Source organism: Rattus norvegicus, chromosome 18 (assembly GCF_021556685.1).
Source record: "Rattus norvegicus strain SHRSP/BbbUtx chromosome 18, alternate assembly SHRSP_T2T, whole genome shotgun sequence".
NCBI classification, from domain to species: Eukaryota; Metazoa; Chordata; class Mammalia; order Rodentia; family Muridae; genus Rattus; species Rattus norvegicus.
In genome coordinates this window covers 2,507,737-2,649,583 of record NC_141551.1, presented here as the reverse complement: position 1 = coordinate 2,649,583, position 141,847 = coordinate 2,507,737, and the positions used below count along the sequence as shown (strand labels likewise).

Below are 141,847 nucleotides of genomic sequence, written 5' to 3'. Positions count from 1 at the left end.
TTTCCATCTTCTGAGATCTTCTTCATATTATTTTTTTCACAGACTTGTATTCTGCTTGGTTAAAGTCACACCAAGCTATTTTTAATATTTATGACTATTGTGAAGGGTGTCGTTTCCCTCATTTCTTTCTCAACCTGTTTATCCTTTGAGTAGAGGGAGGCTACTGATTGTTTGAGTTAATTTTATACCCAGCCACTTTGCTGAAGTTGTTTATCAGCTGTAGGAGTTCTCTGCTGAAATTTTTGGGGTCACTTAATTATACTATATATCATCTGCAAATAGTAATATTTTGACTTCTTCCTTTCCAATTTGTATCCCTTTGCCCTCCTTTTGTTGTCTAATTGCTCTGGCAAGGACTTCCAATTGTAGTGTATAAGTAAGGAGTGAGTGGACAGTCTTGTCTAGTCCCTGATTTCAGTGGGATTGCTTCAAGTTTCTCTCCATTTAGTTTGATGTTGGCTACTGGTTTGCTCTGTATTGCTTTTACTATGTTTATGTATGGGTCTTGAATTCCTGATCTTTCCAAGATTTTTATCTTGAATTTTATCAAATGCTTCCTCAGCATCTAATGAGGGGATCATGTGGTTTTTTTTCTTTATGTTTGTTTATATAGTGGATTACATTGATGAATTTCCATATATTGCACCATCCCCACATCCCTGGATTGAAGCCTACTTTATCATGACGGATGATCCTTTTGATGCATTCTTGGATTTGATTTGCAAGAATTTTATTGAGTATTTTGGCATCAATATTCCTAAGGCAAATTGGTCTGAAGTTCTCTTTCTTTGTTGGGTCTTTGTGTGTTTAGGTATAAGTGTAATTGTGGCTTCTTAGAAGGAATTGGGTAGTGTTCCTTCTGTTTCTATTTTGTGGAATAGTTTGGACAGTATTGGTGTTAGGCCTCCTATGAAGGTCTGATACTAAATCCATCTGGTCCTGGGTTTTTGTTTTTTTTTTTTTTTTTTTTTTTTTGGTTGGGAAACATTTTAATGATTTCTCCTATTTCCTTAGGGTTTATGGACTATTTAGATGGTTTATCTGATCCTGATTTAACTTTGGTACGTGGTTTATCTGATCCTGATTTAACTTTGGTACCTGGTATCTATAAAATTGTGCATTTCATCCAAATTTTCCAGTTTTGTTGAGTATAGGTTTTTGTAGTAGAATTTGATGTTTTTCTTAAATTTCCTAAGTTTCTGTTGTTATGCCTCCCTTTTCATCTTTGATTTTGTTAATTTGGATACTGTCTCTGTGCCCTCTAATTAGTCTGACTAAAGGTTTATCTATCTTGTTGATTTTCTCAAAGAACAAGCTCCTGGTTTTGTTGATTCTTCTTATAGTCCCTTTTGTTTCTACTTGGTTGATTTCAGTCCTAAAACTGATTACTTCCTGACATCTACTCCTCTTGGGTGTACTTGCTTCTTACTTCATTCTAGAGCTTTCGGGTGTGCCATCAAACTGCTAATGTATGCTTGCTCCAGTTTTTTTTGTTGTTGTTGTTTTGTTTTTGTTTGTTTTTTTGTTTTGTTTTTTGTTTTTGTTTTTGTTTTTGGCACTCAGAGGTATGAGTTTTCCTCTTAGCACTGCTTTCATTGCATCCCATAAGTTTGGGAATGCTGTACCTTCATTTTCATTAAATTCTAAAAAATCTTTAATTGCTTTCTTTATTTGTTCCTTGACCAAATTGTCATTGAGTAGAGCATTGTTCAACTTTCATGTATATGTGGGCTTTTTGTTGTTTTCATTGTTATTGAAGACGAGACTTAATCTGTGATGATCTGATAGGATGCATGGGATTATTTCTATCTTCTTGTATTTGTTGAGGCCTGTTTTGTGACCAATTATATGGTCAATTTTGGAGAAGGTACCATGAGGTGCAGAGAAGAAGGTATATTCTTTTGTTTTAGGATGAAATGTTCAATAGATATGTGTTGAATCCTTTTGATTCATAACTTCTGTTAGTTTCTCTATGTCTCTGTTTAGGTTCTGTTTCCATGATCTGTCCAATGATGAGGGTGGGGTGTTGAAGTCTCCCACTATTATTGTTTGAGGTACAATGTAATAAATGTGAGTGCCCTTGCATTTGGAGCATAGATATTCAGAAGCCAGAGTTCATTTTGATGGATTTTTTTCTTTGACAAGTATAAAGTATCCTTCCTTATCTTTTTTGATAACTTTTGGTTGAAAGTTGATTTTTGTTTGCTATTGGAATGGCTACTCCAGCTTCTTTCTTGGGATCATTTGCTTGGGAAATTTTTTCCCAGTCTTTACTGTGAGGAAGTGTCTGTCTTTGTTACTGTGGTGTGTTTCCTGTATGCAGCAAAATGCTAGGTCCTGTTTACTTATACAGTCTGTTAGTCTGTGTTGTTTTATTGGGGAATTGGGCTCATTAGTGTTGAGAGATATTAGGGACCAATGACTGTTGTTTCCTGTAATTTTTGTTGTTAGAGGTCGAATTATGTTTGTGTGGCTATCTTCTTTTGGGTTAGTTGAAAGAAGACTACTTTCTTGTTTTTTCTAGGGTGTAGTTTCCCTCCTTGTGTTGAAGTTTTTCATCTATTATGCTTTGTAGTGCTGGGTTTGTGGAAATAAGTTGTGTAAATGTGGTTTTGTCATCTTGGTTTCCCTATCTATGGTAATTGAGAGTTTTTCTGGATATAGTACCCTGGGGTGGCATTTGTGTTCTCTTAAGGTCTGTATGACATCTGCCCAGGATCTTCTGGATTTCAGAGTCTCTGCTGAGAAATCTGGTGTAATTCTGATAGGTCTGCCTTTATATGTTACTTGACCTTTTCCCCTTACCACTTTTAATATTCTTTCTTTGTTTTGTGTGTTTAGAGTTTTGACTCTTATGTGATAGTAGGAATTACTTTTCTGGTGCAATCTATTTGGAGTTCTGTAGGTTTCTTGTATGTTTATGGGCATATCTTTCTTTAAGTTAGGGAAGTTTTCTTCTATAATTTTGTTTTAAGATATTTTCTAGCCCTTTAATTTGGTAATCTTTGCTCTCTTCTATACCTGTTATTTTTAGGTTTAATCTTCTCATTGTGTCCTGGATTTCCTGGATGTTTTGAGTTAGGAGCTTCTTTGTTTTGCATTCTCTTTGACTGTTGTGTTGATGTTTTCTATGATATCTTCTGCACCTGAGATTCTCTCTTGTATCTTTTGTATTCTGTTGCTGGTGCTTGTGTCTATGACTCTTGATCTCTTTCCTAGGGTTTTTATCTTCAGGATTGTCTCCCATTGTGATTTCTTTATTGTTTCTATTTCCACTTTTAGATCCTGGATGGTTTTGTTCAATTCCTTCACCTGTGTGGTTGTGTTTTCCTGTAATTCTTTAAGGTATTTTTGTGTTTCTTCCTTAAGGGATTCTACCTGTTTACTTGTGTTGTCTTGCATTTCTTAAAGGGAGTAATTTATGTCCTTCTTAAAGTCCTCAATCATTGTCATGAGATGTGATTTTTAAATCAGAATCTTGCTTTTCTGGTGTCTTGGGGTATCAGGACTTCCCATGGTAAGAGAACTAAATTCTTATGATTCCAAGTGGCCTTGGTTTCTGTTGCTTAGGTTCTTGCACTTGCCTCTTGCCATCTGGTTATCTCCAGTGTTAGCTGGTCTTGCTGTCTCTAGCAGTGACTTGACCCTCCAGTAAGCCTGTGTGTCAGTACTCCTGGGAGACCATCTCTCACCAGGCATAAATTTGCTCTCTAGAGCTACAGCACAATGTCACTCTGGGTGCAGAGGGAGACTGGAAGGATTCTGTCCCATACTGCTCCTTGGTTCTTGTGTCCTGAGGGCTCCAGGTAGGACCCTCTGAGCAGAAGTAGTGGTCTCACCCATGCTCTCATATATGTCAGCACTCCTGCAAGACCAGCTCTCTCCCAGAAGGATCTGGGTACAGAGATCTGTGGCATAGGGTCAGCTCCAGGTGCAGACAAAAACCAGGCAAAAGAATAATTCTTTAAGGTTGGTATTTGAGAAGTCTGAGGTGTGAGTTTTCATAGCTGAAGGCCCAGAGATGGGGAAGAGGAAAACTGGGACTCATGCATTTGCCTAACATGTGAATAGCTCTATGTTACAACCTTGAGCACTGAACTGGAGGAGGGAGAGAACGTGAGACAGAACATTCCTGATATTCCAACGGCATTAGGACAATCCAGGGTAAGCACTCAGTTGAGTAAAGCAATTAGGACAATAAAGGGAGCCAAGAACAAAAACTTGGACAGTGCTGAGGAAGGAAATATAGGCAGAGAAATCATAAACAGGGATCTGAGAGACCAGAGAAAATGTGACAAGGGTAATACCACAGAAGCCAAGGTAGGAAAGACTCTTGACATGGTGCATGGTGCTTCAGGGAGGTGGAGAATGGAAATCAAGAGGCCCCGAATTCCCAAGTCTCTGGTTAATGGGTCCTTGATTGTAATTCTGTAACAAAATTACATCCCTGCTTAGAGACCAGAATCTCTTATGGAGATGTACTTTTAATGCTAATGTTCTCAAGGGCTTTAGGAATTCAGGCCATGAGTGATGGCCTCATAGCTCTCAAGAGGGAGTAAATATGTGAGTGTCCAAAGAGCTGGTTATTTACTGAAAGCCCTGGGACTTGGAAGCAAGCATAGGAAAGATCTCTCATTTCAATCCTTTGAGTGTAAACATGGAGAATGTGTAAAACTCATCACAAGGATTAGTCAACCCCCCATATTGTAAGTTCTACAAGAAAGTTCTACACAAGGATTAGTCACACACACACACACACACACACACACACACACACACACACCCATATGATAAGTTCTACAAGAAAGTTCTACTTTGTTGAGTAGAAAAATATTTGCTTAAGCCAAATCATCAGCCTTGTCTTGATAAAGGTTTCTGACTGGTTTTACATACACCACAAGGAATTATAAAGGGTGTGGTCTAACTTCCTCCGGTTTGGAGTTAGAAAAAGGGGCACGTATCCCTTGAGGCCTCCAAACCACAACCAAGAGGGAATTGCTCTCTAGAGGACATCAGCTCACACAGGCCTCTAGGGAAAGTGAGAGAACTGGGTAGTGGTGCTAGAAACAAAGATGAAAGACTGCAGAGGTTCTCTCCTTAACAAGAGTCCTGCACACAGAAAAAGAAGAAATTGGGGTGCCTATGGGCAGATAATTCACCTCTGACTGAAATAGGGCTGGATGGAGCTGGAATTTAGTAGAGTATTTGCTAACATGGGACACAACTGTTTCCACTCTGTTCTCAAGGTAAACAGCAGATAGGCGAATCAGCCCTCAAGTGCACAGTGAAGCTACCTGTTTGGAGACAAGATGGATCACATGAAACCGGGATGAACTGGATGAGGAACAAAGGAAGTAGTCTCTGGGGACTCAGGTAGGCTCACCCTTGCAAATTCTTTTGTAACATAAAGAAAAACTCACTGGAGAAAAGTGAGGAGTTTTGAAAAGTAAAAGAATGGAGAGATAAACAAGTGGCCACAGCTGTGTGTGCAAAACAAAAGATGAGGTCCAGCAAAATAAGGGAAAGGTAGAAGGCTGTAAGTGCTGTTGAGAAAATGGCAGGGAGCTGCTACAAACCTCAGGTTGCTGTTTACAGGTTCATATCAACCATCACCAAGTGACAGCTGACAGAAAGGCTATCAGGCCTTTAGGGAAGATGCTGGTGTCCTGTGGCCTGCCTATTAGCTGAGCTAGCTCAAACTCATGAGAAGCAAGTTCTGTCAAGTGGGTGACCTCAGAAACTGAGGGTTAGAGACAAGAGAGAATGCATTTCCAAACTAAGTACAGCATAAGCAAAATGTACTGGGCTTCGTCATGTGCAGGGCGCTGCCTGAACTTCTTCCCAGAAAAATGATGATAAGTAGATAAATACATGGATGGACGATGGATGGATGATGGATGGATGATAGGTGGATGGATGGATGGATGGATGAATGGATGAATGGATGCATACATACATAGATCATGAATGGTAGATAGATGATGAATGGATGACTGATTGGTGGATGGGTGGATAGATAGACAGACAGACAGATAGATAATAGATGATAGATGGATGTGAATGATGGATGGGTAGATGGATTGATGGATAGATAAACAGACAGACAGATGCTTGCTCCTATATATGAACTTTACAGACTGTCTCATCAAATGGAATTCACAGAGTAGCAACCTCTGCGCTGCATTCAAAGTGCCAAATTCCAGGCCTCCATCTCAGATCTCAGTCAGAAACTTCATTTTAACAAAATCCCAGCTGATTCCTGTGGCATTCAGAATTTAACATCCTGTATATCACTGGTTACAAACAAAACTTACAGGACTGGAGTGCTTGCCTAGCATGTACAACATGGGTTTGGTCTTCAATACCATGCTGGGAGAGGAGGTCCTGGTAGGAAAGGAAAGAAAACTTAATGAAGTTGATTGCTTATTGTGAAGTAGGTAGTCTGACATTTTAAAATCCATTTTTTAAGAATCTCAGTCTTTATACCTTGAATTTATTTTGTGTTAATAAAGATCATAAGCTTAATTTTGAAAGCACAACATTAGTTTAATTGCCTTAACTAAACGTCCTTGAACCTTCAAATTACCCGAAGGGGTACAAGAGAGTGCCTCTAAATGCCTTACATAGAAGAGAGTGTACTGCCAGTTGGAGAGTGTGTTGCACTCGGTACTAAGTTGGTATCTTTATCAGATCCTCCCCACAGGTATGAGACACAGAGAAAGAGGAGAAAGAAAAAGTGGTAACCAGAGGGAATGTTGACTCCAGGGAAACAATGTCTCCTAAACACAGCAGGACTGTCACACATGTGAACTCACAGAGACTATGGCAGTACCCACAGGGCTTGCATGGATTTAAGTCCGAGTGCTAAGAGGGGAAAGTGGACACATGCTCCCTGTGCCAATAAGCTATCTGCAACTGACACTTGCAAAGGAAAAATTAACTTTCCCTAGCAGTGTCTCGTGAATATATGAACCATAGTCACCACACTTAAAAGAAAGTCTCATGTCCAGGAGTAGTTGGCCAACGCAAAACAAACTCATTTTTTTTAATGGAATGGTTTCTGAATTTTGTGGTTTCTATGGGTTTTGTGTGTGTGATTCTTCCTTGTGTTAGCTGGTTTTCAAAAGAGAGAGAAAAAATATGTAGAGTTGTGGAGTAGAAAGGTGGGTGGGATCTAAGAGGACTTGGGGAAAAGGAAGCATGATCAGAATATAGTGTATGAAAAATAAACTTCAATAAGTTTTCTTTCCTTTCCTACCAAGACCTCCTCTCCTAGCATGGTATTGGAGACCAAACACGGTGTTGTACGTGCTAGGCAAGCACTCTGTCATTGGCTTATATTTTCAGTCCTGTAAGTTTTGTTTGTAACCAGTGATATACAGGATGTTAAATTCTGAATGCCACAGGAATCATCTGGGATCATGTTAAAATGAAGTTTCTGACTGAGGTCTGAGATGGAGGCCTGGCATTTGGCACTTTCAGGACAAATTCAGTGAAAAAGAAAAGAAATGATTTGCAAATGTGTTTGGTTTTGAAGTTTTATGCAAATTAAGCAGATAGATTGATATAGAAGCTGCTTATTCTGGTTTTAAAAACGTGGTTTTTATTATTCAATATAGTCCTCGAAGTCCTAGCCAGAGCAATCAGACAACAAAAGGAGATCAAAGGGTTACAGATTGGAAAGGAAGAAGTCAAAATGTAACTATTTGCAGACGATATGATTGTATACTTAAGTGATCCCAAAAGTTCCACCAGAGAACTACTAAACCTGGTAAACACCTTCAGCAAAGTGGCTGGGTATAAAATTAACTCAAATAAATCAGTAACCTTCCTCTATACAAAAGAGAAACAAGTCGAGAAAGAAATTAGGGAAATGACACCCGTCAAAATAGTCCCAAATAGCCCCAAAATAGTCGGTGTCACTTTAACCAAGCAAGTGAAAGATCTATATGATAAGAACTTCAAGCCTCTGAAGAAAGAAAATGAAGAACATCTCAGAAGATGGAAAGATCTCCCATGCTCATGGATTGGCAGGATTAATATAGTAAAAATGGCCATTTTACCAAAAGCGATCTACAGATTCAATGCAATCCCCATCAAAATTCCAACCCAATTCTTCATAGAGTTAGACAGAACAATTTGCAAATTCATCTGAAATAACAAAAAACTCAGGATAGCTAAAACTATCCTCAACAATAAAAAGACTTCTGGGGTAATCACTATCCCTGTACTCAAGCACTATTACAGAGCAATAGTGATAAAAACTGCATGGTATTGGTACAGAGACAGATAGACCAGTGGAATAGAATTGAAGACCCAGGAATGAACCCACACACCTATGGTCACTTGGTTTTTGACAAAGGAGCCAAAACCGTCCAATGGGAAAAAGATAGCATTTTCAACAAATGGTGCTGGTTCAACTGGAGGTCAGCATGTAGAAGAATGCAGATCGATTCATTCTTGGCACCCTGTACAAAGCTTAAGTCCAAGTGGATCAAGGACCTCCACATCAAACCAGATACACTCAAACTAATAGAAGGAAAAGTGGGGAAGCATCTTGAACATATGGGCACTGGAGAAAATTTCCTGAAAAAAACACCAATGGCTTATGCTCTAAGATCAAGAATTGACAAATGGGATCTCATAAAACTGCAAAGCTTCTGTAAGGCAAAGGACACTGTTGTTAGGACAAAACAGCAACCAACAGATTGGGAAAAGATCTTTACCAATCCTACAACTGATAGAGGGCTTATATCCAAAATATACGAAGAACTCACGAAGTTAGACTGCAGGGAGACAAATAACTATTAAAAATGGAGTTCAGAGCTAAAGAAAGAATTCACAGCTGAGGAATGCCAAATGGCTGAGAAACACCTAAAGAAATGTTCAACATCTTTAGTCATAAAGGAAATGCAAATCAAAACAACACTGAAATTCCACCTCACACCATTCAGAATGGCTAAGATCAAAAACTCAGGTGACAGCAGATGCTGGCGAGGATGTGGAGAAAGAGGAACACTCCTCCATTGTTGGTGGGATTGCAGACTGGTACAACCATTCTGGAAATCAGTCTGGAGGTTCCTTAGAAAATTGGACATTGAACTACCTGAGGACCCAGCTATACCTCTCTTGGGCATATACCCAAAAGATGCCCCAACATATAAAAAAGACACGTGCTCCACTATGTTCATAGCAGCCTTATTTACAATAGCAGAAGCTGGAAAGAACCCAGATGCCCTTCAACAGGGGAATGGATACAGAAAATGTGGTACATCTACACAATGGAATATTACTCAGCTATCAAAAACAGTGACTTCATGAAATTCATAGGCCAATGGATGTAATTGAAAAATATCATCCTGAGTGAGGTAACTCAGTCACAGAAAAACACACATGGTATGCACTCATTGATAAGTAGATATTAGCCCAAATGCTCAAATTACCCTAAATGCACAGAACACATGAAACTCAAGAAGGATGACCAAAATGTGAATGCTTCACACCTCCTTTAAAAGGGGAACAAGAATACCCTTGGGAGGGAATAGGGAGGCAAAGATTAAAACAGAGGCAGAAGGAACACCAATTCAGAGCCTGCCCCACATGTGGCCCATACATATACAGCCACCCAATTAGACAAGATGGATGAAGCAAAGAAGTGCAGACTGACAGGAGCCGGATGTAGATCTCTCCTGAGAGACAGAGCCAGAATACGGCAAATACATAAGCGAATCCCAGCAGCAAACCACTGAACTGAGGAATCTTAGAAAGGACTGAAAGAGCTTGAAGGGGCTTGAGACCCCATATGCACAACAATGCCAACCAACCAGAGCTTCCAGGGACTAAGCCACTACCCAAAGACTATACATGGACTGACCCTGGGCTCCAACCTCATAGGTAGCAATGAATAGCCTAGTAAGAGCACCAGTGGAAGGGGAAGCCCTTGGTCCTGCCAAGACTGAACCCCCTGTGAACATGATTGTTGGGGGGAGGGCAGTAATGGGGGGAGGATGGGGAGGGGAAGCCCATATAGAAGAGGAGGGGGAGAGGTTGGGGGATGTTGGCCTGGAAACCGGGAAAGGGAATAAAAATTGAAATGTAAATAAGAAATACCCAAGTTAATAAAGATGGAGGGAAAAAGAATGTGGTTTTTAATGTGGAAAACTTCAAACACACAAATAGGATGGTATGGATTCTTTTTACTAATCACACATTTTAGAAAATTATTAAAATTCTTTTTTCTTTTACCTTTCTGCCCATATAATGTAGAAAGCCACTAAGACACACTGCATATGCAGTCTATTTCTGCGGTCTTTTAAAAGTCATTCCAAGACAATGTGCCACCCAAACAATTATTGATAGTTAAGAATCCTATTTTTTAAGTACCCATTGATATCACACCAAATCAAATAGAACTTTGGGAACTTCTTAACAGCATTTTATTCCCAGTCGGGAGCTGCATTGTTTGAGGTGGGGGCCCTCAAACATGTGCATATTGCAAATGGCTCATATGTGTTTTAGAACATCTCTTGTTTTGTTTTTTTAAATGCCACTTATGTGAGGGAAGAAATTAAGGTTTCATTGCTGGAGAATGTCTTTTATCACGATGTATGTGGGTTACTGAAGCCTCATGGTGTCACAAGGACATCCATGCCCCCTGTCCTCCATATTCCCCTGACCTGAGAGGTTGAGGCTTGATTAAAATCAGGCAAGCCATATACTGAACGAGAGTACTTTCCCTGTGCATCTGTATAGTGTGTGCACGTGCACATACCTTCATGCGTGTGAATGCAGAAGGTTGCCTAGCCTTTCGCCTTTAAGGCAGGGTCTTTCCTTTATTGTTTGGCATCACTCAACACCCAGCTCACTGGCCTGCAAGCCTCCAGGGATGCTCACATCTCTGCCTCCCACTGTAAATAGATACATACCACCATCCTTGCCTTGATGTGGGTCCTGGAGATCTGAACTCAGGTCCTCACACTTGCATGGCAAGTTCTTTCCCCAACCCCAGCACTCAGAGATGCATGCTGGTCTCTCAGAGGTGCATGCTGGTCACTCAGAGATGCATGCTGGTCTCTCAGAGGTGCATGCTGGTCACTCAGAGGTGCATGCTGGTCACTCAGAGGTGCATGCTGGTCACTCAGAGGTGCATGCTGGTCACTCAGAGGTGCATGCTGGTCACTCAGAGGTGCATGCTGGTCACTCAGAGGTGCATGCTGGTCACTCAGAGAGCATGCTGGTCACTCAGAGGTGCATGCTGGTCATTCAGAGGTCATGCTGGTCATTCAGAGGTCATGCTGGTCATTCAGAGGGCATGCTGGTCATTCAGAGGGCATGCTGGTCACTCAGAGGTGCATGCTGGTCACTCAGAGGTGCATGCTGGTCACTCAGAGGTGCATGCTGGTCACTCAGAGGGCATGCTGGTCACTCAGAGAGCATGCTGGTCACTCAGAGGTGCATGCTGGTCCCTCAGAGGTGCATGCTGGTCACTCAGAGGTGCATGCTGGTCACTCAGAGGGCATGCTGGTCACTCAGAGGGCATGCTGGTCACTCAGAGGTGCATGCTGGTCTCTCAGAGGTGCATGCTGGTCATTCAGAGGGAATGCTGGTCACTCAGAGGTCATGCTGGTCTCTCAGAGGTGCATGCTGGTCTCTCAGAGGTGCATGCTGGTCACTCAGAGGTGCATGCTGGTCACTCAGAGGGCATGCTGGTCACTCAGAGGGAATGCTGGTCACTCAGAGGTGCATGCTGGTCACTCAGAGGTGCATGCTGGTCACTCAGAGGGCATGCTGGTCACTCAGAGGTGCATGCTGGTCACTCAGAGAGCATGCTGGTCACTCAGAGGGCATGCTGGTCACTCAGAGGTGCATGCTGGTCTCTCAGAGGTGCATGCTGGTCACTCAGAGGTGCATGCTGGTCACTCAGAGGTGCATGCTGGTCATTCAGAGGGAATGCTGGTCACTCAGAGATGCATGCTGGTCACTCAGAGGGAATGCTGGTCACTCAGAGGTGCATGCTGGTCACTCAGAGGGCATGCTGGTCACTCAGAGGTGCATGCTGGTCACTCAGAGGTGCATGCTGGTCTCTCAGAGAGCATGCTGGTCACTCAGAGGTGCATGCTGGTCACTCAGAGCTCATGCTGGTCATTCAGATGTCATGCTGGTCATTCAGAGGTGCATGCTGGTCTCTCAGAGGTGCATGCTGGTCACTCAGAGGTGCATGCTGGTCATTCAGAGGTGCATGCTGGTCTCTCAGAGGTGCATGCTGGTCTCTCAGAGGTGCATGCTGGTCATTCAGAGGTCATGCTGGTCATTCAGAGGTGCATGCTGGTCTCTCAGAGGTGCATGCTGGTCACTCAGAGGTGCATGCTGGTCACTCAGAGAGCATGCTGGTCACTCAGAGGTGCATGCTGGTCACTCAGAGGTGCATGCTGGTCACTCAGAGGGCATGCTGGTCACTCAGAGGGAATGCTGGTCACTCAGAGGTGCATGCTGGTCACTCAGAGGGCATGCTGGTCACTCAGAGGTGCATGCTGGTCACTCAGAGGTGCATGCTGGTCACTCAGAGGGCATGCTGGTCACTCAGAGAGCATGCTGGTCACTCAGAGGTGCATGCTGGTCACTCAGAGGTGCATGCTGGTCACTCAGAGGTGCATGCTGGTCACTCAGAGGGCATGCTGGTCACTCAGAGGTGCATGCTGGTCACTCAGAGGTGCATGCTGGTCACTCAGAGGTGCATGCTGGTCTCTCAGAGGTGCATGCTGGTCATTCAGAGGGAATGCTGGTCACTCAGAGGTCATGCTGGTCTCTCAGAGGTGCATGCTGGTCTCTCAGAGGTGCATGCTGGTCACTCAGAGGTGCATGCTGGTCACTCAGAGGGCATGCTGGTCACTCAGAGGGAATGCTGGTCACTCAGAGGTGCATGCTGGTCACTCAGAGGTGCATGCTGGTCACTCAGAGGGCATGCTGGTCACTCAGAGGTGCATGCTGGTCACTCAGAGAGCATGCTGGTCACTCAGAGGGCATGCTGGTCACTCAGAGGTGCATGCTGGTCTCTCAGAGGTGCATGCTGGTCACTCAGAGGTGCATGCTGGTCACTCAGAGGTGCATGCTGGTCATTCAGAGGGAATGCTGGTCACTCAGAGATGCATGCTGGTCACTCAGAGGGAATGCTGGTCACTCAGAGGTGCATGCTGGTCACTCAGAGGGCATGCTGGTCACTCAGAGGTGCATGCTGGTCACTCAGAGGTGCATGCTGGTCTCTCAGAGAGCATGCTGGTCACTCAGAGGTGCATGCTGGTCACTCAGAGCTCATGCTGGTCACTCAGAGGTGCATGCTGGTCTCTCAGAGGTGCATGCTGGTCTCTCAGAGGTGCATGCTGGTGCCTCCCTTATTATGAGGAATTTTTTTGGATATTTTTTAATTTACATTTCAAATGTTAGCCCCTTTCCTGGTTTCCCATCCATAAACCCCCTATAACATCTCCCCTCCCCCTTCTCGTATGAGGGTGTTCCCCCACCCAACCACCCACTCTTCCTGCCTTCCCACCCTGACATTCCCGTACACTGGGGGAGTCCAGCCTTGGCTTCTCCTCCCATTCGTGCCCAACAAAGCCATCCTCTGCTACATATGCAACTGGAGCCATGGATCTGTCCATGTGGACTCTTTGGATGGTGGTTTAGTCCCTGGGAGCTCTGGTTGGTTGATATTGTTGTTCTTATGGGGTTGCAAACCCCTTCAGCTCCTTCAATCCTTTCTCTAACTCCTCCAATGAGGACCCCATTCTCAGTTCAATGGTTGGCTGCGAGCATTCACCTCTGTATTTGTCAGGCTCTGGCAGAGCCTCTCAGGAAACAGCTATATCAGACTCCTGTCAGCACGCACTTCTTGGTATCAGCAATATTGTCTGGGTTTGGTGACTGTATTTATATGGGCTGGATCTCCAGATGAATAAAGAAAATGAAGTATACACAGTAGAATATGATTTGACCTTTAAAAAAGGAACTATACATGTGGTAACATGGATGACTCATGAGGTCCTTATGTCAAATGAAGTAAGTCACAGAAAGACAAAGCTGCAATGGTTCTCTTACACAGAATATCTAAAACAGTCACACCCATAGGTCTGTGGGGTATGGAAATTAGAAGGTGCTGTCAGTGGGTATGAACTTTCAGTTGTGTAAGACAAGTAAGTTCTAGAGACTACTGCACAACAATTCAGCTGCACTTAAAAACTAAGAGAGGGAATCTTATATACCGTCTTTCCACAATGCAGGTTTAGAGGAGGGGAGGGGTGGAAGAAAAGAAAAGCCTGCAGCCGTGTGAATGGAAACCCAGTGGAAGTGTGAGCATAAAGAACTGTTTTCTTTCCCATAAGCTTTGGGAAAGTACCCAACAGGTTTTCTCTGGTGTTAGCAAAATGCCCATACCAAAGAATCTCTAGAAATTACTTCTGTTGTCATGACAAGCACACATTTTGGTTTTGATTTTTGTTTTTGTTTTTGTTTTGTTTCGTTTTGTTTTGGAGATAATGCCTGGCTAGTTGCTATTACTTTAAAACTCCTTACTACAAAGAATTGTCTAGTGGAGTTTCTGACTAGAGTAGACATGAGGGTTATCATGGACTCTTGTGGATAAGCATAAGTTATAAAGTGGTGCGCCATCCTCGTCCATATACCTTCAAACTCCTGACCATAGTAGATCCCCCTGAAGTATTGAGCAAAAACGATAGAGGGACTGGTGAAGAGGGTTCATGTCAAAGAAGTATCAGTGGTCGTCAGCAGCCATTTTGTAATCCCTATGAGTTGTCCTGGGACACCATGGATGCTTATGTTGAATAACTGTAATAAGGACAATGTGGTAGAGCTAGAGGGACTCTAAAGGTCAACATAGGCCTCAAAGGCCAGCAACGACACTAAGAATCCTTTAGTGACTTGAGAATCACAAAAGGGTGAAGCCAATGAGGTGGTGGTGTGGGTGATGAGGTACAGGTGACTGACTGTCAGAAACCATAGATTGGAGAGGTTTGTATAACTTAAAAACAAAAGTACTTGCTGCATGTAGACAAGGGTAGGTCTGCAATAAAGTACCATCTGCCTTTCTGGATGTTTTCCTGAAAAAGCTCTTTAACTTGGGGAAAGCCTGTTTTCACAGGGAAAGCACCAACGTTGTGCTTGAGGGCTTGGTTCACTTTAGTAGCTCCAATGGGGAGATCAGTGCTGCATACTTAGTAGGATGATGGTGTGTTTGTGTGTGTGTGTGTGTGTGTGTGTGTGTGTGTGTGTGTGTGTGTGTGTGATACAGACAGAGAGAGAGAGAGAGAGAGAGAGAGAGAGGCACATGCACACATATGCACACCAGGCACATGTGCACACATCCATACCACATTAAGATTTATTTATATTTTTAGTTACACATACGTCTGTCGCTGTATTTACATGAGGGCATGTGCCCATGGTAGTCAGAAGAGGGCATTTGATCCTCTGGAGCTGCAATTGCAGGCAGTTATGAGCCACCCCATGTATTTCTTGCATTAATTTTATTCATGGTAAAATCACTTAAAATGTGTGCTCTGGGCAGGCCCCAGGCCTACTAAGTCAAAGCCTCTAGAATTGTTTCCAATGATGAACACATTGTGCCATTCCCATGTGGCTCGGTGCATAGGGAAGCTTGAAGAGCTGCAAAGTGGGAATAATTTCAGCCATCTCCTGTTTGTACTCCAAGTTCTCCACAGGCAACCACTATGCTAAGTGGTGGCCCAACAGTGATGCAGCCAACAGCCTACCAGGTTGTGAAATGCAGCCACCTTCACATAGGAAACAATAGAGGCCATTACAGTGACCTCAGTTTCTCAATAGAAAAACAACATCAACTTAAAGTCAAACAAAGTTCTCATGAAAAATGCTCATGTCAGTTGGTGACTTTAGTATAAATCTTGTCATTGTAGGCATTCATTCACAAAGAAATGTAGGCATAAGTCCTTTTGAAAGAGTTTATTTGTCTTTATATGTATGAATTCTTATGCACGTATATGTACATCCTGTGCAGGTGCCTTCTGGGACCTGAGAAGGGCATCAGATCTTCTGTGTGACTGAAATTACAAGAGGAACATGAATACTGGGAGCCAAAGAGCAGCAAATATTCACACCCTTCCCGACATCTCTCCAGCTCTCCATGTATACATCTTGATGAAGATTTCAAAGTGAACATGACTATGCAGCCAGTAGGCAGCCGAGAAACAGAACACAGTGCACCTCTTCCTGCTCTTCCTGCCCTGATGGAGAGCTGTCAGGTTGACCCCTAACACCACAAAGGTGTTGTACTTCCTGCTGCTCAGGTTGATTCTTGCCTCCCTGTCCGGCTGTCTTCTTGTCTATTCATCTTTATGGGTTTCCATTGCTGTGTGCTGTCTAATCACTTGACTCCATCAGTCTGTCTTCATCATTATAGGTGGAGATACTCAGCCTGATGACAAGTGCTGCTGTATTTTTATCCATGTCTCTTAGTAGGCACATGTACACTTTTCTGTTGGGTATTTAGTGGAATTGCTAGGTTCTAAGATATGCACATGTCTACCTGATTGAAATAAATCCTTGCCCAATTTTTCCTGTTTCTCTGTATGCATACCACTGCCATGCATCCCACCCTGAGGCTGAGCTCTGGCATGGAACTTTCTCAGGCCAGTGGGGAGTAGAAAAGCAGATATAAATAGTTGCAAACATTTGCCGGGCTTTTACTCTTTTTTGCTTCTCTCTGAGAACACATCTAGGCACCCTGCTCAAAGATATGAACTACAAGAGAAAAGCAAAGTCATCTTGGATGATGTTATCCTACCAAGCAACCAAGCAACTGCCCACAGGTATGAGTAAACTCTGCTGAGATTATCTAAGTCTAAACAAATGAGCAATGCTGTCTGCTTGACCCGTAGATTGTATAAAATCAGAAATGGCAGGTTTTTGAAGATACTAAACTTTAGTGTCATCTGTTAGACATCATTGCCAGTGTCTGAGGTTCTGAGGTTGGGTGCCTCTGGCAATAGATGGTGATAAAACTATTTGGAAAATATGATATATGATCTTGTTTTTCACTTTAAGCATCTCCAAGAGCATGTAACTGTATCATGTAATAGATTCAATTTACATTTTACTAATAATTAATAGTATTGAGCACCCTTTCATATGTCTATGAGTTTGTAGAATGTTCTCTGAAGTACCTTGGTTTTGTTTATTTTTCTATTAGATTAATTGCTTTCTAGCTGCTGAGTTTTATGGATGAACACATATATCTACATACACACTAGACAAGAATGCTTTGATTACATTTATGTATTTAGTGTGGGAGTGTGAAGGTCAGAAGCCAACTGGTGGGAGTTGTCTCTCTCCTTCCAGAGCAGAGGTTGTTAGGCTTGGCAGCAAGCACCTTTATCTGTTGAGCCATCTCAGTGGCCCCAGACAGGAGCCCTTGACAGGGCATCTCGATGCAGATATCTCCTTCTATGTGTCCCGTTTCACTGCAGCCAAGCCATTTCCTCATGGGTGAGCATTTTTAATTCCTTTTATAACCTGTAGGCATTTTTGAGGTTATTAAGCTTTTTGTTGTTGTTTTCTCCTAAAAGCTCTGTTGATTGTCTTTTATAATTAGGTCCTGAATTGATTTTCTACTTATGGTATGACATGGGGATCAAAATATGGTCTGGCTCCTGAAGGATATTCAGTTGATCCACAATTTGTTTGCCCAGCTCTCACTGGGAAGCATCATGGAATTACCAACTGTGGTACCGCTGCACAGACTCTGTCCTTAGACAGGTCACTAGAACTCTGTCTATTTGCCCATTCATAAAAAGAGGAGGTAAGCTGAGACTGTCTACAGTGTTGCATCAGAAGTGATGTCAGATTTCAACAATGTCCTTGTTGAATTATTCAGCATACTGGAGAGCAAATTTCTGTCACCTGTTAAGATGGAAAAATCATACCCATATGTCAAGCTATCAGAAGAATTATAGAAATGTACATGAAGCATTATGCATGGCACAGTAGTCTGTTTGGCAGGAGCTATCAGTATCTGCTGTTTGTATGGTTATAGAGTGAACGGGAAGCAGCCTTCATTTAATTAAAAACAACAACAACAACAACAACAAAAACAAACAGAAAACCCACAACTGGTGGTTTTAACTTAAAATGTATCACAGACTTGCTTGGAAATAAAGCTACCTTGTCCTCTCCATTCCTAAGAGACATATTTCTGTCAAGATAAAAAATCCGACTTCTAGAAATCATTCTCCATTACCCCTGTTTTCAAAAGTTTACCCTAAACCCGTGTAGAATCCTGGAAAGGACAGAATGTCATAGTGACACCTGCCAAGAGGAACTGGGAGGCCTGAAGTCCTTAGGTTTCCACAATGAGATCACTGTGGAATTCCTTGAGGTGGTACTGTCTGTTCTCTGGATCTCAGTCTGCTTTCTGATAGCAGTTACAGCTACCACATATATTCCTGCCCTGTGTTAATCATCTGTCTCCTTCAACCAGAATATAATCTCCAAAGGGACAAAGCTGCTCGGTACTGAGAAGGACTAGCTCACAGAAGGTGCTCAGGAAAGATTACCAAATAAAGTGAATGGCTGCAAAATAAGAGCCACCCAAACTGCATAAGGAGACTTGCCCTATCCTTTTCCTAGTGTGACACAGAAACCAATAATGGATTTTGACTCTCACACAGTTGACTCCACAGTCCAACTACTGCAGGTGTTCAGAGCCAACGTTAGAATAAAATAAATATTAGCCCTCCTAATAAACACATATTTCTGAAGTGTGCCTTTGGGAATGAAAAGAAGGAAATTGATATTTCCCACATACGTGTGCCGTAATGGTTTTTATAGAGAGGAACTGTTTCATAACTAAGTTGCTGAAGGCACAAATTATCCTGAGAGCTATTCTTCTTCCCTTTAAATGAAAGCAGACACCAGAACCATGTTTTCACAATAAACAAATCCCAAGTCTTGGGTGTTGATTACTAGAAAGTTTCCAGTTTTGTCCTTTACCCAAATAAGTTGTTAATTAAGATAGACAAAAACCAGGAAGTATGGCCATTTACACACTTAATTTCCTCACTCTGAGCTGCCTGAGTCATTTCCTGCAGGAATCCTGCAGCTGGTAACAAAATCACCAGCTCGGGTCGCTGGTGATGCTCCAAGCTCTGCTTACAACTCAGGTGGTTTTTTTCCGACTTGGAAGGAGCCAGATCAACCTCAGAAATAAATCTAAACATGGCCAAGAATGCTGCCTCCATTGCTCTGACAGGCAGGTCTGTCCAGTGGGAGGAACTGTGGACAAAGAAACCCAACTTCCAGGTTTGGCTCAGCTGGTTGTGTGACCTTACATTTCACCTCCTGTGCCCTGATCTCTTTATGTACATGACAGCAAGAGCACTCTAATTCTACCCCCAAGTTTATTTGTTTGAAGAGGGAACAAATTCAAAACGTAGCTATTTTTGTACAAATTCCTGATTCCAACAAGCCATAAGTATGGGTGGAGCCTTTGACATCCCAAGGACAGAGAGCTTCACTGAATTCCATGTCGCCAAACCAGTGTGCTGCACATGAAAGGGCTAAGTGATACATCAACGAAACTGATATTGTTTGCAATGTTACACTGGTTTGAGTAATTGTTTCTTACGAGTGATGTGTGTATAAGCTTTCTCCCCATTGCTACATTGCCTGTTCCCTTGGAAAATAGAAACTAATAAGTTAATCATAGTTTTTACAAAAGCAAAAGAGTCAAAGGTGTACAGTCCATCTGAATTTGGCATGGGTGGGTGGAGAATGAAGCTAGAATATCATCCCCCAATTCACATGTTGAAATCACCAGTGGGAGGGTCCTGGGAGGTGGGGCATTTGGGAGGTGCCTGGGTCATGAGAGAGAGACCTTAAGGCACACCCTTTTGTCTCTCGCCCACATATGGCACTATAATCTCTCATTGGTCTGCAATATCACCCAGATCTAGAACCTTTTTTCTTGCTCAAATAAAATGTCATATTTAACTTACCTCATCTTTTCTTTTAATGTAAATCCTATTTAAGAGTTTAATTTGTCTAGTTTGGCAATCAGAAGGGATAAAGCAGATGCCATGTTTCTTGGATTAGTGTTGGACATCCTGAGTTTGGGATTAGTCAGTAAACTCGAATCACTAAGTTTAAAGAAAAATCAAAACATTTATTAAAGTGGGAACCCATTAATGTGCTCCATGCTGTCCCCGACAACTTTCTCTTTAGATAATCACCAAGTTGGTGAGCTTCTGAGTAGAAAATGTAAATATTGCAAATATTGTATTTAGACCCATAATTAACTCAGATATTTTTAACATTTCATGAATCACACAGGTATGTGCAGTTTTGTGTGACCCATCATAAGATTCAAGTGTTTCTCCAAAAGTCTAGTAGGACAGAATTCAACTGTTTTTTGTTTTATTTTGTTTTCTGTTTTGTTTTTGTTTTTGTTTATGGCACAGTAGCTAGGACAGAGGGTTTCCGTGTTTGGAAACCTCCAAGTAGCCCAGAATCATGGAATTGTCTTTATTTTGGTTAGTGAACATTGTCCTACATTGCTACTACAATGATACAATTCAACCCTTCAAAGGATTTTCAAATGGCATTGGGTTTATAGTGTACCTTGCAATTAGAGGTGTTTTTCTACTGAAAGGGAATTAGGAATTAGGGATTCTCTTTTTCAGATTGAAGTAAATAGAATAAATGTTTGTGTGTTTAATGTTCTTTCCATATATTATTCTTATACTTGTGCCTCCTGTCTTGGGTCTGCTAACAAATTCCAATAGAAAATAATTGATATTATAAACTAATAAATATATTGTACATATAATATAAATTCATACAGCATTAATTATGCTTAATTTGTATGTGTGTGCATGCTGATACTAATTTTATAATGTGGCTGAAGTCCTTGTAAACACTTTTCTGCTAGATTTAGAATTAATGCCAGAATTCTGTAGTGCTCTACAGTAAGTGTGGTGGGGACTTTTCTGTAAGGAGTACCATTATTTCCAGAAACTTCTTTACTTAAATATTGAGATCCAGATAACCTTCCTCAACTTTAAATGGAATGATAAATAGATGATTTTGAATGCAGCATCAGAAATGTGTTTTCCAAGCCAAAATATTTTGGCATATTGATAATGCCTTTCTGTCGGTTACTGGAGAAGGGGCAAACAGAGCAGAATATAGTGGAAGAGCAGCTCCAGTCCCCGCTCCCAAGAGCATCAGCTTGGAGACAGTTTCTTAGGACAAACAAAAAATGCTTTCTAAACCAAAAGGTGACAACTGGAGAGTGTGCTGGCTGGAATGTCTATGAATTAACACAAAAGTACTGCAGCTTCCATGTTCCTTGAAGTGTTTGTTCTGTATCCTCAGAAGGTCCCGGGCTTCTGGGTCCTGCTTATTTGTCCAGAACACATTGATGTTCCAGTCTTCCTGGCTCACTTCATCATAGCGTTTCCTGCCACCAGTTTCCAAGCAGGCACTGCACTCAAATGATTGTCCCGACTGACTCTGCATTTGAGAAATTGAAAACAAGATATTAGAGTTCCTGGCACATACATCATCGATGCCTGGAGTGGTCCAAGGAATAATAATGGTGAGGATACGCTTATTGAAAAATGATAAGCATCTTCGCTAGGTGCTTACTATAGGCATAGTACTGAAAACTGTTCACACATCGTGTAATCTCCAAATAATCATACGAATTAGGTAATATTATTCCCATTTCACAGATAATAAAACCAAAATACGGGAGGTTACATTACCTACTCAAGGAGACCAGTTAATGACAGGCCTGGAATTCAGACCTCAAGCCTTTGTGCTTTTTGTTTATTGTAAGCTCTTGCAAGAGTGCCTGTTGTTGATATAATCATGCCTGCAATTCAATTATGATAAGAGATGAATTAACACCAATTATCAGCCCACAGAAACAGGATGAGTAGATGTATTAAGGGAAATAAAGAATCCTGTGTGACTACTTCCACCTCCCAGAGAAACTGTTCTCAGTTGTGTTTCCAGTTTCAGAGGATTTTTTCCTAAGAAATATTAAATCAAGAAGTTGGTAATAAAAAATTGACTTGGACTAATTTCATTCTCATCCCAGGCATCTCACATCTTTGAATCCTCTTTGATTTATTATTTAATACCTATTTTTTATTTTCATTTGACACAATGCTTTCACACATACTTATGCCAAATTATGTGACAATTTTTGCATATGAAGAATAATCAATCAGACCAAGGTGACTGGCTTCTCCATCACCTCATCATCCCTCAGAATCTTCTAGACTATTATATGAAATATACAATTAATTGTCAAGTCTCAACTCCAAGTCTAGAATCTAAAACACTTCTGTGTCAATTCAGCCCCTGGGTCCTCTGATAGCCCTGCCAACTGGTCACCCCAGCACTCATGCCCTGTGTGTCCAAGAGTCACTTTGAAAGAATCTAGAGAAGCACACAGGATTCAGCCATTCAGCAGATTGAGAAACTTTCCCAGCACCAGCCCCCCACTCTCACCTTACTTCCTCCCTCTGGAGGATGGACTCTTCGAGGTCTGATCTACAGCTTTATCCCCCCTTCTTACTGCACTAGCAGAGTAAGAACATATTGCTGATTGAATAATACACAACTACGAAGGATAGGTTGAACCCCCTGGGCCGTCTGTTGCAACACTAGTTTTGTTTTACAGGGAAGCTTGGGCTGTCATAGTTTGATGTGTCTCATTCCACTCCTTTCCTGATGTAAGAAGCCTTAGCGTCTTGGTAGCTTGATACGGCAGAGTTTCCAGGACTGACCAGGTTCCAGAGTGTGTACACATCGTCTCCTACATGCTTCGGGGAAATGGAGTCTGGCACAGAAGAGAAAGTGAGTTACTAATTGGATTTACGGCCGTTACTCCCAGAGCAGCCCTCTGCCCTCAGTAATCTTGATAGCAGCTCAGATAGAATCTCACTCTGCAAAAGATGCAGAAAAAGCTGGCACATCTCCTACTCACCCAATAAAAAGTCAGATTGTTATTAAAGTGTCCTTGAAGCTACTGTGATTTACATTCATGTTAATGGCTCTCTTTGTAGCCCTGTCCCTTTCATGGGGGCTGCCCTCCTTTTACTATTGGTCACATTTAAAGTAAATACTCCACCATCTCCAGCTGTCTAGCTCTCCTTTCCTGCTCTGACCTGCCACTCAGATACTTCGCGCTGAGACGCTCACAGACCCGAGGATGCCCAGCACATTATCTGTGTAACAAAGAGATGAAGTAGCTCAGGTTTCACCAGTAGAAGAATGTTGATATGTATGTGGAGTAAGATGTAATATACAGAAACCATGAACTAGACAGACATAAAGTAATATGTGGAGAAGTTCACATGTGTAACAAATGCTGCATGTGTATAGTTAGCTAAATGACTAATGTTCTCCAGCATGATACCTGTGTAAACCAATGCTTTATATATTTACGAAGATAAATACATGCCCCGGGCCATACACTCAACACTTACCTCTGGGTATGAAAAAAAAAAACATAAAGGTAGAAGATGAGAGAGAAAAGTTATAAGCAAAACAAGAGGTAGCCTTGCAAGGAGCAATAAACTCAGGTTGAAGCTACAATGTGTGCCTTGCTTTTGAGAGGGAGCAATCAAATGACAATGTGAATTAAGGCAGAGTCAAAGGTGCTCTCCTTTCTATGTGGTATGAACACAACTCTGCTCTGGGACCTTGGACAAGTTATTTCACATCTCTGAACTTCAACTTCCTTACTGGTTAAAAATAAATATCAGGGAATGACACGGGAAATAAGAGATAGAATGACCTACCCCCACAGTGTTAGAAAGTGTCTACAGTTTGTAAGATTCAAGCGCAGTCAAGTCTGAGGCCTGGACATCAACCGGCACAGAATCAGAAAGCTATTTTAGCCATCCGAGGAAAATGGAATCAGTATTCAGCCCAAGCAAAGAACACAAATTTCTAAATTAATTACCACCAAGATGATCAAAAACAAACACTTATGTCTGTTTCATGATGCTTGCCTGTTACCTGTTCATGTGTGTGACAGATATATTTGCCCAAAGTGCCCACCACTGGTCAGTTACTAGCACCAACCTAACTAAACAGCTGCTGCCTCCCACCTGAGGAAGGGTGTTTCGAATATTAAGCCAATCAGTGCTCCTAAGATTCGAGGTCTGAAGTCTAAGACATAATAGAAGTCATCATCATCACTTCTCAGTTGTTGACCCCCAGATACCTGAATTCTTGCACTTGTCCCAAGCCTTTTTAAAACAGTCTGTAGTGGGCTGGAGGGGAGAGCAGTGTGTGTCCATCAGTGTTCTCCAGGGGAAGTAACAAGCTGTGAGAACCTGAGAGGAAATTATTTCCCACATAGTGAACAATCTTGGGCTTTCACTGTAAACACAAAGCACCCAGAAAACAAGCAAAGAAACCACTGACCTCGGGGACAGAAGCAGCCACTGTCCTTGTTCTCTTGGACAGATGAGATTCAGTTGGTTATGGGTGCAGCATGCATGGAGGTGTCAGGTACCCTTCCAGGAAGGAGTGGAATAATCAGGAATCTCCCATAGGGCTCGGGACTCTTTCCTGACCAAAGTGTCATTTGTTTAAAGTAGTTCAAAGAATTGTCCCTAGCCTTATGGACAAGTATAATCTGGTGGGTATAGGGAATTCTCTTAGGTTCAGGTTGAGCTTTCAGTCAAATAAATAGCTTTGTGAAAACTAAGATCATGGAGAAAGGACTCAAACACAGTTATATTGTCTTCCCCTTTCTTTACCAGGGTGACAAAGTCCCAAAACTCCAATAAAGCACACAGGAGTAGTCCACAGCCATGTTGTATTTTCTACACTCTTAATGCCCCAGTAGGAGACTTTCCATGACTGGCTTGGCCAGTTTATCCTGTGATTTAGGAGAAAACCTTTGGTTCTTCATCTTGCATGGGTAAGGTCCCCAGGAACTCTGAGGCATGCCACCAACTTATTCCACCTCCTCCCCCCAAAGCATTGACTTCCCCATGTCCGGCAGAGAATTCAGACTCCAAAGTCTTTTTGCAACTGCAAAGAAAATTTGCAGTTCTCTAGCTTTTAATAAAAATGAGGTCAAGTACACTGTCCTGATAATGTCACTCCAGCCAGCCAGTCCTCTCCAGGTGGAAAGAAAAAGCAATCTGGAAACGTTTCTTCTTTCAGTTCAAGTCCTCCTGTCAGAGACCCCAGTGTTCCTTTGCAAACGTTAGCGGACTATAGGATCTGTTTCTTTCAGAGTCTGTCACTGAGACCGGGACAGGATAGTGTGGAAGTGAACGAAGCCAGCATTTGTTGTGTGCCTGTGAACCAAGTAGGAAAGAGAAGATATTTGGTTGAAAGAGAGGGAAGGAAGCTGGACCGTAAGCAGCCCAAGATAAAACTAAATGAGATCAGTTTTATCTGCTAACTTCCTTCCAAACCACCAGGTGTTCAATGAATTCAGAACCTGGGGAAGGGGAGAGATGAGGTCATGTAACAGTCACTCTTGGTCAAGAGATATAATATTATAGAGATAGTAGATAATTTCAACATGCTGAAATGAACAGATATAGCCCCTAAAGAATCCACAACCAAAATTTGTGAAACCTCTATAGTATGGGTTTACGGACCTCACTGGCGAGAGGGAGGAGCAATCAGAGATACTGCTCACTTAGGTTGTCAGGTATTTTATACGCCAGGAAACTCATGAGATAGACACAACATGGGATTCCACAATGGAAGGGCTTTGAAGACCACTAAGTAATTTTTGAGCACTTACTGTATCCTAGTCACAGTGGAAGGCTTCAGAGACATCTAAGATTCAGTGCCTGGTCTAAAATGAGCTCATATTCTGGTGGGAAATGAATTTAAAAATAAAATGCCAAGTATTTACGGTTATCGGTGTCTATGTAGAGGCAGAGAGATAGGGCCCTCCTTGGCTGGAGTCCATAGGAGGTCTACTAAATCCAACTTTAACTTTTAGAATGAAGAGTTCTTACTTTCTAAATCAAGCACTCTACTACCTGTCACCATGAGCTATAATTAATACCATTGAGAGCTTAGAGATGTTTGTGGATCTTTATGAGTACATGGAACATGTGAAGAAGATTGCAGAGAACTTGGGAATCGATAGCAAATTTGTGTTTGAAAGGAGTGGCTAAGAGTCAGCATTCTTGCATAAGGTGAGCCAGTCTCAGGAGCCTTTACCAGATATGAAGAGCTACTGAGAACTTTGGCCTGGAATCACAGGCAACTTTTGTCCCCAGCTCACTGACTAAAACTGAGCACATAGTCCCACACATCACAAGGATGCCAGGAAGTACAGTCCCCTACAAACCGGAAATGGAGAAAATATTATAGTAGCAAACAGTATCATACAAGGGAAACAACAGGAGAATATGCATACAATCTGTTATGGTTACTCTTGATTGTTAATTTTATTGGCTTGAGAGTTGCCAGATTAGTAAAGCACACCTCTCCCCCACTGCCACCTCTGTGGGGGATTTTCCATAGAGGACTCAGTAGCCCTGAATGTGGGAAGCACCATTTCATTAGTGCCCGGATGACAGCAAAGCTGGGAGGGGAACCAGCAATGGTTTTAGTTGGTACAGTGACTGATGCACAAGCTTGAGAACCAGAGTTCAGATCCCATGCACTCAAGTAAAAGCCAAGTAAGCAGGCACACATCTATAAACCCTATCTATAGTGGAGGGTATAGAATCAGGTAGATCCTTGGAATGGATTGGCAAGCAAGCCTACCCCACCAGTAAGCTGCAGATTCAGAGACACTGCCGAGAAAGATAAGAGGGTGAGATGGTTCTGTGGGTAAGCACCCGCTGCATAAGCATAAAATCTGCACAAATTCCCAGCACACCATGGCCACACAGGCCTACAACCAACATTATCAAGGAGAGAAACAGGAGAATCATTAGGGCCTAGCTCCACATTGGTCAAGAAACCTTATCTCAAAGCAATGTGGTAGAGAAGGGTGGACCAAGACACAGGGCATCCTCCTCTAACCTCCACATGCACAGGCATATACATTTGTGCATAGACCACACACTCATTACACATACATAAGCACACAGGCACATACATGTGCAAGTGTGCCTGAATACACAAGTGTACTCATGCCATACACACAAAGGGAAGAAGGAAAGAAGACAGTGCAGTGCCAACAGTGCAGACTATCCATCTACCCTACTGTCTCTCTGTCTCCTTCCTGACAACATGATGTCATTGTGTGAGTTGTTTCTCTTTGCCATACTCTCCCTCAACCTCCCAGATATTGCAAACAAGGTAAGCCCTTTCTCACTGGAACGTTCTGTTGGGGATTCTGCCAGTGTGGTGACTAAGACAAAATTCACTGGGTGCAGAAAGCATATGACAGAAGACTGCATTATCCCAAGTAGAATGTGGTGGGTGTGGTTATGTCATAAGTTGAAATAATTACCAAAGTTAACTGATTTTCTTTTTCAAGCATCTGATGACAGTGATATTAAACTGTCTGAAGGTCTCCTCCTGAACAGGATTCACTAAGGTTAATAGCTTCATTCTCTTTGTCTAAAGAAAGTTTCTAATCTGAAAGTGAAATAAGTTTTAAAAAGAGACTGAGTCAAAATGTCAAGCTGCGTATATATGAAAGTATGTATCCCTTTTACAAAATCATGTGTTGAATTATTAGTCTCAGGATAATCTTCCTAAAACTGTTTGAATTGGGTTTTGTGAGTTGCATAAGCAATTGTCACTAGGTTAGTAGTTTAAAAGAACAGGGAGCTGGAGAGATGGCTCAGTGGTTAACAGCACCGACTGCTCTTTCAGAGGTCCTGAGTTCAAATCCCAGCAACCACATGGTGGCTCACAACCATCTGTAATGGGATCTGATGCCCTCTTCTGGTGTGTCTGAAGACAGCTACAGTGTACTCACATACAAAATAAATAAATAAATCTTTAAAAAAAAAGAAAGAAAGAAAGAACAGGTCTTGAAGATGTTCTGGAGTTCAAAAGTCTGAAATCAAGGTGTCAATGGTGGTTTGAATGAAGTATCCCCCATAAGTCTTGAGCATTTGAATATTTGGTTAGTGGAACTGTTTGGGAAGAATTAGGAGGTTTGGTCTCACTGGAGGAAGTAGACTACTGTAGGAGAGCTTTGCAGTTTCAGAAAACTCACCCTACCCAGTGTGCTCTCTGCCTCCTACTGGAGCTGTATGTTCTCAGCTGTTCGTGCACTGTGCCTTCAAAAATCACGACTCTAATCCCCTAGGCCACAAGCCCAGTTAAATGCTTTCTTTTATAATTTGCCGTGGTCATGGTGCTTTACTGTAGCAATATAAAATAACATTCATGCCTGAGATGGTTCTAGTTTAAGTTATCGTTCAGCTGTATGCATAGTCTATACTCCATAATACTCCTCATCTTCAAATTAAATTGATTTTTCCTCTGCCTAGCCCTCTTTTATGCTAGGGATCAAACCTAGGGCTTTATGCAAGCAAGGCAAGTGACTTATCAATGAGCTACAACCCCCACTAATTACATTAAATTAATTACATTAAACTGAATAATTGGTTTTTAAATGTGTTTATTATGAGAATGCTTTTCAGGGCTATAGAACTATGATTAGAATGCTCAATTTAACATAGTAATAATTCTGAAAATGATAAGAAATAATTCTGCTCTTTCCTCAATATTCCAAGATGCACCATAATAATATTATCCTTGCAGGGATAATGAATATAATCCTGGGTCATAAAGCTTACTGTATGAGAGCTCAGAACAGTTAATTTCTTATGGCTTTTGGTAGTATTTGATACCACTGTTCTAGCTGCTTGATTCTGTGCCATAGATCACAAATTTGAATCATTTGAGAGAAACAAAACAAATTTTAGATTTTGGTATATATTTAAAATGTATAGGGAATGTAAAATGTGTATTTCTTTTGTTAAACAGTCTGGTTATATTAAGGGAAAATTGTTGCTTATTGCAATCTATATGTCACAAATATGGCTCCGTTTTTATTCCTTACTAGATTTTGCTTGAATACAAATTAGGTACTCGTTTTTTCCTGAAGAGTTGGTAATACAACTGACACATATATTGATTTACCTTCAAAGTCCTAGAGTGACAACCCTCCCCAAACTGATAAAGATGAACACCAACTTTAAAGTCAATAGTTGTGTTAAACAGTGTAGTGAGTTGAATGGTGGTATTTTGAAAATGTCTATGTGAGCCTGTTAGCTTATCCTTGTGAATGTAATTGAGAATCGTGAGATGAGATCATTCTGAAAGATCCAGGTGAGTCCCAGGAGACATGGTGGCAGAAACGACTAAGAGCTCCTATCCTGAGCAGGAAGCAGAGAACGCGCTGGGAATGAAGGTCATTTTGTACCTAGAACCCTTCTCATACAATTTTTTTCTGTCTTTGTAGCTTACCCTTTTTCCAAAATATCATAACAATTGGGGTCTTCCAAAAGACAATCTTTCAGTCTAGCTTCTTCCACTTGGAAGAATGCGTCTGGGGACCTGCCACTGTTCTGTGAGCCACAATTCCTTGTTTTCATTGTGGAGTATTTCAGTTATATAAGAATGGACCACCATTTGCTTCATCCACTGAAAGGCTTTTGTTTTGTTTTCAATCTTTGGGGTTTACAAATATTTCAGGTATAACTATTCTTGCACAGGGCAGTCTTATGTGTCTGAAAACGTTTTCATTTCTTGAATTGAACGATCTAAATGTGTCTTTTAGTGAATTGTTTCACTTTGTTAAAATTATTTAAAGTAGTTCATGATATTTTCTTATACACATTTTAGTTTCTGTTGGGACAGTAGTGATGTCTCTTTTTCATTTATTTTAGAAATGCCTGTCTTCTCTCACTTTCATTTTTATTTTGGTCAGTTTAGCTGAAGGTTTTCATTTTTCCCTTAAATGAGGAAGAAAAGGGAGGGAGAAGGGAAAGGAAAGAGAAGAGAGAGGTGAGAAGAGGAGGAAAGAAGAGAGGAAGAGAAAAGGGGTAGAGAAAATGGGATAAGAGAGGAAGGGAAGGCAAGGGAGGGGAGAAGAGGGAGGCGGGAGAGGGAGAGGAGAAGGAAAGAGACAATGTTCTGTCAGTTTCTCCTCTAGTCTCCTTATACATATTTTGGGTTTGATTTGTTTTTCCTTTTGTAGAAGTTTATTAAAGTGAAAATTCTTATATTTTCCCATAATGTATGCCTTCCTGTCCTATTTTCAACCTGTTTATGTCTTTGAGCCTAAGATGAGTCTCCTATAGTTACCATAGTGTCAAATATTGCTTTACATCTATTTTTTTTCAACCACTGACTCACCTTTTTTTCTGCCGTTCTAATCCCACTATTGAACTATTCTTGATTTCTGTTGTTTACCTTCTGAATTACTACTTGGTGCATTTTTATAACTTCTATTTCACTGTAGATATCTATCCAATACTCTAGTTATACTTTAATTTTCTAGTTCTTTGAGCATAGACATAGCACTTCCTTTAAAGGCTCTGCTTTTTTAAATCCAATGTTTGACACTAAAGGATAGTCTCTAATCACTGTCCCTCTTAAGAAGGTCCATTCTTCCATTTCTCTGAAGACATCAGACTATTATGGTGGTGGTGGTGGTTGATGATGATGATGATGATGTCCGAACTGGCAAGAACTAGAAACTTTAGATTACATAATAACTCCAGAGTCTGGTTGTTTTACCCTGAAGTAAGGTACTATTATTGTTACAGTTGCTGTTGTTCGTTCATTATTTTTGCAATTTACCTTGATTAACCTGTGAATATAGTTTCTCTGGAGTTTTTAACTACTAGTGTCTCTATATTCTTGGTGGTGGTGATTTTAAGTCTGGCTCCCCAGTCACCCCTGTGTCTGTGTCATGGAGCTGGTAATGGGAGAGAGAGAGTTTGCTCAACCATCATGAGTCAGTCACGAAATCTTCCATCCTGCCACTGGATCTGCACATAGAAAAAAGAAAACTGAAAATCAGGGCTGTTTTCAGATGTGGCTAGCCATTACTCATCATAGATCCATTGTGTATCTTCTAAGTAGATGCATGGGCTTGAGGTCCGTCAGCATTCTGTCTAATTTGGACATCTCTTGTCTTGTTTTGAATTTGTGTAGACAGCCAAGACTATATTTGTCTTTACCACCATTACACCCTTCAGCTGGAACCAAGGACAGATTCCTTGCCTGCCTTCAAAATAGTCTCTTCCCTCACTGCTAGATACACAGATCAGAACTCTAGGGTCCCCTGTTCTTTCCTTTGTTTTTTGACCAATGTTAGTAGTTTTTCAAATATAAAGTATCTCCCATGCTCATATGCCTTTAGTCAATTTCTAATGTGTGGAATGGCTTTTGGGTTTGTTTTCCTTTTTCCATGCCTTTTAAGGAGGGAACTTGTCATGGGCCCACTTATCCACAGTCAGAAATGTGCCACTAGCTTACTTTTGAGAGACATAGAAAGGACCCAAAGCCCTAAGTTCTTAATGTCATCATTGTAAGTTTTTCTATTTTCAGTATTATACATCAACTGTATATAATGGAAAACATCATGGACAGCATTATTTTAAGCCCTGCTTTTCTTTAAAAAGTTATTTTATGTATCCATTTTGACACCTTGGCATAACTCACGGAATGCCATCATGCTCACATTCCATGGATGGCAGCGAGCTTTAAAAGTCCACAAACACATGATCCTTCCAGGTCTGTGTGTCAGTTTGGAAACCAACTTCATTCTTTTCAGGGTGCATGTGGTGCTCCTCCCAAACTTTATGAAATAAATATTTCTGACACCATTTTGTGGCTTCTTACAGATTCAGCAGAAATAATGTCTTGCAGATTGTGAATAAATTCTAATATTCAGAACATATTCTTGACAGGCCTTAAAACCCTTCTGCTTACTGAGCTACTGAGTGGTCACAATCATTACAAAGCCACTTTACAGTATGTAACTGTGATTCATGTTGCTCTGGGTCTAGACTTCTATTCTGCATATGGACTTGTATATTATATTCCACCTTTCCCATACATTCTGTCATCTACTTATCTAGATCTTTCTAAATCTATTTCTGTATATGCAAAGCAAATTGAAATCATTTACAGTGGTAATCGGTACTTTATGATAACCTTAGAGATAACTAGATATGGACTAGATTATTCCAAATCTGTTACGATCATCGGAGTACAACCATTAACACTTCAGCTTTTTAAGACATACTAAGCTTGTCACGTTCAAAAACAAATGCTTTAGACCAAAAAGTACCATAGTACCAGAATTCCATATTTCCTAAAAATTCAGGAAAAGGTGTATTTCCATTCACGTTTATTATTGAACATACTAAGGTCATTGTGCCTTGCTTTCTCCTTTCAACCCTGTTACGATATAAATCAAGTTGATTTGGTGTGACCTAATGGTAGCACACAATAAGGCACCAGGAAAAAAGTGTTTTAGGAAAACCAAAAAGAAACATAAAGAGGTAACAGTTTTTCTCTAAATCCACATGTGGTGATAAATGTATCAATACTACCTGTGGGTTTTACAGAAAATGTTTAAAAGTTCTTTATAAAAGCCATGGTTTAGTCTCTAACATATTTCATTAGGAACAGCTGTTTAATATTAACCAGAATAAATCCTCACTGTATTTTAAAGCATTGGTTTCCCCAAATCAGCACATTGTAGGCTTCACTGAGGGTTTTAAAAAATCAATTACACAGACAAATGGATAGAAGGTATGACTTGTGGGCAGCTCCCTATGCAACTGAAGTATTGACCATGTATCTGAGAGTCTGTCCATGACACAATTGCCACAGGAGCCAAGAGCATGGATGGAAAATGAGGGTGTAGTCATAAGGGAACAGTCTCGGTGACCTACATCCCAGCACCAGGCTCATTGGAAGACAGGGCTAGGTGCCAGGCGCACATCACGGCCAAACACAGGAGCCCAACATGGCAGACGGAAAACTGAGTAAAGAAACTGGGTGTACTTCAACATTGAAGAGGAAAAATTACAAGGGGAGTTGAAATCAGTACTAGGTGTTGGCCATTCAGGTTATGACCCCAAGTCTTGCCTCTGTTCAGGCTTTCCACCCACAGAGACCCTTTGACTTCAGGAAGGTCCCATCCAAGTTCCAGGCAGAGAATCTCAGGAGATTTAATATTGTTCCATAAGATGAGTGCTAGCTCTGGAGAAGCAACAGTGATTAGAACTTCAGGAAATATTGGTCCCTTACAAGAAGGGAAGCATCTATGGGTGCGTTCTTCAATTCCTGGTTGTTTCTCCTTTTTGTTTCCTGAGCACACAGCAGTCAACCCATGTCAAAGGGGTGACAATCATTGGGGACAGTGAAATGTCAATGCAGTAAGATAGAAGACACTGGCATGTGTAAGATCAGTGTCTTCCTGAGAGCCATTTTGCTTTGTTAAAAAAAAAAAAAAAAGCAAGCTCTCATCTACAATATGGGGTCTCCTGCTCAATGCAGCAAACACATTCCTATCACACATAGTCATTATGGAGAAGACAGCACATCTGTGGTTTTCAAATAATCTAGAAGGTGAAAGTAAAAGTTGAGAGTAGAGTTAGAGTTGGAGATTTAAAGTCAGCATCAGAAATCATGTCTAAGAAGTGTAACTGCTGGAAAGGCAAGTTAGCTCAGGAATTAAAAACACCCTCACTCTAAGCACATTCAAGTCTGGCCAATGGCCTGTGAAGGGTGTTGAAGAAAGATTCTGTGCACCAATCAAGAAATTCCAAAGACTTCTTTCAACTTTAATTACATTTTTAAGCTTTTATACCTGGGAAAGGCACTACTGATGTCTATTAGTCATTTGATCCAAAAATGAGGCAGATACCCAAAGATTTGTCTGGACTTCAAGAGCAAAACCTATGGAATATTGGTTGATGGTGTAGTTCAAGGTAAAATGATCGAATAGCATGTCTGATGTCCTGGCTTTGATTTATAGCATTTTATTTATTTATAGATAGATAGATAGATAGATAGATAGATAGATAGATAGATAGATAGATAGATATAGGTAGGTAAGTAGGTAGATAAGAGATAATATTTGGAAGAAAACAGATTTTGTTCTGAGTTTTTTCACTTTGTGCTGATTTGTTGCCAAAGGTTGTATCTGCAGTGAGGTGAGGCTGGATCAAGACAGTGCTTTGCTCTGAATGACTCAACTTGTTTCTCATTGTGGACTTCCCATGTGGTGTCTCTTCTGCAGCCCCAGAATTGCTGTGCTCTGCCCTGAAGAGCCTGCCAGCCTTGCTTGAGGATGCTCTATGAGCAAGTGTTCCACACATTGTGGCCCAGGCGCCACACATGACAATATGTCAGCAGCAACATTTTCCTGGCCATGTTCTGTCTTCCTTCTGGAATTCCACTGTAGATGAGTTAGCATTCACTTTGACTTCTGAGGTGTGACCCAGAAAACTGGTCATGAATTCATCTTGTTGACTGACTACACATACTCACAGCTCACGTCATTTATTAAGAACAGCAATGGGAAGGGAGATCCTTATAGAAACTCTCACACAACTGAAAACACACTGGGATACGTAAGACAAGCCACTGCTATGGTGACGTTTGTTTCTAACACTTTTTAGCTCCTGTGTCAGGACAGACAAGATTGTCCCTATTTCAGAGAAAAAGAGCTACAGCAGCTCAGCTGGGGTACACATGGTTCTTACTGGCACAATGATAGTGTAGCTCTACTGAGCTAAAATGCTTCCACTCTCCCTCAGCAGAAGCCCCTGGAAGCTTGTTTAGCTCCATATGGTGATGGACATACCAGTAATAATCACAGTGGTATCAGCAACACATGAATATCTTCCTGTAGCACAAATGTGTGACATAAATTAGAAGTTAAAGGGAGCCTGGGGAGGGGATGGGGAAATGTCTGAGTAGGTAAAGTACTTGCTATGCAGACTTCAAGACCCAAGTTTCAAGACCCAGACACTATGTAAAAATCCAGGTTTGTTACCGAGGGTCCAGCGCTAGAGGATCACTGGGACTTGCTGGCCAGCTGGTCTAGCCTAATTGGTGAGTCCCAGGTTCTTTGAGAAACCCTGTGCCCCAACCACCACCACCACCACCCACACACACATATGCTCACATGCACAAATGCACACTCAAAGCAGGGAGGAGACTAGGGATATGCCTCAGTAATAGAGTGATGAGCTGAATACTTGTCTAGCATGGCCAAGGTCCAAAGTTCAATCTCCATAGGAAAGAAGGGAAGTGGGGGATGAGAGGAGGTGGGAAGGGGAAAAGAAAAAGAGGGGGAGAATGAAAGATAGAGAATATAGGGCTTTACTATCTGAAAGGTCAGGTTTGACAGCCAAATAAATGGCATGTGCTCTTTCCAACTTCCAGAGCCCTTGGGATTTGGAAAGAACCACACCTAGCCACCAAGAACCTATCTGCTGCACTGGAGGATGCAGTCTAGGAAGATCTCATGGAAATGACATCTTAGCCAGACTTTGAAACTCTAGTTAAGGTTAGTACACCACAGAAATACGATTTCCATGGGTGAAGGAAATATGAGAGGAAGAGACATGGCATAGTGGCTGCATTTCAGTTTAGCACCCTGCTCCATGTGGTGTGAATGAAGAGCCCAATGAGGACTGCATGCTTAAGTCCCATGTCCCAGGAAGCTCTCCAGTCCCAGGTAAACCGGGACAGTTGGTCACCTGGGGACTCCTGATCCACTTCCTTTGTTTGTGGGGAAATCTCTGCTAGCAGAACTAGGAGCTGTGGTCTAGGTTTGTGTTGCCCAGTATTTATCAAGTATCTTAGCTGTACCAAGCTGAGGGCTGGAGTGTGCATCTTTGTAGAGGGGTTAACAGCCTAGGTGCAGCACCCATATTGATTATGTATCTCTGGAGTTAGACTCAGAGCCAAGAGATGAGCACCACAAAGAATTCAAAGATAGAATGCAGAAGGAAATCAGTTTGTCTCTTTTTCTCTATAAACAGTTTACTCAAAATTAAATAAAAAAATAAAAACTAGGAAGACTTTTGCTTGAATGGCACCTGTATGGATCAATTGAGGGGTTGTTTTAATAATGACTGTTATTTGAGTAATAATGGGTCTAGGAGATCAGCAACCCCACATCCACAAACACTGCTCTGAGTCAGAGCCGTACGCTTGTGAACACACGGAGATGTGGTGTCCTGCAGACTTGGCCTTGATGTTGTGATCATTTGGAATTAGACTCACAGTATGAGGCAATGTGCTCAGAGCATGTCACACACAAAAATGTAAAGCTGGATTTAATATAGAAAATGATAAAAAGCCAAATCCAGATAACGTTTCCTCCAGAAGAAGCAAGCGGGCCCGGACAACTTGGCTGACACCTCTTCTTAGCCATAAGGATTAGATTAATTGCCACCAAGTGGTCTTGTCCTCTGCTAATAGGACATTGCATGATGTGTTTCCTGTCTTTGGTTTCCCAGAAGACAGAATAAGAACTGTCCCTACACTCTGTCCAAGCCACTGAAAATCCAGGCACACAGGCTCGGGCCAACTCAAGTATGGACGTGACAGAGCCTAGCCAAACACCTCCCTAATCCTGATGGCATCAGGGATGTGTTGATAGGAGCTGTTTTAATTCCAATGGTTACCAAGCCATACATACTCTTTACGTGACACAACCCAGAACTGACAAATGTGGGTGTGTCGGCCTTGAAAGATTTTCGTAGCTTTCAGAAATAATTATAACCACAACCTCTGGTAACGTAAGTAAGAAGTGGAAGGCAACACAAGATACAGCAACAGTACGGCCTGCACAAGATCTCTCCACACACCAGCCTCGCTACAAGCTGCTGACGGCTAACCACCATACCCACTGCTTTGCTGTGGCCAGGAAGAAACTTCCAAAAGCATCTTTTTGTTTTATGTATTTTTGCTTGAGTTTTAGGAAGCGATTGCTATTTTTATGTATTCTCGTTTGCTTTCTGTTGCTGTGATGAAACACACTGACTTTGGCCGGGAATGGGTTAATTCAGCTTACAGGTTACAGTCCATCACTGGGGAAGTCAGGGCAGGAACTCAAGCAGGACCTTGAAGGCAAGCCAGCCTGCTATTCTCTGCAGCATTACCTCTGATCAGGAATGTACCACTGAGGAAGGATGCCTGTGGCAAGCTTGTAGGTTCATGCTTTCCTATATGGGCCAGGACCACCTGCTCGGAATATGGTACTCTTCACAGTGGGCTGCGCCCTGCTGTACCTATTAATGACCAAGACAGTCCCTCACAGACATGGCCACAGAACAACCTGACAAAGACAGTTACTCGAGGCAGACTCCTTTTCTTGCCTTATTTTTTTAATATAATGTATGAGCACTCTGCTTCATGTATATCCACGTGCTGGAAGAGGGCATCAGATCCTATTACCCATGGTTGTGAGCCATGATGTGATTGCTGGGAGTTGAACTCAGGGCCTCTGGAAGGGCAACTAGTGTTCTGAGCCATCTCACCAGCTCCAAAGACTCCTCTTTTAATGTAATGAAGAAAACAATAGTCTTCCCCCACTTGAAGTCATGGAAAGTAACAGGCTTGGATGTTTGCATTTAGAACGTCTGATGGGGGAAGACATTCTCCAAGCAGGCAATAATATGTACGTCTGTTCAGCAGCTCTTGGTAGTCATTTACACCGTCTTTACTCTGGTTTGACTCCTGACTCATATACTGGGCTCTCATCCTAAACTGGCTATTTTTATTGTTGTTATTTCCCATAGTTTGGGGATATTCCACTACCTTGCGGTGTTCTTTTTGAGAACTCTGTTTTTATCTAATTCCCAAACTCATCTGCAGGTAATCTGTCTCTGTCCTCTGAATGCCTTTACGATTCTTTTTCCTTTAAGACATTTACTGACCTCTCTCTCTCTCTCTCTGTGTGTGTGCAGCTCTGTCTGGTCTTGAACTCATGCTAGTCCTTCTGCCCCAACTTCTGAAATGCCAGGATTGAGGCATGGATTACCATACTCAGAAGAAAGTCCTTTTGGATAAGGTGACTTTAGGACAGATACCTAAAGAAAATGAGGACAGCTGTCCTATAAACACCTGATAGAAAAGCGTTAAGGTGACATAGATCGGAAGCAGGGGCCCTGAGGGCAGCGCATGCCTGGTTAAGTCACACCAGGATGTTAGCCAGTGTGGCTGCAGGGGCAGGAAGGTAGTAGGACAGGATGGTCTATTGGACAGTCAGGAGGCCACAGTGGGGCAGCCACAGGAGGGTCTAATGACTATCTCTGCTTCTCTGCAAACTGCTTGCTGTGAGTAAACAGGCATGGAAGCAATCAGACCAATCACAAGCTCCTGAGGTGAGAAGGAGGGGGCTTTGAAGTCCTAGGGATGGGATCACTGCACAGCTTTGGTTATGAGTCACATTTAAATGTCACAGTCATGACTTCTGACTACTAAAAATGTTTGTTATCATAATCTGTGGGAAAGGAATATTTTTCCCACTAAGAATACTATCATTTAGATCCCCAATTTTTCTTTTCTTTTCTTTATTGAAAAATAATTTTTCATACAGCATATTCTGATCACGGTTCCCTCCCTCATTGCTTCCCAGATCCTCCCCACCTCTCCACCCATCCAACTCTTTGTTGTTTAGAAAACAAACAGACCAGTTAAACAAACCAGAACGCCCAGTTTCTTAACATGCACACGTCCTGAGTAGGGATAAGTTCACAAGTCCTTCCATTTGGGCTGCTGTGTTTTCAGTTTGGATTTTGTTTCTGTTTCATTTTGTCTTGTCTGTTTTCCAGAAAAGGAATGTTATCATACGTTACACACAATTGCTTGCAGATTGTCTCTGTTAACAACCATATGCAAGCCCCTTCTACTCACCTGGCAGAAAGAACTCCACTGCATTCTCATTGGTGGCAAATCAGGCTGTGTCATGGGACAAGTACCTCTCACCAAGCTTTGGTTGTTGAACTTTGTGGTTTGTTTTATGTTGGTGCTGCTACTGTAGAATATAATTCTTTAATATGTTTCTAGCTCCCATTCCTAGAAATCTGTCTAATGAAGAAGAGGAGAAGAGGAAGAGGAGGAGGAAGAAAAGAGAGGAAAATGAAAAAAGAACTGGTGAAAAAAAAAAGAAACCAGCAACAACAATGGAAACTTTAAATGTTAATATATCTACTAGCAAAGGTCTAAAATGACTCATATTTCTGTCTGAAGAAAATCTGAAAAGGATTTGAACAGAGTTGGCAGATCAGCAACCTTGCCCACTGTAAGCTCATGCCTGTGGTTGGGATTATAAAATCTAAGAGAAAGAGGATAAGCATGCCTGTTATGGGTATTCAATTCAACAAAACATACATGTTACTAAATATTTAAAAGATAAATGAAGCCTACACAAGTACCTGGAGAAAAGGAGACTTAGAAAATTATGAAAATGACTGTGGATCTACCTGCTGTATTTATAATGCACTGCACTACTGGAAAATACTATTCAGAATTTTAAATGGTAGATCAAAGGGTATAGCTTAACCTGTTCGTGGTCCTGAATTTAAACCCCTGCACTGCTAAATAAACAAATAAGTGCTAAAATTTATACAGTCGCATGACTACAAGTACACAAAGCCTTTGCTTCAATACAAACAAGCACAAAAAGTATTTTCTTGGGGGACGAATTGTGATGGGGTTGTGGGGATTGGTTGGTTGGATTTTTTGTTTTATTTTTGGTTTTTGGTTTTTTAGTTTGTTTGGTTTTGGTTTTGGTTGTTTTTGAGATAGGATCTCTCTACAAATTGTTGACTGTCCTGTAACTCACTCTGTAGACCAGGCTGGCCTCCTACCCACTGACAGTGCCACCATGCCTGTCAGGGGTTATATATATATATATATATATATATATATATATATATATATATATATATATATATATATATATTTAGCTAAATACAACTTCTTTTTTTTAATTTAGAGAATACTTTATTAGTTTTTGTAATCAAACCCACGTATATAAGACCTTACATATTTAATACAGTGTGTTACCCCTGTACAAATGGAAAAAACTTAAGTTCAACATTTCTAGACCAATATGGCTGTTAATTTCTGTACAGTGCCAACTCAACACAGTAAACGGGGATACTTTTTTCGAAAGTTGACAGCACAGGTAAAGTTTCAAAAAATTCAAATTATATATCTGTATATATATATTTATATTTATATAAAAAGACCAATAATAGCAGTGTGTTATGCATCAACAGCAGCAACAGCTTTTCCAGGTTCTGCAGTCATCTGAACAAAACTGTAGAGACATCCAGCACACTCCATTAAAAAAAAAAAAAAGTAAAAAAACAAAACCCGAGAAAACAGCACAGTTCTGTTACTCTTGTGATACCTGGCACCATTTTTTTTTAAATTAGCTTCTCAATCATCATCTGGAAAGAAAACATTCTGAGCAACATCATTAAAAACAGCTCTGATAAAGCACGGTCACTACTACATATCATAAAGCAGGTACAAGCTATTTTACATCCACAGAGGTATGATACAGTACTGTCCTACATCTATAATACTAGAGGATACAATTTAAAAGGCATTATTTGAGACTTGATTCTACTTTTCCAGCAGAGGGCCCAAAGGATGGTGTGACACAGCTTTGTAAAGAAACATACTCTAGACAGGATTTCCTTTCACTAGTGGCACACTTCTAAGGATTCATTCTCTCCATGAATGTCAGCTAAAACCGTTATTAAAAAAATGAAATATCCCTAGAACAAAACCGTATAACCACCAGATTCACATGAAGATGACCTAGTGGAGACAAGCTGGACCTCACCTTACCAACAAGCTATCAAATCTGTTATGTTTAAACAGTGAGACCTCCAAGGAAGGAGATGCCAAGTAGTGCTTCAAAGCTTCGAACCACAATCAAACACAGCATCCTTTTCAACAGAAGCAGAAGCTCATCTGAATATGCTCATGGATGCTGACATCAACATTTAATCATCTCCTCACTCATCCAGGAAGAGGGGGAGATCAGTAACTACTGTACTTTATTGTGTTCAACCAAATCACCATGTTACAAAAATAGCAAGCTGCCATAATAAAAAATAAGGCTCCTCTATCCAGCACCAGATAGCATCATTTTACTTTCAAGCCTAGAAATTGCACACTTGTATATAAACCAATCGAAGATGAGGATTGAGAGTTCATCTTGGTGGATTTTTCCTTTGATGAATATGAAGTGTCCTTCCTTATCTTTTTTGATGACTTTTAATTGAAAATTGATTTTATTTGATATTAGAATGGCTACTCCAGCTTGCTTCTTCTGACCATTTGCTTGGAAAGTTGTTTTCCAGCCTTTCACTCTGAGGTAGTGTCTGTCTTTGTCTCTGAGGTGTGTTTCCTGTAGGCAGCAGAATGCAGGGTCCTCATTGCGTATCCAGTTTGTTAATCTATGTCTTTTTATTGGGGAGTTGAGGCCATTGATGTTGAGAGATATTAAGGAATAGTGATGATTGCTTCCTGTTATATTCATATTTGGATGTGAGGTTATGTTTCTGTGCTTTCATTCTCTTTGTTTTGTTGCCAAGACGATTAGTTTCTTGCTTCTTCTAGGGTATAGCTTGCCTCCTTATGTTGGGCTTTACCCTTTATTATCCTTTGTAGTGCTGGATTTGTAGAAAGATATTGTGTAAATTTGGTTTTGTCATGAAATATCTTGGTTTCTCCATCTATGTTAATTGAGAGTTTTGCAGGATACAGTAACCTTGGGCTGGCATTTGTGTTCTCTTAGGGAACATCTGTCCAGGATCTTCTGGCCTTCATAGTTTCTGGCGAGAAGTCTGGTGTGATTCTGATAGGTCTGCCTTTATATGTTACTTGACCTTTTTCCCTTATTGCTTTTAATATTCTTTCTTTATTTTGTGCGTTTGGTGTTTTGACAATTATGTGACGGGAGGTGTTTCTTTTCTGGTCCAATCTATTTGGAGTTCTGTAGGCTTCTTGTATGCCTATGGGTATCTCTTTTTTTAGGTTAGGGAAGTTTTCTTCTATGATTTTGTTGAAGATATTTACTGGTCCTTTGAGCTGGGAGTCTTCACTCTCTTCTATACCTATTATCCTTAGGTTTGATCTTCTCATTGAGTCCTGGATTTCCTGTATGTTTTGGACCAGTAGCTTTTTCCGTTTTACATTATCTTTGACAGTTGAGTCAATGATTTCTATGGAATCTTCTGCTCCCGAGATTCTCTCTTCCATCTCTTGTATTCTGTTGGTGAAGCTTGTATCTACAGCTCCTTGTCTTTTCTTTTAATTTTCTATGTCCAGGGTTGTTTCCATGTGTTCTTTCTTGATTGCTTCTATTTCCATTTTTAATTCCTTCAACTGTTTGATTGTGTTTTCCTGGAATTCTTTCAGGGATTTTTGCGATTCCTCTCTGTAGGCTTCTACTTGTTCTCTAAGGGAGTTCTTTATGTCTTTCTTGAAGTCCTCCAGCATCATGATCAAATATGATTTTGAAACTAGATCTTGCTTTTCTGGTGTGTTTGGATATTCCGTGTTTGCTTTGGTGGGAGAATTGGGCTCCGATGATGCCATGTAGTCTTGGTTTCTGTTGCTTGGGTTCCTGTGCTTGCCTCTCGCCATCAGATTATCTCTAGTGTTACTTTGTTCTGCTATTTCTGACCGTGGCTAGACTGTCCTATAAGCCTGTGTGTCAGGAGTGCTGTAGACCTGTTTTCCTGTTTTCTTTCAGCCAGTTATGGGGACAGAGTGTTCTGCTTTCGGGCGTGTAGTTTTTCCTCTCTACAGGTCTTCAGCTGTTCCTGTGGGCCTGTGTCTTGAGTTCACCAGGCAGGTTTCTTTTTTTTTTTTTTTTTTTTTTGGTTCTTTTTTTCTGGAGCTGGGGACCGAAACCAGGCAGGTTTCTTGCAGGGGAAAAGTTGGTCCTACCTGTGGTTCCAAGGCTCAAGTTTGCTCGTGGGGTACTGCCTAAGTCCTCTCCGCGGCGGCAGCAACTGGGAAGATCTGCGCCGCTCTTTCCGGGAGCCTCTGTGCACCAGGGTTCCAGATGACGTTTGGTGTTTTCCTCTGGCATCTGGATGTGCACAGAGTGCAGTCTCTTCTGGTTTCCCAGGCGTGTCTGCCTCTCTGAAGGTTTAGCTCTCCCTCCCACGGGATTTGGGTGCAGAGAACTGTTTATCCGGTCTGTTTCCTTCAGGTTCCGGCGGTGTCTCAGGCGCAGGGATCCTGCCGCTCCTGGGCCCTCCCCTACGGGAACCCAGAGGCCTTATACAGTTGCCTCTTGGGCCAGGGATGTGGGCAGGGGTGGGCAGTGTTGGTGGTCTCCTCCGCTCTGCAGCCTCAGGAGTGCCCACCTGATCAGGCGGTGAGGTCTCTCTCCCACGGGCTTTGGGAGCAGAGAGCTGCTGCGGGCCGGGATCCGCGGGTGTGGGACTTCTGGTAAACACAAGAAGTGCCCCGTCCTAGAGGAATTTTGCCTCTGTGTGTCCTGAGTTCTCCAGGCAGGTTTCTTGCAGGGGAAAAGTTGGTCCTACCTGCGGTTCCAAGGCTCAAGTTTGCTCGTGGGGTACTGCCTAAGTCCTCTCCGCGGCATCAGCAACCAGGAAGATCTGAGCCGCTCTTTCTGGGAGCCTCCGTGCACCACGGTTCCAGATGGCGTTTGGTGTTTTCCTCTGGGGTCTGGATGTGCACAGAGTGCAGTCTCTTCTGGTTTCCCAGGCGTGTCCGCCTCTCTGAAGGTTTAGCTCTCCCTCCCCTATATTTTTTTAATGAAACTATTTTAATGGGTAAAAGAGAAAAAACCTTTCTTAAAACTACTCAAAGACCAGATAGGTTTGTGTATGCCTTTAGTCAGGAGAAGGAAGCATGTTGAATTAATTAAATAATTAATAGATCCCAATGGTGGGTGTTTTGCTACCCACCCCAACTGTTTACATTCCCAAATGAAAGACACACACACACACACACACACACACACACACACACACACAGTCTTTATATTTTGATATGCCTTGAGCAGCTCAATAGCTGGGCTACTTACTAACCTCCATGTAGTTAATCACCTTCTGCCGAGAATCCCAAGTTTTTGCATACTAAATTCTATATTATACCTTGGCTGCCCTGGACCCTGTGCCGCACTCCTGGCTCCTCCACATGGCGGCCATGCTCTCTGTCCTGCATTCTTCTCAGGCCTGGTGTCTCTCCTCTCCTCCATACTCTCCTGCATGATGGATCTCCCCTCTTCCACCTCCTCAGGTCCTGCCTCCGTCTGCCCTGCACAGCCATTGACTGCTACATCTTTATTTACCAATCAGAACCAACTGAGGGCAGGGTCCCTCAGTGTCTTACATGTGGACTCTCTTGTGCAAACAATTTTGGGGACCCAAATTAACATTAGAATACAAGCAGCGTTAGGGCAAACCCACTACAGAAGCAGGTGGATCTTTATGAATTTGACATCAGCTTATCACATACAGTGAGTTCTAGTTCAATCAGGGCTACCCAGTAAGACTCTTGTCTCAAAACAAAAGACAAAACTCAACTATTTGCTATAGAAAAATGAAAATATACTTAAATGCTGACAGTGGCTATGGTGGGTCTGTGGGGTTTTGCACATATCTTACCTGAAATGCTTTGCATTAGAACTATTTTAAGATGGTTACTTACACACAATGAGAGATCTAGTGCTAGAGTTCAAGTCCAAATCAGTTTTATTTTTCACATACAGCCCTCACTGCAAGGAGATGCTATACCACATATAACAATGTAAAACACCTGGGCTCCTACTGCGTGATATGAGAGCACAAGTGCTACTTTCCACTGTGTGTCACTGTAGTACTCAAAAGGCTTCAGAGTCTGTGCTGTTTAGATGCCAGAGTTTAGGGTTAGGAACGCTCAACTTATACTTCCCACCTGAGATTAAGCAGGAGTCTTCAAGTGAAGGGGAAGAGGGCAAGGGAAGGGAAAAGGGAGGAGGAGAAGGAGGAGAGAAGGAAGGAAATACTCAAATAACGGGAAATAAAAGCAGCACGGTGTGACAATACATTCAGTTTAAGAGCATGATAAAAGCCGATTTTGACTCGTTGGTTCTCTACCGAGATTCCACGTCCGTGCTGTTTGCATAAGGGAAGATTCCTCTGCAGGCTTTAGCAACTCATGAGTCAACATTCTTCTCCTCACTCACAGACAGCTATGGGGACAAATTAAATGAGCATGGTGGTGGGAGGAATGGACCTGAGCTCCCCTCTCACTCTCAAGCTCCCACAAGTGCTATGCTCACAGTTCAACCTTTGTCCTCTCGTGGGAGCTCCAGGGAGCCAGCAGAATATCATTTCCAGGTGTGAGCTGCCAGTCCACTGTTACCTCTTCACCCCATATTCAAACATTAGCAGGATCCCCACCACTCTCTGACACATTCTATATTCAACATGCACAGTCTTTGTTGCATGAATGTGGCGGAGTTGGACCCATCCTGATCCCAAGGTCACCTCTCTGAACTAACAATTATGAATCTGGAACACAGCCCCTTCACTCTGAAGACTTTTGTCTGTAGAGCAGATGTCATGGGAAGCTCTTGGAGCTGCAATGAAGGACAAGTGAGATCAGAGGCTTAAAGTGACACGGAGGTATTGTATTCATTTCTAGACTTACAGGCTTCCTAGCACCAAGGAGGCAGCCTGAATCATAAGGGCTTTGAAGTCTCTAGGAATAGTCCCATGTTCCGAGTGAATAAGCCTATGCATGCTCCATCCCTCCATGTAATGGGAGTTAATATAAACCTAGACCATGATTTTAAAGGTGATATGAAGCCCTCTGCTCATTGATTAGCCCTCACTGATCAATACATTAGGTTGGAATGGTTGACCATTATAATATGACTACTCAGAAGTCTGAGAAAAAAAGGATTGTGAGTTTGAGGCCAGCCTGGGCTACATAGTGAGACCTTTCTCAAAGACAAACAACAACAACCAAGTTATCATGTTAATATGGCTTCTGCTAAATGTTTCCTGTTCGCAGCGATTGGGGAGGAAACACCATACACCTCTACATCACTGAGTTGCTGCTCCACAGTCTTCTCTATAATGTTCTTTGCCTCTGCTTCTAAACAGCCACCTCAAATCCTAAGGTTGTCTGACAGGTTAATATCAGTGGAAAGCCTGGTTTGAAAGTATGCTTGCAGATTGATTCATGCTTATCCCCCTGTACAAAGCTTAAGTCCAAGTGGATCAAGGACCTCCACATCAAACCAGACACACTCAAACTAATAGAAGAAAAACTAGGGAAGCATCTGGAACACATGGGCACTGGAAAAAATTTCCTGAACAAAACACCAATGGCTTATGCTCTAAGATCAAGAATCGACAAATGGGATCTCATAAAACTGCAAAGCTTCTGTAAGGCAAAGGACACTGTGGTTAGGACAAAACGGCAACCAACAGATTGGGAAAAGATCTTTACCAATCCTACAACAGATAGAGGCCTTATATCCAAAATATACAAAGAACTCAAGAAGTTAGACCGCAGGGAGACAAATAACCCTATTAAAAAATGGGGTTCAGAGCTAAACAAAGAATTCACAGCTGAGGAATGCCGAATGGCTGAGAAACACCTAAAGAAATGTTCAACATCTTTAGTCATAAGGGAAATGCAAATCAAAACAACCCTGAGATTTCACCTCACACCAGTGAGAATGGCTAAGATCAAAAACTCAGGTGACAGCAAATGCTGGTGAGGATGTGGAGAAAGAGGAACACTCCTCCATTGTTGGTGGGATTGCAGACTGGTACAACCATTCTGGAAATCAGTCTGGAGGTTCCTCAGAAAATTGGACATTGAACTGCCTGAGGATCCAGCTATACCTCTCTTGGGCAGATACCCAACCCAACATATAAAAAAGACACGTGTTCAACTATGTTCATCGCAGCCTTATTTATAATAGCCAGAAGCTGGAAAGAAGCCAGATGCCCTTCAACAGAGGAATGGATATTGAAAATGTGGTACATCTACACAATGGAATATTACTCAGCTATCAAAAACAATGACTTTATGAAATTCATAGGCAAATGGTTGGAACTGGAAAATATCATCCTGAGTGAGCTAACCCAATCACAGAAAGACATACATGGTATGCACTCATTGATAAGTGGCTATTAGCCCAAATGCTTGAATTACCCTAGATGCCTAGAACAAATGAAACTCAAGACGGATGATCAAAATGTGAATGCTTCACTCCTTCTCTAAAAGGGGAACAAGAATACCCTTGGCAGGGAAGAGAGAGGCAAAGATTAAAACAGAGACTGAAGGAACACCCATTCAGAGCCTGCCCCACATGTGGCCCATACATATACAGCCACCCAATTAGACAAGATGGATGAAGCAAAGAAGTGCAGACCGACAGGAGCCGGATGTAGATCGCTCCTGAGAGACACAGTCAGAATACAGCAAATACAGAGGCGAATGCCAGCAGCAAACCACTGAACTGAGAACAGGACCCCCATTGAAGGAATCAGAAAAAGAACTGGAAGAGCTTGAAGGGGCTTGAGACCCCATATGTACAACAATGCCAAGCAACCAGAGCTTCCAGGGACTAAGCCACTACCTAAAGACTATACATGGACTGACCCTGGACTCTGACCTCATAGGTAGCAATGAATATCCTAGTAAGAGCACCAGTGGAAGGGGAAGCCCTGGGTCCTGCTAAGACTGAACCCCCAGTGAACTAGACTATGGGGGGAGGGCGGCAATGGGGGAGGGTGGGGAGGGGAACACCCATAAGGAAGGGGAGGGGGGAGGGGGATGTTTGCCCGGAAACCGGGAAAGGGAATAACACTCGAAATGTATATAAGAAATACTCAAGTTAATAAAAAAAAAAAAAAAAAGAAAGTATGCTTGCAGTTAAGATCAGAAAATTCAAAATCTGGCTATGCTGTGAAGTGCATGTAGCTCATAGTCCCACTTAATACAGCTGTTTGATGTATTAACTTGCATCTGAGGGAGACCAGCATTTCATCTGCGGCTACTTCCTGTTTCCATTTTTGAAGGACCAGTCACATCCCTGCAATTGCACTAGCAGGCTGCCTGGGATGACTGCTACTCTGAGAGCAGAACTGGGTGCACCCCCCCTCGGACTTCTGTGAGACCCTGGCTGGTCAACAGAAAAATGGGGACTGATCCTTAGGGCTATACTCTGAGTATGTACTGAGGGACAGCTTGCTTAGAATCCATGTCAACAAAGCTTGTTTCTTGGAGTTCAGGGCCTCGAGCTGCACTCTGGTCTCAATGGGACTTTCAAAAGAGCATGGTTTGATGCTTAAACTTGGTCCTGCTCCATAATAATTAAGAGGAGGAATAAAAACTTCCAAGAAATCTGAAAGAGAAGGGAAGAAGTGAGAAAGAGGGAGGGAAGGGAGGAAAGCAGAAGGAGGCAGGGTGGGTGTGAAAGAAGAGGAGAAAGTGTACAACTCAGAACCGCTTGAGACTTAGTCCTGACCTTGGCTCATTTGCTATGAAGGTCAGAGCCTCACACAGCAAGGGCTTGACAGTGTGTCCTGGGGCAGTTGGAGCCAGACTCCAACTGGGTCGGTTCAGCTCTTTGCAAAAGGCCTGTGTTACATTAATGTTTAGGGTACAGTGAAAATAGAGCCACCTGGGGTTAAAGGGAGGGCACAACCCCAAATTCTCAGTGACTTCAAGCACCCAAGACTTGTGTTTGTTGACCAAGGCCCACGGATGGGCTGTCTTCACAGTGAGTTAAGCACATGGATGTAAATGCAGCGCATAGAACAGAGGCTGGCACAGTAAGAAAGCACTGTACGTTTGTTCTCAAGTTTCGTCGTCATCAACAACCTCACTGGGGACATGGCTCATGAGCCTCGCTGCTTCTCCAAATATAAACATCTCTTAACCTGTGACAAGAAGCTGGCAGATATAATACACACAAGCAAAGTAGACAGGAGGGAAGGCACATAGCTGCAACGGGGGAGAGAGAGAGAGCACCAAGTGAGCATATCTCAGGCCGAGTGAGGGAACTCAGCTGACTTAATTCACCTTGACATTTATTGAACATTTATTTGCCAGACTTTGTGCTATCCAGGTCAGCCAGACTCACTGCTCTGTGCTGTGTTTGCAAAGTTGGTGTCCCTTCATGTCCTGCCTTCCACCACCCAAACCTTACCTGTCCTTCAGGTACAATCCCCAGACCTCCTGTAACCAAAAAGTCCTGCCTACCCTGCTCTTGCCAATCTCAGGGGGCACTGTAGCCACTTGACAAATTTGTCAGTATGGAAAAGGTTGCATTTCAGGCTAGCCACCCAAGTGACTATCTCTGTTATGTACTCCTAGACATACACATGTGTACACAGACACAAATGACACAGCTGTGGATTGGAGTCCAGGAAGCTCACAATATCGCAATCAGGCTAATAGCACAGACCAAGGCTGAGCAGAGCTAAATTCAAGTGTGATCTGCAGACCTTTGCTGAATTGGGGGTGATACTATGCCCTTGTCCTGCAAGATGACTAGCAAGTTAGATGCCCAGCTTGTACAGCCATAGTTAATGATAATTATTCTAATTTCGTTTTTCTTAAAAAATAATTTTAAAACTGGTTGTGTATGTGCACACAAATGTGTATGTGTGCCCCCTTGGAGGCCAGAAGAGGGCATCAGATGTCTGGAGTTACTGGAGCTTGGGTTCTGGGAACTTAACTCAGATCCACTGAAAGAGTAGCAAGGGCTCTTAACTGGTGAATTATGTCTTCAGCCCCCTGAGCTCATTTCTTGACTTACATCACTAATGACTTTTCAGTATGAAATACACAAGTCAGAAAGGCACTGGTTCTGTTGCTATGTGACACTGGGCAAGTCATACAATCTTTCTGGGACTTTATTTCATCATCTATAAAATTGGACTTCCCATTTAAGCCTCGTTGAAACCTTGAAAGAGTTAAATGAGATCATCTATGCAAGGATTGAACATAAGGCTCAGCACACTGTAACCATGCATAGTGTTGGCAGTTACATTCTTTTATTGTTGTTGCCGTTATGAAAATAAAAATACTAAAGAGTGATGTCATGCTGTGAGAATTTCACATTCTTGGGAAAGCCCTTGTTACCATCTCATGTCTCCTTTCCTGTGATCAGCACTGTCCAGTGAGCTGTTAGAATCAACTATTTGAGGTGCGAATTCTCAGCCTAGAAAGGACCACTTATTCCACAACTACTTAGTCAGTGTGCTAAATGAAGACAGCAATCTGGTGGCCTTCATTTCCCAGACTATCAGTGGGAAAATAGTGTGGGGGTATGTGTGTAGCAGTCTCATGATTCCCTTCTAACTCTGACGGAGCAGGAAGACAGCACAGTGTATCACGAAGGCTTCTTTGGGGACTGTCTGCATAAAGGGTTCCAAGCTCCCAAACTGCTTGCCCATGGCCTCTGAAAGAAAGTAATTGGTATCATATAGCCAAAAGAATCCTCAGACAGCTTCGGCTGATCCGCCCATTGGTCCAACATGGTATAATCCCTCTGGATTATTTACTTAGGTATACTGCATGCCTCTGGGTTAACTCCTGCTCTTTTTCCTGATGAGGGTCAAATGCTCTTTTGGGATGTTCTTATACAGAATGCAATACAGCCTTGTGTGCTGGAGGGGGCTGGTGTTTGTTCCAACTGCTTTTCCAAGTTCTTGTGTTTAGCTAAAGCCAGGCCCTCCCATCTCTCACCAGCTTATGTAGTGGGGAAGAGGACACTGAACAAAACGTTCTGAGATGGAGCTGGTTTCAAAATGTGTACTAGGGAAGCAACTAGAGCGATTTAGGGACTAGCAAAGTGGTGACTGTTATTTCGGTCATGCCTAAGGAACTTGGAAAAGAGAGTCAGAAAATAGGGGGAACGTCACACAGTGACAGCTTGGCAGCCAAACAAAAGGAAACCAAGGAAAACAACTCAGTCTGAGAGACGACTGAGGAGGCCCTGGAAAAGAGGGGCATCAGTTTGACAACTTGGCTAGAATCTGGACACTGTAAGAGACAATTTAGTGCTGGGTCGTGCCCTAGGCTGAATTTATTGTTGCTTTCCTTGTTAACTTGCCTCATGTTTAAAGTCAAAACTGCATGGCTCCAAGAGGCTTTTATCTTTGTCATTTGTATAAAATCGGTCTCAAAATACTTATTTCCAAGCAAGGGACACAACACCCCTCCCCCTTAGGTGAAGAATGCTAGACTTCAAAAATGTCGAAGATGACCCTTATGGGTTGTGAGTTTGGGGAGATTCTTCATGAGTTTTGTGCTCTGAGGAAACGCTGGAAGGATGATGGGTACAGGAGTGTGCCCTGGGGCTCTGTGGCCCAGCAAGGCCTCACAGATGAGGATACACCTAAAAGCAGTTTCACTGCAGACTTGATGGCCATGCTCTTGCCACCTGTCCTGGCTTGTGGCTGCCCAACAGGAGGGGACAGGATTCCACTTTCTGCAGCTGCACCGGGAGATGAATTAACCTTCAGGTGAAGCCACTTTTAGGCCCAGTCCAGGTGAGTAGAGAAGTTTACTCCTGAGCCAAAGATAATGAGACAAGTGAGGCTCGGGAAGAAGTGAGGCACTGATCTCTGTGCAGTGCAAAGGTGGGGAGCCTGGGAATGGCCCGGTGGCTGAGGACTCCCTCTAGTCCAGCCTCTCCTGCTGAAGCACAATTAGCAAAGTCGGTCTACAGCCCCAGGCTAATGATGTTTATCCAGACATACCGCACCAGAGGAACCCGCCCTACGTTCCCGGCGGAGCTCCGCAAAGACAGCCCCCGCGGGTGTGCAGCCCGCCGCCCCTCCCCCGCCGCCTTCCTGCGCAGCAACCTGCACTTGACCCCCGCGAGACTGGCGCGGCAAGACCCGGCCGCCCAGCCGGAGCCGACCCTGTAGACGGCCGGGGCCTGAGGCCCGATGGTGTCGCCCTGTGAAAGTCACAGAAGTCTGAACATTGGGTTTCACCGGAGGGGAGGTGGATGTAAAATGCAGGGATAGGTCCCAAGCCCACTCTTGTCTCCAAATGAGAATCAATGAAAGAAAACGGACAGGAGGACCCCATAGGCCGTCCCTGAGTGGTGGCAGGTAACAGCAGCAGCATGGGGTTGATCAAACCTTTGTGCCTCAGTCTCCCCAATCGGTCCAGCCATTTTCTATAATTCTAAACCTGTCCGATTTGTCCAAGAAGAAAATCACTCCGCTCAACTAGAAAACAGCTTAGAGACACTCTAGAGAGAAACCCTAACACTAAAACCTAGCGAAGTTTATTTACCTATATTATGCTTCTGAGATTGTTTCTTTAGAAATGTAGCTGATGACAGTGCTGGGCTGTGGGCATTTCCTCATGTTTCTAAAAACTTGAACTTTTATTTCCAAATACAGTCTGAATCTCTCCCATCTTTCTAGAATGTTGGACCCAGCATCAGCAGAAGGGTCCCACTTTGCTGTTGCAGCCTGGAAAGAGAAACTTAGAATCTCACATTGAGATTTTTAATTTGAAATGTAATCTCTCCTGTCTTAAAATTGGATGCAAGATCATTTCTAAACCAAGGACTCCACACTCTTAAAATTGTGATTCTTAATTCTAACTGGGGAGAAAGAATACAGCTCTTCTTGGTGCACCACAGAAATGCTACATGTGGCTGGCTCCCTTTCCCCCCATCCCTCAATACACTGACAATAAGGACTGTGTTTGTGACATTTGTCATTTTATAATAATGAGTGAAAGGTACTAGATTCCAAATCACTCCAAAACAAGGTAGAAAGATGACATTCCAGGATCCTGAAAATGCAGCTTCCAAACTGTGCCTAAGGTCATGGAGGTCAACTCTGGACCTCACTGCTGCCTTCCCCAGTGTTCCCTCTACAATCTGTAGCCTTCCCATCCTGGCATCTAGAAACCAAAAGCTCATGCTGCCACCACCACCACTCCTCCTCCTCCTCCTCCTCCTCCTCCTCCTCCTCCTCCTCCTCCTCCTCCTCCTCCTCCTCCTCCTCCTCCTCCTCTCTCCCCCCATCCCCAGGGACCCTTGCAGAAGGAAGAGTTTGTTGTCCTGGCATTGTGAGCCAGTGGTCCAGGGAAAGGGACACTGTGTGCCGGCTCTGGAGTTCTCTGAGCTCATTTGTCTATGCCGGTTGGTAATCACAAGAAAACCAGCAAGGAGGGGGAAGAGGAAGTGGAAAAGGAAGATTCTGAGAGCAGGCCTGGCAAGGGACTGCAGCTGCTTTGGTGACAAAGAATAATGAGACTTGGGTTTCCTTGAGGAAATTATTTTGAGTTGAAGATGGTATTTAGAGCACCCCAGTCAACCTCTGCTCTTAAGTCCCTGCCATGTTCCCAGCCTACCTTCCTATCTAAGGCCCTGTGCTAAGTAAGACCCATATCCCATGGTCAGATGACTCATGGTCAAGTCTCACTTCTGCATCACCTCTCCGGGACCAGTACCTGCAGAACAGGTTAGATGACAGTTGCAGCTCAGAAGAGTTTCTGGGGTTGACCTAAGCTTAGAAGGAGCCTGGAACTGTGGGCAACTTTCTAAGGACTTACATCCATAGTTTTGCTCTGGCTTCGTCTCCCTCGGCAGGGTGCAGCTTCTTGCTTCTCTAAGCAAGGATCAGACTTCGTCTTCTCTGCTCCCAGCCCATGAGTCTATCCACTGCACTCGCTCCCCAGTTAAGTGCCTACTGGGGACAGGAAGCCCCACTGCCACAGGCCTGACACCCTGCAGACCAGCTTTGAGGACTAAAGATCTGTGAAGAGCGGATCCGGTGAAACAACAGCAGCCCCAGGTCATTGCTTTTTGTCCCTCAAATCTTTTTTTTTCTTTGTTGTTTTTTCTTGTGGTTTTTCCTTCCAGGAATGGTAGGGGAAGCCTGTGTGTTGAGAAAGGATGGCCTTCTGTCACTTTCCAGAGGTTTTTCCTCTCTCAGATGCAACATAAGATGAGCCCATCCTGCAGGCTTTCTCCCCAGCCTGAGCCACCTTCCGCCTGTGGTCTGAGTCCCCATGCAGAGCCCATAGTAAATCTTCTATGGGACCCCCCCCAAAAAAAGAGTTCATGGGGCTAGACTGGCAGTGGTGGAATAGACACGAAGCTGGTCTGCACAGGCACAAATATGTTGTCCACTCTTGCAGCCATAAGGTATTGCCAACATCAGCTCCTAGGTAGCCCTGCACCTTGACCGTGCTGATGCTCATGGAAAACCAGTAACTGAAGCTCCTGTTATTCTGCGAAAACCAACCATTTCACGATGTCCACCCCTTTCCACCAAACAGGTTCATATCATTAAAATAAAACATTAGCCTTTCAAGGTAGTTCTTCTTTAGCACCTCAGTAATGATCTGAGAAGGTCAAAAGAAGTTCCTCTGGAAATGGTCAGTAGTGTGAATTCTGTTCTTTCATTTTTAGCACATTAGAACATTGGTACCCTTCATTTTTCGCATGTAATTACGTCTTAGCTAGTTTTCTATTGCTGTGATAAAACACCATGATCAAAAAACCAGTTGGGGAGGAAAGGCTTATTTGACTTGCACTTCCTTGTTACTTACTGTTCATCATTGAAGGAAATCAAGATAGGTCAGGAACCTGGAGGCAGGAGTTGATGCAGAGGCCATGGAGGGTTGCTACTTACTGGCTTGTTCTCCATGGCTTGCTCAGCCTGCTTTCTTATAGAATAGAGGACCACCAGCCCAGGGCTGGCCCCACTCACAATGGGTCGGGCCCACCCACATCAATCACTGCTTAAGAAAATTCTTCACAGCTGGGTCTTCTGGAGGCATTTCCTCAATTGAGGTTCCCTCCTTTCAGATAGCTCTAGCTTGTGTCAAGCTGACATAAAACTGTCCAGCACAAAACACTTCCATACACATGGAGCAACTGTTGCATATGTGTGACGGTCACCTGGTCAGATGTTGCCCCCGCCCCCCATCAACAGTGTAGCACCTAATCTGACCCTAGAACTTAATATAGTTAGGTTAACTACACTTTACTGAAATAAAATATAATGATCTCGGCTATCATTTCCATGCGCCTGACTAATGACTTTAGTGGAATTGTCATCCTTGACACCGTCCTCAGCAAACTCTGCTACATCCTACAGATGATGAGAACAAAGCACAGAGACGTTAGCTAACTCACCAAACCTCACACAGTAACTAAGGATCTGAGGTGTGGGTTAGTTTGGGCATCCAATGACTACAGTCTGTGTTGCCGACCTCTGTAAAATCCCACAGTGTTCACTTTAAGTAGGAAATCCATGTCTCTGTTGAACTGCAATGTAAAGTGTTACAGAGACGTTGCTAAGAAAAAAGGCTCAGGGTGCCAGGGTGCCTCGTCCAGCCTTGACTGCTACACATTTGTTCAGTGAGCAACCTTGACCTAGTTTATTTATCCATTCGTGTATTTATTTATTTAAACAACGTGGTCTTGTTATGTAAAGAAATTGGTCCTCCTGTTTTGGTCTCCCAAGGGCACACACACACACACACACACACACAGAGCATATAGTCTTTCTCTCTTCTCTCTCTCTCTCTCCCCCCTCCACCTCCTCCCCCCTCTTTCTCTCTCTTCCTCTCTCTTTCTCTCTCTCCCCCCCTCTCCCGCTCTCTCCCTCCTCTCTCTCCTCTCTCTCTCTCTCTCTCTCTCTCTCTCTCTCTCTCTCTCTCTCTCTCTCTCTCCCCTGAGACCTTGTGAGCCCTGGTTACAGCTTGGGACTCAACACTTCTCTGTAGCTGGCTACAGTCAATCATCAATGCCTGACAGACTCGTGGCCAGAGAAATCTGACTTCTGCCAGGAGTTTTACCTGGCAAAGTAAGTTTACATCAGAGTAGGTATTAGTGGACAAATCTCCTGCTTCTCATACCTTCCCTGCACCCTGCTTGGGAATCAGAGAGTCTGGTTGCAAGTTTGTGCTCAGAAAGTGTAAGAAGATGTCCTTCCTCTGTCATTTGATTCGTTCCTTCTCTGTAAGGTTTCTTATTTGCTATCTTTTCCCAGTGCTGGGGACTGAATTCCTTGAAGTATCCCTTTGGCACGCTTGTCTGAGACCTTTAAGTTACCACCACCATTCCCATGGTATGGATTAAGGACTGTTTTGTGAGAATTTTGGCTCAAGATCTCCAAGCTTGAAAGGGAGAGGCTGAGTTCCAAGCTCATGGCTCATAACTCTCTGATCTGGAGTCCCAAAGTATCCTGGACTTGGCCCAGAGTATGGACAAGACTTTGAGGTACATAACAGAGGCAACAAAATGATATCAGGATCTTGGGCTGCTAGGAGTAAGTCATTTCAGTTTCTATTACTGTAATTCCTCAGAGGATCAGGCTAACCTGCTGGTAACACAAAATCCAAGCTCCTGTGCACACAGCCTTGGTCTTGGTCTGCACTCAGACACGCTGTGCCTGACAGCTCAAAGGGGCCATTCTGGATTGGTGAATAAGGCAAAAAAGAGGCCCTGATTATTACAGTTAATTCAATTTAATTAAATCCATAAATACAAGCCACAGTTCTGAGGTGGCCACTGACCACTCTGCTTAGAGCAGTCAGTCATGCTCTTAACAGAGGCAGGGACCCAGGTGGCCACACCCTCAGCCTGCCCCAAGGGCCCACTTACCTTCAATCAACCTGGCTGCTCTCAAATATTTGGATTCCTCCTCTGGACTCTGTGGTTTGGGGGGTAATTTCAGAGGTTCTTTTCACCTATCATCAGAAATTGTCTTTGTCTTTTATTGTCTTATCACTGAGCAAACACTGAGTGGTCTCTCTTATCTCTCCCTTTTAAGTGTTTTCATTACTATCTCTCAATATTCTGCCATGCCACCTTTTACACTTTCCCTGGTTCCCCTTTCTGCCAGCCACTTGGAACTCACCAAAACCTCAAAAGTGCTAGAAAGCTACATAACTTCCTGTGCTAGATTCTAGATCTGTGTAATGTCAGGTCATTGCAAAGACCACAAGCAAAGAAGCTATGGTATGTAAGCTTAGATGCTTACAACCCCCCATGTAGTCCAGCCTCAGTACCCCTGCAGACCTACCCCTGTCAGCCTCAGTACCCCTGCAGACCTACCCCTGCCAGCCTCAGTACCCCTTCAGACCCACCTCTGCCAGCCTCAGTACCCCTCCAGGCCCACCCCTGCCAGCCTCAGTACCCCTCCAGACCTACCCCAGCCAGCCTCAGTACCCCTCCAGATCCACCCCTGCCAGCCTCAGTACCCCTGCAGACCTACCCCTGCCAGCCTCAGTACCCCTCCAGACCTACCCCTGTCAGCCTCAGTACCCCTTCAGACCCACCCCTGCCAGCCTCAGTACCCCTCCAGACCCACCCCTGCCAGCCTCAGTACCCCTACAGACCCACCTCTGCCAGCCTCAGTACCCCTCCAGGGCCACCCCTGCCAGCCTCAGTACCCCTGCAGACCTACCCCTGTCAGCCTCAGTACCCCTTCAGACCCACCTCTGCCAGCCTCAGTACCCCTCCAGACCTACCCCTGCCAGCCTCAGTACCCCTGCAGACCTACCCCTGTCAGCCTCAGTACCCCTGCAGACCCACCTCTGCCAGCCTCAGTACCCCTGCAGACCCACCTCTGCCAGCCTCAGTACCCCTCAAGACCCACCCCTGCCAGCCTCAGTACCCCTCCAGGCCCACCCCTGCCAGCCTCAGTATCCCTGCAGACCTACCCCTGCCAGCCTCAGTACCCCTGCAGACCTACCCCTGCCAGCCTCAGTACCCCTCCAGACCCACCTCTGCCAGCCTCAGTACCCCTCCAGACCCACCTCTGCCAGCCTCAGTACCCCTCCAGGCCCACCCCTGCCAGCCTCAGTACCCCTCCAGGCCCACCCCTGCCAGCCTCAGTACCCCTCCAGGCCCACCTCTGCCAGCCTCAGTACCCCTCCAGGCCCACCCCTGCCAGCCTCAGTACCCCTGCAGACCTACCCCTGTCAGCCTCAGTACCCCTGCAGACCCACCTCTGCCAGCCTCAGTACCCTTCCAGGCCCACCTCTGCCAGCCTCAGTACCCCTCCAGGCCCACCGCTGCCAGCCTCAGTACCCCTGCAGACCTACCCCTGTCAGCCTCAGTACCCCTCCAGGCCCACCCCTGCCAGCCTCAGTACCCCTCCAGGCCCACCCCTGTCAGCCTCAGTACCCCTGCAGACCTACCCCTGTCAGCCTCAGTACCCCTGCAGACCCACCTCTGCCAGCCTCAGTATCCTTCCAGACCCACCTCTGCCAGCCTCAGTACCCTTCCAGGCCCACCTCTGCCAGCCTCAGTACCCCTCCAGGCCCACCGCTGCCAGCCTCAGTACCCCTGCAGACCTACCCCTGTCAGCCTCAGTACCCCTGCAGACCCACCTCTGCCAGCCTCAGTACCCCTCCAGGCCCACCCCTGCCAGCCTCAGTATCCCTCCAGACCCACCCCTGCCAGCCTCAGTACCCCTACAGACCCACCTCTGCCAGCCTCAGTACCCCTCCAGGCCCACCCCTGCCAGCCTCAGTACCCCTGCAGACCTACCCCTGTCAGCCTCAGTACCCCTGCAGACCCACCTCTGCCAGCCTCAGTACCCCTCCAGGCCCACCCCTGCCAGCCTCAGTATCCCTCCAGACCCACCCCTGCCAGCCTCAGTACCCCTACAGACCCACCTCTGCCAGCCTCAGTACCCCTCCAGGCCCACCCCTGCCAGCCTCAGTACCCCTGCAGACCTACCCCTGTCAGCCTCAGTACCCCTGCAGACCCACCTCTGCCAGCCTCAGTACCCCTCCAGGCCCACCCCTGCCAGCCTCAGTATCCCTCCAGACCCACCCCTGCCAGCCTCAGTACCCCTACAGACCCACCTCTGCCAGCCTCAGTACCCCTCCAGGCCCACCCCTGCCAGCCTCAGTACCCCTGCAGACCTACCCCTGCCAGCCTCAGTACCCCTCCAGACCTACCCCTGTCAGCCTCAGTACCCCTTCAGACCCACCCCTGCCAGCCTCAGTACCCCTCCAGACCTACCCCTGCCAGCCTCAGTACCCCTCCAGACCTACCCCTGTCAGCCTCAGTACCCCTGCAGACCCACCTCTGCCAGCCTCAGTACCCTTCCAGGCCCACCTCTGCCAGCCTCAGTACCCCTGCAGACCTACCCCTGTCAGCCTCAGTACCCCTCCAGGCCCACCCCTGCCAGCCTCAGTATCCCTCCAGACCCACCCCTGCCAGCCTCAGTACCCCTACAGACCCACCTCTGCCAGCCTCAGTACCCCTCCAGGCCCACCCCTGCCAGCCTCAGTACCCCTGCAGACCTACCCCTGCCAGCCTCAGTACCCCTCCAGACCTACCCCTGTCAGCCTCAGTACCCCTTCAGACCCACCCCTGCCAGCCTCAGTACCCCTCCAGACCTACCCCTGTCAGCCTCAGTACCCCTTCAGACCCACCTCTGCCAGCCTCAGTACCCCTCCAGACCTACCCCTGCCAGCCTCAGTACCCCTCCAGACCTACCCCTGTCAGCCTCAGTACCCCTCCAGACCCACCTCTGCCAGCCTCAGTACCCCTCCAGACCCACCTCTGCCAGCCTCAATACCCCTCCAGGCCCACCCCTGCCAGCCTCAGTACCCCTCCAGGCCCACCCCTGCCAGCCTCAGTACCCCTCCAGGCCCACCTCTGCCAGCCTCAGTACCCCTCCAGGCCCACCCCTGCCAGCCTCAGTACCCCTCCAGGCCCACCCCTGCCAGCCTCAGTATCCCTCCAGACCCACCCCTGCCAGCCTCAGTACCCCTACAGACCCACCTCTGCCAGCCTCAGTACCCCTCCAGGCCCACCCCTGCCAGCCTCAGTACACCTGCAGACCTACCCCTGTCAGCCTCAGTACCCCTGCAGACCCACCTCTGCCAGCCTCAGTACCCCTCCAGGCCCACCCCTGCCAGCCTCAGTATCCCTCCAGACCTACCCCTGTCAGCCTCAGTACCCCTTCAGACCCACCTCTGCCAGCCTCAGTACCCCTCCAGACCTACCCCTGCCAGCCTCAGTACCCCTCCAGACCTACCCCTGTCAGCCTCAGTACCCCTGCAGACCCACCTCTGCCAGCCTCAGTACCCCTGCAGACCCACCTCTGCCAGCCTCAGTACCCCTCCAGACCCACCCCTGCCAGCCTCAGTACCCCTCCAGGCCCACCCCTGCCAGCCTCAGTACCCCTCCAGACCTACCCCTGCCAGCCTCAGTACCCCTGCAGACCTACCCCTGCCAGCCTCAGTACCCCTCCAGACCCACCTCTGCCAGCCTCAGTACCCCTCCAGACCCACCTCTGCCAGCCTCAGTACCCCTCCAGGCCCACCCCTGCCAGCCTCAGTACCCCTCCAGATCCACCCCTGCCAGCCTCAGTACCCCTGCAGACCTACCCCTGCCAGCCTCAGTACCTCTCCAGGCCCACCCCTGCCAGCCTCAGTACCCCTCCAGGCCCACCTCTGCCAGCCTCAGTACCCCTCCAGGCCCACCCCTGCCAGCCTCAGTACCCCTCCAGGCCCACCGCTGCCAGCCTCAGTACCCCTGCAGACCTACCTCTGTCAGCCTCAGTACCCCTGCAGACCCACCTCTGCCAGCCTCAGTACCCCTGCAGACCTACCCCTGCCAGCCTCAGTACCCCTGCAGAACTACCCCTGCCAGCCTCAGTACCCCTGCAGAACTACCCCTGCCAGCCTCAGTACCCCTGCAGACCCACCCCTGCCAGCCTCAGTACCCCTGCAGAACTACCCCTGCCAGCCTCAGTACCCCTGCAGACCTACCTCTTCTAGTCTCTGCACCCTTCCAGCCTCACCTCTGCCATTTCCCAAGTTCATCATCACTCGCCAAGTTTTCCTTACAGCTTCAGCATTGGCACTTGCCAATACCGCCCACCCTGCCCACCTCTCATCAGCCTCCTTCTGACTCAGCCTCTGGGTTTCTATCTGAATGGCTTTCTTCTAGGACACACCCTTGGCCCACCAAGTCTTGGTGGGATTCCATTTATTCATTCCCACTGTACCCTGCACTGAGAACTTGACACCATGTCACTTGTCTTGTGACACTGTCGTCACTCTTCGTTTGCATTCCACGTGGGACCACAAGCTCCACGGAGGCAGAGTGGTACCTTTCTTACTTACCTTTATGTCTTAGTACTGGGAACAATTAGATGCACAATAGCTGCTCAGACGAGTGGCTGGCTGGAGACCACAGTGGATTAGTTACTTTTCTAATTGCTATAACAAAACACCTGATAAAAAAAAAGCTAAGGGGGGATTTACTTTGGCTCGTGGTTTGTGAGGGTTCAGTCCGTCGTGACAAGGAAAGCATGGCACACATGAGCACCTGGTCACACTGAGTCTGCAGACAGGAAGCAGATGAGTGCTGACGGTACACAAGCTTCTGCTCTCTAACACAGCCCAGGATTGCACCCCATGTGATGGTTCCACCCAGACTTAGTAGAGTGTCCTTCCCAGTTAAATCTCTCTGGAAATACTATCTCTGGTATGTCTAGAGGTGCCTTCCAGGTGATTCTAAGTCCTTTCGGGCTGCCTGTCGGGATTAACCATCATGCTTAGGGAACAGTGATATGAGAGAAAGAAGCAGGAGTACGCTAGCTCGCTCCACGTGCACTTGACCCCAACCAGAATCATTTGGGAAGTGGGAACTTCACTTGAGAAAATGTCCGCACCAGCCTGTCCCGTGGGCAAGCTTGTGGTGCATTTTCTTGACTGATGATTAATGTGGGGTGCAGGGGTAAAGTTCACCAGAGCAGTGCTACCCTTGGGCTGGAGTTCTGGGGCTATAAAGAAGCAGCTTGACCAAGGCAAGAAGACAAGCCAGTAAGCAATGTCTATCCATGACCCCTGTATCAGCTCTTGCCTCCAGGTTCCTGCCCTGCTTAAACTCCTGCTCTGAGTTCCCTCAGTGAAGGAGTGTAACCTTGAACTATAAGCTAAAATAAACCCTTTCCTCCCCAAGTTACATTTGGCCATGCCATAGCAATCTACTTAAAACAGGAAGTGTGTGGGATTAGATTATGAATTGCCTCAGAGGCTGTGCTTGAAGACAACAGAGGCAAGGAAGATGAGGAGCAGACAGAGAAGGCATGGCCTAAGACAGAATGCTCACAGAGAAGAGCATCAGAAAAGTCCTCAAGCCACTCACAGAAACCAGAGAAGGCTGGGCATTCTAATGAGGCTGAACTCTCTTAAAGAGGAAGGAGAGAACTCCAGCCAGCTGAAACCATCCTGCACCCTAGCAGAACAACAGGACAGCAATGTCAGACACAGCTAGCAACACCTCTGGGTTGGCCATTTCTTTATCCATGTATGACTGTAAGTGGCATCTCTTTGTATCTTGAAGCAAATGAGACACTTCTGGGGACATGAAGAGACATAAGAGTCACAAAGAGGCCCAGGCTGTCTCATCACTGGATCAGAGAGTGCCTGCTGCATCAGACACTGCCTGGCACTTTCTCTCCCACACTGCCAGTGTCCTCTGTGGAGATGGCTTTCAGAAGCTACGGCCCACTACACCTGCCCAGAAACTGTCAGAATCTGCAGCTATGGGGCAGTCCAGAAGCAGACTCATATGCAGGAATAACTCCATTCTTTAGCACTGGAGCAGGACAACCTAGCCATGTGCCCTTCATGTCCCCTTGAGAGCCGCCACAGGACTTGGCAGCTTTCCATGCTGATCCCATGCTTTACACCCCGGCTTGCTTTGCTGGGCACACTCAGACAGAAAAGGGAAAGACAGAAAAAAGAACCAGCCCCCTAAGAAGCCTCATCTCAAGACTCTCTAATGATGCAGCCCAGCAGATAGCAGACAGTGTCCCCCAAAGCTCACAGCAGAAGCATAACACTCTGCAACGAAGGCATTACCCGGCCATGCCTTACCTCAGCTGTCACACACCCAGTGTTTTCATTAAAGTCGTGATCAGAGGCTGGCTGTGGCAGTGCACAATCACAGAATTTAGGAGACCAAAGCAAGAGGAAGGATCACGAAGCCAGTTCAAGGCCAGCCTGGGCTACTTAGTAAGATTGCATCTCATCCCCAACCCGGTCCTGAAACTCTTAACAATCGTCAGAGTGAAGGACAGATGCTAATAACTTCTAACCCCAGGGCTTTTTGAAGAGTGATTTTTATTATTTCTGAGTGGGTGTGTGGAGAGGTTTGTATACAGGACAGCAGCAGACGTCCGTAGAGGCCAGAGGCATTGATTCTGAAGGAACTGGAGACACCGGTAATGGGAACTCTTACATGTGGGTTCTAAGAACTGAACCTGCATGCTCTTACCTGCAGAGCCATCTCTCTAGAACCCCTTAAGGTGTGCATTTGTTAGTTTGTTTCTGACAAAGAGCAACTTTGCCCAGGAAGATTTCTGGGCATTTGTGATTCCCTCATGCTGCACTGTGGGAAAGGAGGGCTCTCTGCTGAGTGTCAGGGAAGCTCAACACATGATACCATTCCAGCTTTCCCAAGAATGTGGCTGATTTTCAAATGCTCTTGGGGAGAGTAGGTTGCATTTAGGGTGTGTCTATTTAGTCTTAAGGAAAAACAGACAGAGCTGTAAAAGGTCAGTAGCCCTCATGTCAGGTGTTTCTCAAAGGAAACGTTTCAGACATCCCTATCTTAAGATAGCATCGCCCCTACCTCAGGACATCACAAGGTTCCCAGAGAGTGCAATGCTCACTGCAGACAAGACACAGGTAAACAGATGACCTTGGCCTACAGCAGCACGTGGCTGGGAAGCTGAGACAGGGAGGTGGAGCGGTGGGTCGGAGCCTACAGGGGAACTGAAGCCCACACTCACCTCTTTCTTTAGACCTCATTGGCTCTTCCCTTTCTCTCAGGCCTAGTCTGTCTCATCAGTTGAGGCAGTTCCTGTCCACAAGCTCTCTGACCTCACAATGCCTCTCAGCCTTTCTTGCTTAGCCCTCCACACAATCCGTCTTTTGGGGCCCTGCCCAAACAAAATTCTTCATGTTTCACAGTGGGACCCAGTTGTTCCGCCTGCTTCTGCCTCTTGTGTCCACACTTGCTTCTGTCTGTTACCTGTGGTTGCTGCTCATCCTTTGTGGTGAGCCATCTTCTGCTCTGTGCCCACAAGCAGCTCCCCAACATTACTCATCTGTCCCTCTAGATCAGATTCCCTGAAGCAATCCTCATTGATCATATCCATGGTCCCCATTTTCAGAGAACAATGAATCTCCCACCCCTGCCTTCTTGCCCTCTCTCTTTGCCTAAAACAGGCAAAGAATGTGTCCTACCAGGAGCAATTCAATTCTCCAGGGTGACTGCATGAGGTACCTGGGGTAGGGGTGGGGTCTTATGGTGCCATTAGAGTGTCAGAGACATCTCTATCTCTATTGCCCATATCAGCTAAGATGGCAGCTTCCCAGAAAGGGATTTCTGGCTGGCCCATGCTCTCCCTGCTTCCTTGGACTTTCCCATGTAAAGTTAAAAATAGCAACCTGTCTGTTCTCAAACTAAAATGCAGAAGCTGCCTCCCCAGAACCGCTTCTCAATGGCCTTCCTATTCATTGCATGGCTCAAACTCTAGGAGGCAATAAAAAGAGCATGAAGGAACAGGAAGGGCCTCTCAAGAAGGCTTGAGATATACCATGTCACCACAGGCAGCAGCTCTAAGAATGGAGTAAGTCGGAAATCTCAGATGACCTGGCAACCAGTTGGGGCTTTCCAAAAGGCCTAACTAGTGTCCCAGTGAGTATGCCTCTGCAAAGTCAGCTGAGAGGAAGAGTCCATTTCACAGACAGCGCTGGTCCCGGGGAGGCATCCTCAGACTCTGGAGATTTGGGTCAAATCGAAAGCCATGTTTGGAAGTTCTTGGCTTGTGCTAAAGAGCTTTGATGTATGCGGTCCCATGGTACAGGCAAACTATGCAGTGGCCTCAATCCTACCATCTCTTTCTTTGCCTTATCTGTGAAATCCTCCTGGCACTTCTGTCTGCACAGGGCATTGGTGTTTCATTTGGGCTTTAATGCTGATCTGCTATGCTATTTTAAAGTAGGTGTCTGAGTATATATTCATCTCTGTGTGTGCCTGTGCATGTTCATGTGTGTGCGTGTGTGTGCATGCGTGTGCGTGTATATGTGTGAATGTGAGTGTGTGTGTGTGCATGTGTGTGCGTGTTCCTGTGTATGTGTGAATGTGAGTGTAACTGTGTGTGTGTATGTGTGCCCACATGTGCACGTGTGCCCACGTGTGCACGTGCGAGCACATGTATGTGTGTCTTCCCTCGGGAGCAGTGATAGTCACTGCAGTGTGGGGAAAACACAAGTTTGAGTCAGAGGAACCCAGCTCCTCAGTCCAGCAGAGACTCGGGCTACATGACAAGTCTCTCTAAGACTCATACGGAAGATGTGTTCAATAATGGGAGAGCAGGGAGACATGGTCCCTTCCTAGATTTGTCTACGGTAGGTAATTTCTGTTTCTTCTCCTAGAAAAACTTTAAAAAATTTAGATCAAGTTTCAGAAATACATTTTTAGAGACTCTTGGGATGCAAGGAAGCCCGACCGTATGATCAGTAAAGATGTGGATTATATGAAGCTATGGATGAGAGACAGATACATATAAATGAATAGGTGATAGAAGGTAGATGGATGGAAAGAAAAGTAGATGATGATAATGATAAATATAGATAGACAGTATAGATAGATAAATAATCAGTATCCACACCATACATACATAGACATCAATTTATGCAGAGAATTAAGGAACACTCAGCTTGATAAGGAGCATTTCCTGAAATGATTCATGAAAGTCTCCAGGCAATCACTGAGAAGTCATGATAGCACAGAGATCCTTACCAACTTATAAAGGGTCTTGTATCAGACCATGGCTCTGGAGGCTTGAGTCTAAAATACCATGTGTTTGAACCCCTGGCCCTCATTTGGTGGCGTTGGCTTGGGAGGCTGTAGAAACTTTAGGTCGGAAGGCATGGCAGGAGGAAGTAGGTGACTGAGGATGGGCCTTGCTGACTTGGGCTCTGCCGCATGTTCCCGATGTCCCTGAGTCACAGTGCCCCAGCTTCTCTGCCATAAATCATGAGCCAGAATAAACCCTGTCTCCTCTGTCAGACGTTTTGTCACAGTGACAAGAAACATAACTAATGTAGACAGGAAACTAAACGATGTTGCAGTTCGTAAAGAAGCCCTGAGTGAGGACAGAGGTCGCAGGGGCTGTGGAGAGGTCATGTGAAGAGGGGCTGCAGATAAGGAAACAGGCATCTGCACACTGCTTGTACGTGTCTATTATCTGCAATCTCCCTTCAGAAAGCTTTATGGTCAATGATGCTAACTGATCTCCCACACTCCCTCCTCTCATTGTGGAATGGCCTTCCCACCTACTCACCAACTCCTAGACTCTTGATGGGCTCATACTGTTGAACCACAGCTGTGGACATACTCTGTGTTGGCCACAGCTGTGGACATACTCTGTGTTGGCCACAGCTGTGGACATACTCTGTGTTAGTCTGCCTCCTAAGCCCCACAGAGACTCTGAGGGTGTGGTTAAAGACCTGGAGCTGCAGAGGCCTGTCTGAATTGGCTGGGTAGACCTAATCTAATTGGCTGTGTCCTTAGTGTGGTGGCTTACACTTTTAACCTTAACACTCTGGGAAGCTGAGGCAGCCCTAGAGAAGCCGAAGGCCAGTCTGGTTGCATTTTCAGATCTTATGTTCAAAATGAACAGAAAACAACAGCAGTCAACAGCAATCAAGAAAAGCTAGGGTTGCTTCCGTCAACTCTCCCAGAGGTAACAGTAGAGGGAGGGTCAGAGAAATGCAGCTCTGCTGATTTGAAGACAGAGGAAGAAGTTATGAACCAAAGAAAGTGAGAAGTTTCTAGAAGCTGAAGAAGCCCAGAGAAATGGATTTTCCTTCTACTACCCAGCCTTGCCCGTATCTTGAGTCCCATGGAAAGCTATGGTTACTTCAGATCTACAGAACCTCGGCTTCTGAGCTTGTAGAGAGAAACCCTGTCTTGAACAATTAAACAAACAAACCTCTATTCAGCTTTTTAGAGACTTTAAAACATTTTATAAACAGCTCTTTGAGTCAATTTTAAGATATAGATTGAGAAAAAATATCCAGGAAATACACTAATTCCCAAATGGACTTTCCCAGAGGAAAACTAATGTCAAGATACTTACATAACTGAATTACAGAAGATAAAAACAATTTACATAAAACACGAAGTTGGAGATAAAAACAATAATAAAGTTTATGACAATGTTCTTAAAATTCTTTTTTAAATAAGCCAATTTAAAATGATATTTGATATACAAAAGTGTTTTGTCTGCAAGTCTAACTGTATGCCTGGTGCCCACGGAGAACTGAAAAGGACACTGGATCCCTTGAAACTGGAGTTACAGGTGGTTGTAAGCTGCCATGTAGGTGTTGATTCAAGGTAGGGTCCTCTGAAAGAGCAGCCCGGCTCTTAGTCACTGAGCCATCTCTCTCACTCCTGCACATTGCTTTTCAATCATGAAACAGTGGTTGAGGGGAATGAGCTCCCAGGCAGGTCTGGACATGGATGTTTGTCGGAGGTTGAAGAGCGCATGCGTGCCAAGCTCTCTGTCACACACCAGACATACCCATGATAGAAAGATGTCAGAGTGTAATCTCTTCAACTTAGCTGGCCTTATAGAATTTCTCAGCTCTGGGATAGCGGTGCTCCGGGACCCAGCACAACTCTAATGGGAATGACCTCAAGCCTTTCCTGTTTGGGGTTTTTATTTTGTTGTGTTTTCATGTGTAGAGTTTGTATCTCATCTTGCACCCAAAGCCTCTTTATGGGCAGCAAGCACCTCTTCCTCTTCCTCTTCCTCTTCCAGACAAGTAAACTGGCATTATCTATGTTCCTGAGCCCTGAGCCTTCTATACAACTCATGTTAGCAGTCATCACTGAGGCTCACTGACGATAGGCTATGGGAGATAGATATATGTGCATGGGCGGGCACACATGTGGAACATGGGAATGTGGACTGTGCATTGTATGTGGGGATTGGCAGAATGCATTGCTGAAAGACAAGAAGAAAACAAGAAAATAAAAGAAAGGAAGGAAGGAGGGAAGGAAGGAAGGAAAAGATGTCTATACTATGTGAGTGGCTGGTGCCTATGGAAACGAGAGGGAACATCAGATCCTCTGGAACTTGAGTTGCAGACAATTGTAAGCTACAATGTATGCTAGGAATCGAACCTGTGTCCTCTGGAATATCAGCTAGTATTCTTAACTACTTACTATCTCCAGGACTCTGATTTTGATGGGGATTGTACCTGAGCCCATGCTGACAATAACACTGGAGGTTGAAAATGAGGGGTTGCTGGCTCCTATCAAGGATGACCTTCCACAGTCATAAGTTGTACAGTATGCATTCCCTCACGTAGGAATGTCACTTCTAGTGACAAACATCTTATGTCTGTAGGGTGTAGCCTGCCAGCTGAGAAAAGTATGGGTAGGGAGCTGGGGCATCTGACTCTCCTTTCTGAAAAGACCTCCTGGGTCCCTCACCTGAGAGCAGGTAGCATTTGAGGCTGGCCCTGGGAAATACTTCCCTGAGAAGAACACAACAGGCCACCGACACAATGAGGAGCTGTGTTCCTCTTGGGCTGAGGTGTGGCTCAATATAGAATACTTGTCTCACCTCCCAAAATACTGCTTTCTGAGGGTGGGAATGCTTATCAGAGAAGCCTTGCCCACCCATCTCCTCCTTTCTTGCCAGAAGCTCTGAAGACTTCCTTCCTAGGTCCTCTGCAGTACAGTGTAGCCACCATCACCCAGTCATTTTCTTCTCTCCTGGGTCCCAATTGCCAGTGGATCTGGGACCTCACCAAGGTGAGAGTCTTACACACCCTGCCCTTCCAGTGCCGCTGACTCTTCCCCATGTTTCTGTTCTATGTACCACCACATCTGTGATTCAGACCTAAGACTTACCAAATGTGACGGACATTATTAAAGTCCTCTGACTCTTGGCGACATCACCAAATTCATTATTTGACTTCAAGAGAAAGTTGACTCAAGATAAAAACAGAGCAGAGCTGCTAGAAAAGAGAATGGGTAAGTCAGAGGCAGAAATGAGTCCTTGGGAACTCAGCCCTTCCCACAGGGCGCTGGGCTGCTCCGGAATGAAGGTGCCCCTATGAGGCAGTTGGCATCTTAGTGCTAGGGAGAGACTCCAGTAAGGCCATACTCTCCAACCTTCAACTAAATTCCCCCAGTGGGTGTGGCCTAGTGGTCACTGCCCCACATGTGGGGGAGTTTTACGTGATCATGTTCATCACCCTGCTTTTCTTTCATCTTGGTTACAAATGCCCAGTGTCTTGCTGGGCGTTTCATTGTCATTTTTACCTTGATTGTTTTTCCAGTGCATTAGATGTCTTCTTGCTCAGGCCCTTTTCTCATTTTATGGGCCACCTTTTATGCCTAATGTCTCCTCACCCACACTTTCATCAGTTGACTCTATGTGTACAAAACTGGTGTTGATCTCTAAGTATCTAAAATACTATGAGACAAGTGAACGTTCGAAGGACCAGTCTCAGACCCTGGATTGGCCTCTCTTCTTGACCCACCCATATTTCATTCCTGGGAAGAACAGAAACTGCCTTGCTTGCACTTGCGGCGTTCCACTGTCTCACCCGTGTGCTTCTTGCAACCCCACTCACTGATGACTGTACATCCATTTGGAGGATGGCTGCCTCTTAAAATAGGTCGTGACAAGCTTCCAAATGCACCAGCTTTCATCTCGCAGCCAGAAGACATCAGCTTGCCTCTTAGGACATTTTTACCTTCTAGGCTCCGGCCAAAATGGCCCCACTGCTCCATAAGCAGCCTCCCTGCTGGGGTATCACTCCTCATCCCCTTTCCTCCCTTGGCTTAGCACTATCACCTCCTCCTTCCAACACTTACGATTCACCATTCCAGCAATATTTTACCTCGACTGAGAGCAATTCTGCAGCTGACAGGCGACTGGAGAGTCTTTGAAGTGTGCTGGCTCTGCTCTAGCGGCTGGCTAGGAAAACAGCTCCCTGGAATTACTTAGAATGGTCCTTTCCTCTGTTGTTTCCTTCTCTGTGTTTACTGCCATCTGTGAGTCAAGGATGTCAGGCACTTACATCCTTTGTGGAGGAAAGTACCTTGCAGTCACCCAAGGATATCTTTCCCCTGCTCCACATTCTCTCCACCACCCTCCAGCTGCCCTCCTCAGCCCGGCAGTACCTGCTTGGCACATGTGTGGAAAACAGTCAAAGCCAGGTGTCGCCCACCTGGGAAGAAGTGCCTGAGTGGGATCCCCACCCCCATCCCCAAAAAGGCGGCCCTTTATGTTTACCTCCTCCACGCCCCAGCAATTACAAAGGTGGATTTGGAGCAGTTAAACGTGGGATTTGTTTAACTGCTCCAGTTTTATTATTTGCATACAGAAGACCTTGAGACAAAAGTCCTCGTGTTTGAATATGAAAGTGCTCTGGGATTAGGCCTTTGTCTGAGTTACTTCTGAAAAAGAAGTGTGCCCTCACAATAGCACAGGCCTTTAGAGCTAAGTGAGCCAGCAGATGACCCAGTAAACTGCTGAGGAACCAAGTCAAGCAGGAAATCCTCAGTCGCTGCCCTGGAGCCTCACACAGGCTGTAAGTCTGGTTTCCTCCCGTCCCGTACATCCTCGGTGGTGATGCAGGACTCTACATTCTCTTCCTCACCTACATGACCATCAGTCAGAGTGGCTTCTACTTCACTACTGTCTCTCCTGTCCCTCTGAGGGTTACCTCCATCTCCAGGACCTGCTGGTTGGCAGGATATGAGCAAGAGTGCAAAAGGATTTGAGGATGAAAATAGAAGGGCAGAGTGCCTGGCACAAATTACTGAGTGAGCCATTCTTCTTAAAGAGACCATAAGCCCCCAAACCTTGCCCAGCACTGACACTCCACATACAGCGCGCTCCATGTAGAGATGAGCAGTCTAAGGCCCTCCCCTGCCCGAGACATGAAGCTGGGCATGAAGGGGGGCACCCAACTCCATTGTTCCAAATGGGTTAAAAGTCTATGTTTTAGTTGAACTCTCCCACCCTCACATGTGAGCTCTAAAAAGGGCTTTCTGAAAGGTTTCCTAGGCGGTCCTCCATTCCACATCTGAGGATTCAACCAACCATGAATCAAAGATATTCATAAATAATTGTCCCTGTGTTGAACATGTACAGACCTTTTATTGTCACTATTCCAAAGGCAATTTAGTATAACATCCATTTACATAGTATTTACATTGTATCAGCTGTTACATATCATCTGGAGACGATTTAAAGGATATAGAACGACGTACGTAAGTCATATGCTCAGATTACACTTGAACATCCACAGACGTCAGAACCTACAAGGAATCCTAAAATGGATCCCTCGTGGACACTGAAGACCAACCATAATTTTTAAGTCCTTATTATCAAACTACATTCATAAATGTCCACATATGCCGATGTGATATGAAACAGATAGGTGCCATTAGCCCACTGAGCGGCTTTGGGTCATCTATACCTCACACAGATACCCCAAACTCAACTTACTCAGCTCATGTTTATTTGTGTTTGCATCCCCTCAGAGTCCATTAAGCTCTGATTGGCAGCTCTTCCTCTGCATCATGAGAATCAGACTCAGTTCCTCGGTTCCTTCGTCTACACTCCCTTCCTTCCTAGCCTCTACCCTGCAGCCAGTGGTGGCTGGCCACTGCAGACTCCAGTTGGCTGCTCTCCCGCTGGGTAAGTGCTCCCCCAGGTCTTAGCAGGGAAATGGTCACCTCTGGCTTTCATGACCTAGTTTCTCCCTGTTTGCAGTTTCATACGTCCTTCAGTCCATACACTGTCTGCAGTCCAGGGAGAGAGACACTGCACAGGGTCCTGTCCCTCACTTCAGAGAGAGACACTGCACATGGTCCTGTCCCTCACTTCAGAGAGGGACACTGCACATAGTTCTGTCCCTCACCCCTACTTTGCTCTGCTTTCCTCCAGCACAGCCACACCTACAATGGCTGACATCTGCTCACCCATCCAAGTTTAGGTCAGTGTCCTCTCACCAGGAAACCTTTCTTTACTCCTATAGACTGTGACAACATGTGCATACTCAGGCCATGTTGATGAATTGGTGTTTTTGTTCCAGGGTTTTAAAAAACTAAGCTCCTGAAGGAAGGCAAGCCACTGTTCAACCTCACACCTGGCATGCTCTAGCAGAAGCTGCATAAGACCTGATGGTCCATTAAGAGAACGTACGTAGTCAGTTTACTAATGCCAACCGTGTACCGCGTGCTAGCACTCTGGACATTACTGAACTTACCTGGCATGGTGGTTCATGCCTCTAATCTCAGTAGACAAAAGGGTCAGGCAGGAGGAGATCCACAAATCTGAGGCAAGGCTGGGCTACATGATGAGCTCCAGGCCAGCCTGGGCTACAGTGTGAAACCATTTCTTAGATGGAAAAAAAGGAAGGAAAGAAGAAAGGAGAGGAAGGGAAGAAAATAGAAAAGACTCTGGAGAGATGGCTCAACAGTTAAAAACCACTGGCTGCTATTTTAAAAGACCTAGGTTTGATTTTCAGCACCCATACACAACTACCTATGACTCCAGTCCCTAACACCCTCTTCTGGTCTCTATGGGTCCTGGGCACACATGTGATGCACAGACATACATGCATGCAAAACACCCATGCACATAAAATCATTTTAAAAAGAAAAACATAAAGATCCCCACTCTTCCAAAGCTTCCAGTACAGTAAGAGGACCCAACAATAGCTATGCCTAATTATTCAGTGGAGAATGCTAGGGAACTATTGTAGATGGTAGACTCAGAGACTATGGATCCAGATGGCTCCATCCCATTGAAAAAGAGCACCCCAAGGATGGGGATGGGTAGCCAGCCCAGTGTATCTATGTGCAGTAAACAAGAGATTATAGCATTTGTTCATGTTGAAGAAATTGCCAAAATGCCAGACCACTTAGGTTCTTGTGGCCACACAGATGCAGGTACCAAACAAACAAACAAACAAACAAACAAACAATTCCTTAAGAAAGAATTGAAATCAGAGTTCCAGTGGGTGGTTATATACAGGGATGAGCAAGGAAACACAAGAGGTTGCTGTGGTTATTGTCCATACCCAGGCTCTGGGGTTGGTTGCTGACTCTGTGGATTTTATAATTGAGGCCACACATCTGAGATGAAAACATGTCCTGAACCAAGAATGATCACTGATCTGGTTTGTGAACTAGAGAGATAGAAAACCATCTGCCTGGGTCTTAAGTGTTCATCCTTTCAAAATCATCAGCTATAGTGCTTGCCTTTAGAGCAAATGCTCTAAGTTCTGTCCTGCCTAAATGGAAATGACCTTCCAAGCTCTAGCCAGGATCTTCTTTTCCTACTTGGTATTGCTTTATCTCCCAACAGGACACTTCGTGTGGCGAGTGCACAGTCTGCAAGTCTTGGGATGCTAATCATTCTGTTCAAAAAGATTCAGTTTCTAAATAAAGTCACAGTTTGAAGTTCTAGGTGAATATGAATTTGGGAGAGACATTATACAACCAAGTACGCGGGATAATACTTTATAACTTCATGTTTTGTTAGCTGAAAGGGTGACAGGGAAAATGACCCCTCACCCTGTGGGCTTCTTTCCTGGGATGGGGACAGAGTTCAGCAATAGGCTGGCAGTCACATCTCAGGGACATCACGGGACTTGTGAAATGGATGTGACACACAGATCTTGTATTATTGCAGAATAGAGTGATCAGGCTCTGTTTTAGAACGGTCACCTCCTTGACGGGAGGAAAACAGTTCCTGCCCGATTGATGAAGCTGGTTTGTGATGGTGAGGACAGAGAGCTCACTCGTGAACCTTTGGGCATAGTGGGCTTCCACACTTAACACCCTTCCTGCCCCAGCCGTATTCTGAGTGGAAAGTGTTGCCCAGTTCTAGTCCACTACTCTGAGACAGTCACACTGCCCTTGTGACTGGCTCAGCCTGTGTCCTACTGCCACCATCTTCACAACAGGAAGAGAGGAGCCCCACTCTTCTCCCCAGCCCTCCTCCTGCCCTGCTGGTTACTGCCAATGTCCTAGCACAGATGTGGAAGCTCTCCGAGACATTCAGTCACTTAGAGGGTGTGCACACACAGCCGGGACAGGAAGAACTGGGGAAATCCAACAATAACTCGTGCAACTCTTGGGCGAGCCTATTCACTCTCCGCACACCCATGGCAGGAAAGCAGGCGTCCTCCAAGAGGTAAAGTACTGGACAGACCACACTGTAGGTTGTGAAGCAAGCTGTCTGGGTTGCTCCACCCTTCCCCTTTGGGCCTACCTTGTACTCTCCCAGCACAGCCACCCCCTTGAACAGCCCTGGCTACCACGCTTTCCAGAGGCTTGTTCACATTTTGCTAGCAGTAAAACTTACTCAAGAACAAGCCCCTGCCGATTTAACCTGCTATTGGGTTGAATCTCCCAGGCACCATGAGGACTTATTGCAAAATATGTATAAGAAAAATGTGCATGAGACTCAGTTAGTGGAATCTTTCTGATTCCTGCATGGCTGGCTACTCCCCTGCAGGCTGTGAAGATTTATAGGGGCATTTACACTTCCCACTGTGCAGTGAGTGGGTTGTCTGTAAACCTTGAGAACCACTCACAGAGAGCAATAACATCTTTCTGGGGTAGATGCCTGGAGATGGGGCATGGGTCTCTTGTTCTAAAGACTTGTGGTGGCCACCGGACTAGACGTAGCATAGACACACCTCAAACTAAATTCTGGGCTCCTATCAAATGAACTACACTCTCTGAAAGCCTCATAATAAATTGGATCTTTTTTTACCTGGAATCACGCTGCCAACTTTTGATTTTGTCCGAAGTGCACGGGAAACCTCAGCTTTTTCCTTACTAACACCCTTTTGTGCCCATTGCTCTATTATAAATTTGACCTGGGAACCTTGCTCAAAGGAAGAATGTCTGCTTAGCATGTGTAAAGCTCAGGGTCTGGTTCCTAGAACCACGCTCACAAAAAGAAATGATGTAACATCTGGGGTTAGGAGGGTAACTCATCGGAGAGAGTGTCTGCTCAGCACTCAGGGGACAGTAGGTTAAACCCCAGAACCACAGAAAGCCTGGGGTGGCAGCACATCCTATAATCCCAGTACTAAATGTAGAGCCAAGAGGATTAGGAGCTCAAAACAGCAGTTTTGAGGTCAGGCTGGACTAAAGGGAGACCCTTTCTCAAATACCAAATAAAATAGAACTTGGTAATAAAGATATGTTATGTGTTTAATTTGACTAGTCTTTTAACTCCGAAACCCTCCAGTTTTTCCTTGCCCAATACCCTCAATACTACTCTTTGCTCTTATATCATGAATTTGATTAGATATATATTTTGTCGCTATTCTATTAAATCTGAATAAAGTCCATAAAAGACCTCAGCTGCTGTGTGTGTGTGCGTGTGTGCGTGTGCCTAATATACTCCATTTCATGTTTATTGATATAAACTTAGTTAATAGATTTGACATATATTGACTCTGAGGTATTTTACATGAATGCATACAATGTTTCCATATGTGTACTCACACCACTCATCTACACACATGTATTTGTGAGCACATGGTAATAACTCTGCTTATATGAAGAAACTTGAAGAGTCAAATTCACACCAAGAAAAAGAATGAAGGGGCCTAAAGAGGTGGGTCAGTGGGTAAGAGCACGTTTTCTACAAGCCCAAAGACGGATTCAAATCACAGCGCCCACAAGAAAAAGCTGGGCATAGATGCCTGTGGCCCCTGCAGAGACAGGTGGATCCTGAGAGTTCATGTAGCCTCCTGAAACAGTGACATCCTGCTTTGATCTCTGAGTGCATATACACCACACACACACACACACACACACACACACACACACATACACACACACACACACACATACCACCCCAACCCACACATCCCACGCTGCACACACCACCCCACCCCACATACCTTACTACATGCACATATAGACACAGAGATCACATCAGACACACACACACACACACACACACATACCACCCCAACCCACACATCCCACGCTGCACACACCACCCCACCCCACATACCTTACTACATGCACATATAGTAGACACAGAGATCACATCAGACACACACACACACACACACACACACACACACGTGCACTCCACCCACAAAAAGAAAATAATTATGGTTAGGAGAGCTGGGGGAAGAGGAACAGGAGTCTACTTCTAAAGATTCTAAAGAGTGATGGTTGTCCAATTGCATAAATGTCCTGAATGTCACTAAACTGTCCACTTAAGATGGTTCAGATGAGAAAACATATGTGATGCACTTTTACTCCCGATACGTACTGTGAATATATCATAACCTCAAGTCCTGTCGTATCGCCCTTGTCACTGATCTCAGACTGCCACCTTTCTCCTTTGAATCTCCCTCCTCTCCACCTGGGGCATTTCCATTTGGGTCTTTTGTCTGTGAACAGTTTTCCACAGTTGGCTTTTAGTCAAGAAGGAGGAACAGGGCTCTGATAACCCCCATTCTAGTCTCCTTCTGTGTCCTCCACAGCCATCTCTTCTCAGTTGCTTTTAAGTAGAAAGAGCAAGCCTGTGGCTTTGCAGTGGTACATTTAATAATTCATAAATCACCAGAGGTTCGAATGAGTTCAAGGTTTAAAAGTTTAAAAGTTTTGTTGAAGCTCTAAGTTTAAACTGTCAAAGCCTTTGACAAAAAACTTTTCCTGTCTGGAATATTTAAGATTGTTGTGCCATATTAGATTCAGGGTCTCTGGTAGCCTCCCCTCCCAGAGTGGTTCTCTCAAGCAAACTGTGGCATCGTAGATGACTGGCGTTCTCTTTTACAGAGGTGAATCCTAATGGGTCTTGCAACAGTGCATAAAGGAGGCTAAAAGTTAAGAGAGCAGCAGGCCTCAGGACATGCACGCTCTGAGTAGCCACTGTGTGGGAAGTTCTCTTTAAAAGGACAGAAACTGTACCGTGCAACTCTGGCAAATGTGCATAACTGTGTCTCCGTGGAGAAGAGCAATTGTGTCTAATCTGCTATTTCAAAATCTGCAAGCAGAGAGGCCACATCATCTGCTGGCCCCCAAATTTTTTCAGGATTATTCCTACATCTGCAAGTACCATTGAGCATGGTTTCAGCTATGTGTACCAAGGCACTTTCTGGAATTCTTTGGGACCTGAACAGTCATTCTTTCTCTGCCCGGTCATTTATAACATTCTGACCTTGTGCCCTGGCTTCATACATGCTGTTCTTTGATGACTATTTCTCAGAGATCTATCTGGGCTCTCTCTGGGAGTCACGTGCCAGCACGTGGCCGTGGACTTACCGTGTAAACGTTCCCACAATGAACTCTCATTTCAGACGAGCAATGCCTCCACCCACCCCTGACAGACACACACCACCCCTCCTTGCCATCTTGTTCACCACCACAACCCAGCCCATTCATGTTCTGTTCCTCGGAGCTGAGAACTCCCTCCCCCTGTGCCCCAAGGGAGCTGAGAGCTCCCTCCGCCTGTGCACCAGGCACTTTCTCACGTAGCCTCCACAGTGGCCTCCCCATCCAGCACCATCCGCCAAACACATCAATACCAGGAACAACTCTGCCATCATCACAATCTTTGCCTAGCTTCCAGAATTATGTGACAGGATGTTGTAAAATCAGCCATGACGTGAATGTTATAATACTCCACTCCCAGCCATGGGCCCACTCTTTTAAACTGTTATAAATCACTTCCTGTGTTCCCAACAACTTCTCCCCCGCGTTCCTATCTCATGTGGCGAGCCCCACGATGTTAGGCGATTCTACTGGATCCACTGGGATGCCAACTAAAAGAAGTCAGCTGTTATTTCTCCAAGTGTCTTTTATGACATATCTTGTCGACTTCTGGAACTACACACCACTCTCAGTCTTTCCTGGGTTTGTGCCAATCTCCACATCCCTCACTGTCCCCTTCCCACTGCTGGCACATTCACAGCCTGTTCCATTGACCATAAGCGGCTGCTTCTGGGCCTCTAACTGCAGTCCCCATACAAGCAGACCCCAGGTCTGAATCTCCAGTGCCCAGCTCTCTCCTGGGTGCCAGCACCCCTTTGACATGCCTCCACTGTTGCTCTCACTGTAAACCAACAATCCCAAGCACGTTCCTTGATTGAAAATGGGATCAAAATGAGTAGGATGCCCCCTCTGTGCACGGCCTGGCCCCTCTTCCCTTCCAAGTGCAGCTTCGCCCTTTCTTTCTACCCATGTCTGTTCTGTACTTCCCAAGCTCTCCTCCCCAGTTTCCCCCTCAGCTCTTCTATCTGACCTCAGATACCTCTTCTGGCCAGACCTCTCTTCCAATCCCACCCTGCCCACACCCAGTCTTGCCTCCCACCACCTCTTGTTTTTTCTGTCATCAGCCTCCTTCCTGGTTAGTCTCCCCCTCTGGCCTTCCGCCGTCCATCTTGACGGGGGGGGGGGGGGGGCCCTCCTTCCTGGAGCTGCAGCCCACGTGAAAACATGAGGCCCTTCCCAGTCTGACCCAGTGGCTTTGTCAGTCACCCTCACTGCCACAGGAATCCTCTCTCTTCCTCCCCTCTTTACCCCAGCCTCAGCGGCTTCCTGCTGTTCGCAACACACAGCCTCTCAGACTGTCACACCTAATCAGATGTAGTCAGTCCTGTGCGGCCTTTCTAGGATCCTCTGCCTGCTCTACACACACACACACACACACACACACACACACACACACACACACACACACACACACAATGTACCATACCATGGTCATCCGTAAGACATGCTTTCCTTGCCTGTGGGCATCTGCTGCTTACCTGTGAGTCTTCTCTCTCTCTCTCTCTCTCTCTCTCTCTCTCTCTCTCTCTCTCTCTCTCTCTCCTACGCCCTCTCTGGAGTGAATTAAATGTATCACACTAGTGAGCCCCACCAGGTAAACGAAAAGCTGCTACTTAGCACAGAGTTTAATTTCCCAACTGAGCAAATTGTCAGTGTTCTCTGATGCTGTGATCTGGATCTGCCGCGGGCCACATATTCCGTGTTTGCATGCTTGGTCTGCAACCGTGTGCTGTGTATTGAAGTTGTGGAAGCTTTAGAGTGTGAGACCTTTCGGGAGGAAGTAGATCATAGAGGGCCTTTAGAAGTTATACCTTAGACCCCAGTTGTGTCCCCACACCCACTCTCTCTGCAAACTGTCCCCTCAGGCACAGCCCTGCTGCCTCAATGTTCTGCCCAAGTGTCCCAGGGGTCAAGTTACCCTTCGCATATCAAAGCTGGTTGCCAAGCTCCCCCAGCATCTAAGATTTCTGTTACAGACTTAGAATCTAACCCTAGGCAATTTGAATCAGAAGGCTGTGCGCTCAGTTCTTCACTGTAGTATTAATATATTAATAAATCTTGTTAACCTCCATGCTGCTAGAATCTATCTCCCACCAATAATTCTGAGTTACTAGTTACTAATTTCTGTGCTCCATCTTGGCTGCTCCTGACCCCTGGGCTGCACTCTCCCAGCCCCTTTACATGGTGCCTCTGCCTCTCTGTCCTACACTCTTCTAAGGTATAGAAGCCTGGGACCCTAAATCCTACCTCTCTCTTCTCCAGCTATTGGCTGCTGGAATCTTTATTTACCAATCAGAATTAACTGGGGCCAGGTTCCCTGGACCTATGTGCAGACCCCCTCATGCACACTGTTTAGGGGGACCCAATTAGTATTAGAATACAAGCAGCTACACATCACAGTGTGTCTCGGTGTCCTGATATCCTTTCCCCTGATATTGACTGTCACCAGTGTCCCCATTGTTGGCATCATTATCCAGGATACCAACACATCCATCCCATTATAAGATCACAGTGATTAGCATTAGAGCTAACTGCTTGGCTCTAAAGTAGTAACTGGGTTGCTCAAAGAAAGCTGTGTTCATCTGCCACTCTGGGACTGCAGAGACCAGTGTAGGGTGGCACTAAATGTAAGAAACACAGTTAGAAGGCAGTAAAATTCCAGAGTCAAGCCAGGAGACCAGCTGGCATGAGGTCAGAGTGCATGGCCCTGGCACCCCTTCACCCACTGCCCTTGCTACATTCCTTCCCTCAGAGAGAGAGAGAGGCTGGAGGATCCGGGCCTCCTTACCAACTCCAGCAAGACTGACTGGAGTTTCGTAATTATGTCTGCCTCCTCACAGGGGCCCCACAGACATCAGACATTCAAGAGCTGTCTTGGGCTGTCCTTGTGCTCCACCCCAGTCAGGAAATGAAAACAACCAAGCCAGTGTCAGTGTTCACTATAAAAATCACAATTGCTTGTAAACCACAGAAGAAGAATTAAATATAACTTGTGTCATGGGCTTGTTTTCCAGGAACGTCACTCAGCTTACCTTTTCTTTCCCTTCTTGTCAGCACCAAGTCACCAAGTCACCTTGCTCCCTTTCCCAAGGCCCCTTTGCCAAGCGGGCTGTTTGTGTTGCTTGCTTAGAGCCCTGGCACTTACAGTCTGTGCAAATCTGCCCTCCTGGTTTATTTTCTGTCTGAGGATCAGAGCAGAGACATGTGTCACCCAGTTCCCACTCTACTGTCAGCCCAGCTGCTCCCCAGAAACCTAAGTCTTTGCATCCGTAAAATGAACGTAATAAAGAACCCCAGTCTGACAGTGTGGCTGTGTCGACTCCCTGCAATTAGAACAGCAGCCGCTAACAGGTATGGACTAATCTTATGGACCAAGCTGCAGGAAAGGAAGCAAGACGGTAACAGTGTGCTTGGTTGTCCTCTGAAGCAGGCCCAGGGCTACCAGAAATGAAGACTCATTCGTCCACTACATCTGGGCCTCATCACGGAGACACACATATCATTTCAGTCAAGCTCCCCAAAGATCCTTAGAGAAAGGATCTCTTACATGCCTGGTTTACAGGAAAGGAACTTCAATTAAGATCACAATGGCCAGGTATGATGACTCGCTCATGGGAGTCTGCTATAAGTTCAAGGCCAGCCTGGGCCACATGAGACACTGTCCCAAAGAACAAATGATATCATCTGGGCCGTACACTCTCCGAAGAAGAGCAGTTTCTTTCAAGCACATTTTTTTTTGTTTGTCTTTTTGTTTTTGTTTTTTTTGTTGTTGTTTTGGTTTTTTTTTTTTGTTGGTTTTTTTTTTTGTTGTTGTTTGTTTTTTTGGCAAAATTTAAGTTTCTTGGGTCCACAAGACTTCTGGATTCTTGCTGAGTGCTGGGTAGAGGCTACTCTCAGGTAGGTCCTAGCAGATCCCCAGTGGCCAACCACGGGGCTTTCTGCAAACAAAAATCTCACTTCAGAGCCCTGACTTCTTTGTAGCAAGCAGATGAGTCTCTGCCTCTGGTGTGAAGAAATGGAATTCCACCTCAGCCATACCCAGGAGATGTCCACGGACAGAGCTGTTCACACACTCACACCATCCACTGCACAATTAACCATTCAAAGAAGTAGAGCCAGTTTAGATATCCGTCCACAGATGTGCGATTAATAAGGATGTGATATAGATAGATAAGATAAATGAATATAGGTAGATATATCTACAGATATCTTCAAATATATCTGCAGATCTAGATAGGTACATAGATCTCTCTCTCTTTCTCTCTCTCTTGCGCGCACACACACACACACACACATTTTATTCAACTGTAAAGAAAAGTGAAATTTGCGGGTAAACAGAAGTGAAACTCATTATTTTACATGAAATAACCAAGACTCAGAAAGAAAATTGTATTTCCTCTCTCATATGCAGATTCTAGCCTCTAACTGGCAAATATGAATATCCAAGCATGATAGCAGGACTTCCATGACATAGGGTCTAATTCCAGGTCTCTGGCTTCTGTGACACCATCAATACTGGATCCTCGCTGAGACTCCTACTGGTTATCCTGTTGTTGCCCTGTGCCATGGAGATCCTGCCATTTTGGATCAGCAGGACTGGCCCTTTCATGAGTCCCAACATTTGAAGGTGATATAGATTTGGGGTGGGTCAACTCAGAGGCCTGGGTCTGGGCCTGAGTGATAGCTGAGTCAGCTCTCTCTTATCTGAACCTCCAGGGTGAGCATTCCTCCCTGCTCAGGTCAGGGCACCTAATGCTGCCACTGGCAGAAGGCAGGGCCGGCTCTCAGCTCTCCTGCTGCCATGCCTTTGGGGCTGGCTCACCTGTACCCACACCTCCAGAGACTCTATGCTGCTCAGTCAAGGGACAAGGCCCACTCTCCTAAGTGCTGCAGCTGCTCTCCTGCTGTCTCACTCTTGGGGCTGGCTCAACCATGCTTTCAACATCAGGACCAGCTCCACTGTGTTGCCCAGGCGAGGTGCAGGGCCTGCTCTCCAATAATACAGGACAGGGCTAGCTCACCAACTCTCATAGATCCGGGGCCAGCTTCCCTGAATCCTGCAGGTGATGAGGGATAAGGGGGACAGGCATGGACCTGCACCCACACCACCTCACAGCAGACCAGTGGCAGGGCCAACTCTCCCACACTCTAGCCCTTGAGGCTGGCTCACCTGTGTCCCCACTAAAATTTAAAGTTTTAAAAAGAAAATATGCTCACAGATAACATGAGCCTGTGTAGGTTGATGACTATATGCAGGTGAGGGCTAGCACAAGTTATAGATCAAGGCCCATGATTGGATAGTTAAAAAGTAAGGTGGGAGGATAGCTAAAACTATCCTCAACAATAAAAGGACTTCAGGGGGAATCACTATCCCTGAACTCAAGCAGTATTACAGAGCAATAGTGATAAAAACTGCATGGTATTGGTACAGAGACAGACAGATAGACCAATGGAATAGAATTGAAGACCCAGAAATGAACCCACACACCTATGGTCACTTGATTTTTGACAAAGGAGCCAAAACCATCCAATGGAAAAAAGATAGCATTTTCAGCAAATGGTGCTGGTTTAACTGGAGGTCAACATGTAGAAGAATGCAGATCGATCCATGCTTATCACCCTGTACAAAGCTTAAGTCCAAGTGGATCAAGGACCTCCACATCAAACCAGACACACTCAAACTAATAGAAGAAAAACTAGGGAAGCATCTGGAACACATGGGCACTGGAAAAAATTTCCTAAACAAAACACCAATGGCTTACGCTCTAAGATCAAGAATCGACAAATGGGATCTCATAAAACTGCAAAGCTTCTGTAAGGCAAAGGACACTGTGGTTAGGACAAAACGGCAACCAACAGATTGGGAAAAGATCTTGACCAATCCTACAACAGATAGAGGCCTTATATCCAAAATATACAAAGAACTCAAGAAGTTAGACCGCAGGGAAACAAATAACCCTATTAAAAAATGGGGTTCAGAGCTAAACAAAGAATTCACAGGTGAGGAATGCCGAATGGCTGAGAAACACCTAAAGAAATGTTCAACATCTTTAGTCATAAGGGAAATGCAAATCAAAACAACCCTGAGATTTCACCTCACACCAGTGAGAATGGCTAAGATCAAAAACTCAGGGGACAACAGATGCTGGTGAGGATGTGGAGAAAGAGGAACACTCCTCCATTGTTGGTGGGGTTGCAGACTGGTACAACCATTCTGGAAATCAGTCTGGAGGTTCCTCAGAAAATTGGACATTGAACTGCCTGAGGATCCAGCTATACCTCTCTTGGGCATATACCCAAAAGATGCCCCAACATATAAAAAAGACACGTGCTCCACTATGTTCATTGCAGCCTTATTTATAATAGCCAGAAGCTGGAAAGAACCCAGATGCCCTTCAACAGAGGAATGGATACAGAAAATGTGGTACATCTACACAATGGAATATTACTCAGCTATCAAAAACAACGACTTTATGAAATTCGTAGGCAAATGGTTGGAACTGGAAAACATCATCCTGAGTGAGCTAACCCAATCACAGAGAGACATACATGGTATGCACTCATTGATAAGTGGCTATTAGCCCAAATGCTTGAATTACCCTAGATGCCTAGAACAAATGAAACTCAAGACGGATGATCAAAATGTGAATGCTTCACTCCTTCTTTAAAAGGGGAACAATAATACCCTTGGCAGGGAATAGAGAGGCAAAGATTAAAATAGAGACTGAAGGAACACCCATTCAGAGCCTGCCCCACATGTGGCCCATACATATACAGCCACCCAATTAGACAAGATGGATGAAGCAAAGAAGTGCAGGCCGACAGGAGCCGGATGTAGATCGCTCCTGAGAGACACAGCCAGAATACAGCAAATACAGAGGCGAATGCCAGCAGCAAACCACTGAACTGAGAACAGGACCCCCGTTGAAGGAATCAGAGAAAGAACTGGAAGAGCTTGAAGGGGCTTGAGACCCCATATGTACAACAATGCCAAGCAACCAGAGCTTCCAGGGACCAAGCCACTACCTAAAGACTATACATGGACTGACCCTGGACTCTGACCTCATAGGTAGCAATGAATATCCTAGTAAGAGCATCAGTGGAAGGGGAAGCCCTGGGTCCTGCTAAGACTGAACCCCCAGTGAACTAGACTGTTGGGGGAAGGGGGACAATGGGGGGAGGGTGGGAAGGGGAACACCCATAAGGAAGGGGAGGAGGGAGGGGGATGTTTGCCCGGAAACTGGGAAAGGGAATAACACTCGAAATGTATATAAGAAATACTCAAGTTAATAATAAAAAAAAAAAAGTAAGGTGGGGACAAAGGAAGTTTTTGTAAGGTGGGAGAGAAGAGAAAAAGTGAGAAGAACCAAGATAGAGGCAGAGAAGGACAACCCAGATCTGTGTGCCCTTAAACGGCCCTAGGTAGTTATGAATATTTCTTAAGGGATGGATTTCTATAGGTCAATTTATCTTATCTAGGTAGGCAGTTTACATTTTTATCAATTGGTTGTAAGTTTATTGTGTGGACGTATTGTGGACTGAGAATTTAACATATAAATCTAATTACTAAATTACAGCTTATTAAGTCTTGATTTTAACAGGTTGCTGGGAGTGTGGGCAGAGTTCACAACACAGAACTGTGATAGGTCAGCCACTGCTGGACCTCTAGTGTCCTGATTTTACCCGGTAGCTGGAACCAGAGAGTTCCCTGCTGTCAGAGAGGCAACCAGGAGAGGCGGCTAGCAAAGGGAGCTGAGAAACTGCTGGGGCTAGAGGATAGCTAGAGGTAATGTGGCATGGTGCCACACTAGAACCGGCGTGGCGGAGATGATAATATCCCACGGACGCCATGTGGCCCTACTGTGCCAGCACTAGCGTGGGATAAAAGATTTCATTTTTTAATAATCACCGCAACAACCCTGTTTCTGTCATTGTCCACTACTTAGATCTAAGCTATGGTTTAACCAGAATGCAAGAATAAAAGACGAGAGTGCTGGCCATCAGAGCGCTGACAATGTCAGGAACCGTATGAAGAAAACTATCCAATATTCTATCCTTTGTCGTAGCTACATCCACTTCACAAGTGCTTCCTTAGTGTGGTGAATGTCCAGTACTATTCTGGACATTCAGAGAAAGGACCAGAAGTGACTCTGTTGCTGACTGTGCTTCTATTCTTGGTTCAGCTCCCAGCACCCTCATGGCAGCTCACAAACTGCCTGCAACTCCAGTTCTGGGTGATCTGATGCCCTCTTCTGGCTTCTGGTTCATACACACATGTAGGAAAATACTAATACACGTGAAAGAAAAACAAAATCTTTAAATAATGTTTTAGGAACTATAGAAGCATTTCAGAAATAAAAGAGGTTTTAATTCATCAAAATAACTGTTAGAAATAAACTCTTTATTCATTTTTCTACTTCCTGGCTTGTTTAGGTGGGTCGGTTTTGTTGTTCTTATTCTTTGTTTCTTTTTAGAGGTTCCTCAAAATGTAAGCCTTGGGGCAACAAAAAGCTACTGAAGGCGCTCAGGGTGGTCAAGAAAATAGACAAACACACAGCTCACTATACACTGACTTGTGTTTACACACAGAAACACACGCATGCACACACACACACACACACACACACACACACACACACACACACACACACACCATAGAACATAAAACTTGCTGTGAATTTTCAAGAGAAGCTGGCAGTCTCTCCCTGACTTTTCTGGCAGGGCAGGGGTAGGGCGATGAGAACCCAGAGCTTGCAGACTGTTTCCCGTGGGGTGGGGCTTGTTCTGAGAGGTGTATTACCTCCCTTGTAAGCCCAGTTAGCTAGCATGACAGGGACAGGAAACCTTTGTGTGAGAGACAGTGCTGCCTGACTGCCCTGACATCAGCCCAGGTGATCTCATTTTGTAGTGATGTATTCATGGTAGTATGCTCCAAGCTGGAGGAATTTCACCGCGTGGTAACAATTCTCCGTTTACCAGGAGGTCAGCGCCTGAATATCTGAAAACACTTCGGATTTAAACAAGCTGAGGGCTGACGAGACTAAAAGGGTTCTGTCAGCAGGAACTAACCTACATGTGGGAACACTGGGTGTTTTGCTGAGGTCTTCACAGGGAAAACTCAAGAATCCTTCAAACCTAAGAGGCGTCGATCGCATCAGCTGAAAGTGATAGTAAAATTAGGAACCGCTTAGCACAGATGTGATATTCGTAGCGTTTCCAAACATTCCTAGGGACAAGCAAGGCTGTTGCTTGTTACTTAAACTTTCCAGAGGGGTCTCTGAGGGTTTCTGCTCTAATTATGGAAGAAAGCCAAAGGCTCTGCCCTAGGACCAGCCCCTCCTACAGCCTGCAGCCCAAGCTCCCATTACCAAGCATGCTACCTTGGAGGGGCTGGTGCCACCTGGCACACTGACCTGAAATCTCACCTTAGAAAACAAGAAAGCCCTGGCCAAAGCAAATTACTCTTCAGAAGAAAAATGACTTTTAACAGCAGTTTACCCTTCGGTGTGAATGTGTCTGTCAAGGCCTTGACCACAGGGTACCCCCAAAATGTTTGAGGACAAAGAGAAAGTTATGAACAGCCACAGAAGGACAGAAAAAGAAAACAGAATCCATCAAGGATAAATGAACTCAGCCTCCTTGGTGGGGGAGGCAGGGGTTGGGGTTGGGGGTTGACATGGACTCTGGTGTGTTCTGCATCCTCTCTGATGAGACGATCTTTCTAACAACAACAGTACCTTGGAGGGGTGTTTACCTGTGGGAGCTGAAGGGGGAGAGGTCAGCCTGGCCTCTGAGTGACGATTTTGTTTCACTTTCTAATATTGCTCGAACCTTCAGGCAGGCTTTCTGTTCTGTGAGTGGTGTTTGCGGAACAAAGTGTGGTTTTGTAGGCTGAGAGGAAGGAGGCCCTGACCCAGGACTCACACTCAGCTACTGTGGCAGGCCTATCAGCAAGGTAACCTCAAGCCTGCCAAGACGATTATTTGTTTATATAACACAGGGATTTCACAAACTCTCACCCCCAGCCCCTCCACCAGTATTTCCAGCTCAGAGCTGTGAGAACAGAGGAGTCAGGAAAGGCCAAAAAGAGGGCTTTGGAGAATTAGTTTACTGCTTTTACATATCTTTCCAACCTCCTAGAATTTCCTGAGAATAATAATTCAGGGATATGCCTGTTCAAGGAGTGCAGATTAATCAGACTTGAAGTCAGCACAGGCTGTTTCTGTCGGGCCCACACATACAGGTGGGGGCTCACGCACAGGGACAGAGCTTGAGGCTCTGACCAATACCAGTTGAAGATATTTCAATCAACCCCCCCTACACACACACACACAGAGTCGGTTTCACTTTAAGTTGTAGATGTGTATATAGTTCTATTTAGAAATAAAATAAGCTCAAGGAATATGAATAGAATACTTTAAAAAATCTTTTCATTACATTTATTTATATATTGGGGTACCACACACATGGTCAGAGGTTAGGAGACAATTTGTAGAAGTCAGTGCTTTCCTCCCACCAGGTAGCTCCCGGGGATGGAATTCAGGTCACCTGGCTTGGCGGCAATCACCTTTACCCACTGAGTCATCTTGTCAGCCCAAGAATAGAAGATTTTCTAACAATGTTCTCCAAGCACTTTTGCTTACTAAAACCTTGAAAGAACGGCCCAGGCAGGGAAGCCTGCAACTCTCTTGGATCTATTTAACATCTAATTCTTTTTTTTTTTTAATGCTGTGGACCTCAGATTAACATCTAATTCTTAATCTGAAGTATTTTATTCCTTTGGACCAAGAACTAGAAGATAAATGCCTCTCTCAGGAAACTAACGTGAAGACTCCCTGTAAACGGGTTGCTGTTTGAGCATTTTTCCTGTAGTGTGGCATTTTGTCCTTGTCTTTTGAAACAGAATCTCATTATCTCAGAATATCCTTGAACTCACTATGTGGCTAAGGTTGGCTTGGAATTTATAGCAATCCTCCTAGCTCAATCTCCTAAATTTATGTGTCAGCTATAAGTGATTATTTGTTTTTATTTATTGAAATGTATTTAAAAGTAACTATCACACAGAGCTTGTAAGTATGCTTTCAATTTTGTTGTTCAACAGAAAACTCAAAGACTGGCTACTTGTACCTGACTTTAATCCCAGCACTAGAAGGCAGAGGCAGATGAATTTTCCTGGGTTCTAGACCAGCCAGGGCTACACAGTAAGAAGGTCCTGTCTTAAATTAATTAACAATAAATAAATGCTTTCTTTGTGTCCCAGAGAATCTAGTCACACTTCTTAGAAAGGATTGGTTCTGAAAAACTTTTAGAGACAAATTTGCAGTGCTGAAAGTTCTGTACCACCCACACTTGAGCCCTCAAGTCTGAAAGACTACATCATTTCTGGTTTGATGTATTTCCAAACCTGAGAACACAATGTAAGGGGTGGGTGCCGTATTTCACCCGGCAGTGGAGTCGCAGGTTTTCCTTAGACGTGATTTTAGCATAAAGTAAATTGTGTTTCCAGGATCACCGCCAAGCACAACAGTACGAATAATGATGACCAAAAACAGTGACATGCTAGTGAACCAGAAGTGATGATGTTTCAGAAGGAAATGTTCTAAATAGGCTTTGGTTTCATTTGAAGATTAATTAATTAAACCAAGTTGGCCAAACCCCAGCACACAGAAGTGTAGTACAGGAGAATCCAGGGGAAGCCGACAGAGCTGTAAACAATTCCTAATGTGTCCTGATGCAAATTGCCAAGTCAAGTTTCAACCACCAGGGATTTTGAAATGGAGTTTAGGAGAATCTTCCCCAATACCCCCCTCCTCTTCCTCTTCCCCCTCCCCCTCCTCCTCTTCCTCTTCCCTCTCCCCCTTATTCTCTTCCTCCTCCCCCTCCCCTCTTCTTCCTTTCCTCCCCCCTCCTCCTCCTCTTTTTCCTCCTCCTCCTCTTCCTCATCCCCCTCCCCCTCCTCTCCTCCTACCCTTCCTCCCTCCTCCTCTTCCTCTTCTCCCTCCCCCCTCCTCTTCCTTTCCTCCCCCCTCCTCCTCTTTTTCCTCCTCCTCCTCTTCCTCATCCCCCTCCCCCTCCTCTCCTCCTACCCTTCCTCCCTCCTCCTCTTCCTCTTCTCCCTCCCCCCTCCTCTTCCTCTTCCCCCTCACCCTTCTCCTCTTCCTCATCCCCCTCCCTCTCCTCTCCTCCTACCCTTCCTCCCTTCTCCTCTTCCTCCTTCCCCCCTCCTCCTCTTCCTCTTCTCCCTCCCCCTCCTCTTCCTCTTCCCCCTCACCCTTCTCCTCTTCCTCCTCCCCCCTCCTCCTCCTCTTCTTCTTCATCCTACCCCTTCCCCCCTCCTCTTCCTCCTTCTCCTCCTTTCCCTCCTTTCTTCACTATCTATTTATGACATTGGCACAATAACTTTCCAGAATCTTTATAATATTTCATTTCTGGATTATAAGACTGTCTAGTAAATCATCATATTAGATTCAAATCACTCAGCATGCATTAATATGAGTTTCCCTCCTTGATATTCAGGGAAGTGCAGCGGGTTAGAGATGTTGGGAAGAAAGGGAATGTATATTTTGTTCAAGAGCTTCTCTGGCTTGTCCATGTGATTCTCACAACAACTCCAAGAAATGGCTCTGTAAAGCCAAGTGGATTAAAGTCCAAGTATATTATAAGTTTGGTGGTAAATGTGAACGGGGGTAGACAGTGCTAGGAGGGTGACTGTTCTGTGGATCCTATTTCACATGGTTGTAAACTCAGATGACCAAAGTTACTTAGACTCTGCCTTAGAACACCAAGAAGGATACCAGTCCACATTTCTCTATTACACCAAAACACTAGAGGTACACCCGCAGCACAATGAAAGGGAGGCTTTTTTTACTCAGTTTTGAAGGCTGAAGGTGCAAAGGACTTGTGCCAACTCTGGTGAGGGGCTCCAGTGTGGATGATGACAACAGATGGCATGGTCAAACAGGAACCAGAGAGGCAGGGTCCCACAGTCCCTTCTATGGCATGGGTTTAAACAACCTAGGAATTCCCCACTAGACCCCACGTCTTAGGGATGATAGACCCAGACTTGGATATGGCCACACTGAGAACCAAGCCCCTAACGTATAAATCACTGGGAGATAGATCACATGCAAACCATGGTAGCTGCATCTTGTGCCTCAGATAGGTCTCTGAGACAGAACCCTGAGGACCTCAGTAAACATGACATCATTTTATTTCTGTAAGTCTTCAAAACAAGAAAACATGGTAAGCTACACCATAATATAATATGGTATTAACATAGACCATAGTATCGTAGACTCAAAATATGATTCATACGACATATAACTCGTCATTTTGACAGCTTTCAAGTGTATAGTACAGTGGCCACTGCTGGATAACACATTCCTCTAAATCCTTCTGAATATGATAGTGGGATATCTTCAACATCTTCATACCTTTGATAAATCTCTAACATTTTAAGGTATCTTTTAATAATGAAGTTGTGCTAATACTCTGATAAATAAGCAACAGGAATTTGAACTATTCATACTTTGCTTTGGTTGAAGTTTTCTCCTCTTTTGCATTTATATTTTATTTCAATCATAAGTAAATCTATGAGTGAAATGACAAATATGTTAAATTTTTTCCGTAGATATTGTTTAATAGTGGTGTAGAGACACAGCTGAACACAGAGAAAGGGGGTTTGAAGTAGTCACAGTTGAGGACTGTTCCTCTGATGTGGAAATGGAGGGTTACTCCTTGGGGTTTCTTTGCTTCTTTCTTTATTTGGGACACTGACCCCAGACTAGTGATTCTCCTGCCTCAGCTTCCAAAGTGCAGAGATTATACAAGTATACTATCATGCTTGGCTTCTATGACTTAAACCTTGTTTTTTCCCTTCTGAAATCCATGCTGGAGCTCAAGCCTAAAGACAGGATAGTGAGGAGGGAGGCCTGCTCTCACCGAGTTACTGGGAGCTTTGACCTTCAGGAGGTCGTGTGTGTGTGTCTGTGTGTGTGTGTGTGTGTGTGTGTGTGTGTTGTGTGGTGTGTGTGGTGTGCATGATGTGTGTATGGGTGTATGTGGTATGTGGTGTGTATGGTGTGTGTGTGGGTGTATGTGGTGTGTGGTGTGTGGTGTGTGTGGTGAGTGTGGTATGTGTGTGGTGTGTGTGGTGAGTGTGGTGTTTGTGTGTGGTGTGTGTGTGTGGTGTGTGATATGTGGTGTGTGTGTGTGGTATGTTGTGGTGTGTGTAGTGAGTGTGGTGTGTGTGTGGTGTGTGTGTGTGGTGTGTGATATGTGTGGTGTGTGTGTGTGTCTGTGTGTGTGGTATGTTGTGTTGTGTGTGTGTGTGTTCTTGGGAGGGTAACCGCATGCCATGAGGTGCACGTGAAGGTCACAGGTCTAGTTGCCAGATTACGTTTTCTCCTTCTACCATGTTGGAATCTTAGGGACCAAACTTGGGTTGTCAGGTGTTGTTATGCATGTGCATGGGTATTCATATGCCATGTTGCATGTGTGGAGGTCAGAGGGCAGCCTTGGGTGTTGGTCCTCAACTTCTACCTTGCCTGAGACCAACTCTTTGTTGTTGGTCACTATCTATGTCACACTATTCTGTTCATTAGATTCCAGGGAGGGTCCCCCACCCTGCCCCTCTTTGCACTGTAGCAGGATTACAGGTATGTGCTGGCATGACTGACTGAGTGGATCCTGGGTATTTGAACTCAGGTTCTCATATCTGCGTGGCAAGTATTTTACACATTAAGCCACCCCCCAACCCTAAACACAGTCTCTAGCCTAGAGCTCTATAGTTGAATCCTGGTGGGATGGTAAGGAGATTTACACGTGGGTTCCTCGTGGGGCACTGCCAGTGGAAAGGCAGCTCACAGACCCTGAACCTCCAGAACCATGAGTCGAAATCAACCCCTCTCTATAAACCTCCTCCGGTGTTCGGTACAGCAGAAGGGATACTGAGGGTCATGTATCATAAAAAGAGCAGGTGAAGGAGGGGACTGAGAAGGCATGGAAACATCAGAGAGATGATAAGCTGGTACTCAGAAGTCACATCTGATAACAAATTCTCCATCTCTGCCCCATCCTGAGCCCTTCTTCCCACTGGAAGCCCCTGCCTTCCCTGCCTTCCCCAGTAACTGAGAAAATAGCCTGCCTCCTACAGTGAGTGGTCATTGGTCTGTGCCTGTGTCATCAGAGCCGGAGAAGAAACTGCGAATGACTGTGAGGACTGTCTCTAAGGAGGACAGCCAGGAAGAGGTCAGGAGGTGGGTGAGACAGCTGTGAGGGCAGATGCAGTACAGCTTAGCAACCGCAGGCTAGAATCAAGACCACTTTTAGTCTCCTAGTCACTGAAGTGGGAGGGACAGAGCAGAGGTGTGTGGCCCCACTCAGGGGCTGGCCTTTAAGGAGTGTTTGTCCTTTTACCCTCCGGCTTTCTGACTTGCAGTGAGAGGCCAGGTTGTGGGAGTGGACGTGTGTAATGAGTTGCCTTCCAGCCGACAGATCTCCTCCCTGGCCCATTTGTGCAGAAGACTGAGTGCGTGCCTCAGAAGTGAGGCTGTGCTGATGGGGGAGCCTTCCCTGCCTCCAATCTGTTTCTAATGATTCCCCATTTGTAAATGGGACTTCCATCCCAGGCTCTTCATTAGGAAGAGGTTATCAAGAAGAAAAATGGGGCACCCATCTGGAGATAAAATCCCTGATGCCTAACAGATTGTCAGCCAGCTCTCTAGCCTGCTGGGTCTGAAAACGGGGCCCTGCGAGCTCCCATATACTCAGATGCAGATATATTCTCTCTCTCTCTCTCTCTCTCTCTCTCTCTCTCTCTCTCTCTCTCTCTCTCTCTCTCTCTTTCTCCCCCTTCCTCCATTTATCATCTATCTTTCTCTATCTAAGATCTATCTCCCACTCTTCCTCTGTGTTTGTGTCTGTCTATCTGACTATCTTTGTCTGTGTCTCTCTGTTTCTCTATCTCTCTTTGTCTATCTATCTATCTATCTATGCACCTATATGGTTTGTGTCTCTGTCTCTCTGTATGTATCTATGTCTGTCTGTCTGTCTCTCTGCTCTGGATATCTCTCACTTTGTCTCTCTCTATGTCTCTGTATGTCTCTCTGTCTGTCTTTGTCTCTCTGTCTCTCTCTTCCCCAGGCAGTCAACATAAACCAGACTCTGTCTCTCTCTTCCCCAGGCAGTCAACATAAACCAGACTAACGACATGAAAAGCACAGATTCCCCTTGTGAGCATGCGGCCTGGGGTGTAGGTCATTTGCTAGAATGCTTGCCTCTTATATGTAGAGCCACAGATTCAATCCCCCAGCACCAAATAAATAAATAAACAAATGAAAAAACAAATAAACACACAATGCAGGAACTAATTACTCTGTTTAATTTGGCATGACAGTGCCAGTCCAAGCCTGTCTAGATAGGGCTCTTCTGGTCCCTCATTATTTTTTCATCTTCCACACTCATTCTTCTGTGGCATCCATCCTCACAGGCCATACACACCTGCCTTATCACACTCACCAGTAACTTTGTGTCAAACCCACGGTCATATCTTTGTCCCGGTTCCCCTGGGTTCTTGGAGGCACTGATGTGACTGATCACTAACTTGATACTTTCTTGCCTTAGCTGCCGCCACCCCACCTTGTCTGCCTCTTCCCTGTCCTGGGAGCCACTCTTTCTCAATCTCCTTCCTCTCCAGGCTCCTTGTCATAGTAGGAGACCCTAGGTGGCCTCTGCTCCTTCCTTCATCTGTCTATTGTCTTGCCTGAGCCATCCCACTTCATAGGTCACAGTTACAACTCCAAATGTATAACTCTAGCTACTAATGCCTTCCCCAGTTCCAGCATCAGATGTCTACTGTCTGCTCTAAGTCTTAATGAGATGTGTACCGAGCATCACACTTGACGTGCCTGCACCAAAATCCAGGTTTCTCCCCTGCGTCTTCTTTTGTCTCCTGTTTCTTAGTAATTCCAAAACACCCTATCTTAGCAAGACTGTCACCTTTTTGCTAATCATGGTGGTTCGAATGAAAATATCCCCCATAGACTCAGAGGTTCCGAAACTTGGTCCCCTGTTGGTGGTGCTATTTGGATAAGTTTAAGAGGTGTGGTCTTCTAAGTATGTCAAGGCAGAGGAGCAGAGTTTAAGGTTTCAAACCACATGCCATTCCCAGATCACTCACCATTCATGCTTGTGGTTCAAGATGTGAGCTCTCAGCTCTCAGCTTCTGGCTCTAGGGAACATGTCTGCTACCTGTTGCCAGACCCTCCCTAAGCCCCTGGAAATATAAACCCAAATAAACTCTATCTTCTATAATGCCCTATTTGTGGTGTTTTATCACAGCAATAGAAAAGTTGCTAACACACTAGTTTTCTGCCTCTACTCAAAATTTCCCCCAAACTCCCTACCTTGAAATAAAATCTAAATCTTGCTCAGTCTGTACTTGACTCCCACCTACCCCTTCCTGACCTCAACCCCTCCCACTTCCTCCCAGCCCTCCATTGCCAACCATGCCTCCACCCTGCTTCTATGACACCCCATGTCTTCAACACACCAGGCACACGTGCTTCCACTTCCTGCCTCTGTCCTCACTGTTTCCTCTTCCTGGAGTGCCCTGGTCCCGCTTTAGGGTTATTCACTTCCTCTTCTTCTTGCTCAGCCACCACCTCATCAAAGGCAACTCCCTGGTTGTTTTTATCTTAGTCTGGCTGCCCATACCCCTCTTTACTCACATTTCTCTTTACTTCAAAGCTCTCCCGCACTTGATTGATACATTGTTTATTTGCTATCCATCTCCCTCTAGAGCTTAGAAGCAAGGACTTGACCTGTTTTATTACTGATCTATCTCCAGTAACCAGCAGAGTGTCTGGTGCATAATAGGTATTAAATCAATATTTGTGTAATTAACGAGTATGTCTTTATTCTTCTTTCCCGTGCTCCTTGTGCTCAATTCATCTGAAAAGTCTTTTCACTTAGACCCAAACCCATGCAACTTTGATCTAGTTGAAACCATCATTCAATTGCACTATCTAAGCATTGGCATGGTGTTCGTTAATATTACTGCTTAAACATTGGTAGGTGTTCATCAATTATTTATTGAATGAATTAAATTTGGTAGCTTTTTTAATTAATTAATTAACTTATTTAATGTATATGAGTGCACTGTTGCTGTCTTCAGACACACCAGAAGAGGGCATCAGATCCCATTACAGATGGTTGTGAACCACCATGTGGTTGCTGGGAATTGAACTCAGGACCTTTGGGAGAGCAGTTAGTGCTCTTAACCACTGAGCCATCTCTCCAGCCCAAATTTGATAGTTTTAATGTTGAACTCTGGGAGGCTCCACCCAGCTGACTCAGACAGATACAGACACTAGGGCCAAACAGTGGATGGAGCTTGGGGACTCTTACAGAAGAATAGAAGGAAGGATGGTAACTCTAAGGGGATAGGAACCCCACAAGAAGACCAGCGGAGTCAACTAACCTGGACCCTTGGGGGATCCCAAAGACTGAACCAACCAAAGAGCATGGGCTACACCTAGGCGCCTCATACATATGTAGCAGATGTGTAGGTTAGTCTTCATTTAGGTCCTCCAACAACTGGAGCAGGGGCTGTCCCTGAATCTGTTTCCTATCTGTGGATCCCATTCACCTAATGAGGCCTTGTCCAGCCTCAGTGGGAGAGGATGTGCTTAGTACTGCAGAGACTTGATGTGCCACAGTAGGGGGACACCCAGGGCAGGCTTCTCCCTTCCCAGAGATAAAGGGGAGGGGAGTATGCAGGTAGGAGCTTGGGGTGGAGGAGGACAGGGAGAAGAGGGGGCTGGATATTGGGTTGTAAAGTGAATAATAAATGAATTAATGAAAAAAACTAAACTTCTTTGTTTCTAGTAAAATTATTATAAATCTTAGGACGAATTAAAGATACCAAAGCTTATCCCAGCCAGGCCAACTGGTAGCAAGTCTAACCGGAATAAAGAGGCCTGAATCACAGAACTAAGTTTTACTCTGATTTCACCTTCTGGTGCAGGGATTAGAATCCCAGGCTTTCAGTAATGGCGACTTCTGCCCTTCCAGCTGTGGCCATAACAGCCCCAGCCTTCAGACTATCCACTGAGATTTTTTTATGTCGTCAAGGGGGTGGCTTCATGGAGATTTTGATAGCCATTCCCAAAAGTGGAAGATATCTGTTTCCACCCAGACCAGGCAGGTTGAGTCATGTGGTTCCAAGTACCAAGTGGGTGGGGGTAGAGAGGTAGGGGTGGGGCTGTCTGGAGGGGGAGGGGAATGCAGCCTATCTTACTAGTCTCTGCTACCCCCTTTTATGATCCACAGCTAGCGCCAGGTGGTTGCCATCTGAACAAGTCGGACCACCTCCTTTCAGGTGTTTGAGGCTTACCAAGGCAAATGGACCACACTTAGCAGACGGGGAAGGCCCTGTCAGAGCACATGAGCGTGAAGCCTTGATAGAATCATCCTGAGGTCCTCAGGAGCCATCTCACCCTTCAGCCTTCACAGGCATATGAGTCTATTACTGACATAAGCCTAGTACTCCTTACCTCTAGAACTACCGCCATTTCTGAATTCCATGTCTCTACATGAGCCTTCCAGGTAACTCCAGGCAAAGTAAGTTCCTGTTCATCGCCCCTGTGTTAAAAACCAAAGCTGTCCTCAGACTTACCCCTTCAGGGGTTGACAGTAAATAGCCTTGTCCAATCGCTTAGGAAACAATCCGCATGATTAGTAATGAATAACTCTGACAAAGTTGGAGCATAGTCAAATATACCTTACTTTGATCTTAAAGGAGTTAGTGGGTCTGCACATTTTCAGGCTTACTGAGAATTAAATCTCCCAAAGGTTATTATTGTCTCTTACCTTTCCTTAGTTTAAATCGCATTCACCTTGGGTTGACACTATGGTGTATATCAGTGGATGTTACAAAGTCACAAGATCAGAAACAAAAGTTTATTTAAGAGTAATATGGATTCTGTGAATAAAATAGAAAACTCTGGCCTATGAGATAGCTCAGTGGGAGAAAATGCTTGCTGCTAATTGACATAACCTGAGCTTAGCTTCTAGATCTAACAGAATGGAAGGAGAGAACTGCCCTTGAAACTGTCTTCAAACACACAAACACACACACACACACACACACACACACACACACACACACACACACACACACACTGAAAAAAACTAGATTCCAGTCTCATTCTAACAAAAACAATAAGGGAACTTCCAGACACGATGGCACATCCTATAATCTTAGCACTTGGCATTTGCAGCCAGTTTTCACTACAAGAGACTGTCTGAGGAAGGAGAGAAAAGATGTTAAAGCAAAATGCATAAAAAATTAATTGTGTATCCTATAATCTTTATTTCATTGCTTTTTACCCTGTTGGGTTTTCAACACAGGATTTCTCAGTATAGCCCTGGCTGTCCTGGAGCTCTGTATGCAGATCAGGCTGGCCTTGAGCTCAGAAATCCACCTGCCTCTGCCTTCTGAATACTGGGATCATTGCTGTCTCCTTATATAGCCTGCCCCTGCCCACAAAGATTAAATACCAAGTAACTAACATCCAGTACTCACACTGAAAAACAGGAAACGGATAACAGATAAAACATGTGAGGAGAGAGAGTGGGCACAATATCTATATGATAGCCTCAAAATAATCTCCAGTTCATTTCAAGTTGTTTTATAGATGTGGATCATAGTTATGTGATGGCATGACTGCAGTGTGGGCTGGCTGAAAGGACCAGATAGAAATCCTCTGGAGTCAGGGAAGAGGAGGATTCCCCTCAAGGAGGGCATGCTGTGAAAATGGTAATACATGTTAAATAAACATTTACTGTATCAGAAGTCATGGTGTGAAGAACAGAAAGAAAACAGGCGTGTGTGTGTGTGTGTGTGTGTGTGTGTGTGTGTGTGTGTGTGTGTGTGTGGTGGAGCACTTCACAGAAGATAATTGAAGAATCAGATCTAATGAGGAAAGCGTGTTATTGGGACACCTTATCCTGATGTTGCCACTGTAACAGAGGAGATGATCCATCACAAACTATAATATATCAGCTCACAGTTCCGGAGTCTGGGCTGCACGGTATGAAATCCAGTTCTAGCTTTGTTCTGCTTCCCTTCATGATGAAAATGGCGGAAGGACAGTGAGTGAGACCATAAAGAACCCACGATAATGTCACCGTCACCTAGCCATTTGTGAACACATATTCCCATAACCCAAAAACTCTAGGTGAGGCTCTGCTTCCCACCACAGCAGCAATCAAGGGTCCAAGACAAGAACTTGTGGGGACACATGCAAACTACTGCATGTGCTAAGACGCCCAGATTCGAGGTAATCAGAAATGCAGATATAGTGTAGGACCTTGATGAGAGGAGAGGGATGATGAAAGCCACAATGAATCTGGCAGTAGTCAGGGGGTGGGGGAGATCGAAAATGAAGAGACCAGTAATTTATATGATCTGATAGGGACTTGGCTCTGGGAAGTGACAGCTGAAGCTGAGACCTGGGGACAAATCCAAGAGACCAGAGAGGAAGGAGAGATGCTTGTGCATAGAGAAGGAAGAGCGAGAGCAGCTGAAGGAGAACCCGGGACCAGGACAGCGGGGTTGGCACTGAAGATAGACAGGAGAAATTTATGAAACTCGTGGTGCGCTTTTTTCATATTTGATTTTGTGGCATTTATTACTGAGTTAGTCATACATGGGATATTTCTCTTTAATTTCTAATTCTAAGACACATGGTTAAAATTAGGATTCATATTCTTGTTGGCTTTCGTTTCAGATAACTTTGAAATTTACAAGGTTGAAGGGGGTGGAGCGCACACTCGAAATGTTATATAGTTGCCAGGTCATGTCTTCATCTTAAACAGAGTTGCAGAACAGGGCTCTATGCAATGAAAACATATTGTACTAGGGAAGGCAGTCAGCACTTAAGCTTAAAATGATTTCCGAATAACTGCAGCTTATGTAAGGCAGCAACTGATTTTTGAGGTATTGTGTGAACCTTTCACCTGAGGCTTTTTTTGTTTGCGTTTTTGGTGTGGGGGGGGGGGGAGCTTACAGCGACTTCCTTAGCAAATAAGAGAGCTTCAGTGCATGCCAAGATTGCAAAGAAATGTAGACCCTCCTCTCACAGTAAGGTAATAGCAGGGAAGATGTCTTTAGAAACTTCACAAAAAGCAAAGCCTGTGGAATTTAGGAAAGATGTCTGGATGTGAAGTGAGTGTAGACTTGAGGATCTGTCAGGAAGAACAGGGGAAAATGAGAGAGAGGGGATGGGAGAGGAGGAGGGAGAAGAAGGGGGAGGGGAGGGGACGGGAGAGGGGAGAGAGAGTGGGGGGGAAGAGAGAGAGAAAGAGAGAGAGAGAGAGAGAGAGAGAGAGAGAGACCCTCCTATGGCTGAGTGTGCAGGACAGAGAGAGCTGTGATCTGGAGACCCTGGATAGGAGGTGGACCATTGGCAGCAAATGGAAATGAAGTGCTGGCCTGCCTGGCAGGGAGGCTTTAGCCTTTGCCCCATCAAATGTCTTCTCTCTCTCTCTCTCTCTCTCTCTCTCTCTCTCTCTCTCTCTCTCTCTCAGCATCCAGCTTTCTGAAGGAAAAAAAAAAAAAAACAATCCCGTTGCTGCCAGAACAAGATGACAGGTGTTATGGAGGAAGAACAGAGCCCGTGGGGACAAGGGTAAGTTCCTGTTTGAAAGAATTACTTTCAGGATCTCTGCCATCGTGTTCAAAGCTGTTAGAATTAAACTGTTCATCAGTTGTGGGTGCACAGACGCGGCCATAGAAGGAGAAATGAAGCCGGGAATTCTTTGGAACTGAGCTGTGTGTGGATGACAGTAGGGTCTACCCACTGAAATTGAGGGCTGCACTCCTGGGCCTTCTTTGCAACTGAAGTGTAGCTACTATGATGTTTAGTCAGTGGTCAAGAACTGAAATGTGCAATTTCAAGGATGTTTGCTAGCCTCCTCCCCTCCGGCTCATAGAAGCATGCATGTGATTGCAGAAATTGCCATCTAAGATTAGTAAAGGCCTCATGTTACCCAGCCTGGTAACACATGCCTGCTGTCCTGGCACTCGGGAGGTAGAAGCAGGAAGGTCATCAGTATAAAGCCACCCTAATACATACATATATACATATGTGTGTGTGTGTGTGTGTGTGTGTGTGTCTGTGTATAACTTGTCACAAGCCAGCAAACAAACAAAACAACAGAACAAGGAGTTGGGAGTTCAGTTCAACTGACAGAGGGTCTGCCTAACATTCATAAAGCCATGCATGGGTTAGCAAATGCTTGTGATCTCAAGCACTTTAGCCAATGGAGGCAGGAAGATTGGAAGTTTGAGATCATCCTTAGCTACACAGTAAATTAGGGGTTAGCCTGGGCTACATAAGACCCTGCCTCCAAAAAATAAAGTTTAAAATAAAAGGGCAAAGGAAGAATCCCTGGTGGGATCCCAAACGAACCAGAGATTGTATTTACTGAGAAGTAGGATCAACCTCCATCGTTCACAAAAGTCCCTGACAATTACCTAGTGGATGTGTTCTCTTTGGGAAAACTGGAGCTCATAGAGATAGGTCAGGTATGACCTAATCTCAATGGGTAGGGGAGTCCTATGATGAAAGGAGCATGTTGTCTTCAAACAAACATCAGGTTAAGTCTGGTCAATGTGGATACATGTGAGCTTCAGCATAATGGTGAGAAAATGATCAGACAACTATCAGGATAGGGCTTGGGCAAAGAGAAGCCACCATACCTAACGGAAACTAGAAAAGAGGGGTTCGAGTCCTCGGTGGGAAGTGAGGGCTGGACAAGCAATCACTTGCCAACGATGGATCGAGAGCTGTCTGGTTACAGAAGCAGGAGAGAAGGGGACTCTGTCCAAAGAGGAGGTCCACGGTGAAGGACAGAAGCCACTGGACTCCTATGAAAATTCACTGTAAGTTTGGGTCTGTGACGAGAACCCAAAGCTCATGGAGACCAAGCAAGTAAACCATAGATGAAGCTAGGGAGACAAATGGTAGACCTCACTTGTGGATAAAACATTGTCTGACCATGCAAAAGGCTCGTGTGCGAGGGATAGCCCTGAAGAGGTCATGTATTGGCATCTATTGTCAGATAACAATTTATGTAGAAACATTTTCAGAGGAAACACTAGGCAATAGTGGTTACAACACAATTTAGTTCCACATTCTGGCAAAAAACAAAGAGGGAAACACTATTATATATTTACCCCACTGTTAGAAAGAACTGTAACCCATCCCACAGGAGCAAGCTTAAGGCAATGAGCAACAGAAGAAACATTACAAAAAGAAACATATTAGGAGAATTGACTAAGACCCCAAGTTATTGCTTAAGCATCATTAGAAGCCCAAGAGAAATGTTGGCCAGGAAGAAAAACAATATATATGATAACTATATAATTCAAAGCAAACAAAAAAGGCATACCCACTTCTATGTTAAAGGGCCTCTTTGTGTGTGTGTGTGTGTGTGTGTGTGTGTGTACATGTGTGGTATACACATGTATGTAGACACATATACATGTGTACATGCATGTGTCTGTCTACTTGAGGAGTAGATGTGGAGGCCAAAGGTTGGCATAGGATGTCTCCCTCAATCATTCTCTTCTTTATATATGGAGGCAAGGTCTCCTACTGAATATGTAGTTCAACACTTTGGCCAGCTCAGCAGCCAGTTTGCCCAAGGATCTCCCTGGGCTGAGCCTCGGTATTACAAACATTTAGATGGTGTTGGAGATCCAGAGTCTTCATACTTGTGGAGCAAGCAGCTTCTCTATTGAGCCATCTTACAACCTCTTGTCTTCTTTTTTTAAACAAGATCGAATGATTGGAAGAGACAAAGTGCAACACAGAGTTTGAAGGACAGCCATAAACCATAATAAAGTGGGCAGCAAAAAAAGTAAGGCTTTCAAACACAGGGACAGGAGGCTGCAAGTCTGTGGAATCTGGCTTCCCATTGTTTAATTTTTTCAGAGTTACATATTCCAAGCAGGTCTCAAACCTACTTCAAAGTCCAAGCTGACCTGGTTCTAATTCCCAATTTTCCTGTCTCAGCAACTCAGAAGCCGTTCACCACTGGATTCTGTTGATTAAAAGTTTGTACTATAAAACGGAGGAAAAGGAAAGACCAAATTAAGAGTTGGGGTAATTTTGCCTCCTAACCTCAGTGTAGAAGCCCACTAGCCCCAAACGCCTAGAATGTTCTGGATGTTCTAAGCCTGCTTTGAAAACAGAGCTCAGACCTAGGACCAAAGATGATTCTGTAAGTAAAGGCGACATCCCAGAATCACCATGTACTGCATGGGGAAGTTCCACCAAGTTGCTCTCCGGCCTCCACATTTGTGCTGCAGCACATTCCCCGAGCACATGCAAGCACCCTCACAAATAAGTAGGCACATATTTAAAAGAAGGGTTTTGAAAACTCAGACCTGATTTTCAGAACACTGTTTTCTTATTTTAATTGTTTGAGAGTGCATGTTTCATACATGCATATAATGTGTTATCTAGACGTCGTTCTATTGCTGTAAGGAGACACGGTGATAAAGGCAACCCATAAAGGAAGGCCTTTAATTGGGCTGGGGACTTGCTTACAGTCTCCGAGGGTGAGTCCATGACCATCATGGTGGAGAGCAGGGTAGCAGGCAAGCATGATGCTAGCACAGTAGCTGAGAGCTCACATCTCACCCACAAGTACAAGGCATAAAGCAAGTGACTGGGCCTAATGAGGTCAAAGCCTGCCCCAAATGAGACACCTGCTCCAACAACCACTCTTCCTAATCCTTCCCGAAACAGTTCCACCAACCAGGGACCAAATGTTCACTGTATAAGCCTATGGGGTCATCTCATTCAAACCGTAATATGTGTATTGATCAAATCCACCCCATTCCCTCCCCTCAAATTTCTGCTCTCCCACTCTAGTGCCTCCTGGACTCCTACACACACCCAACCTCATGGGCTCCCTTTCTTTTTTAATGTTTAATTATTTTTTTTTTTTGGTTCTTTTTTTCGGAGCTGGGGACCAAACCTAGGGCCTTGCGCTTCCTAGGTAAGCGCTCTACCACTGAGCTAAATCCCCAGCCCCTAATTATTTTTAATTAATGTTACCCATTTTAGATGAGTCTGAAGCCATTCACTGGGGCGTAGTCAACCTAACAATGACTACAGCCATATAAACAACAAACAAACAAACAAAAACAATAAAAACTTCCAACTGTCTCCTCCTCCCCAGCAGCCAACGACTATCCACTATTCTTCTCCACTAAGTGGGGACCCACGTGTCCCCTACTCCACCTGTGCTGGAATGTTGACTGCTTTCACCCCAGGCAGGTCATGGGTGCTGTGGGGTCACAGGTGCAATAGTACCTTGTAAGAATTTTGACTTACTGGACTTGCAAAATCAGTAATGCTTTCTAATATAGAAACAAGAAGTTGATAGTTAAAGAGCAGATTCAGAGTGTTTTGTTTTAAATTTTTCTCTTATTTAAATTTTTTCTCATATAATAAACCTTTATCAAAAAGAAATACAAATAATGGACAAACTGAGCTATTTGATACGCATGCTGCCTTGAAGTTCTTATTCTGTGGTTTTTAAAAATCTCTTGATACCTTTGATAAAATATAGCTAGTATATTTTACAATAAACTAAATGAAGTTTAGAAAGGAAACCAGTTCAAGCAAAGTAATTTGAGAAAACAAGAATAAAAACAATAAGCTCCTCTAGGAAGTAGAGCATTTTCCCAGGGCCTGTGCTTGTGTGTGTGTGTGTGTGTGTGTACCTGTGTGCCTCTATGTGTGTGTACAGGGTGAGGTAAACAATAATATTTGTGGAGAGAAGTGGTAACTTTGACATAACGTACAGGGAAATACATAGGACACGGCCAATGGACACAATGGGTGAAATATTAACATGCTCTGGGTGTGCCTGGGAAACCATCTCTAGGGTTTTCCTTGATTCCCTTCCCTAGAGATGACTGCCCTGTACCAACTGTTGGAATTTTAAAATTCCTGTCTTAGAACTTCCTTTTCTGGGATAAGATACCAAGAGTAAAACACCTTGGGGATGAAAGGGTTTATTTCACCTTCCAGCTTATAAGTTCATCACTGAGGGAAGCCAGAACAGGAGCTGATACAGAATCAATAGGGAAATGCTGCTTATGGCCTATTCTCCATGACTTGCTCAGCCTGCTTTCTTATAACCCAGAACCACCTTCACAGGCATGGCACCATCCATAATGGGCAACCAAGAAATTGCCATAAAGACTTGCCTCCAGGTTAATCCTAAGGGGGCATTTTCTTGACAAAGATTCCTTCTTCCCAGATGACCCTCTACCTTGTGTCGAGTTGACATAAAAGAATAAAAAACAAAAAACAAAAATAAAGCCAAGAAAACCCTATCCAGCACAGTGAAGTGACTGAGGAAGGCGGGGCTAGAAGCCCACCTAGGAAGACTTAGCAGCTGCCCATGTCAATGTGATGGGTTGAGGACTATCCTCAGGCACTCTAGATCATGGCATGTATTCTGCCCAGCTCTCCAGGGTACAGACAGAAGTCTGCATCTGTCCCCGATTATTCCATCACAGTCAAGGGTGGGCAACCTGTTAAGCAGGGCATAGCAATTGTTTCCAATGCTACAGAGAATTCAAGAATAAGATAGGAATAAAAGTACCCATTGGGTTAGGAAGTTGGAAGTCACTGGCGAGCTTGTTAACAGTACTCTGTTTTGGTAAGTGGGTGAGGGAAGGTTGAGCTGGAGTGCGATGGAGAATTAGTGGGGGATGCAGTGGAGGGAGAATGTACAAAAAAATGAAGAGTAAGGTACTAGAGAGCTGTCATGAGCTGTGGGAGATTTTATGTATATCTTTTCTTTTACATTTATTCTGTGTGTGTGTGTGTGTGTGTGTGTGTGTGTGTGTGTGTGTGTGTGTAAGCATATAGGTGCACATATGCCACAGTGCATACATGGAAATCAAAGGGCAACTTATGGGGAACTAGGCTCCCTCCTTCCACCATGTGGGTTCTGAAGATAGAACTCAAGTCACCAGCTTGGAGGTTGTGCTGGCTACTCCTATATCAACTTGACACAAGCTAGAGTTAAATGAAAGAAGAGAAGCTTAATTGAGAAGATGTCTCTGTAAGATCTGTCTGTAAGGCATTTTCCTAATTAGTTATTGGTGGAGGAGGGTCCAGCCCACTGCAGGTGGTGCCATCCAAGCTGATCGAGCCATGAGAAGCAGGCCAGCAAGCAGCACCCTTCCATGGCCTCTGCATCAGCTCCTGACTCCAGGTCCCTGCTCTGTTTGAGTTCCTGTCCTAACTTCCTTTAATGAAGAACATTGATCTGGAAGTATAAATCAAATAAACTCTTTCCTCCCTGAGGTGTTTCATTACAGTAATAGAAACCCTTAACTAACACCTTGGCAAATGTTATCTGCTGAGACACCTCAGTGATCCTTCGCATACAGTATTAAGATGTGTGGCGCAGTTGCATGGTAATACCTAGATGTTAGAAATTCAAACAGAAGGACCAATATACAGAGGCTCTTGAGAACTCCAGAATCCAGAAGCAACTTCAGTGGCCTTGTAGACCTTAGCAGATCACTCTGGCATGACCATAGTCATGAAGAAATCTGCACCGCTCCCACAGTAGTGAGTTAGGTCTGTCAGGGCCTGGGAAATAGACAGGAGAGTCGGTTAAAGCCAGCCCACCTCATATGCTTGCTTCTTCCGCGTGTACTCCCTTCGCCCTCTGCTCCTCTACTGTGTCATGACACGGGGCTGATGGTCCTCTCTCTATGCTCTCACTAAATTGTTTGGACTTCCTGTCCACTGGGATAGGACAGTCAAACCTCTTTTGTACTTGTAAAATTAGTATTTCAGATTAGTGTATAAAGCAGTAGATTTCATTATGGCACTTTCTACCCGTGTCATTATACTTTGCGCACATGTGTTCTCCTCTCTCCACTGACACACCTCTTCTCTATCTCTACCAGCGCTGTTGTTCTGTTATAGCAACATAAACTAGATTAATGCAGGATACATCGTACAGGTAAAAGAGCAAACGAAACCAATGCAATAAAACCTACCCCAGAAGAGCAGCACACATTTCTCCTCAATTACACTTACGTCAGAAAAAGCTCTGGACACGATCGTTTCCAGAGTAAAAATAAGCACAGCAAAAATAAAATTATTATTATTAATATTTTAGGAACAAGGAATGTGATATTTTCCCCAATTAACCACAAGTGATAAATGGCTATTTCCTGTGTAGATGCAATGTCTTCTCTCATTATTCTAGGGCAAAGAGCAATTGCTCTGTTTTACATCTGAAATCTAATCTCATTAATCAAAAACACATTAATTCGGAAAGGGAGAAACAATTATTTCCATAATTTCCATAGCATGTTGACACAGTGTAATTATGCTGTCAGTTCTCATCATTAGTCTAATGATGGAGTTATATCCCGGGATCTGAAACAGTGAAATATATAGAGTAGAAGACCAGAGGCTTGTCATTCTAATTAAAGCTCATTAAAGTTAATAGTCCCTATCAGCACAGTGGTGGCAAGGGATTCTGCTATGAAGCATTTTCATGGCAAGGCCTGTGCTTGGAATATTATAATTTACATATATTATACATGAATTATATATGCATACATTTATATATGTATATACATACGTAATATATGTATATACAATACTTAAATTTATATATGCATATATATGTATATTGAGAGTTGACTAAGAGGAACCACACACACCCCTTTGAAGAAGAAACTTACATAGCTCAGGGCAAGGTGAAAGAAAACTCAGACTTGTGGAAGATTGAACTTAGAACCAGATTGTGAAAGGACCCAGTCCACATTTCTCAGATGACAGGAAAACTCATAGAGATCCCCTGAACTGCTTGAGAGTATGAGATGGGTTTAAGAGCCATCCTCACATGACACCTCACTCTTACATGTCCTCAACATGCCTTCTTCTTCTGCCTTCTTCAGGCAAGAGAGCTGTTTCCCAATTCTGAGGGGATATTTTTAAAAGATTTTTTTAATGTGTGTGTGTGTGTGTGTGTATGTGTGTGTGTGCATGCGTGGGTGTGTATGCATGTGTGTGTGTTCATGCATGTATGTGTGTATGTTCGTGCATGTGTGTGCGTGTGTGTGTATGTGTGTGTGCATGCATGTGTGTGTATGCGTGTGTGTGTTCATGCATGTATGTGTGTGTGTGTGTGTGTGTGTGTGTGTGTGTGTGTGTTCATGCATGCAGGTACCTGTGAAGGCCAAAGGTATCAGATCCTCTGGAGCAAGAGTTACGGGTGGTTGTGAGTCACCCAGTGTGGGTTTGGGGGACTGAACTCTTTTCTGAGGCTAATTTTTAAACACAGAATAGATTGAAATCCAAGGTAGAAAACCTGTTAGGAAAACTTTGGATTGTTGACACTTATGTTACTCCAGACACCATCATAGCTAGGAACTGGTGTCATGAAGCCCCCCTAGATTTGTTCTCATTTGCAGGTGTGGAAACAGTCTCTAGAGACTGAATAATTTACAATGGCAATGATACATTGAGACAAGAATGTAGGTGTAGGAGCATCTCCATGGAGTGGAATGACTAGGATGGAGAATCACCAGGGAAGGCTTCAGACACGAACCTCTGCATGTGTGCACATATGCACATGCACACACATATGTAAATGTGCATATATATATATACATGTAAGTACACCACATACATGCATGCATGCACACTCAGAGAGAGACAGAGACAGAGAAAGACAGAGAGACAGAGACGGGGGGTGGAACACAGATGCATGCCTCAGATATAAATATAGATATATATAGATACATATATTTGAATGCGTATGCTATGTGCATATGTGAGTGTGGGTAAGCTTGGAATCTAGAGAAGGGTACTGGGTCCCCTGGAGCTGGAGTTCGAGGCAATTGTGAGCTGTCTGACATAGGTGCTGAGAATCAAACTCATGTCCTCCAAAGGGATGTCAATCAGTCTTAACGGCTGATCAAACTCTCCTGCACTTATAGCTTTCAAAAATCAATAGTGTTGAATCCATTCACCTTGGCACCATTGCCCTGCATTTTCAGCACAGACTGAGTACCTGCCTGCCCATTTGCAGGACCTGGGCTTGGGAGACAGAAAAAGACATGAGAAAGTAGTTACACATGGAAACATATGACAGTCTCCCAGTCACCAAACACTTCCAGACGCTTGAGCAGAAAGACACTGGCCTGGGAAAAGCAGAAGAATGTGACTGTACTTACAAACACAGCACGCTTCATCCAAGTCAAAACCACACAGCCAGGTATGGGCACTCTCTGTGCAACCCATGGCATCGAACACAGAGAGACACCTGTGTGGGGAGCTGATGGAGGCAAAAGTCAAAGGCCTAGAAGAGTTGGTGAGGCTGAGTCAGAGGAGCCATAAAGAAGACTTGCCCTGGAATACAGCTCCTAAAGGTGGCAACCCCTGTCGCTGGCATGGTTCACTGTATTTGCTTAAGAAACACCCAGAGTTGGAATTGCCTGGGCGGGGATTACAGGTTTGGACTAGGAAGGTCCTGGCAGAGAGAGGAAACAGAGGAAGTCAGGAGGAGGACACCGACCCACAGGCCCTCTCTGCTGACATCACTCAGTTCAGCACCCTCTGTCACACAGCAGTTCTCTGAAGCCTTCTGTGTGCTGGTATGGTTGCACCACATATGTTCAGCACAGGAAATGTGTGGCCTTTTTCCCCACTTAACTGAATTCTATATGGAAATAAAACACCATTTCTTTTTCTTTTCGTTTATTATTATTTTACTGGCTTTTTCTTCTCTTGTATATTACATCCAACCACAGTTTCCCCCTCCCATTGTCTAGACCTCTCCCCTAAAAATATAACATGACTAACTCTAAAGAAAAATAATTTATAAAAGAGTAGGCATTTGTAACTGGGCCCACACAGAGACTTGTGGACTTGAAATCCACATGCTTAACTAACTTTCTGTCTGTCTGTCTGTCAAATGCATTTTAACTGTCCCTTGGTCTTGCCTCCCTGGCACTCAACCCCTATCTGAGTTGAATGGTTGACAGGGCAGTTTCTGGGCATCAGTCCCTCCTTCCTTCTGCTGGCTTCTCGATCACTCTTCCCCACTCAGCCTGGAATGTCCATCAAAGCACAGTAGAGGAAGAGTCTGTCAAGGAAGAGTTGGAACTTGGCCTCTGAGGGCAATGGAGGCTTTTCTTTGCTCTCGGTCATTACATTAGCCTTTTCCCTGTGTCCAGTCTCTCCTCAGAAGCTCTAAAGGCCTCTTTCTGCATTTTAAATTATGAGGAAGGTTTGGGCTGAGATGTGTTCATCCCTGCAGAGTTTTCTATTTGGATATGCCTTCTGAGGGCTTGGCTACTATAGATCAGCTCTTCGATGACTGACTTCCAGATGTGCTGAAAGAACACACTTGAATCTTTATCTTCCTAAATTATAAATTCTGCATCTACCTAAATTGTTTCAAAGGGAAACAAAACTGCTTTCTGCCTTCAAAACCTGCTCTTTCTGTCATCATGAACCTTGTCATTATGCATAATGAATATGTGCTCATAAAAGTGATTTTAAGGGCTGGAGAGATGGCTCAGCATCTCTTCCAGAGGTCCTGAGTTCAAATCCCAGCAACCACATGGTGGCTCACAACCATCTGTAATGTGATCTGATGCCCTCTTCTGATGTGCCTGAAGGCAGCTACAATGTACTTATATACAATAAATAAATAAATCTTTTTAAAAAGTGATTTTAAGATCTCTATTCTTTGCCAGGTGTGATGTCACATATTTATGATCCCAGCACTGGGGAGGTTGAGGCAGCAGGATTACCATGAGTTTTAACCTTGTCTCAAACATACACACAAATAATAAAACCCAACCTTCTTTTATTTCCAATCTCTCTTAGCTGGTTACTATGATCCACTCCATTGACTGGCCTAGCTCTTTGGGAATCAGCCTTGCTCCTTCCTGCGCCTTACCCTGTGTCCCCAGCAACGTGAATTTGTTCTGATGCTGCTTTATAATTCCTTCTGTATAGTCATTTCCTCTCATTCTTCCCTAGAACTGCCCACACTCAGACCTCTCCATAAGCTGCACCATTCCCCTAAGCACACCCATGTCTCTGGTCCTCACCTGCCCCGATCCTTCATCCAAGTTGATCTATGTTGTGACAGTATGTATTTATTCCAATTAGGAATGCCCCGCAGCCTTCAGGATAAAGGTTGAGGGCCTTGGCAAAGCACTTAAAGCTCGACGCTTTTCTCTTCAATTTTTACCATCCCTAGACTTTCATTGTTAATTTTAGGTACCTGACATGATGGGGGTGCCCTGTGACCTGAAAGTTTCCCTCCCTGATCCACCCAGTTCCTTCTACACCTAAGCATTTTTGGAGCCCCACCATCCCACTCTGTACCAACTCATCCCTGAAGCCTGTTTGTCTACTCCACCTTATGGGAACTGTCTTGCTTCTTTATCAGCATCAGTCACTGAACAAACATCTACCAAATACACCAAATGAAGGGTTGCATGTGAAACCTGTATCTTTAAATAGTTTTAAACTCGTGTATATAAAACAGAATATACAAAGTAGTAGAAAACAAATGTTTTTAAAACTTTTGCATGGCTTTGGATCCAGAGTGCAGAACCAGCCTTTTGTTCTTTCCCACAAACCTGTGGCATCTTGCCAATACACTAGATTACTTTTGCTTCCTGAACAATCAGAGTAAACATTGATTGCATTGCTTATTAAATGCAGGTGCTTGGTAGCGCACATGGAGTGTCTCTTTTCGTCCACTGACTGAACCAGCATATTAGGTAATAACTATCTGGGGACACTGGGGAGGGCAGAATTGGTATCGTTGGTAGAACTTGAATTTGGAATCTGACGTCTGACCTAAAGATAATGATCATGGCCATTCTGGTTTCCACGGAAGTCAGATCAGAAAGTAGCAGGCTGGCTGAGAATACAGAATTAGCTTCATTTTGGAAATTGCTTTTCATCAAACACGGTATCTCTTTGACAAAGACCTGGAACGCACTTTGAAGCTGACAGGTGGGGCTGGGAGTACGGATCAGTGGTAGAATGAGCGTTTGATATGGGTGAGACCCTAGTTTCCATTCCCAGCATGCTCTTCCACAGGAAGCAATCGTATTCTATGACTGAATTCTCCAGACACAAGTCAAATACCCTTTGAGTCTTCGCTGAACTCCGACATTCATTGGACCAGTCTCCTTAGCAACCATTTCTGTACTGACACCACAGCAGCATGATTTTCACCTCTCTCAAATATCAGTCCTGCTAGAATGAGCCATCCCGTGACTGGGGGCTGGCTTAGCGAGAGCCAGACCATCTCAGCTCCTGTACTCAAGTGGTAAACAGTCCTGGGGGTTACAGGGTGCAGAGGACTGGTATGCAAGAACCACACTCCATGTCCATAGGCGTGGCCAACCACACCCAGGAGAACAAGCTCTTTACATGGGCAGCACGGGAGAAAACGCCAAAGACAAGAGCTCATCTTTCTGAGGCCCCTGGATTGAATGACAGGTCTAATGCAGCCCCACTCACCTGCTATCTACTTACCCTTGAGAGTGTGTGTTAACCACACAAACACAATAATCCCAGGCTTAGGTCCCTCCGGTTACCCTAAGGTCAGGGCATGTGCACTGGGCGATGATGTACATCTTTATCTTACATTTTCTCTCTTGAAGAAATGTGCAACTGATATTCCTCCTGAGCTAAATCCCTTAAGTTGCAGGTACAGATGGCCTGTACCTGTCTCCTGCTACTCAGAGGTGGAAAACTAGTGCCTCAGTCAAAGAGGTACTTGTCACTCCAGAAGGAGGCCAAAGCAGCATCGGTTCTTTTGCAAAATAAAGTGAATTCTGATGCCTACAAGATGGTAGATGATAGATAGATAGATAGATAGATAGATAGATAGATAGATAGATAGATAGACAGACAGACAGACAGACAGACAGGTAGATAGTGGATGGATGGATGGATGGATGGATGGATGGATGGATACATATATACATACATGGATGGATAGATACATAGATACAAAAATGGATACATAGATACAAAAATAGATACATAGATCGATACATGGATATATGGATACATGGATAGATAGATAGATGATAGATAGATAGATAGATAGATAGATAGATAGATATAGATGATAGAGATAGATAGATAGGTAGATAGACAGACAGACAGACAGATAGACAGACAGACAGACAGACAGACAGACAGACAGATAGACAGACAGACAGACAGGTAGATAGTGGATGGATGGATGGATGGATGGATGGATACATATATACATACATGGATGGATAGATACATAGATACAAAAATGGATACATAGATACAAAAATAGATACATAGATCGATACATGGATATATGGATACATGGATAGATAGATGATAGATAGATAGATAGATAGATAGATAGATAGATAGATAGATATAGATGATAGAGATAGATAGATAGGTAGATAGACAGACAGACAGACAGACAGATAGATAGATAGATAGATAGATAGATAGATAGATGATAGATAAATGATAGAGAGAAAATGGGTAGAAGAATGAGATGAGCCAGTAAATCATTTTCAATTCCTTTCAGAAAGATTTTACAAGCTACTGCTTGGGACTGAAGAGATAGCTCAGCAGTTCAGAGCACTATCTGCTCTTCCAAAGGACCCAGATTTGATTCTCAGATGGAAACTCACATCTGTCTATACTGCAGTTCCAGAGGATCTAACACTCTATTCTGCCTTTTTTGGGCACCAGCATAAACGCATAGGTGATACACAGAGACATACATGCAGGCGAAACATCCATCTGTCCATAATTTTTTAATTTAAGTAAAAATATAAAATACCTGCTGTTTCCCATAAAAAAGTTATAATTCCTCTGGCCTCTCATATTTGCACCAGTTTACATGGCTGAACTAAATTCTTTTAGGTAAAAGAGGTCAAGAAAAGTAGGACCAAGGGGTTGGGGATTTAGCTCAGTGGTAGAGCGCTTGCCTAGGAAGCGCAAGGCCCTGGGTTCGGTCTCCAGCTCCGAAAAAAAAAAAGAACCAAAAAAAAAAAAAAAAAAGAAAAGAAAAGTAGGACCAAATTACCATTGCAGAATCATCAGAGCACAGTGGAAGCATCTAGATAATTCTATTCTTTCAGTGGACACAGTAGCTTAGCAACACATGTTTACTTCCTGCTGTAAAACTATGAAATGCAGAGCTTCTGTGATGAACCATTTAAGGCCCTATTTCTCTGAGAAGTTGTGTACTGCTCTAGAGATGGCCACAGCCATGCTCCCAACCTCTCCAAAGACCTGAGAAGAACTTCAAAGACACTCCTAGCTACTTTTCCACACTTGTCTGCTCATCATAGCTCAAAACTCTGTCCAGAGAGTTGACTGCTCAGAGATTTACTGCATCAGTCAGTGGTTTTCAACCTGTGGGGAGTCGCATAACAGATATTTACAGTACAGTTTATAACAGTAGTAAAATCATGTTTATGAAGTAGCAATGAAGATGATATTATGGTTGGGGGTCACCACAACATGAGAACTGTATTAAATGATAACAGCATTAGGAAGATTCAGGGTCACTGCTCTACAAGAAGCCACACTTACTGGACTGGCCAGTCTCACCTCACACTTCCTTCAGGCTCCATCAGCTTAAGGGCTTGCATGCAGGGGAAAGGGCTAATTGTATTAAAATATGAAATTTGCTATCTTAACCATTTTGAATATATAGTTTGGTAACTTCAGCATGTTGTACAATCAACCTCTATAGCTCACCTTGTAAAATCTCAATTCTACCCACTAAACAATACTCCATTTCTCCAGTACAGCCTCCATCAAGGAATACTCCACTTTTTTCTTGTTCCTTTTTGTTTTAGAGAATAGATTTTTTTTTGTTAGTCAGGGTGGGAATGTGTTAGTGAGCCACTAACTTCTCTGATCCCTCAGGCTGGCCTTGAAATGTCGGTGTAGCCAAGGATGGCTTTGAACATCTGATCCTCCTGTCTCCATTTCTAAAGTGTTCAGATTACAAGTGCCATGCCTGGTTTATCCAGTCCTGGAGATTGAACCCAGGGCTTTATACATGCTGGACAAACACTCTAGCAACTGAGTCATATCTCCAGCCCTTTACTTTTAGTCTCTATTAATTTGACTTCTCCGAGTGCATCGTGTAAGTGGAATCATCCAGTCTCCTTAATTCCTCACCCACTTAGCCTGACATCCATGAGGTTCATTCACATCCCAGCATCTGTTAGAACTGCCCTCCTCTCTATAGATGAATGATGTCTATGTTTCATAATCACCTTGTCCCATGTGTGGAATGTTTGGGAAGGGGACAACATGCTGATTGTGTAACTTTCCTACTTGTCTCAAACTTTGTTGTATGAACTTCGTAACGGGATATACTTTTGTTTCCTTCACCATTTGGACCATGGAACATCCAGAAGAAAGATCTCTTATAAAACAAGTTATAAGGACCATGCACTCAACTGGAGAAGCTAAACTAGAATCCATATATCCTTAATGAGTTCCAGTTGGGCTTTGGGAAGTTCGTGAATGACTTGAAGCTGAGAAAAATTATGCCTTTACTTGTTTACTGAGGTGAGTCCTTTCTCACTTTACTCAGGCCAAATTTGACCCCTGATACTATGCATCATTGGCCTGAAGAATGTTCTGTTAAAATACAGCTGGATTTTATTGTTCCTGTCTATCATGTTGCCAGCACCCCAGAACATCTCAACAGAGGAACGCCCCATGAACCTTGGATGGCAGTGACACCTGCTCCCTGAGCAGGAGATAATTACGATGCAGGCATGTGTGGTCTCACTGTCCTCCATGGGTCATAAGAAACTTCCTGCATTACATCAGAAAAAAAATATATATATATATATATTCCAAGATAGTTCTACCAGAATAAACTTCTAAGTGATATAGTAACAGGTAGTGGAAAAAAAAAAAACAGAATAGATAAGCCAGGTCCCTGGTCTTGAGGAGCATGGTATTATGGGATAGAGGAAGGTCTTGGACATCATCATGGAGTGTAGCCCATTGGGCAACATTGAAATGATCCAAATGAGACACAGACCCAAATTTGCTAGAATGTTCTCAAAGGTCACTATCTGTCTACACAATGCCACCTGGAAAGAAATTCATTCTTATACCAAAACCCAGGAGGAACCAGGCATGTGATACAAACAGGTATCCACCCCTTCCACAAGGAAGTCTCCATGACTGACCCCACCTTCTGTGAAAGTGTGGCTCAGAGTGGCATTTCTGGCTCAACTCTAGCAGCTTTGTAAGCCCAAATGTTCATGACACTTTGCTATTGTTTTCTAGCTCAGTTGAATGTGGGTGTGTGCTCTTCTTTTCTCTGCCCTCCCTAAGGCCTGCCATGAGACATCTTCTCTCTCCTTCAACTATGTCATTAGCCCTTGATTTTCTGAGATGATCTACCCTATGGTCCTGCTGCCTCCACCTCCCAAGCTCTGAGTCTATTAAAAACAAACAAACAAACAAACAAACAAACACAGGGACTGGGAAGTGGCTCTGTGGTTAAGCAGACTCGTTGCTCTTGTAGAGACCGAGGTCTGATTCCCAGCACTCACTTGATGTTACACAAGCATCTGTGCCTCCAGATCCAGGGGACCTGATGACCTGTCCTAGTCTCCTTAGGCACAGGCGTGCACATAAAACATGCAGCCAAAACATAGATGTAAAATAAATCTTTAAAAATGCAAATGAAGCATTTATTTTTATTATTTTTCCGTGTGTGTGTGTGTGTGTGTGTGTGCGCGCGTGCGTGCGTGCATGCACGTGCGCTCACTCTCAGGTGTTTGTGGATTCCAGAAAGGGGAATGGAATCTGTAATATGCACACTGGGAACTGAACCCAGGTCCTCTGTAAGAGCAATATACGTTCTTAACCACTGAGAAATGACTAGTTTGGTTTTTTTTTTTTTAATCATTAAATAAGGAGCCAGCAAGATGGATCGGTGGGTTAAAGAACCTGTTGCCAAGCCTGAGCATCTGAATTTGATCCCCAGGGCCTACACACAGCAAAGGAAAAACTGATCCCCACAAATTGTTCTGTGTCCTCCATACACACACACACACACACACACACACACACACACACACACAGAGAGAGAGAGAGAGAGAGAGAGAGAGAGAGAGAGAGAGAGATTTGAATTATTAAATGTGTGGGTGAATAGAAAGAGCAGCAGATAAATAGCCCCCAAGCTTTCCAACATGTTGAGCCTTTTTCCTGAGTTAGCTCCAGGCCACCATAGGATTAATTCTAACTGCCCGTCTCTGCAGTGCCTCTGTCATCCCCCCATGTCTGGAAGAGCTGACCAGAGCCTAGCTAAGGCCCTGTGCTGACAGGAGAAGGAACCCGGGGAGAATGGCTGACCCAGGAAGGGTTGAACCAAAGGAGATAAAGGATGTGGAGGGAAGATCAGGGGTCACTCTGTAACCAAACAGCATCCTTAGGACTGGGCCCAAGGTCATCGCTCAGCCTCACCGGGCAGGCAACTAACATTGGACAATAAGAAGGCAAATTTGGGGGTGGATGGAATCCAAGGGTACACTCCAAAAATATGACAACCCCAACTGTACTTTCATGTCCCTGAAGGTTTCCTCCATACGTGCAGGGGTCATGGCACCCGCTCTGCTGCAGCAGGTTTCAGTAATAGGCTGCTTTTAATCAAACTCCATGTACTTCAGCAGAACCTTAAAACTTTCGTTTGAATCTCCTCAGTGACCCAAACTTCTCAAAGTGCAATCCTCTCATCTGCAACGTGGTGCCAATGTAAATCGTTTATATATGTGGCCTAACACCTAGCATATGATACACATTCTGCTCTTTTTCTGTCTGTGCTTTTTAAATAGTTATTTTATTACTCTTCTCTCATATATTACATCCCGACCACAGTTTCCCCTCCTTCCTCTTCTCCCAGTCTCTCCCACTACCTCCCCTCTCCTAATCCATTCTGCCTCTTTTTCCCCTCCGAAAAGGGCAGGCCTCCCAGGGATATCAACCAAATAGATCAAGCTGCAGTAAAACCTGGAACTTCCCTTCATATTAAGGCTGGACAAGGCAACCCAATAAGAGGGAAAGGGTCCCAAAAGCAAGCAAAGAAGTCAGAGACAGTCCCCAACCCCACCCTTAGGAGTCCTACAGGAAGTCCAACCCACACAACTGTAGCATATATGCAGAGAGCCTAGGTTGGACCCATGCAGACTGGCTACTTCTTAGCTCGGTCTCTGTGAGCCCCCATGAGCCCAGGTTAGTTGATTCTGTGGGTTAGAAGTAAAGGATTAAAGGATAACCATACAGGTTACAAAGATGCTGGGCTCTGAGTGCTTACTGGGACCTCTCGCTGGGATTGGGCTCGTTCTCTTCTGTGTAGTCTCTTACATCTTCAGCCCTTGAAGTTCAGAATAATTTTTTCCATTTGATAAAAAGGAGGGCTGGAGAGTTGGCTCAGTAGTTATGAGCACTGGCTACTCTCCCAGAGGTCCTGAGTTCAATTCTCAGCAACCACATGGTGGCTCACAACCATCTGTAAAGGAATCCAAAGCCCTCTTCTGGTGTGTCTGAAGACAGCAGCAGTGTACTCACACACATAAACTAAATAAAAATCTTTAAAAAGAAAAAAGAAAGAAAGAGAGAGAGAAAAAGAGAGAGAGAAGAAGAAGAAGAAGAAGAAGAAGAAGAAGAAGAAGAAGAAGAAGAAGAAGAAGAAGAAGAAGAGGAAGAAGGAGGAGGAGGAGGAGCAGGAGGAGAAGAAGAAGAAGAAGAGGAAGAGGAGGAGGAGGAGGAAGAGGAGGAGGAGGAGGAGGAGGAGGAAGAAAATGAAAAGTTAAACACTGGGCTTGTTGAAGAACTAGAAACAACAATGAAGTGAGAGTTGCTGGTGCTGCAGCCCGGCTGTCCACAGAATCACTGAATCATTGATCATTGATGGAGCCCTGCAAGATTACCAAATCATTGATCATCATCAAAACCATCAATGGTGGTTTTGCTACTTTTTGTATTCATTTACTTCTTGGAAACAGGACTTCACGGAGCCCTGGCTGGCCTCAAATTTACGAGCCTCCTGCCTCAGCTTCGCAAGTTGCAAGGACTGCAGGTGTGTACCAGTGACCATGCCAGATTTTTCAGGGTTTATCTAGACACAGTTGCTTCTTAGGACATGAAACTCAATGTAATGAAAAACTCTTGTGTGTTAGGAAATATATATGTATATGTGTATGTGTCTTTGCATGTGTGTGTACATGTGTATATGCATATATAATTTGTTGATCTGTGAGATGAACTTTTAACTGCTAAAAGATGACATCCAATTATATTTTGAACATTTCATTTAAAATTGAATGCTTGCCTTCTCAGACTTCCCCTGCATGTGCTGGAGCCCAGCCAGTTCTGGTAGCACCGTCGTTTTAAACATCACTAATGTCCCTGTCTTGACATGTAATGTTCGGTTTGCTTGTGAGCACTGTCACCCAGCCTGTGTCACATCTTCGACGTGTCCCCAGATGCTCTGGGCGGTACAGCTGAGCACAATGTATGCACTCTAGAAACAACTGAGCACTGATGTGATTGTCCATTGCAAGTGCTGGATTAGAATCTCAGCCTTGTACCTGACAAACCGATTCAAAACATAGACATTCATTAATCTGAAGACTTAGGAAGGGGCTGGGCTCCTCCCAAGGGTATCTTGGCTCAGATCGTGGGTCATTTAATCTTGCTTGGCCTTGTTCCTCATGGAATATGCCCGTGTCCAAACCCAGCTCCATCTTCATTGAGCTTGTGCTTAAAACAGCCCAGGAGAATCAAAAGTCCAATGACACTTTCATACTGTTTAGGACTTGGAAACAGTGGGTGATTTATGTGTCTCCTGGGTGACTGGAGAGGCTAGCAGGGTGGATATATAGACATATGCTCTGCTAGCTCTGGAGGAAACTAAATCCAGTAAGTCAGAGAGCCGAGGCCATGGAGTCAGTTAAGTCAAAATTTAAATCTGGATTCCTGGTCATATTAACTATTTCTCTTATCACCATTGCCTGTCAGAAACAACCTAAAGGAGAACGTATCTTAGATCAGTTTAGTCTGTCACGAGGGAGGGCATGGGAGTATGTGGCCCTGAAGGTGTGTGGAGCAGAATCCTCACTTCATAGTAGGGCCATGGCGGAGTGTGCAGCCCTGGAAGCCTGTGGAGGAGACACCACAGAGTTCACAGCAATGGAGAGTGTGGTGGAAGTTCCTCGTATCTAGAAAAAGAGGAAGCAGGAGCCAGGATTAGAACTGGGGCCAGGCTGTAGCCCTCAAAGGCTGGCCTGCAGGGGCCCAAACGTAACCTCATAGAACAGCGCCATCAGCTGGGCGCCATGTATTCAGGAGCATGAGACTGTGAGACACTTGCAGATTCTGTCTACCACAAGTCTAATGCATCCCTCGCTTCCTGTTCTCCTTCTCTTCTTCAGGAGTAAACCAGGGCCTTGCTCAAGTAGGCGTGTGCCTCTGCCAGGCTATACTATTTCTCTAACCCCTCTCTCTTCATATGCATGTGTGTGTGCACATTGTATATACACATACATACACATATTATACATGTTAAAACACATATAAGTAAATATATTAATAAATATATAATAATAAATATATATTTAAACATGTTGACTTATTTTACCATAGCCACCACTGTTGGAAGGAAGAAAAAAGTATAGATAAAATTGAGAAACTATCAGTGCCTGTCATTAAAGTAACCTGCCATCTCACTCAAAGAAACCTGCCCCAAGTGGCAGCCCTGTAAATGAGCAGTTTTACTTGACTTGCCCCAGGGGTGGCCTTTGCTGTTCTGGCAATGGCACCTGCTGGGCTCAGGACTGGCACAGGACTACCCATAAGGTCCCCTTTAGAGCATAATGACTCACTTCCGACACCACACTTGGGCCCTCTTCCACTGTTCCCAGCTCTCTTATGATTATGTACCACCTTCTACAGGTAGCCAAAATGTGACATTTATTCTCTCCTGGACTCTCAGGTGAGAAGGGGGAACACCCCGGTTCCCGCATCACAGAAGAGAAACTGACACTTGGAAATAAGAATCCTGATCGTGCCCAAGCTCCCACATCATAGCTGGGATTCCCATGTCACAAAGATTCCCTCTGTTATTTCCACTGACACACAAACATGTGGAAAACCCCCATGCAGTCTAACAGAAGACTCCAAGTCTCTCTCCAGATGGCTTTAGAAGGGGTCTAGCTTCCCTGGGTTTCACACCAGGGCTGCAGCCCTGAGACAGCACCGAAGTTCACAGGAAGCAATCCAGAGGTGGATGGTGGACCTCACCAGAGTAGGGTGGTCACAAAAGCATTTTCCAGAAGAGGGGAGACTTTTCAGGCTAATGTACAGTTCCACAGCCCTAACTACCACAACTCACAGAGGACTGAAAGGAAAACAAAGGAGGGAAAATTGAAACAAAAGCTATCTCTTTGACAATCTGCCATTTCCTAGTTTCCATTTGCCCCTCCCCCACACCTTGGGAAAACATCATCTGCCTCTCCTCTCACCAAGAGCGGAACATGTAGGGACAAGGGCTTGAGACGCCAGATATGATGAGGCACTAACATACTGTGGATGTGCAGCCAAGCCACTGTCAGCTTGGGGAGGGCTGACTGTTTGCTCCCGATCTGAGCGAAATCTTACCTGGGAAATACTGCCGCTTGTGACTGACAAAAGACCAAGGGTTTTAGACCGGTTTTCTCAACTGCATTGCCTGGACCTGTATTGTTTACTAAGAATAACCCTCCCCACTAGTACTTCCACAAAGCAAAAATAATGTTAAAATGTTATTCAACAAACGGGGGCCAGCACAATGGTTCAGTAAGCTAAAGGTGCTTGCTGCCAAGGCTGACAAACCAACCAGATTGGCTCCCTGGAACCCACGTGGTGGAAGGAGAAAACCGATTCCCACTCTGCCCTGACTTCTCAACATATGCTATGGCACACACACACACACACACACACACACACACACACACACACACACACCATAATCTTTAAACATTAAGCAGAAATAAGGTTGAAACATGCAGAAAACAAACAAAAAAAAAAGATAGATGATGCAGAAAACACTCATGTGGGCATTGTCCTTATTTTTTATTTATTAATGTTTGAACCTCTTTTTAGAACAGACACACAGACGTTTCTCTTCGCTGTCATTACTCCCTACTGTACAACATAGCAACTACTGACATAGCATTTGCATGGCGTTAAACATTGTCTGTCATCTAGAGATGGCATATAGTCATGCTTCACGTAGCAGTGGGAACAGGTCTGAGAAAAATGTCGTTAGTTAATTGCCTGTGCAAATATCACAGGGCGTACTTCCACCAATTAATATGGCGACAGTGTCTTGAGCTGACGATGCACTCGTACGGGTTTGTGTGGTTGTCTCTGCAGTCCACCACTGGTAGAAACATCATTCTGTGTGCATGACTGCATCGTGGGGTCATCATTTAACACAACAAATGTAAGCATCTACTGGGTTGAGTGTCTCTAAGGAGCCAGGGATGATCTACTTCCAATACCACGGGGTAACTACAGTGATGCTTTTCTCTTCTGGCCAGTGGGCATCAGAGTATCATCAATTCTCGGTGTTGCATGTGAAGTTACCTGGGAGAACAGCATCTTGGTTGGAGTGCAGGGTGCCATCCTCCCTCCCACAGTCCAGAACTCCCCTGTGGCTTGTCCTCTTGGGCACTGGCTCATTTTTTCAACTTACTCCATAAACGTTTCTCTCTTTTCAGTGGTCTTCCTCTGGGTCAAAATCTTGCCAGATAATTTTTCGTCTTGGAGGCAGTCACAAAAGCCAGCAAAAAAATATAATTGGGGTGGTGAGTTCTTTTTTTTTAAGAATTATTTACTTGTTTTATGTATACAAGTACACTATAGCTGTCTTCAGACACACACCAGAAGAGTGCATCAGATCCTATTACAGATGGTTGTGATCTATTACAACTGTGTGGTTGCTGGGAATTGAACTCGGGAAGAGCAGTCAGTGCTCTTAACTGCTGAGCCATCTCTCCAGCTGGTGAGGAGTTCTTATAGTAGAGTTCTCACTCTACTCACATCCTGTCTTCCCCTTGATACTGAATCCAGCTCCAATAACGCTGAAGCAAGGGGAGGTCAGGGGAGGTTCCAGGAGCATCATGAGTTGTGAGATCCCACTCTCCTCATGTACTCCGTCCTATGTCTCTTCCTCTTTGAGGTCAGCCAAGAATGAGCCTACTCCTTGAGCATATTCAAGCTTTCGTTTAAACCCAACAAATACTTACTGAGGGCCTCCTGCATGTGCTAGTTGAGAGAGCTAACAGTATTCACTGAGAGCAGGGAATATTGACACCAAGAATTAAAATGCAGTCACCTAGGTGACAGGATTTGGCAAGGACATTGTTCTGATGCATTTGCTTACCCCAGAGCAAGTGTGCAGCTGCATTGAGATGTGTGCTGTGATGATCAAGGGTAAAAAACAGGGAGTGACTGACTCTCTCTGCAAGTCCCCCCTGAGCACTTCCTCTGAGCAGACTCTGGGATATAGATAGCTACAAGAGTTGAGACAGCAAAATGACAGTCCTCCAGTCCTTAACAGCCCAAAGGTGGGTGCACAGAGCTGACTATGGAGGAGAAAAAAATTTGTGTCTTCAAAATGCAGCCAAACAAATGAATGAACCTTCCAGTGAATATAACTCTTTTAGCTACTGGTCCAAAACCAGAAAGGGGTTGGGGGGCTATTGTCAGTTTCGGTCTGTTTCGGTCTCCACCATCTGTCTCTAGGACACCAGCTCTGTGTGACATCTTACAATGGCTTTCTTTAGCTGCGCCTATGGACTGAGTATTCAATGGCACTGCTATTCTGGCAACATTAGTGACAGTCCTGTCACTGGCAGATCAGGTTCATTCCCCACCTGAACTTACTTGAAAGTTGCTTTTTAATGGTGAGTTGTTCCCAACACCGTCAGAAACAAATCTCTATCCACTGTTTCTGAAGTCTGTCTCCAACTGCCTTTCATGTAGCTAGAAAATTGCTAATGTTCCATACCAACATAGACATTGCTTATGCGGATCCAAAATGTTTGTGCACAATACCCATTGTAGCTGACACATAGCACACAGTACCAGGAAGGACTCTTTTGGAGGGGAGGGGAGTTGCAATGGTCAATTTTGTCTGTTCTAGCAATGAACTAATCCAGGGCTTATGGTCTTCTATGTGGATGGTAGCAAGGCCATGCTATTCATCTCTCTGTGCCTACCTTGCTACAAAGCATCCCCTCCACTTCATTCCACACCTCAAATACAGTGGCAATGCTCACTGCAGTGACTTCCCACTGTCAACCCACGCAGCCCTACTCTCACACACAAAATACCTTTTATAGTCTCATCCTTTCCCACCGACCCAACCTCACCCCCCTCACCCCACTTACACATCTTTCTTGCTGTTCATCGGATATACTATTCCTCTCCCTCTCCCTCCCTTTTCAAGCATTTCCTCCTCTGTTTAGGACATCTTTCCCCTACTTCCCTCAGGAGTGGGTTCAAACGCTTCTCTGATTTTAAGCCTTCAATATCTTCAATTCAAAACAAATGTCTTAGGGCCACGAAAGTAGCTCAAAGGAGAGAGCATTTTCCTAACATGCACAAAGCCCTGGGCCCCAGTTCCTGGCACTGAATAAAACTGGGTACAGTGGTCCCCGACACCTATAACTTCAACACTCTGGAGGTAGAGTCAGGAGGATTAGAAGTTCAAAGTCAGCCTAAGCTATATTGTAAGTTTGAGGCTAACCTGAGCTACATGAGACCCTGTATCTATATAGCATTTCCTAACACCTTTAATGAGGTAATAGTTCATGTGCCAAAAGTTTACCTATTTAAAATGAATGCCCGCAGTTTCAATTATGTCACAGGGGATGTGTAACTATTTCCACAAGCTCCTGTGAAGTATTTTCAGTCTAAGATTCTGATCACTACCAATCACCACCACTCCATCTACCCCAGACCTGAGCAAATACTAATCTATTTTCTGTCTCAATATACTTGTCCCCCCATGGGTAGTTCATATGGATGGAATCTTATTGCTGTTCTGGTAGCTCCCATCACCACAATGTCTTGAGGGCTTATCCATGTGCATATGCTAGATTTCATTCTTTTTAAATTGCTGGAAAGTATGCTATCCTTCCACCAATTTGTAGGAATATGAGTTGTTTCTCCTCAGAGGCTATTAGGAACTGTGGTTCTGTGAGTAAACTGTTTTTGACTAAGAAAAAAGAGCCAAGTGTAGTAGCACACAACATTTATTGTTACGCCACATTTACTGTGGCATTTCGGAGGCTGAGGTAAGAAAGTCGTGAGTTCAAGTCTAGCCTGGGATAAATGAAACCATCTACTAAAAGAATCAACTGCAGAAATGAGTTTTAGACCAATAGGAAGAGAACAATTCCAAAGTCAAGTCACTAAGCGGACACCACAAGGCCCTCCCCAACATCCACATACACTTGTTCCTGTGAACTTTCAGAAGTATTATATCATTTTAAAATGAGAGGCTACCCAGACAGGCTGCTATAGAATCTAAGTGAAGACGCCAGTGGAGCACTTGTTTATAGAAGATCCTAGTAAGTAGATTGGTTAATCTTGACTGACACTTTGTTGGGATATAGATCGCCGTGGAAACAAGCCTGTGGATATCTATGAAGGTGGCTTACAGAAATTTTAACTGAACGGGAATGACCCACCTGAATGTGGGTGGTACTCATCATCTCTTGGGTTGGAGTTCTAATAAGGAGAAGGAAAATGCAGGACACCAGCATTCATCTCTTCTCTTCCTGACTGTGGACATGATGTAACCAGCGGCCTCAACTCTATCCGACTTAGTTTTTCCCACTGTGATGGACTGTGTCTCCAGGTTCTGAGCAAAGTAAGGCCATCCTTCATTAAGTTGATTTTGTCAGAAATGTGTCACAACACTGAGAAAACTAGGTGATACAGTAATGACTTCCCTACAGTGAACAAGTGGACACGGCACCCACCACAGCCACAGCAGGAAAGGCAGGCTATGCTGGGGTCCCCGCTCATCTCTCTAACCCCTGTCATGTTGACATCTGTTCTTTGGGGTGCTGAGACCTACAGAATTCTAATCCCACCCATATTTTTAGCCCTTAGGGCACAGGCATCTGTGCTCCACAGTTTGTCACAGGGCAGCCTACTCAGTGCTCCAGTGGAAGCCAACAGGATGATTTATCTGAGACATGGAATTCTTACAGAGATACTAAAAGAACTAGTGTCCCACAGTGGACTGGTTGAAGGATGCATCTGTCTTCTAATTCTCTTCTGGACCATGTAGACACAGAAACATTCCTGTGAGCTTGTCTCCAGAGCGGCCCTGGGTTCACCACATGGATTGTGTCCTTCCCTTGCAGCTGATTAGACATGCCAAAGAACATTAAAGGACAAGATCGCGTGCTGGCTGCTGCTATTTAGAGACCTTGATAGGCTGCATGGCCTCTGAGTGCTTCTTGGCCACCTGACCCTGTGTGCCGAGAGCACAGGATGACGCTGTTGGGCTGGATACTTTCTGTCACCCCGGAGGTTCAGGAGGTTCCTGGTGACAGCTCACGGCACACAGACCCTAAAATAACTGATTAGGAGGTGGACGCTATTTCTAAAAAGTACAGCCTGTTCTACGCTGGATGCCAGCAGGTTACGTCACTTTGTTCCCATCACAAAGAGATGCTTTTCAGGCCTGCCAGTTCCCAACACCTACTTCACTAAGAAGCTCCTACGTTTGTCTGGGCCAGGACTACCATCCAGGTAAAAGGCAGCATTTCACCTCCCATCCGAAGGAACAGACTCGCAGTTGCTTGTTCCAGGAAGAAGGAGACATTGTGGTGCAGTAGAGTTATGAGGAGGATATGGCACCAAAACCCCCAAACACTGGGTCTTGGCTGCTCTGGCACAGCTGAGGGTCCCTGCCACGCAAAAATGGGCAATCTGTTTCCTTCTGCAGAGGACAACTGGCAGGAGAAAGAACAACATCCGAACCCTTTGTCCCCATGGCAGGAGTGAGGGGTCAGCATGCGTCCTTGGCTTTCTATAAGCAGAGAATGTGTGTGACCAAGGCCACCAACTATAAGCAGAGAAGCACCTCAGAAGCAGCACAAGGTAGTGAGCATGGACTCCATGCTCAGGCCATCTGGCTTTTAGTCTAATTTTTGCCATTTCTTAGCAGTAATCTTTATGTGTTCTCGGTGTAGAGAGGACATTGTTGGTGTTTATTGGATGAAATTATTAAAACTTAAATGTATTGATATCATCTTAAGCCTTTTAAATGCCTAACAAAGCAACATAAAGTGACTTTTTTGAGAGAGGGCTTTCCTATGTAGTCCTTGCTAACCCTTACTCTGTAGACCAGGCTAGCTTCAAACTCACAGAGATCCATCGACCTCCGTCTGCTGGGATTAAAGGCATGTACCATCACACCCAGCTACGAGATAGACACACACACACACACACACACACACACACACACACACACACACACACACACAGTGCAGGATCTCGTGTTTGCCAAGCTGTCCTGGAACTTGCCCTGTAGTAGATAATGACCTTGAGCTTCTGAGCCTTCTGTCTTCACCTCTGAACACTGAGATTACAGAAGTGTATCACCAAGCCTAGTTTATTGAAATCCAAGGCTTCCTGAATGCCAAGCAGGTTTTCTACCTGATCCTTGTCTACATTTGTGTGCTTTCTAGAAACACTCTTCTAGCCGGTACACACTTCTTTGTTCCTGAGTTGTTATCTCAGGTCTCAGCCACCCTCAATCTCAACACTTGTAAACAAACAACCAAACATGGTCACCTGTGAAAGAGAACCCATTTATTATTTATGATGAAGGAAATGCTTTATTAATATTTCTTTTAATTATTTTAAATTATGTGGTGAAGGAGATACATCTGTGTATGTAGGTGATCAAGGAAGCCATCTCTCCAGCCCTGATGATCACTTCAATCACGAGGTGGAAAGTCTAACTCAGTGGCAGAAGGTTAGCTTGATATATGCAAAACATTTGTTGGTCTCCAGAATTGAAAACAAAACAACAATAAAAGATGAAATAAAAATTTGGACCAAATATGGTAGCCCAGGCTGGCAATTCTATATTCCCAGTACTCAGATCATGAGGCAGAAGAATCATGAGTTCAAAACTACCCTGAGCTTTTAAAAAAAAAAGTGAAAAATGGGTAATAGAACAAATGTAGGTCCTGACTATGAGCACAGGTTTGCGTGTGTGCACGGAGGGAGCCTTGCCTCCGCCCCTCTGCTGATGGTCCAAGAACAAGGGGTGTCTGTGGTTTGAGCCCCTTGGATGGTGGGGGAAAGAGTAAAAGGATCCTTTTTTTCAGCTCCTAAATATTTCAAACCAAATGACAGATTCCAGTATGATCTTACCGTTTGTTGACAGTGAGAGGCAGAAGTATCTTTAGGGCCAAAATGTTAAATACTGTGTCACCCATGGGAGGTGGGTGGGGGTAGAAAGATGTACTTAGAAAGAATGAGAGAGTGAGAGCTAAATACATAAATAAGTAAGTAAATAATAAACAAATAAGTATAGTTTTATGATTCGGGTGATTCTCTGAGCCAGATTTCAGGCACACCTGTAAAAACAGATGCTCCTACCTGTCACTGCCAATGCCTAGAGCGTGAGTGGCTGTCGCCATCCCATGGAGTGTGGGAGGAAGAGGGGCAGGCAGGCCTGAGGGTGAGCACCCGCCCACAGCTGGGGCTAAGGTGGTTTCTCTCTCCTGAAAGGTGAGCCTCAGCCAACGACAGCTCTGATTAAAAGTGAGGCTTCCTACCCTCAGTTTTCATTGCTATTTTTTAAATTATATGTGCACAGCCACCTCTGAGCACTGCCTGGCACCTGCCACAGGAACTTTCCAGACTGTATGTGACATCACTGCAGGCCACACACTTCTCCAGACTGTGTGACATTGCTATAGGGCACACACACCTCTCCTCCAGAGTGTGACATCACTACAGGGCTCACACAACTCTCCTCCAGACTGTGATGTCACTGCAGGGCTCACACACCTCACCTCCAGGCTGTGTGACATTGCTACCAGGTACATACACCTCCCTCCAGACTAGATGTGACATCACTACAGGGCTCACACATCTCTCCCTCCTCTGTTGCCATTTTAAAAGACACATATTTTTGACAGGAACAGGGAGATGTGTTTTCTCAGGAGGAACCAGTCATTTTGTAAAGCAAAATGCACATTGGATAAAGTTGACCAAGATTCAAGGAATTAAAATGAGCCAAGTTATGTTGAAAAGGTGAAAAGGAGCCAAGAAAAGAAGAGGAGGAGGAGAACACTTAAGAAGACTAGGTGTAACCAGGCTAGCAAAGTAAATATTCAGTAGTGTTTTTATTTTAACTAATAAATTTTAAAGGGTGGCCAGGCATTTATTCTTTAGTTCATGAATACCTATGAGCTAGCAGTCAGCATCAGGCTAGTAGTAGGAGTAGTAGCAGGAGAAGGAGAAGGAAGAAGAGGAAAAGGAGGAGGAGAGGAGGAAGATGAGGAGGAAGAGGAAGATGAGGAGGAAGGAAGGAAGAGGAGGAGGGGAAAGAGGAGGAGGAAGATGAGGAAGAGGAAGAAGAGGAGGAGGAGGAGGAGGGGAAGGAAGGAAGAGGAGGAGGAAAAGGAGGAGGAGGAAGATGAGGAGGAAAAGGAGGAGTATCATTATTTCAACAATGGCATCCTGACTGACTTGGAACTCACTCTGTAGGTGAAGCTGGTCTTGAACTCACAGAGATCCACCTGCCTCTGCCTCCTGAGTGTTCAGAGTAAAGGCCTGGCTGGCTGAGACATTTTCTGTCACATAATCTGTGAGACATGACCCCACGTAGGTCGTATAACTGAATGTGAGTCTTTCTGTCTCTGTCTGTCTGTCTCTGTCTCTGTCTCTGTCTCTCTGTCTCTCTGTCTCTCTGTCTCTGTCTCTCTGTCTCTGTCTCTCTCTCTCTCTCTCTCTCTCTCTCTCTCTCACACACACACACACACACACACACACACACACACCTTGAAAACAGTAAGAGATTTCTGAAAAGGCAATGACCAAACCTGAGACAGTTCTACAGTGCTCACCTGAGCTGCATCCTGTCACATCCCTGAAGCCTTGGTTCTGCAAATTCAGTGTCACCATCGCATCAAGTAACAAACACAGGCTGAAATAGAGTCTAGAGCCTGGTGTGAACTGTGGCCTTCTTATCGTACATACATTTTCTTCTTTACAGAAACATACTGGTTTACTTACAAAACACCAAAACTTTTATTACTTTTCTACAATCATTCCTCAGCATGAACAATTCAGGTCAGAATGTTTTGAGTTTATGTTATGCCAGAATATTTGATTTTAAAGTTGATGTTTGATCAGGCAGTGATGGTGCAGACCTTTGATCTCAGCACTGGGAAAGCAGAAGAAGCAGGTGGATCTCTGCATTCAAAACCAGTCCGGTCTATAAAGTAAGTTCCAGGACAAGCACAAAGACAAACAAAGTTTGAATTGTTGATCTAAATTTCATGGGGAAAAAATTAGATAGATTTTGACTTGAAGTTAGAACAGAATTCCCAGTAATTTCTGAAACACCTTCTGCTGGTTAGTGCTATTTATGAAAAACAATATCCTCAGCACTGACAATTATACCATCAATCAACTCTGAAAAATGCTGAGAGAATTCTGTATCTAGAGTACCAAACAGCCATTTAAGATCCAATAGCTTATTTGGAACTGAGCAAGCTGGTAGCTGGAGAGAAGGCTCAGCAGTTAGGAGCACTTGATGCTCTCCCTGAGGATGCCAGTTTCCTTCCCAGCAACTATGTGGTGGTTGGCAACTAACTGTGGCACCAGTTTCAGGAGTTCTGATGCCCTCTTCTGGCCTCCATGAGCATGGTATTCACATGGTGCACATAGACACAGGCAGATAAAATACCCATGCACATAAAATAACAATAAATACACCTTTGAAAATAAATAATAAGAAAAACAAGTTTATATCATTAGTGTGAAAATGTGCTTTCTTCATGAATGAATGGTAGAGTATGCATATCAGGAATTTTTAAATGTATTTTTATTTTATGCACATTGGTGTTTTGCCTGCATGTATGCCTGTGAAGGTGCCAGATCCCCAGGAATTTAAACCATAGACAGTTGCAACCTGCCATGTGGGTACTGAAATTGAACCTAGGTCCTCTGGAAAAGCAGTCATCTTAACCAATGAGCCACCTCTCCAGCTCTAGCAAGAAAATTTTTAAAAGAAACTTCTTTATGATTTCTTAGCAGTAAGTGTCTGAGTTGCACACCTATTTTATAGACCTGCGTACCTGAATCACATGAAAGTTCCTCATATGAAGTGAAATCTTGAGTGGGCCAAGTTTAAGAGACCCTTTTCCAAGTGAGCTTCATGAAGTGGTGCTCGCCTCATGAGGTAGGCCAATGAGCAGTGCTAAATACTGCAGAGGAAGAGTAGTTCTGCTCAGGATCCGTCTAGAACAGGAAGAGGGTTCCCTTAAGACTGTAGAAGACAGATCCATCTGCAAGGTGTTTGATATTTAGGGGAAAGATTCTGTATTGTTGTTATTTATTATATAAAAATAGTTTTTGCACTCAAGGATGGATTCCAAGCTAACGTTAATCTTGGGGTACAGGGTCTCTGTAAGAAGCTTCCCTTCCTGGACATGCCCAAGTCTACCATTTTTATTTGTTTTTTCCTTGTTGTTTGTCTTTCTGAGGAAGGGGCTTGCTATGTAACCTATACTGGCCTCAAGCTCACAGTCCTCCTGCCTCAAGTTGTTTAAGATTCTAGGTAAGTGGGTTAATGCCTGCCTTTTTAAGACTTGTAAAAAGAGACCCAGGAGCCCCCTGCAGGGAGTGAGCCAGCTGGCCCCTTGGCTCTGTGGCTAAGCTGAACTAGAGATATTAACCACAAAGACTTGTGTGCAGAAGCATGCCTCAAGAGCTTGGGACAGAGCATGGAAGCCTGTGAGTACCAACAGGACAAGTGACAGAGAGGTTCTAGGAGTAAGGACACAGGCCCCATATGGAGCCCCCAAGGTTTCATTTTCATGATGAAATCTGGAGTCAACTGTGGGAATATATACATGCTTGGGACTGGAAATATAAGTTTGAGCAAACATCTCAGTCAGCGACAAATAATTACACCAATAAAAGTGAGTAAGAAGCACGAGAAATACATTCAAGTTTCTGGAACAAAAGCCCAGGAGCTCTTGACAATCTAAAACAGGATCAGCCGTAAGCTGAGAGTAGGGAGAATGTTGAGACTTCTCCTTCTCTGAGGGAAAGATGTTCTCTCTTTACTCCCTAGAGGTGTGATGCGGCCAGGCTGTATCATGGGGACAGCAAGCATAGAAGATGAAAGTCAGGGAGGAAACAGGCTGCTGCTCTTAAAACCAAGAGCTGTGGTACCTGGAGCCAGAGGAAGAAGGCAGAGTGGAGATCTGAGATCCAGGGGCAAGTGGCTCAGACACCAAGAGTGGTCCAGATGCCATGCTCTGCAGATATCAGAGGCTGGGAAAACTGTGCAGACATGTTGAAACTTAGAGCAAGAAAGTAATCTGCAAACTGAGAGAGGGAGGAGAAGGGGAGGGGGGAGGAGAGGGAGGGGAAGAGGGGGGAGGAAGAGAGAGAGCTGCTTCATGGTCTGTGCAGTTTCAGTGGATTTGAGGCGGTCTCCCAGGGAAGCTTCTACAGGAAGTGTGGATGAGACACAAGTGGGTGGATGCATGGCAGGGCTGAAGACACACTCCCTGAACGTCTTCCACATGCCGAGCGTATGTGGAACAATGAGTATGATATAAAAATAGAAACCCCAAGACCCACACTCAACAGTGTCACAGTGTATACTTGCAGTGCCAGCCTTGAGGGTGAAGATTAGCAGATTCCTTGGGCTCACTGGCCAGCCAGACTACTACCCTACTTGGAGATTCCTAAGTCTCAGAAAAAACAAAGTGGGTAGCCGAGATTGTCCTGTGGCCTACATGTATGTGTGTGTGCGCGCGCACACACACACACACACACACACACACACACACACACACACACGCAGACACACACTTATGTGTGTAGGTTAAGCATTACTGCAGGTAGACATAGTCATATGTGCCAAGAGGTGGGTAGAGACAAGAAGCTCCCAGGGAGAACAGACCTGAAGCCCAGCTGCTAGCCTGCATTGACAGAAAGTCTCCTCCACTAGGCTACATCTGAAGCCAAGGGCTCCCCTGCTGCTCCACTGAACCAGTGAGAGAAGGAAGAGAGGACAAAAGAATTATGCTCATCGCTGCCTGAGGCCAAAGCCTTTGTAAGGACAAAAGGCCCAGGATGGAGTCTCCTCCCCAGGAGCCAAGCCAAGCTGCCTGCTGGCTCTGTGACTCGGTCTCCCCAAAACCCCAATTTCAGAAAACCACAGGAGCTTGCTTTGACCTGGAGATCTGGGAAAATGGTGAAAGGGTTCTCAAAACAACTAGAAACCAGTGTTCGCACCCTGGAATCTCAGAGTTTGCACAAGTTCAACATGAACCTGGGCTACATAGAGAGTTTTAAAAACAAACAAACAAACACCCAGCCTTGGGGACTAGCTGGAAGAGAGGTGGGGACCTATGAGAATTGTCTACTTTTCAGAAGCCCCAGGTTCCACCCCTGGCACCACAAATGGGACAAATACATCATTTTAAAGGCAAACAAAGCTACCTCCCAGAAAGCGAAGGGGAAGGACTAGAAGAACTGATGCTGGGGCTGGGTAAACAAGTCAGTTGGTAAAGGTCTGCTGCTGCATGAGGACTTGGGGACCCCTAGCACTGAAGACCAGGCCTGGTGACACAGGTTTACAATCCCAGCTCCAGGAAGGAAGAGACAGGCACATCCCAAAAGTTCACTGGCAGCCAGCCTAGCCTAATAGGAAACCCCATGTCCCCAAGAATGATTTTGCCTTCAAACATAAGACAGACAGTTCCGGAAGAACCTAAGGTTGACTGCTGACTGCCTGTGTGTACTTTGGGTACACACACACACACACACACACACACACACACACACACACACACACACATACAGAAAATCAACAATCGAAATAAAATTTAAGCCAAACTAAACTCATTTTCTAGGGGGAGAAGGATGATATAAGCAGAGATGGTAAGGTGACTAAAAATGGAATAACTTTCATTTCAAAAGGGTAAGAATTAGGCTGGGTAGAGATCATCCAGCCTTTAACTCCAGCACTCAGGAGACAGAAGCAAGCAGATCTCTGAGTTAGTTGCTGGCCCAGTCTAGATACAGTTCCAGGACAGCCAGGGCTACATAGACCCTCTCTTAAACACAAACAAAAAGAGTGGAGAGCAATAGAGGCTGGAGGTGGACGTACACCACCAGCCTCCGGGTTATACATACACAGCACACATGCACAACATAACCAACGTGGAAAGGAATTATCCTAGCCACCTAAGTACTGACCAACATGTCAGGAGTGGGCACCCTAAAGAAAGGGAAAGTCCTCAGATCTTAGAATTGGGAGGACCTTTCTTTTCCTTAGAATTGTTCCAGACTGAAAAGGAAGCAAGTCACATGGCAGCAAAATGTAGCTTGTGTTTCTAGAATTCTGCTCCAAAAATCAGAAAGATCCCTATGACAGTTGGTCAGATCCAAATAACACTTTAACCCACTGCTGTGTTGGTGGCAACACTGACTTTAGTGCTCACTTACTGGAGATGGAGGGAAAATTAGAGGAATACATCACAGGATGGTTAGAACTTAAAATTATCTATCTATGTCATGATTGAACCTAGACTTCAAGCAGGCTTTGTTCCCAGTTCTGCATTTGATATACAAAGCTATCTCAAATCTAAGTTTATATCTCTAAAATTACAATGTTGACTTATTCTGCTAACTTAGATACAATATAGGCATTTTAACATTCAGTAGTATATTAGAATTTTATAATATTAAAATGTCTACATTATATCTAAGTTTCAGAAATGAGCCTCCTGTGGTCAGGATACACATAAGGTATATTTCTGAACTTCTAGGGCACTAGAGACTAAGAGAGACCAAGGGGATACTATTGAAGAAACAATTCCTCATTTGGAAAAGAATGGGTCTTCTTCAAGAATTGGAACAATAAAGTTAGAAACTAAATGTGCTGGGGCCATGACACTCACTCCCCACTCACCCTCGGGCCTGTCTGCCCTCACCACATGAGGTTGGACTGTCATCACATACTCAGCATGCTAGCTGTCAATTCATCTCTACAGAGGATCTACCAGGTTTCAGAGGGGAGCTTACTTAAAGAAAGGAAATAGCTTGGGCAAGAATACCAGCTGCACTCAGCCTCAGACCACTTGGGCCTGACCCGAGCGTCCATAGGAGAACAGCTCTGGGCCAAAGACCAAGGCCTACCACCATGGCTATGCTTTCCAGGAGGAAGCAAGCCCCTGATTGAGGAAGAAGAGTTGAACAGTGTACACACATCAAAGGGTCTTTCTGTTTTTCTCCCTTCCTCCCTTCCTCCCTTCCTCCCTTCCTCCCTTCCTCCCTTCGCCCTCCCTCCTCCCGGCCCTCTCTCCTTTCTGCCCTTCCTTCCTTCTTCCTTCAGTGACAGTTTGAATCCAAGTTTTAGTTGAATTCACAAAGCCCCACTCTGATGGACTGTAGCCCTCTGAAACCATGAGCCAAAATAAAGGTTCACCCTCTTAAGTTGTCTCTGCCTGATGCTTTGCTACTGTAACTGGGCAGGCAACATAGTGATGGATCTTCAGCAACTTCCTTCAAAGCTCTGGAAGTGAAGGGTAGTGTAGACAAAAGGAAGCCACACACCCCCACCCCCATGAGCAGGTCATCTGTTTGCTGCATCTCTGTGGGTCACTCAGTAGATCTGCAGCTTCCTTCTCTTACCAGCCTTCCGCCAGTGTTCTCTTCTTCATTGCCATAAATACATTTTTGACTTAGGCTATGTACCAGGCATGGTGGTTCATGCCTTTAATCCCAACACTTGGGAAGCAAAGGCAGAGACAGTGAGACCTCTGTAAATTTGAAACCAGCCTGATCTACACAGTGAGTTCCAGGCCAGGCAAGGCTACATAGTAAGACTTTGTCTCAAAACGATTAATTAATTAGTTAAAATTTCAATCCTGCGTTAAAATAACAAAATTACAATTTTGATTATCTATTGACCTCACCCACCAGGACATTGCCTCCCACTGTCTCTAGCACCCCTATGCCTTGGCCTCCTGATTACTGCATACACCAGTGTTTTAATCCACTCTCCTTTCGATCACCAACACTTGAGACACTTTTTGCCTCCTCTATTCTTCACTCATCCTTCAAGTTGTCAGGTAAGTAACTCAGGTATCTTTTCTTCCTAGGCATCTATCCTTCCTTGACCCCTGATGGAACTAAGTCTTCCTCTTGGGTGCTCTGCTTACTTCTGATCCTGGGACTTGAAATATACTGAAGGCTTGGCACCAGCCAGCCAGAACAGGAACCCAAAATTTACACTGAATTCATGCTGAAACAAAATTGATACTAAACAGGAACCCAAAAAGACCACCATCGTCACCCGTTTCAGTGGGGCCATCAATAGTACACTAAAATCTAAAGCTGAGTCCCCTAATAACCTTTCCTCTTGACAAGCTGGTGAGTGTGGCCATTTTAAATGTCAATGTGAGAGAAACTGACTAATGCCATATGTTGGGGCCTGACTCTTCCCCCTGGAGAGTGAGTATCCAAAGCAAAGATTCCAACTGTTCTCGGGACCCTCGGAGCCAAGAAGAATGCACGTGGCAGCATTTCTGTGCACCAGATCTATATTCAGTCTACCTGGCCTAAGACACCCAACTTCTTTGCTTCTAAGCAACTACTTTACATCCAAAACCAAGAGGTGGGATGAGCGGCCTTTCATGAGATTAAATGTCAGAGAGCTAAGGAGATCATTGGCATCTGGCATCCAAGGAGACCAAAGGCAGCATGGGGTTTAGCATGGACTCCAGGGAGTCCGTGGGGGCTGAGACACCTGGAGGCCCCCAGGGAGACCTGAATCCTGAGCAGAGTGGATGTGAGCCAAGCAAAGGACAGCCTACCACTGTTGGTCAAGGAAGAGGCTCCATAGATACACAGAGACAGACCAGAGCACAACATTCTTTCACTCCACTTAACACAGACAATCAAATTTAGCAATGTGCTATTACAACAAGGTCATGGCCATGCAGAACACGAGGGATCGAGGCTGTCAGCTGTACAGCACAAAAGCAAGAAGCCACCATACAAGGAGATGTAAAGAAGAAAGGAAGAGAACCCTGGTGAAAGAAGGTGGAGGTGCATATAAGAGTCACCAGACCAGACTCCAGGGTTGTCTAGTCTGAAAAGCACTCCAGTGGAACTCTGAGGATTCCAGCCCTTCCTTACAAGTAAGGTGGATGCCGCATGTCCAAAGGGACACAATGTGAGCAAATCCACGCTTCGGGTTTTAGCCAGGGCTACCACAGGGTCCCCTGATGTAGAAGAGATCTGGGGGTACCCTGTCCCTTCTCTATCAGGTAAACAAGTTAGTCAAAAACTTCCTCAGAACAGCGTTCAAGCTTTCCTCCCAAGCAAAATGAAAAGAATAATAATCATGTCAAAGACAAATGGCCCGCTGAGGTATTGTGAAGAGCTGTTGTGGGATCTTAGTGGGGGGGGGGGGGGGAACCGATATTGTTTTCTTAAAGGCCCATTCGCTGCAGGGAGCACGCTGTGGGGAATGTGCTGCGGGGAGTGCACTGGGAGCTAGAAAGGCTGCAGAGCACTTTCTACTTCCTGTTCATCCTCCTGTCACCAGGATGTGGATGGAGCTAGGAAGATGAGAGACTTCCTGCAGCCTTGGCTCTGAGGCTGGGCTGCCCTACGCTGGAGGAGGCTCTGTCCAGCAGAGCTGGGAGGAGGAAATCTCACTTCCTCTTTTCAGTCACTCAAGATGTGGTACAGAGGGGCGTGGGAAGTCAGCTCATTGTTAATGACACCACAGCCTGGTTTCTTAAATCAGCCCTCTATGTTCGGATCTAGTGAGGAGGGAAGTTGAAAAGGCTTTCTTAATCTTGAGGACCTGTCACTGGCTCAGCATGGCCACAGGGTAGGTACTATAGTTCACAATATCCAGAAACAGTGAACCCCGAGACTATTGCCCTCCCACAACCACAGGCTAATGACATCTTGCTCACACTAAGCTGTATGCACTGCCAAAAATCCATCAGGGAAAAAAGAAAATCAAGTTTGGAGAGCGGGCTCTCTGTAGCTCACATAGGGCCATTCAACATGAGTGGGAAAGGCCTGGGGAAGGAAGGCATTTGGGAACCATTGTTCACATAGAAAACAGCACTCACACTATAAACAGCAAATGGCCTGGGTAATGTAGTTGCCCAAGATCCTGTTGAAAACTTTTACTCATTACTCTTGTTATTGTTATTATCGGAGACATTCATTCCCTCCTACACATCCTTCCTTGCTCCTGGCAGGAGATGAGTCTTGATCAAAAGCAAAGAATATCCAATCTCCCCTTCCAATTACTAAGGACCAGAGGGAAAGCAGGCTGCCAAGGCTGCTCTCTGCCATTAGTAATGGGTGGGAATCTTGACAGGCATTACCTAAGCTAAGCTGAATAACCTCCTCCAAACACCAACTCCTCAAAAGAGCCTCGAGGAGCAACTGAGGGACATTTTCCAGAGAGAAGATACTGGGGACATGGTTTCTATTAAACTGACAGAAACAGAGAATACCATATCTAGATAGATGTTCATAAGTTCTCGGGTAAGAATTTTCTGTAGAGCTGTCTTGGCATGTGTCGGGTATTCACAAGTATACTTTGAGCTTCTTCCCACTAAGTCAGAGCTTGGGACACTCTTACTTGGCCAGCCAACAGTAACCCTCTGAGAAATGCATCCCTAAATGCTGATGTCTGAGTGCCACATGCTCCCTGAACCAACCCCAGACTCCCCAATAACACCATCTTCTTGTCTTCCTTACCAAGTAACACCTCACAGTTTGAATGCATATCGCCTTTCTTTCAAGCCCATTGAAGTTAAATGCTAAGCTTCTTAGGAAGTTTGAAACCTTGAATAATTTTCTTAATCTAGCTAAGATTCAGCATTTTTTTATTTTGTCAGAGAGACATAATGATACCCCTCTCTCCTTTGTTTTACTCCCTCCTTCCCTACTTCCTTCCTTCCTTCCTTTTTTTTCTTTTTTCAACAAATATTTATGTGTCATCCACAATTGTAAATACTAAAGACAAAGCAAAGCTGGGATGTGGCTCACTTGGTAGATAGAGTGCTTGCCTAGCATACAGGAAGCCCAGGGTTGGAATAAAACTGGGTGTGGTAGAGTACACCCATGGCAGTAGGAGGATCAGAAGTTCAAGGCTCCTTGTCTACATAAGGAGTTTGAGGCCAGCCTGGAATACATGAGAACCTGTCTCAAAACCTAGAAATTAATTAAGGGAGGCAGGGAGGGAGGAAGAGCAGAAAAGGAGGGAGGGGAGAAAGGGAAGAAGGGGAGGAAGAAGGAAGGAACTAGGACGGGGAGGGAGGGCAAAGCAGAGAAGATGAAGCTTACATTTTAGAGGAATTCATCTAAGTGGAAAGGAGACACAATGAAGGCTCAGCCTGGCACATTGTGAGCATTAACCAAATGTTTACTTAGTGGATTATCAAACCAATAACTACCTGGCAGAATAAAGGAGGTGAGTATCACAGACACATTTTTCAAGGTGAAATCACAGCCTTCAAACTGCTCTGGGAAGCTTTATCCAATCAACGTGCATCCTACCGAAGCTGGCTTTTTGAAGGCTGTACTGTGATTTACTTCCCTAAGACTGGAAATCGAGTAGATAGATTAACCTACGGGTCAGCATTTTTAGATTGAAATGTTAAGCCACACCCAAGACAGGAGGGCCATCACCACAGCTCACAGCTTAGTCTTCCGGTTGATAGAAATTAACACTTTCAAAACCCAGGGTCCTGGAGAAACGGCAATGAGAGTTCTGGTGAGGGATTTTCTGTAGTGGGCATTGGAGGAGATGCTAGAAAACCCTTCTGCCATCTCACTGGTGCGGAAGGAGAGCTCTGGGCATTTCTACATTCACAAAGACCTTGCTGCTTTGCCCAGTGCAACCCTGGTTTCCAGTCAGGACTCCCCTTCATCAATTCCTCACTGAAGAATCAGTGAGGGTGTGGAGAGCTGCCTTCTTTTTCTCTGACCCACCTCCTCTGCTGGTGCCAACTCCATTTGGAGGAGAGTCACAGGGAACTGTTTGTGCAGGGAGTGGCCCTGCCTTCCCTTTCAGTCCCTGCAGCCACCCCCTCGCCTCTGATCTTTACCACCTAATTCCCAGCAGCTGGCTGTGTTGCTGCAACAAGTGGGAAGTCTTTCTTAATGCAGCACAGAGGTGTCTGTAGGCAGCCAATGATGGGCACCACTGGCCACAGCTGGTTAGATGTGGTTTTCCAGACTTGTTTGTACCCCTTGTGACTAATACTTACCTACGAGTTGGCTGGGATGAGACCTCTCTCCTACTCATTTGGCACTCGGAACACTATCAACCAGCTTCCCAAACACTGCCAAACTCATTCATAGGCAAGGGGAGAGAGTGTGGATGGAAATGTATAGAAAGGCCTCAGAGAATACAGAGCAATAGAGGGAGGGCTCAGGAAGCATCAGGATGCTTGCATACACTGGGATGCTTACACTCAAGGCTTACACCCCATCAGCTGATTAGATGATGTCACAGTGGCCCTGTGCAAAAGGCAGGAAATAAATAGGAAAGCTTTTCATGATCTTAACTTGTTGAACAAGTCTTTATTTGTAAGGTAGTGCAGTATTCATTTAGGCTTAAATTAGTCAAGACCTAAGTTAATCTAGAATGATACAAAACATATGGCAAGCTTTGAGCTTGAACTAACTCCTAAGTGATAGCGAGAGGCTGGACCAATGAGACAGTCTGCAGAGGCACAGTGTCTTTGCAGTCTAGGAGTCTGTCACTCACCAAGAGGCAGACTAAGTAAGCCACAGCAGTCTGTGTGAGGGAATAGGACAGCTACACCAGGAGGTGAGGCATGTGCACATGTGTGAGGGGATAGGACAGCTACATCAGGAGGTGAGGCATGTGCATATGTGTGGATATGAAGATAGCTAGTAGCCAGGTGGACTCAGTGGGCAGCCAGAGAGCGTGACTCTCATGCATGAGGCCCCCAACACCACAAAGGCTAAGACCTCTGTGTGTGTGTGTGTGTGTGTGTGTGTGTGTGTGTGTGTGTGTGTGTAAAATGCAAACAGAGACAGAAGAGAATAGATAGCATGCCACTGCTTGGTGGTCTTGTGTGGCTTGTTTGAGGGGTTTTAGGATATAGTAGTATCTTCAGTATAAAGTCACTGAGTTTCCTTACAATGTTTTCATTCATACTTCCAACACAGCTACTCCCATTTCAGCCTCCCTCCTTCCCCTCCCCATTTCCCATTGCCCCTCTTCCTCTTCTCCAGAGGGCCCTCTTTGGTTTCTTGTGGTATCTATGTTCATCCAGATTCTATATATATAAGAAAGCACACACACTTGTCTCTCTGGGTCTGGCTTTTGTTATTCACTTAACACAATGACTTCCAGTTTATCCATGTTTCTATAAATGACATCATTTACTTCTTCTTTCACAGCTGAATAAAACTCCATTGCTTATATATACCACATTTTCTCCATTTTAAACTAAAATTCACTCATGTATAGTATAATACCATTTCAAATATTCCAAAAATAAGTTAAAAATAAAAAATCCCATATGTGTATGTACATGTTTGTGTACATGTATGTGTTATGGTATGACTAAAAGTTGTGAGACAGATTGACAAGATAGCTACGTGGATAAAGATGTTTGTTGCCAAGCCTGATAACCTAAATTTCATCCCCAGAACATACAGGGTAAAAGAAAAGAACCAACTCCTGTAATTGTCCTCTGACCTCCACACACCTGTGAGTAGCACATACAATCGCCCTACACACACACACACACACACACACACACACACACACACACACGCACATGCACACATGCACACACACATGCACAGCTGTGTGAGAGGGATGCAATGTGGCTTTCGCTGTCTATTCTTTGTGTTTCTGTATGTCTCAAACACTTAGAACATGCAACTGATTATGTATAAATGGGTGGGGTGCATAGCTAGGTTTAGTCTCCAG

The 141,847-nt window shown here is 44.7% G+C and overlaps 1 long non-coding RNA gene across 5 annotated transcripts; it reads right to left on the bottom strand.

Moving 5' to 3' along the window:
* Positions 1–20,188: 20,188 nt before the first annotated feature.
* LOC147999647 (uncharacterized) lies at positions 20,189–108,941 on the bottom strand. Of its 5 annotated transcripts, none has more exons than XR_015642760.1 (6): positions 108,714–108,809; positions 38,917–39,086; positions 30,823–31,013; positions 22,564–22,894; positions 21,810–21,919; positions 21,051–21,555 (listed from the first exon to the last, which is right to left on the bottom strand). It is a non-coding gene; the product is annotated as an uncharacterized LOC147999647 (long non-coding RNA). The 5 variants fall into 5 exon arrangements; XR_015642759.1 differs by having other exon boundaries at positions 38,917–39,090; positions 108,714–108,804; XR_015642758.1 differs by lacking the exons at positions 21,810–21,919; positions 38,917–39,086 and having other exon boundaries at positions 20,189–21,555; positions 30,376–31,013; positions 108,714–108,926.
* Positions 108,942–141,847: the final 32,906 nt, after the last annotated feature.